This window comes from Melanerpes formicivorus, unplaced genomic scaffold (assembly GCF_026170545.1).
Source record: "Melanerpes formicivorus ecotype bairdi unplaced genomic scaffold, bMelFor1.0.p_v2 SCAF_24, whole genome shotgun sequence".
NCBI lineage: Eukaryota > Metazoa > Chordata > Aves > Piciformes > Picidae > Melanerpes > Melanerpes formicivorus.
In genome coordinates this window covers 7,019,026-7,160,083 of record NW_027142376.1, presented here as the reverse complement: position 1 = coordinate 7,160,083, position 141,058 = coordinate 7,019,026, and the positions used below count along the sequence as shown (strand labels likewise).

General features: G+C 49.3%; 1 protein-coding gene across 2 annotated transcripts; it reads left to right on the top strand.

Moving 5' to 3' along the window:
- Positions 1 to 34,826: 34,826 nt before the first annotated feature.
- On the top strand, positions 34,827 to 123,048 carry SEPTIN7 (septin 7). Of its 2 annotated transcripts, XM_068152764.1 has the most exons (13): positions 34,827 to 34,919; positions 73,788 to 73,894; positions 84,921 to 85,021; positions 86,077 to 86,211; positions 90,072 to 90,189; positions 95,966 to 96,058; positions 97,980 to 98,076; positions 104,135 to 104,186; positions 105,609 to 105,734; positions 111,995 to 112,015; positions 117,080 to 117,215; positions 119,463 to 119,602; positions 120,715 to 123,048. In XM_068152764.1, exons 1-13 carry the CDS (start codon positions 34,910 to 34,912, stop codon positions 120,752 to 120,754), a joined length of 1,176 nt encoding a protein of 391 aa, XP_068008865.1. In that variant the 5' UTR covers positions 34,827 to 34,909; the 3' UTR covers positions 120,755 to 123,048. The 2 variants fall into 2 exon arrangements, with proteins under 2 accessions (XP_068008865.1, XP_068008866.1); XM_068152765.1 differs by lacking the exon at positions 111,995 to 112,015.
- The last annotated feature ends 18,010 nt before the right edge of the window (positions 123,049 to 141,058 follow it).

Here is a 141,058-nt window from a genome sequence, read left to right as displayed (position 1 = left end):
TTAGGAAAGGGGGGAAAGGAGCTTGAAAGATCATCTAGTTCAACCCCCTTGCCAGAGCAGGATGACCTAGAGCAGGTCACACGGGAACACATCCAGGTGGGTTTGGAAAGTTTCCAGAGAAGGAGACTCCACAGCCTCTCTGGGCAGCCTGCTCCAGGGCTCTGGCACCCTCACAGGGAAAAAGTTTTTCCTTATGTTCATGTGGAACCTCCTCTGCTCCAGCTTGCACCCATTGCCCCTTGTCCTGTCACTGGAATCACTGAGCACTGTCCTCCTGACACTGCCCTGCACATCTTTACAAACATGCATAAGGGCACCCCTCAGGCTCCTCTTCTCCAAGCTACAGAGCCGCAGCTCCCTCAGCCTGTCCTCAGCAGGGAGATGTTCCACTGCCTTCAGTGTCTTTGTGCTGGACCCTTTCAAGCAGTTCCCTTTCAGTCTGTCAGCTCAGTGGCTTGCGCCTGTGAACGTGATGCAAACACCGTGTTAGATGATGCACGTTTCAAACAGTTTCACCCTGCTGGAAAGCTGCTGTGCTGCCCGGGCTGCAAATCCTCCACAAGGCTGAAAGAAACCACCATGAAGGTCGTGTCTCACCTTACTTGAGAATGCAATACTTAGTGGGGCGAGTGCATGACTAAGGGCAGGGCTGCCTCCCTGCTTCTCCTGACCTATATTCCCCTCTGCACAACACCAGTGGCACAAAGCAACCATTTTCCACCTTCAACAATAAGTGCATGTGTGTGCCTCTCCCAAGGCTCACATCATTGGGCCATAATCTATCAAAGCCTCTTTCTTTAGATCATTGAAGTGATGGATGTATACCAGGACGATACAGTAAACACACTACAAAACAAGAGCTGCTGCTGTCTTTTTCCCACCCCACCCCACCCCTTCCCGTAGTGATTGTTCAATAGGAGCCTGTGTTCAGAACTTCTACAGCATTTCAGAAGCATTTGCTCTGAATATGGCTTTTTCTTTTCTTTTCTTCTTTCCTTTTCTAAACATATATTTATTTTACTGTTGCAGGGAAATTTTAAACCAGCAAATGGCAAGCCTTCAAAGGAAGCCAAGAGCCTATGGAGTTTACATTGCTTCATTTGCATCTTCAGAGAATAATGTTGGAGGTGGCAGCCAAAGACAACAAGGATGGGATAGTGGATTACTGTGCTTCTTGGGAGCTTGCAAGGGTTTTCTGTTTGGTGACAGCCCTCCTCTGAATACAGAACAGAGCCACAGATTCAGCCCTGATTCTGGAAACCTTTATTCAGACAAGTGGCCCTACTGACTTGGTAACTCTCAAATGAGGAAAGGGTTGCTGGACAAGACATCAGGGCCCAATTAGAGGTGACACCAGATGCCTCCTCCCATTGTTGTTTGTATGACCATTGTGTGGGGCCATTTTCTTGTGCCAGCAAACAAAGCAAAATGGCAGCATTTACAAAAAGGTCACCCAGTGTGAAGGGCAACAGATGTCAAAGAGGCAACAAAGTCCCAGGAGAGGAGACGTGTCTGATCAGCAAGACAAGCAGGGGGCAAAGAGTGGTAGACATTGCTGCAAAGCTGAGATTTAAGGATGGGTTTGAAGGATACACTGCTTATTATTTAGTGCTGAGCATCCTCAGCCTCCTATCTTACAAGTAGATTGTTTACAGGAGTGGGAGTTTAGGACTCTTCTTGGTTGGTACAAAGAAACTGCTTGTTGTGGCAAAGGATTGCTTGGGTAGGCAAAGATCTGCCACACTCACACAGCAGCTCAGAAGGATGCTGCATGCATTGCACCCACTGAGTAACCACAATTCCATCTGGAGATACCCCACATGCCCTAACAAGCCCAGGAGGCAATAGAGCAAGTCCACAGGGTACCAGCACGGTGCTTCTGCCACGTGCCATGATGGAGCTAATGCTGTGTGCCAGTTCACCTAGTGAGTCATGTCTGCTTGCATCCAAACAGCAGGAGAAAACAGAATAGTCTTCCTATGTCTCACTGGCAAAAAGATGCTGAAACTGGCCAGGCTGGTTGGGAACTAACCTGGCAGCAGCTTTGGTTAGCAGATTCTGTAAGGAAGAGAAGGGAGTTTTCTTCCAGTATTAAAGACAAGGAGAACACAGATGGATTCTGAGCTGGGTTCAGGTAGAGTTCTACCTTTATGTTTGTAAGGCTTTTGATTGACTTCACAAAATCAATCAAGAGTCATGGAATTGCCTCTTCTGTCAAAAAAAACCCTCAAATAAAACAGAATCCCAAGAGCCTTGAAATTGACTTGTTGATTGCAGTTCTGTAAAGTTCTGCTGCAGACTCAGTGGCATCTTTTCCTTTTTGTTTTTGGTTTTTTTTTGAAGGAAGAAGAGCAGAACAGAAAAGTTTGGATCTATTCTATTGCACACAATATTCTTCAACCCCCAGGGACCCATTTGCATTTGCTTTATTTCTTCTCAACGTGAACACAATTTTGCAGATCTTCCTAACCCTGTAAATGATTCATTGAAAAGAGACAACCCCCCCACCCACCCACCCCCTCCCTGCCCTGGCTATTCACAACACAGAAAAATGGGACATTAACCTCACATAAAACCCACTGGCTTGCATCTTGCTTCCTCATTAAGCCTGTGCCAGTTTTGCACTGCATTTCCAGGGTGCAAGCTCACTTTTGTTTCGCCGCTGATCAAGCCACGATGTAATTTTGTACTTCAAAGGAAGTCACTTTGAAAGCATCCTTCCCTTTTTGGAAGACAACCCCCACCGAATAGGATAGGATAGGATAGGATAGGATAGGATAGGATAGGATAGGATAGGATAGGATAGGATAGGATAGGATAGGATAGGATAGGATAGGATAGGATAGGATAGGATAGGATAGGATAGGATAGGACCAGGTTGGAAGAGATCCTCAAGATCATCGCGTCCAACCCATCAACCAATCCAACCCACCTAAACAACTAACCCATGGCACCAAGCACCCCATCAAGTCTCCTCCCGAACACCTCCAATGATGGTGACTCCACCGCCACCCCGGGCAGCCCATTCCAATGGGCAATCACTCTCTCTGTATAGAACTTCTTCCTAACATCCAACCTAAACCTCCCCTGGCGCAGCCGGAGACTGTGTCCTCTTGTTCTGGTGCTGCTTGCCTGGGAGAAGAGACCAACCTCTGCCTGTCTACAATCTCCCTTCAGGTAGTTGTAGAGAGCAAGAAGGTCACCCCCAAGTTTCCTCCTCTCCAGGCTAAGCAACCCCAGCTCCCTCAGCCTCTCCTCACAGGGCTGTGCTCCAAACCCCTCACCAACTTCGTTGCCCTTCTCTGGACACCTTCCAGCAAGTCAACCTCCTTCCTAAACTGAGGGGCCCAGAACTGGACACAGGACTCAAGGTGTGGCCTAACCAGTGCAGTGTACAGGGGCACAATGACCTCCCTGCTCCTGCTGGCCACGCTGTTCCTGATGCAGGCCAGGATGCCATTGGCCCTCCTGGCCACCTGGGCACACTGCAGGCTCATGTTCAGCCTACCATTGACCAGCACCTCCAGGTCCCTCTCTACCTGGCCGCTCTCCAGCCACTCTGACCCCAGCCTGTAGCACTGCCTGGGGTTGCTGTGGCCAATGTGCAGAACCTGGCACTTGGATGTGTTCAATCTCATGCCCTTGGACTCTGCCCATCTGTCCAGCCTGTCCAGGTCCCTCTGCAGAACCTCTCTACTCTCCAGCAGATCAAGTCCTGCCCCCAGCTTGCTGTCATCTGCAAATTTATTGATGATCGACTCAATGCCCTCATCCAGATCTTCAATAAAGATGTTAAAGAGCATGGGCCCAGCACTGATCCCTTGGGGACACCACTAGTGACTGTCTGCCAGCTGGATGTGGCATCATTCACCACCACTCTCTGGGCTCGGCCCTCCAGCCAGTTCCTTACCCAGCTCAGAGTGCCCGTTGGGTTATATCCTATTTCCTCAGCACTGCTTATCTGAAAACCAAGAAACTGTTTCTGAGCAACCTGAAGCCCTTACCAGGGGAGAGAGAACGAGCCTAGTTCGTGTTGTTTGCTTTCCCACTCTGTATTTTTTTTATGGGAGAGCTGTGGGGATCACATTTTGTGTTCAGTGAACAACTTCTGCGGTGTGAAACGTCTCGTCTTGGTAGTCAAATAACCACAGGAGCACTGTAGCTATACCTCAACACCATGGATATTACCACCTAAGCCAAAGAGAATGAAAAGGGAGGGAAAAAAACCCAAAAAGGTTATTTCTTACCTCATCCATTGTGAAAGACACAGATTTACAAGATAACATTTGGCAGTTCTGTGACCAACAATAATAAAAGTCTCTTTCCCCTGGGCATCCAAGAACCACAGTGAATTGTAACCCTTCCAGTTCTTAAGCAGTGCTCAACCACAGTGTGCAGGGCTGCATACCTCTCTGAAAACATGATGCACTTGCCTTGTTGCCATCAAGAGGATTTATCAGATGCACCCCCCAAAAAATCAGGCATCACACAAGGAAGAATGGGATGGGATGGAATAGAATAGAATAGAATAGACCAGATCAGGTTGGAAGAGACCTTCAAGATCATCGTGTCCAACCTATCAACCAATCCAACCCACCTAATCAACTAAACCATGGCACCAAGCACCCCATCAAGTCTCCTCCTGAACACCTCCAATGATGGTGACTCCACCACCTCCCCAGGCAGCACATTCACAGTATCACAGTATCACAGTATTCCAATGGGCAATCACTCTCTCTGTATAGAACTTCTTCCTAACCTCCAGCCTAAACCTCCCTGGCACAGCTTGAGAATGTGTCCTCTTGTTCTGGTGCTGCTTGCTTGGGAGAAGAGATCAATGTCCGCCTGTCTACAACCTCCCTTCAGGGAGTTGTAGAGAGCAATAAGGTCACCCCTGAGTCTCCTCTTCTCCAGGGTAAGCAACCCCAGCTCCCTCAGCCTCTCCTCACAGGGCTTGTGTTCCAAGCCCCTCACCAACTTTGTTGCCCTTCTCTGGACATGCTCCAGCAAGTCAACCTCCTTCCTAAACTGAGGGGCCCAGAACTGGACACAGGACTCAAGGTGTGGCCTAACCAGTGAGAAACAAGAACAATCTTAGTGTCATGATTTTTGCTCCTGTCCTTCCAGCTACAGAAATATCACATTGTTGAATGTTTCCCTTATGCTGCTGCAAAGAAAATTGCAGGTTTTGCCCTTCTGATACCAGGGCATGCTCTTAAAACACACTTTTAAATAATGGCAGCAAGAAATGATACAATACCAAATGCATGTGTTTCACATACTCACAGGCCAAATTCCTTTCCCTCTTAGAGAAGTGCACTGTGCCTCGTGTGAAAGAAAGGGCAAGGAGGGGATCGTGCTCAGAAACCCCCAGCACCAAAGCGCTACGTTTCAAATCATGCATCGTAAATACAGGCCTGCACTCTTTCGGTTTGGGCATCAGATACCTCAGAGTTTAAAAGGCTTCGAAGATGCCTGTCCCAAATATGGGCAGGAAATATGCTGAGACCTGTGTTGGAGTAAGAAAGGCAGAAGTAACTTCTCTGCCTCTCTCAGTGTCCATCCTCTTGCGGCATCACTCCTTTGGTCACAGCAGCGCTTCAGAGGAGACTCCTTCTCTGGAGAACTTTCAAGACCCATCTGGATGTGTTCTTGCGTGACCTGCACTGGATTATAGGGCTCAGTTGGTAGCGCATCAGACCCTTAATGGGAAGGTCGTGAGTTCAAGCCTGCACTGGGCAGTAGTGTCCTCCCTACTCTAGTCGTGAGGTCTGTGGTGACAGGTTGGACTTGATGATCTTTGAGGTCTCTTCCAACCTTAGGAATACTGAATAAAGCACTAAGAAAGTTATGTGGTCCTGCTCTGGCTGAGGGGTTGGACTCCATGATCTCCGGAGGTCCCTTTCAACCCCTAACATCCTGCGATCCTCTAAGTCAGGCTCTCGGGGACATGCTGCACCAGCCCAGGCAGCTGGGCTTGTCACTGGGATGCTCATCATGTGCCCTTTGGCTTCCTACAAGGATTCTGCCTGGTGCCTGCGTTGAAATGGTGTTCACTCCTTCATTTAAGAGTTGCCATTCATTTCGAGGGACGTGGGCACCAAACGATCGCTTGCTGATGACAAGAAAGGCCAGGCTTGGGCCGCTTGCGGGCCTGACGGCAGGGAAACGATCAGCCCGGTGGCGCCTTCATCTCCCCGCCTCAGAGCCCACACCTGGCGGAGACGGGCAGCCGGACAACCCACGGCGGGGAGACAGGGATAGTCCTCCATACCCCGGCCGGGACGGGCTGGCGCGTTAGCCGCTGGGGCCCGCAAGGCGACCGGGAACGGCTCCGCGCCCTGGGCGGCGGCTCAGTGAATGAGGCGGCGGTTATGAATGGGACCCAAACGCCTCATTCAGGGGCGGGTACGCTGGAGCTGTGGCAGGTGAGCGCTCAGCGCCAACCGGCTGCAGCGGGCCCGGGAAAGCCGGGCGAGCGGAGGGGCTGTGCCCTCGTCTCTGGGTGCCCCTCGCCTGCCGTCCTCTTGTACGCCAACTGCGTGAGCGGGCGGGCGGAGGAAGCGTAAGGCGCCGCAGTACTCATTTGGCTCAGCAAGGCGCGTACGAACTAAAGGCACTACGAGAATAGCCCTGGAGGAAGGAGGGGGCGGTGTAGCCGCCTCACGCAGCCCGTCAATGTCGGTGGCCATATTTGTTTCGGGCAAAGCCCGCCGTGCGGCGTTCGCGCTTCCGAGCCTGCCCGGCTTCAAAATGGCCTCCGAGCGGTCCCTCTTTTCTTTGACAAGGAGCGGGAGGAAATAAGAGACAAATCGCGGGCTGGGAGGGAGGGGCGGAGGTAGAGACGTGGGGACCGCGGAGAGCCCCACGCCGAGCCGGAAGCCGCTGCTGCTACTGCGTGCTCGGGGAGGCGGGCAAGGAGCGAGCGTGTGCGGGGCGGAGGCGGCGAGGGAGAAGGAGGAGCAGGCGCGGGCGGCGGCAGGAGCGGAGCCGAGCCGCTAAGTCCGTCCGGCTGCCAGAGCGGGCGCGTGTAGTCGCCGTGCGGAAGGGCCGCGGCCCCTTGGCGGAGTCGGCGTAGGAGGCGTTGGAGAATAGCCGCGGCGGCCGCCGCCGGGTTGGCTGGCGGGAGGTGCGCGGGGAGGAGGGGGCGGCCCGCTCGGTGCCGCCGCGGCTGAAGGAGGGCGGGCAGCCAGCCGGAGCCCAGCGTCAGCAGCGGCAGCAACACCGCCGCCACCGGCCAGCGCCATGGGTGAGTTTCCAACCCGGGGCCGAACCGCGGGCACACCGTGACAGTCCGAGGCGGGAGCCTGCGGCCGCGGGGATCTCCATAATGGGTGGGTGGGAGAAGGAGCGGGGTGGGGAGGGGTGCAGCGGGCACCGCTGGGTCCCCTGCCCCATCCCGGCGGCGGGGATCGGCTGCCGAGCGGCGGTCCCGCCGCGGGGCCCCCCGGTCCTTCTTGCCGTCCCCCGCCTTTCTCCTCTTCGGATGCGGCTCCAAGCCCTCCTGCCGCCGCCATCCCCCCCCGCCCGCCCCCCCTCCGCAGTCACTTCCTGCCTCGCCGAAATTGTATAATGCCTGCGCGGAGCTGGGGAGCCAGGCGCGGAGAATGCCGGAGATATTTCTTCTCCCTTGCTTTCTCCCCTTCCCCCTCCATCCCTGTCCCTCCTCCCCTTTTCTCCTTGTGCGCCCAAATTTGGGAGGGAGGAATTCGCTGCAGGAATTAAAGCAGCCTTCAAATATGCGGGGAGAGGGAGCGGGTGGGACCGAAATCACGGCGCCGAGGGGAGGAGGAGGAGGAGGAAGGGGAAGGGGGCGGCGGTGGCGGTGGCGGTGCTGCTGCTGCGCGGGTGGCTGCGTGTGTGGCAGCGGGCGAGGGCCGAGCGCACCGCACGGTGCTGGCCCGCCGGCCTCCTGCCTGCCTCTCCACCTTTAAAAAATAATAATTTTTAAAAAAAAAAAAATCTAGAGGTTGTTTTTTGTTATTTTTGCGGAGGTTTTTGTGCCGCTGGGGTCTGGCTTTCATTTGCCGGTCGCCGCCTCGGCGGGGCGCCCGCCCGCGCTGCCCCGGCTGCCTCCAGCCCCTGCAGCGGGACGGGGCCGGGGACTCGGCCGGTCTCGTGTAAAATACGATGGGGAAAAAAGAAAATGTTAGATGTTAAAAACTGCAATTTGCCAACGGCCATCTCCCCCCCTCCCCCCGCGAAACGTTATGCTCCGCTTTATCAGCGCTCTCCCTCTGATCCTCTTTCTTGGCAGCCCAGGGCTTGCAGAATAAATGGGAGAGTCGCTCAGTGATGTGGGGAGGATGCCTGGGGAAAGGGGCGATTACGTGTGGAAGTTTTTGCATGGGCAACTTAAGGAGAAGCAGCTAAACTTACTGCAGCGGGAAGTTACTGACTTCACGCCGAACCAGCTATGTACAAATGCAGTCCTGTGAAAGACGGCGTTCAAGAATCTTCTGCGTGCAGTTTGTCTGCTGCCTCCTGCAGATGAAAAATCAGTGAGCAGAGGGCTGTCAGAAGTATCTGTTTTCTTGGGGTGGTTTGTTGGGGTTTTTATTATTATTTTATTTTCCCTTGACTCTCCCTCTGACTAACAGTGGCTTTAAGTTGTGCTCAGTGAAAGAAGTGCTTCCATATGTAGAAATACCTACAGTCTCTAGTAAGATTGGGACCAAAAATATGTCAGCTTGTGTGAATGTGCAGGCTCAGCTCCCGTGGAAGTCAGATGGGCCACTGCTGTGTATCTTGGCTGAAAGGTAGACCATACCTTCCTCGGCAAGATTTTTACCTCTTTTTCTTTTGGTAGTAGTAGTAGCTGCATTTCAATGCTGATAACTCAATTTCTGAGTAGGTGATCCTGCTCTGGCAGGGGAGTTGGACAGGATGATCTCTCAAGGTCCCTTCCAGCCCCTGACATTCTGTGGTTCTGTAAACTTGCACTGAGATAACAAATATTACTGTGAAGTATTTCTCAGAATTCCGACTACCTATGTTTTGAAGTTATATAAAGTTATATATCCATAGATTTTAATTGTTAGGAAATGGGGGAAAATGTGTTGTTTAGTTTTATTAATTATTTTTTTATCTAGTGTTTGATATCTTTCACTTGCTCCCTGCTTAGTTGGTATTGTTTGTGCCTTGTTTGCTCTCTGAGATAATTAGCATCTTCAGCTCTGAGTTGGGAGTGCAAGAGCATTGTTGTCTCCTAGCCTTGGATGAGAGGCTGAGGGAGCTGGGGTTGATTAGCCTGGAGAGGAGGAAACTCAGGGGTGACCTTCTTGCTCTCTATAACTACCTGAAGGGAGGTTGTAGATAGGCAGAGGTTGGTCTCTTCTCCCAGGCAGCCAGTACCAGAACAAGAGGACACAGTCTCAGGCTGTACCAGGGGAGGTTTAGGTTGGATGTTAGGAAGAAGTTCTATACAGAGAGAGTGATTGCCCATTGGAATGGGCTGCCTGGGGAGGTGGTGGAGTCACCATCATTGGAGGTGTTCAGGAGGAGACTTGATGGGGTGCTTGGTGCCATGGGTTAGTTGTTTAGGTGGGTTGGATTGGTTGATGGGTTGGACATGATGATCTTGAAGGTCTCTTCCAACCTGGTTTATTCTGTGACTATTCTATGACTGCGTTTCTATATTTATTTACTTAGCTGATGTGAATAACAGAACTCAATAAAAGAGGAGGGCAGGTTTCAAAAAGCCACTGCTTTAAAGGTCACTTATTGCCTTGTCTTTGATGGGTCCTGAATTGAAACAATAGAAGAACATCACCTGGTCTGCATTTGCTGCTGTGGAGGAAGGGGTTGTTGCTTGGTGATTGTGAAGTTGAGTCAAATGCAGCCAGGACTGTGCATATCAATCTGAGTGCTGATAATAACTCCCAGCATTTCCTTCAGTTTGCCCACAAGGACAAGTGAGTAGTCTCAGTTAAAATGGTGCTTCAGATGAATGCTCAGTGTGACAAACAAACTGTGTGTGTGTATGGATAAAAACCTGATTGTCTTATGCAGAAATAAAGGGTCAGACATGTCATCTTTGGAAACTAAAATACAATAGATTTGGTGGGGGGGGTGAGTGTACAAATGTCTAAATGTGCACAGTAGGACTCTTTTTTCTTTAGCTGGATGGCAACTAAGTGATACTCTCATTACTGCTTTCCTTGGGTCAGGCTCTTCTGGTATTTTAATTCCTTCAGTTCTGGAGGCTCAGTGCTGCTGCTGTAGCAGCAGCGTTTTCAGTAGTATCTTAAAATCCCCATTAAGTTGTCAAATAATCCAGTAGCTACCAACTGAAAACCTCATTTTAAACATAAAGCCAGTGAAGGAAAATTTGACTCAGAGAAGGTTCAGGAGGGAGAATTCGCCTCAGCACTGTAGTGTGACATACATTTTTAGCTGCAATTTATTGCCAGACTCTTCACTTAACCTGTCTAGACCAGAGATGCGTATGTATGAGCGACGTTCTGTTTGCTGTAGCTTCGTGCTCTAGCTCCTGAAATAAGCTAGTTAATTGCAAATGTGTTCCTCTGTAATTAGAATGGCACTTAGTCACCATTTAAGCAGTTTAGTTAAGTCTCGTTTAAATTAGTAATTCAAATCCGGGGTAGCGTAGAGCTGGAGGCGGCCACAAGCCATTTCCTAGCAGGGTTTGAATGAGTCTGGAACTGATGTTTATGGAACAGATGTCTTACAGAGGTGGGGATGGTGGCATGGGTGAGGCAAAGGCATTTCTCAACTGCGAGGGCCAGAAACTGGGTTCACAGAAACCAGAGACTTCCTGCTCACCGTGTCAGAGCGAGGTTCACGTGTGCCAGGTGTGAGTCAAAGTGGACTCTCCTTTGTTGCTAGCCTTGGTTTGATGGCTGCATGGTGGTAGCTCTGTGTTGTCATCAGGCAGCTCTTCTCCCCTTGTGCTTTGGAAGGAACCAAATCGGTGTTTGCTTATGTAACTTGCTGGTTTGCCTTCTGCTTCGGTTTATTTGGGCTGCCCTGCAAAACCGGCTGGGTGCTGTGTTGCATGAGCATGGCTCTGAAGCTCCTTTAAGTTGGGGCACTTTTAGTATTACATTAAAAAGTAACCAGAAGGCTCCCAAGCATCTCAGAAGACAGTAGGTACGCCCTTTTCTTTTGACACTTTTGAGCTGCTGGTCTGCAAAACACAAGCCTAGCCAAACCTCGTTCTGATGTACATCCTGGACTTCCTGCCCACAAAAGCTTAGTGGGCACCCACTTAGGCTTCTGCTTTTAGTGTATCTGTGCTGCTCCAGGCTTCTAAGTATGCTGCACAAAAACTTGCCAGTCTCACCCCAACTGGACTGGCAGTGCTGCTGCACAGAGCGGTTGGTCTGCTGCCCCGTAGCCCTTCTTAAAGCCACTCGGGAGAGGTCTGTCCTCTGATGGCTGTAGCCCTGTATCTTGTTTTCAAGTGACTCTTTCTGTGGCCATTTTCACGCCAGATTTCTGTCACTTAAGTGCAGTGATAATTCAGGATGCATTTGCAAGTATTTTTGGAAGCAGTATTACAGAACAGCAGCAGCAAGGGTGTTGCATTCAGAAGCGTTTAAGCAACTGAAATAGAACTGAATTATTTCTGAGTAGCATAGAAGACTTAGAAATTTTATTTATCCATAGTAAAAATCCCATCTGATGATGGAGGGTTTTGAGTGGCTTCCCCCCCCCCCTAGTTTTTACATGTAATGACTGTGTGCTGGCTGGTTGGTTGGTATTTTTTAACCTGAATAATAAACATGTTAGGACTTACAAGCAGGTGAGGATTGATTTAAAACATCAGGGAGATTTCTCCCTCCTATGACCCCCTGCAGCTTTAGGGGAGATCAATATTAAGATCCAGTACCTAGGTTTTGTGTCAGCACTTCTAAAATAGAGCTTTCTAAATGGAAAGATTGCATCTTGCAGCAGATGAAGGAGCTGAAGAAAGAAATAAAATGCATCAGGCTTGTTTTTCGTTTGACCACAAAAAAGATCAAGAGGTGACTGATCTCAGAAGCATGCTCTCAGAATATCATGTGTGAAGCTTTTCCCAGTGCTTTGGGGTAAAGCATGACAGGAACAATGACCAGGAAAAGAGAAATGCAAACTAGATAGACAGATAAGGCATGCTCCTTCGTGTTGTTGGTGAGTGGTGAGCCACGAAGCAGCAGCACTTGATCAAATTCCAATCAAAATAGTCCTATTCTGTGAGGAAATCAGTTTATCATGCAGTAATGTTGTTGCAAAGAGGCCTTGCAGAAACACAGCCCAAGGCACTGGTGGTGGCAGAATTTCTGGTGTGGCATTTGTCTGAAAAAGCATTGTAGGTGCTGAGGGACATGTGAGGGCGCATGGATGTTGGTACTGGTGCCAGTGGTTGTCCCTCTGTTAGGGCAGGCGGGTTGTTAGAAGAACAATGTATGAAATGTTACCTCTTTTTCTGTCTTGTGCCTTGAAAGGCCATTCATGTAATGATTCAACTTGAAGTTTAAATGAAACTTCATCCAGTGTGGGAGTAAAAATTGGTCAGAATGCTGAAGCTAACATGAGCATAAAGCTGAAATCAAACCTTTGGCAGTGCTGGCTGGGTGCTCAGAGCCTCATCGAGTCTGACCTTGCTTATCTCCAGGGATGGGCCCTCAACTGCCTCCCTGGCCAACCTGTGCCAGTGTTCCACCACCCTCGTGGCAAAGAAGTTGTTCCTAACAAGTTTAGATTTAGACTGGATGTTCCTAACCCATCCAATCTAAATCTACTCTTCTCTAGTTTGAAGCCATTGCCTCTACATTGTATCATAGTATCAGTCAGGGTTGGAAGGGACCACAAGGATCATCTAGTTCCACCCCCCCTGCTATGGGCAGGGACACCCCACACTAGATCAGCCTGCCCAGAGCCTTATCCACCCTGCTCTTAAACACCTCCAGGGACGGGGCCTCGACCACCTCCCTGGACAACCTGTGCCAGGGCTTCACCACTCTCATGGGGAAGAACCTCCTTCTCACATCCAGCCTGAATCTCCCCACCTCCAGCTTCATTCCATTCCCCCTAGTCCTATCACTACCTGAGAAGTCCCTCCCCAGCCTTCCTGTAGGCCCCCTTCAGATACCAGAAGGCCACAATGAGGTCACCTTGGAGCCTTCTCTTCTGCAGACTGAACAGCCCCAACTCCTTCAGTCTGTCCTCATAGGAGAGGTGCTCCAGCCCTCTGCTCATCCTCGTGGCCCTTCTCTGGACACGTTCTCCCCTACTTTCTGTTGTATTTTAACAAACTTTATTCTGTGGTTTCAAAGCTTAGGGTGGTATAACTGATCTGGAGCTGAAAAGTACTATCTTGATTGTGTGGGGTTTTTTTCCCCCCTTCTCCTTTGTGGTACCTCTAGTGATCATATGCTGGTATGATCAGAGGAGCTTGCTGAGGGGAGGGCATGGTACAGGAGTGTTCAGCTGGATAAGTGAGTGAATCTGCCTTCTGCCCTAGCCATGCAGTTACCAGAGCTGATACAAGGGAAGCCTAAGCTCACCCCAGTGAATATGATGAATCTTGTTGGTCAGCTTTTGAAAGGAGGCAGTTCAGCTGCCCTTCCCACCCTTGGAGCGGTGCCTCTTTGACCCAGCAGTGAGTCAGTTCATGGAGCTCAACTCGCAGGAGCTGGCTGGTTTCAATTCCTCAGGATTGTTTTTCTTTTCTATCAGTTATGCTTCCTGAGCCTTTTGCATCATGGGAGCACAGAATTGTGGCATGAAAGAAGTGGTGCAAGCATGCTATATAGTGATAGGGGGAATAGTTTTGAGCTGGAAGAAGCTGGATTTGGATTGGATGTTAGGCAGGACTCCCTTGTTGTGAGGGTGGTGAGACACTGGGGTGGGTCGCCCAGGGAGGTTGTGGAGGTGTGGAGAGGTAGGTTGGGTGGGGCTTTGGGCAACCTGGTCTAGTGTAAAAGTGTCCCTGCCCGTGACAGAGGGGGTTGGAATAAGGTGATCTTTGAGGTCCTTTCCAACCCAAACCATTCTATAGGCAGGAGATGGAACTTCAGGCACTTGGCAGTAGACAGATATGCCCAGGCTGGGGTTGGTGCCTGGTTTAGGTGTAACATGGCACTGCTGCCTCATGGAAAAGAGAGCTTGATTTTTCTGTTCCCACCCAAACACTGAGTCTTAACATGGGCTGGAAGGTTGTGGTAGTGTGCCTTGGGCAGCAGAGATCCGTGGCAGCTGATCTAGTTGTACAACTTGTTTGTTTCCATTCTACCAGTGGCTGAGATAGGGAAAGAGGAAAACACTATCCTGTTGGGGGAATTGCTGCTGGTGGATAGCTGAGGATAAACACAAGTGGTCAGAGTTTAATGGCTCTTGTTTCAGCTGCTGTCATTCACTCCTTGAGCCCTGAATGGGCTAGGTGGCTTGCTTTTTATTATCTGCTGTTGCATCATTACCTACGATTATGGCAGCATAATATTGACATTAGGACCTTCTTGAGTGATAGACAACACTGAAGCCATGACAAAGGATGGCTGCAGAAATCTGGCAGTGCAGGGTCTTCTTGTCCTGACCAGATCCTGACTGTGATAAGTAAGTTGAGATACCAGTTCTAGCTGCTGTTGTAAACAAAGCACTTGGGGCATTAAAAGCTGCTGCTGGAGAAATGCAATTTTTCTGGAAGCTTTGTTTGACAGCAGAGATTTTTTTTTGTGGCTGTGCAATCTTACCAATGCTCACTGTAGCTTCTTTCCTTAAAGCAAGAATGCAAAGCTCTTGGGTATATGACTCCAAATCTGAGTTCCAGATGCTGGATTAAATGTAACTGAATGCTTTCGAGTTTGGGACAGTGAAAATTTCTGAAGTGGAATGAGGCCCAGAAAAGCATCATCTTATTTCTCCCCCTCTTCCCCTGCCCCTGCTTCTGAAAACACTTCCTAATTGTAGTTAGCAAAGGTATAGTAGTAAACCAAGAGGTTCAAGAGTAAATTAGCTCCCTCTTGGGAGGCTTTGCCAGATGGTGCAAAATCAAAGTCTGAGTAATCTCCTGATGATGGGCAGAGGGAAGCCATCCTATTGTTGCCTTCTGTGGCCCTTATTTTTGTCAGCGCTTGAGGGGAGGACTTAGAGGACAATCATCTGCAAACGACTGCAGTATTAGTTACTGAAGCTGGTGGTCATCTCATACTGTTCAGCTGTGCCAGGTATTGATCTTCAGTACTCTTGATTTGCACTTCTGTGGGCAGATATCTGCCAACTGGAAAGTTTTCAGAGCAGGGAAGGAACCTGCAGTTTGTAAGCGACAGACTGAAGCAGTGGGGAACAAGACCTTAAGAGACTGGGGGGAAAAAGCTGTAGGGTGTGCTTGTTGGATTGTTGACAGATGTTGTGAAGCTGTGAATTGTGAATAAAAGGAAGCTTTTTTTTTTAATAATTTAAAGGGGGAAAAAAACCCATCTTAATGTGACAAGTTCAAACAATACTGAGAACTAGATGCTTGAAAGGAGGAGAAGGTAGGGGTAATGAGCCCCCTGTCCTGAAACAAATTGGGCAAGGAAAGGTGGAAATTTCAGCAGGGAGTTTTTCCTTACCACCAGTTTCTAATTTAATTAGCAAGGTATTTTTTGAGCTGATTGGTGTTGGCTCCTTTTTAGGCGTTTAACAGGGCCTCTGTGAAAGGTCTTTTAAGATTGACAACCTGCTGTAGTGTGAGGTGTCGCTGCCCATGGCAGGGGGGTTGGAACTGGCTGATCCTTGAGGTCCCTTCCAACCCTGACAATTCTGTGATTCTCTGATTTGTTGGGGTCTGACTCCTTAAACAGCTGAACTTTCCAGCAGGTGAGTGCAAAATTATGCCAGCACTCAGGATTTTTTGCAGACCAAGTGGAGTTATTTGAGTGTGAATAGAATAGACCAGACCAGGTTGGAAGAGACCTTCAAGATCATCACGTCCAACCTATCAACCAACATCACCCAATCAACTAACCCATGGCACCAAGCACCCCATCAAGTCTCCTCCTGAACACCTCCAGTGATGGTGACTCCTCCACCTCCCCGGGCAGCCCATTCCAATGGGCAATCACTCTCTCTGTGTAGAACTTCTTCCTAACCTCCAGCCTGAACCTCCCCTGGCACAGCCTGAGACTGTGTCCTCTTGTTCTGGTGCTGCTTGCCTGGGAGAAGAGACCAACCTCTGCCTGTCTACAACCCCCCTTCAGGTAGAGAGCAATAAGGTCACCCCTGAGTCTCCTCTTCTCCAGGCTAAGCAACCCCAGCTCCCTCAGTCTCTCCTCACAGGGCTTGTATTTCAAGCCCCTCCCCAACTTTGTTGCCCTTCTCTGGACACCTTCCAGCAAGTCAACCTCCTTCCTAAACTGAGGGACCCAGAACTGGACACAGGACGCAAGGATGCCATTGGCCCTCCTGGCTGCCTGGGCACACTGCAGGCTCATGTTCAGCCTACCATCGACCAGCACCCCCAGGTCCCTCTCTGCCTGGCCGCTCTCCAGCCACTCTGACCCCAGCCTGTAGCTCTGCATGGGGTTGCTGTGGCCAATGTGCAGAACCTGGCACTTGGATGTGTTCAACCTCATGCCCTTGGACTCTGCCCATCTGTCCAGCCTGTCCAGGTCCCTCTGCAGAGCCTCTCTACCCTCCAGCAGATCAACTCCTGCCCCCAGCTTGGTGTCATCAGCAAATTTACTGACGATGGACTCAATGCCCTCATCCAGATCATCAATAAAGATGTTAAAGAGCATGGGCCCCAGCACTGATCCCTGGGGCACTCCACTACTTTATGAAGGGACACTGATGTCCTGGTTGCTTGAGTTGGTTTTGGAGAAGACTTTGAATGTGATGAGGACACAGGTCCTCCAAAGACATGTTCTGACTGCAGAGTGGATGTCACTTGGCCCTAGCTTTGTGTGTCTGCCTTCTGGCCTAGCAGCATGCCTGTGGGGCACCCAGTATCCTCTTTGGTGAAGGTGGCATTTCTGTGCCACTGTGGGTAGCAACAGCCATCCTGGGTTTCCTATCCTTTCATGTTGTGTTTCCTGGTTGTGAATCTTGGCCATCTGGTGTGGCAGGCAGGTATGGAGACAGGATTTAACTCCCACTCTGAAATTCAGCGTGGCTATTCCTGCTGCTCTGCTGGCGTGTGTGTTGGACTGGCCACCTGTATTATTAATGCCAAAACCAAGTGTACTTGGGGAGCTGAGAAACCAAGAGATTTGGTGCTGCTGTCAGCTGGTTGGCTCAGCATGAAGCTGTGGCTTTGGTGCTTGCAGTCTTCAGTTCTGTCATCCAAGGCGATGAGACCGCTGGCGTGCTGGATGCTCGCAAGCAGGTTGCTGTCCCCTTTGCAGAATGTCTGCAGTAAATGCCAAGTTAAAAAGCCAAATTCCTTGATGGTGGAATAAATGAAATCAAAACTTAGGGTTTCCAGTTGCAGTTTTATGCTACAGAGGGATGGTACTTATTATGTGTTGTAATGGTCTTAATATGCAGCCTGCATAATGCATTTTGTTATCAGCTTGGACCATTCCTTTGTGTCAGTTGCCATTGCAACCCCCAGGGAAGCAATCCTAGCAAGTAAAACTTATCTTCCTTACATGGTAATTATAATGGGAGTTATCTTTCTGTGGTATCTCTCTAGCTTAAAAATAAAGACAATTAAAACCAAAGCAGCCAGCCAGCTTTGTTTCAAAGCATCTGACTTGTAACACGTGGAGAGGTTTGGGTTTTTTTTTTAGCTGGCGAAATTCTTTACAGTAGCATCTGGAGCCCTTTTTTGGTATCTTCTTGGTTTCATTAGAGTTCTTGATATTATAAATACAGTGGAAGTGGTTAAAAAGTAAAATCCTCTAAGAATTAGAGGATTTTACTGGACCTGAGCAAAGCCTTCGACACTGTCCCACACCACATCCTCATCTCCAAACTGGTGACACATGGGTTTGATGGGTGGACCACTAGATGGATAAGGAACTGGCTTGATGGCCGCACCCAAAGAGTGGCTGTCAATGGCTCCATGTCCCAGTGGAGGCCAGGGACAAGCAGAGTCCCTCAGGGATCAGTCCTGGGACCTGTCTGGTTCAACATATTTGTGGGTGCCATGGACAGTGGCATTGAGTGCACCCTCAGCAGGGTTGCTGATGACACCAAGCTGTGTGGTGCAGCAGACAGCTGGAGGGAAGGGATCCATCCAGAGGGTCCTGGACAGGCTGCAGAGGTGAGCCCATGACAACCTCATGAAGTTCAACAAGACCAAGTGCAGGGTCCTGCATCTGGGTCGAGGCAACCCCAGGCACAAATCCAGGCTGGGCAGTGACTGGCTGGAAAGCAGTCCTGAGGAGAGAGACTTGGGGGTGCTGGTGGAGGAGAAGCTCAACAGGAGCTCTCAGTGTGCACTTGCAGCCCGCAAAGCCAATCAGATCCTGGGCTGCATCAGGAGAAGTGTGGCCAGCAGGGCAAGGGAGGTGATTCTCCCCCTCTACTCGGCTCTGGTGAGACCCCACCTGGAGTACTGCCTCCAGTTCTGGAGCCCCTATTACAAGAGGGATCTGGAGGTGCTAGAAGGTGTCCAGAGAAGGGCCACAAGGATGATCAGAGGGCTGGAGCACCTCTCCTGTGAGGACAGACTGAAGGAGTTGGGGCTGTTCAGTCTGGAGAAGAGAAGGCTCCGAGGTGACCTAATTGTGGCCTTCCAGTATCTGAAGGGGGCCTACAGGAAGGCTGGGGAGGGACTGCTCAGGATCTCAGGTAGTGATAGGACTAGGGGGAATGGAATGAAGCTGGAGGTGGGGAGATTCAGGCTGGAGGTGAGGAGGAAGTTCTTCCCCATGAGAGTGGTGAAGCCCTGGAATGGGTTGTCCAGGGAGGTGGTCGAGGCCCTGTCCCTGGAGGTGTTTAAGCCCAGGCTGGATGAGGCTCTGGGCAGCCTGATCTAGTGTGGGGTGTCCCTGCCCATGGCAGGGGGGTTGGAACTGGCTGATCCTTGTGGTCCCTTCCAACCCTGACTGCTACTGTTATACTATGAATTAGTCAATTAACACCCTTAAAGACCTCTCCTGGTAGCATTTGATGAACCTTGTGGCAGAAGCCTTGAAATAAAGAGCAGGATTTGAGAGTATCCTGAAATCCCAGCTTAGAATCAAAAGTTTAACTTCTGTCTGTTAGTGTCATTAAAATAGACTCTCTTGTGAGGGAATGAATGCTGGGGGGTGAGGGGGGAAATACCTAACCTGTTTCAAGTGATTAAGAACCCCACAGTGATTTATCTTCTAACTTACCAGTGTGTAAAAACCCCACAGTGATTTAACTCCTAACTTATCTCTGTGTAAAACCCCACAGTGATTTTCACTTTGAACTCCCCCTATGTTCTTCTAAAATCAAATTATGTTTTAAATGATCAGCTGCTAACAGTTTGTTAATGATAGTCTCAAGATGGATTTGAGTGTGTTTTTGCTTGTCTGAGACAAAAGGCTCAGTGCTTTGGGTTGCACTGTTCTGGGGTCCAGTAAACCTCAAAAGAGCTTGAGGTGTTCAGCACAGAAGTGCATGCAGGCAAAGAAGAGGACAGATGGCTTTGGGTAGGAATGAATTGTATCCACCACACAGAAGTGTATGGTAAAAGCCCTTTACCCTACTTACAGATGAGAATTCCTCATGTTGGCAGAAGCACCAGAGATGAAAACTGTAGTTTCTTTCATGGTTTGAAGGGGAACACACTTCATGCTGAGTATGCTAAACAGACTCGAGTGTTTCTGCATGGGTGATTCACCTTTCTTTAGCATTTCTGCACCTACATGCTCAAGAAATGTTGCTAGAGCTGATAGCAGCCTTTCAGGCTAGAGAAGGAGCAGTGCAGGTTCTCATGTTGCCATCCTTTGGGCTGCCTGAGGAGAACAAGAGACTCCCCAGCGGTATATCCCACTTCTGTCAGTGTTCAAGGCATGGAACAGAAGGGAGCACAGAGTGCACAGCTGCAGCTGCCTTCTTCCAAGTCCCTCTGGTGACCTGTGTGCAGAGCAGTGTTGCCAGCAGATCCAGAGAGGGGATTCTGCCACTTCACTCTGCCCTGGTGAGACCTCACCTGGAGTACTGCAGCCAACTCTGGAGCCCTCAGGACAGGGATGATGTGGACCTGGTGGAGAGGGTCCAGAGCAGGGCCATGAAGATGATCAGGAGGTTGGAGCACCCCTGCTACCAAGGACATTAGCAGCTTTCCAGTACCTGAAGGGGCTACAAGAAGGATGGAGAGAGACTGCAAAGTCCTGTAGGGATAGGATGAGGGACAATGGCTTCAGACTAGAGGATACGAGGAACAAGCTCTTTACTGTGGGGGTGGTGGAACAGGTTGTCCAGGGAGGTGGTCGAGGCCCCATCCCTGGAGATAGTCAAGATGAAGCTTGGCAGAGCTCTGGGCAGCCTGATCTCGTTGAGGATGTCCCTGCTTGCTGCAGAGGGGCTTGCACTAAATGACTTTCAGAGGTCTCTTCCAACCCAAACCATTCTGATTCTGTCATTCTATGAAGTATTTCCTGTTGGATAGCAGGAATCTGCTCTTCCTGAAACATTCCTTCCTGTGCTTGGGCAGATGTGAACTGCTGCTGCTGCACCCAGAGATTTGGGAATGGAGAGGGAGGGAGTTGGTAGCTTTGTTTTCTGACTTTTTTTGTTTGCTTGTTTCTTTTTGTTTGGGCTTTTCCTGACTAGATCTAAACCTATAAACTCTAATTCATCACCACCTGCTGAAGCTTTGTGTCAACTGACTGATCTGCATGCAGATTCTGAAGGAAAATGCAATGTTAAAGGGAACCTGAAGGAGCTGGAAAATGCTCAACAGCATCTTGGCATTAAAAGGAAATGGCAAAGGAGCTAAAGGATACTTCACAGCATCATACCTCAATGTATTTCTTAATACTCATTATGTTTTGTTGCTTCCTTCTGTAATGTTTCCAGTGCTAAAGAAGATTCCTGAGCTGTTCCCCAGGTTGAGGCACTACAGCTACTTTGTGGAGTATTTCTGTATCCTTAAACCCAGCTCTTTTCAAACCCATGTTTTAGTGGATTTCATAGGAGGTGGAAATAGTGTGAGATAGAATAGAATAAACCAGGTTGGAAGAGACCTTCAAGATCATCAAGTCCAACCTATCATCCAACACCACCTAATCAACTAAACCATGGCACCAAGCACCCTATCAAGTCTCCTTCTGAACACCTCCAGTGATGGTGACTCCACCACCTCCTTGGGCAGCCCATTCCAATGGGCAATCACTCTCTCTGTGTAAAACTTCCTCCTGACCTCCAGCCTGAACTTCCCCTGGCGCAGCCTGAGACTGTGTCCTCTTGTTCTGGTGCTGGCTGCCTGGGAGAAGGGACCAACCTCTGCCTGTCTACAACCTCCCTTCAAGTAGTTGTAGAGAGCAAGAAGGTCTCCCCTGCACCTCCTCTTCTCCAGGCTAAGCAACCCCAGCTCCCTCAGCCTCTCCTCATAGGGCTGTGTTCCAAGCCCCTCACCAACTTTGTTGCCCTTCTCTGGACATACTCCAGCAAGTCAACCTCCTTCCTAGACTGAGGGGCCCAGAACTGGACACAGGACTCGAGGTGTGGCCTAACCAGTGCAGTGTACAGGGGCAGAATGACCTCCCTGCTCCTGCTGGCCACACTGTTCCTGATGCAGACCAGGATGCTATTGGCCCTCCTGGCCATCTGGGCACACTGTAGGCTCATGTTCAACCAGCACCCCCAGGTCCCTCTCTGCCTGGCTGCTCTCCAGCCACTCTGACCCCAGCCTGTAGCACTGCATGGGGTTGCTGTGGCCAATGTGCAGAACCTGGCACTTGGGTGTGTTCAATCTCATGCCCTTGGACTCTGCCCGTCTGTCCAGCCTGTCCAGGTCCCTCTGCAGAGCCTCTCTACCCTCCAGCAGACCAACTCCTGCCCCCAGCTTGGTGTCATCTGCAAATTTACTGATGATGGACTCAATGCCCTCATCCAGATCATCAATAAAGATGTTAAAGGACTGCCTGACAGATCCCACTGGCTTCATTTTCTATTGGAATTCTTTGAAATCCTTTCATTTACATCTCTTGGGGAAACTTCCACAATCTAAACAGGCAAGAGACGTGGTAAATAGGAAGTGGAGTACAGACACTTGTTTTAATTTCAGTGATTTTTGTTGTGTTGGTGTGTTTTGTTGTGTTGATTTGGTTGGTTGGTTTGTTGTGTTTGTGGTGTTGTGTTGGTTTGGGTTTTGTTAGTTTTTATTGGTTTGTTGTGTGTGTTTGGCCTTTGCATGGTTTCCCCCTCCCTGTTTTGTATCCAGGAATCTTTCATAGCCTTTCCCCCCGCCCCCCACTTTGTCCCTCATCTTCAACCCTTGCCTCAGAGATTGCTTTGGAATGAACATTCAACAGCAAAACCCAGGAGGAGGAGTTAGGAAGGAAGGTTAAAAGTAGTGATAGGCACATGAAATGCTAAGGGGTTGATGCTTGATCTGCTGCTGCTTCTAGTTCCCTAGCTGACCTCTTTCTGTAGGCTGGTGGTGGTCTCTTCTCCCAGGCAAGAAGCACCAGAACAAGAGGACACAGTCTCAAGCTGTGCCGGGGGGGTTCAGGCTGGATGTTAGGAAGAAATTCTTCCCAGCCAGAGAAATTGGCCATTGGGATGTGCTGCCCAGGGAGGTGGTAGAGTCACCATCACTGGAGGTGTTTAAGAGGAGCCTGGATGAGGCACTTGGTGCCATGGTTTAGTTGATTAGATGGTATTGGGTGATAGTTTGGACTTGATGACCTCTGAGGTCTTTTCCAACCTGGTTAGTTCTATTCTAAATAGTATTTCCCCCCCCCACACACTTTCTTTCATCTTCAACCCCTGCCTCAGAGCTTGCTTTGGAATAAACATTTAACAGCAAAACCCAGGAGGAGGAGTTAGGAAGGAAGGTTAAAAGTGGTGATAGGCACACTAAGTGATAAGGGGTCGATGCTTGATCTGCTGCTGCTTCTGGTTCCCTGGCTGACCTCTTTCTGTAGGCTTTCCTGTGCCATTTCTTGCTGCAGTCATTCTGACCCCTACTTTATGGACTGGAAGGTAATGGGGTCACATTGCTGTCCTATCTGATTTGGAATTCATGGTTTCAGTTAGATGCAAGTTGCCAGTTGGGTGGTGGTTTGCATGCTGCTTTCTGCAAGCAGACCCAAGGTATTGTAGAAAGCCAGGAAACAGAGGAAGATGCACAAACAGAACAAGAAGCTTTGTTCCTGTGCTTGGAAGTTGTGTTCAATGTGCACAAGTAAGTTTTACTTCAAGGAATTAGTTGGCTAGCTAATTCTGGTGAAGGATGAGCTAATAAGTTGCCTGTAGCTCAACAGATGGACTCTGCTGCCTGCTGTTTGTGATCTTTCCAGTGCAGAATCTTCTTGCTCTTAGACATCACGTGTGTTAAAGAAACCAGATGATGGTGTCTGGCACCTGGGAAAGAGAGAGTCTAAAGCTCCCTCTTCATCTGTACTTGCTCACTATGCCCAGGGAGATGGTGAGGAGCAGTTGAATTGAAAGTGCATTCCTTGGATCACTGATTGAAGTTACTGATCAGTGACTTAATCAACTTACTCCTGGAGGCTGAAAGGGATCCTTGTTTCTTGACTGTGCTTATATATCACAAGGCTTTCTTTTGGGTCTTTTATGAGAATAACTGTATTTTTTAACACTGTTTTTTTTTTCCTAAGATAGACAAGACCTGAGGTTCCAAGACCTTGGAAGCCAGGTTGTCTTATTTTAAAGGCAGGCTTTTAGTAGCTTTCTGCTGTCTGCAGTTGATGCCTGTTGGAGGGAATGAAGTGACGGTTTCCTTGCCATCAGTGCTAGACTTCAGCCATGCAGATTATGGCAGATACTTTTACTTTACCTTGACCAGTGAAGAACAATCATGTTTGTAGATGTTTAGCTTTACAGCTACAGCTGATTACTTTCCCCACTTTTTAAATCCAGGGGTTGGACTCTCTTGGTTCTTGGGGTCTCTCTGGTGGTGCTGTTGGGTGGGTTGGTTGGGGTCGCTCTGGTGGTGCTGCTGGGTGGGTTGGTTGGTTTTGGTTTGCTGTTTTAAATATGGCTTGCATAGGTTGGTTGCATTGTTGGTTAAGGTTTCAGAGGCTGATGTGGGGACTTGAAACCTCTAGCGGTGTTAGAAGAGAACATGACCATATTGGAGGAAAAATAAATGCAGTGTTTTATAGCCTCTTTTTTCCATGTGAAACTAGCAACTCTAACCTGATCTTACTCCTAGCATGATAATAAGAAGTTGAATAGACATGCTGTGACTCAAGAGTATGCAGACATCAGCTAAAAGCTCTAGGAAGATGATTTTAGCTTGATTGGAATCAGTCTTGGGTGCAAAATCTTCTGGCTTGGTGGCTCCAGCATCTTTTCAAAGCAACTGGTGTGTGAGGGAAGCTTGCCTTATGTCTAAACTTTACAGGAACCGAATTGACTCCATGACAAATGCAAATTTGAGGGGGAAAAAAACAATACTCTGTTCAGAGTATGCTTCCTGTTCCAGATCTGTAAGAGAAGGTACAAATGGTCCCCTTTTATTTTCATGGCTGCTGACAAGTAACAGTGCTGTCATTCAACAAGTCCAAGTGCTGAGTGCTGCACTTTGGCTATGGCAATCCCATGCAGAGCTACAGGCTGGGGTCGGAGTGGCTGGAGAGCTCCCAGACAGAGAGGGACCTGGGGGTGCTGATCGACAGCCACCTGAATATGAGCCAACAGTGTGCCCAGGTGGCCAGGAGGGCCAATAGCATCCTGACCTGCATTAGGAATAGTGTGGCCAGCAGGAGCAGGGAGGTCATAGTGCCCCTGTACTCTGCTTTGGTTAGGCCACACCTTGAGTCCTGTGTCCAGTTCTGGGCCCCTCAGTTTAAGAAGGACATTGAGACACTTGAGCGTGTCCAGAGAAGGGCAACAAGGCTGGGGAGAGGCCTTGAGCACAGCCCTGTGAGGAGAGGCTGAGGGAGCTGGGGTTGTTTAGCCTGGAGAAGAGGAGGCTCAGGGGTGACCTCATTGCCCTCTACAACTACCTGAAGGGTGGTTGTAGCCAGGAAGGAGTTGGCCTCTTCTCCCAGGCAAGCAGCACCAGAACAAGGGGACACAGTCTCAAGCTGTGCCAGGGGAGGTTTAGACTCGAGGTGAGGAGGAAGTTCTTCACCGAGCGAGTCATTCGGCATTGGAATGTGCTGCCCAGGGAGGTGGTGGAGTCATCGACCCTGGAGGTGTTCAAGGGGAGATTGGACGTGGCACTTGGTGCCATGGTCTAGTCATGGGGTCTGTGTTGATAGGTTGGACTCGATGATCCTCGAGGTCCTTTCCAACCTAAGCGACACTGTGATACTGTGATGGCTAACGCTGCCTGGCTGTCCCCTTTCTAACGTTGTTTTATAGTGCTGTGGTCAGGTTTCAACAGTTCTTGGCTTGTCTGTGATGCTTCTGGAGACATTTTTTTTAATATATATATAAATAGTGGTTCCTTGGAAGTTTACTGGGGGAAAAAGTGGCATTGCATGTCTTTTTCTTAGAACAAATGTGAGTGAGAAGCTTCAAAGCCAGCTGTGACTGGAAAGGACAGTGACTCCCCTCATGTCAAATTGGTTTTCTGCTTTGTCCCTCTCTATTTTCTTTTTTCCTGTCTCCAGCTGTCTTTGTTGATATTTGCCACTAGTTTGGCTAGGTCATAAATCCTTAAAGAGTTTCATGATGTGCAATAGGCTGCTGGTTACTACCAGTACATGGCAGCTGCACTTAGCAGTGGACCTTGTGCCAGTGGCTGTCATCTTTTGGCTCAGATAGTAGTGCCTGAAAAATTGCTTTGGATTTATCACTCCTACATACAGCACAGATTAAAGGAGAGATGTTAATGATGGCGTCTGGGCAGTAACAGAGGTGACAGACTTGATAGAAAACAAGGAAAAGAGGGTGTTTTAATTGTCAGTGTTCTTTCTTGAAGGGCCTTGGGAAGCCCCTGCTGGTGCCTCCCTTGGTTTCACTCATTTGCATAGTTACAGCAGCTTGCTGCTGGCTATTAAACCATTGATTCAGATGATGGATCTAAAACACCAGCTCTGCAGCCTGCTTTATGTGGGCTTTGACATTTTGCTCGAGGGAGGCCTGCATTCAAATAACTTTGATGCACAGAGTGGATGCATCAGAAGTCAGCTAAGGCCAGATTTATAATGGCGTGGCTTGCCTTCATCTCTGCTGGGTTGGAGCAGAGATGATGGACAACTGCAAGGACATTGTCCTGCTTTGAGGCCAGGCAGATCCTCTCTTGCCCCAAGAAAGGGGCAAAAGAATGACACTCGTCGCACAAATGGATTGCAAAAGGGATGGAAAGTTTAAATGGAAAAGCACTTAGTGTTTTACTGAGCTACAAGCAAAGTGACAAAAGAATCCCAAAGCATACAGAGTCCCTTAGAGCACACCCAAAGGCCTCCCAACACTTCCTTTCTCCCCACCTGAGGGGGTACCCAAAAACCCCCAGGGCTGGCTCTTCTCCCCCCTCCTCAGGCTGGCCAGGTCTGAGACTCCCCCTCCTTCTCCTCCTGGCTTTAGGCCTAAGAGGCCTTGAGATAATTACCTCAGCATTACCTGATAGGGAGCATCTCCCATGGGAGCAGAAGGGGAAGAAAGAGGAAGAGAATGGCTTTGCAGATGGATTTATAGGGTGCAGGATATTATGGGTATGCAATATGCAGCTTCCTGTGTCTACCTCCTGGGCTGGGCCCTTGGGGCACCAGAGGTGTAACTCATGTGGCAGTCCGGGGAGCACCCAGCCTAAACTGCCCCAGACATAAAAATGTTAGAGAACTTGATTTCAAATGATGGCTGAAATGCAGGGTAGGTAACTTGACATGGGGCCCACATGGGCTACTTTTGTGCTGGACACTTACTGAGAAGCTCTGAAGATGTTAAAGCTCAGGAGCAAGGTCTTGTGCCTGGCTGTAGTTCACTGTGTCATCAGCTCAGTACTCAGAAGTAGTCAAAACCCACATTTAAGTGTTGGAAAGTAGTGAGAAAGGATGAGAGAAGGAGCTAGCACATGATCAGCCAATGGGTCTGTGACTGTTCTGCCTCTTGAACACTGTATGCAGCTTTCACCCTGCCCTCCTCAGAAGACTGCAGAGCTAGAAGAGTCTGCTGGGAGAGTAGTGGAGGTCATCAGAGGCATAAAGGCTTCTTAATGAAGTATGGTAGATTGTTGAGGCTGGTTACCAACAGAAGTAGTACTGTGCAGTAGCTGAAATGATAAAGGCCTCCCTTTAACAGTGTGCAAGTAATCAGAGGGAGACCTTGCTGCAAGCACCTTCATGGATGCTCTGCTTGTGTGGTGCTTCCAGGAGCATGTGAGTGCATGGAGGAGAGATCAGTCAAAAGCTGTTTGCGTGGAAAACCAGCCCAGTCTTAACAAATGCTTGGTTTGGGTGGCTGCAGAGGTGTTTGGAGAAATGATGCTGCTGGTTGCTACTTTAGATGTGTGTTTTTGGCCACTGCTGAAGGCAGGAACTTTGGCCTGCCCCACGCAGCTGCTTTTGCTGACTGATGGTTTAAAATAGCCCTGTTTAACAATGCTGCTTTCCCCTGCCTGGGGAAGCAGGCCCTCCTCTGCACTTGGGGAGCTGATGTGAAAGTTGCCTGTGCTTGCCAGCACCACCTTGTTTCAAAGTTAAGAGCAGTCATGTGCAGCGTGCTAAGTGATAGCTAATAGAGTGCTTAGGGTGGTTGGTCTCCAAAGCTCTGGGAATTCCCAGTGCTGCAGGATGGGCAGGATTAGCTGTGCAGCTTGCTCTGGTTCTGCTGCATATGCATCTGCCCTCCTCCCAAAGCTCCCTGGAGAGCCTTGTGCCACCTTCCTGCAGGATGCAGAGAGGGACTGGAACTGATCAGCAGCTCTTTGGTTTTTCATCCTCTCAGGAGAGTCCAGCAGCAGCGTAACCCAATGGGCTGAGTTGTTGTGGCTCTGGATACTGAGAGAATCTGGGGACTGGAAAAACAGGAGGCTCATATCCTACTAGGTACCAAAGGAGAAGAGTACCTCAGTGCCACTTGCAGCTGTAGTCTCCTTCACAGTGTGAAGTTCCTAAAAACAGGCTCTGGGCCTCTGGGTGTATGGGATTGCTTCAAGAATTAGATGTTGGAGTACGGCAGCATCCTTGATTACTGACCTAGACTGTCGTGTTGGGATTGTTTGTCCTCCTCTTTGAGTGATGCCTTTAAATACTTAAGCATGGGAAGATGTTTAGTGGAAAACAACAATTGAAAGGCTCTTTGTGATATGGTTAAAGTACTTTAAGTACCCTGCTGGAGAGCTGGCATGGCTCTTTCCTCATCCACAGTGTTGGGTGGTGCTGAACACACACGTAGCTCATGCCCTCCCATTTGTTCTTTATTTTCTGGCTGTTCAGCTGTGACAGCTGTGCCCAAATTTGCAGCAGTGCTCTAATGCTCACTATTGCAGATGAAGTGTTCACTGAACCTGTAAAGTGACATGGAGCTACAAAACCCTGAGAGACTCTTTCAGTCATGGCTTTCAGCTTCATACTTTTTTCCACTCTAAAATAAAAGGGCTGTGCAGTAATGTGATGGTGAGCAGAGGGCTGGAGCTTCTCTCCTGTGAAGACAGGCTGAGGGAGTTGGGGTTGTTCAGTCTGGAGAAGAGAAGGCTCTGAGGAGACCTAATTGTGGCCTTCCAGTATCTGAAGGGGGCTAAAAGAAAGCTGGGGAGGGACTTTTGAGGGTGTCAGGGAGTGATAGGACTGGGGGGAATGGAACAAAACTAGAAATGGGTAGATTGAGATTGGATGTTAGGAGGAAGTTGTTCCCCATGAGGGTGGTGAGAGACTGGCACAGGTTGCCCAGGGAGGTGGTGGAAGCCTCATGCCTGGGGGTGTTTGCAGCCAGGCTGGCTGTGGCTGTGAGCAAGCTGCTGTAGTGTGAGGTGTCCCTGGCCATGGCAGGGGGCTTGGAACTGGCTGATCCTTGAGGTCCCTTCCAACCCTGACAATTCTGTGAAGTGAGATGACATGTTCTGGTGAAAGCCTCTGAAGAAAATTAATATCCTTGAACCTATTACAGGTTCAGACAGGGGATGGCAAATGAAACCCACACTGAATGGCTAGACTGAAAAAGAACTGGGGAATAGCTGCCAGTATTGATCACTAAATGGCAAGGTGGCCATGGAGAGTATTACTGTAAAATGAAGCTGTCATCTGTATAAAGCAAAGCAAGGTGACACAAACCACTGGGTACTGAGGGTCCTGGATGGAAAGCGTGGTGAGAAACTTTGGTCAAATGTAAGTAACGTTTTCTTTTGCTTTTCCTCTCTCTCCATGCAACCCATCTGCCTTTCTGGATTGCTGCTGCACCTGTGTGGACTCCTTGCTGCAATTCATTGTTTTGCTGGTCTGCTTCTGGATGCATTCTATCAATACCTTCACCCCTGGAAATGATGGGAACGTGTTGTTCACAAAGTAGCTGTAAGTATTACTTGAATACAGATGCATCGAAGCTAGTGTGGAAGTAGAAGCATTTGGCTTTCAGTAGGTGAACTGAAACTGAGCTTAAGTAGCAACTGCTTAAGAATCAGGAAGGGATTTAAAAGTTGAAGGGAAGTTATTGTAAGTATGAGAAACAGGATATCTCACCTGGCACAATGACAAGTACAGTGGAAGTCAATGCTTCAACCAAATAAGTAATGAGTAACTTCTTCTAGAGCTGTTGCAGGAATGGAAGGGACAAATCTAGTTTGGTTTGGTCTGTGGAAGCAGCAAGCTATGAGCAAATGCAGCCATTTAAAAAGCAGTGTGGTGAAAGCTTCAGTTTTAATTGGCTTTGGTATACCAGAGGTCTGACTCTAGCACTTGACCAGGTTTGGTAAAAGGCTCTTTCCTGTCCACATGAAGTACAACGTTAATGCCAAGTGTACCACTTCACAGAGCTCTCTGCTTAGGAGCATTTCTGTTTCATAATCTAAAATTGTGGGTGCAAATGCTATAGAGCTACTTAACAGAGCCAACAACCCAAAAGTTATCTTCTGTTCTTGTTTAGCATTTCATACTCAGCCATCTCCAAGTTCTTAGCTGCACGTTCAGGGCAGTTTCACTACTACTTTCAGTTGGGGCTGTTCAGTCTGCAGAAGAGAAGGCTCCGAGGTGACCTAATTGTGGCCTTCCAGTATCTGAAGGGGGCCTACAGGAAGGCTGGGGAAGGACTTCTCAGGATCTCAGGTAGTGATAGGACTAGGGGGAATGGAATGAAGCTGGAGGTGGGGAGATTCAGGCTAGATGTGAGGAGGAGGTTCTTCCCCATGAGAGTGGTGAAGCCCTGGAATGTGTTGTCCAGGGAGGTGGTCGAGGCCCCGTCCCTGGAGGTGTTTAAGAGCAGGCTGGATGAGGCTCTGTCCAGCCTGATCTAGTGTGGAGTGTCCCTGCCCATGGCAGGGGGGGTGGAACTAGATGATCCTTGTGGTCCCTTCCAACCCTGAATGAAACTATGAAACTACTTGTGAAGGGGAAGGGCAGAGAAAAATGATTTAAACCAAGAATTGCATGTAAAACTCCCCATTCCTTTAATCCAGAAGTATTGGCTGGGTGTAATGTGGGAGAGAGCTGTTTCTGGGAAGCACGGCATACATTCAAAGGTGTGTAGGCACTAAAAGATGCAGATGGTTGACAAGTAGAACTGTAAGGAGTGTCTGACTGATGAGATGTTCTACACTTGGGAAGATGAATAGCAATTGCTTAGCCTTAGCAGGTATTAAGGACCTGCCCTGTTAAGGAGCTCTTTGAGAGCACTCAGCTTGCATGTCAGGTAATATCTCTGAATCTACTGTGCAGGGATGCAGGGGTGTCTGCAGGGTGCCAGGGTTGCAGAGGTGTTGGGGTGCAAGGGATTCAGGGTGCAGAGAGGTCAGGCTGCATGGATGTGGGGATGCAGAGGTGTTGGAGTGCAAGGGGTTCAGGATGCAGGGAGGTCAGGGGGCATGGATGTGGGGATGCAGAGGTGTTGGAGTGCAAGGGGTTCAGGATGCAGGGAGGTCAGGGGGCATGGATGAAGGGTTGCAGAGGTGTTGGGGTGCAAGGGGTTCAGGGTGCAGGGAGGTCAGGCTGCATGGATGCAGGGATGCAGAGGTGCTGGGGTGCAAGGGGTTCAGGGTCCAGGGAGGTCAGGCTGCATGGATGCAGAGTTGCAGAGGTGTTGGGGTGCAAGGGGTTCAGGGTGCAGGGAGGTCTGGGGGCATGGATGTAGGGATGCAAAGGTGTCAGGGTGCAAGGGGTTCAGGGTGCAGAGAGGTCAGGCTGCATGGATGTAGGGATGCAGAGGTGTTGGGGTGCAAGGGATTCAGGGTGCAGAGAGGTCAGGGGGCATGGAGGCAGAGGTGTCGGGGTGCGAGGGGTTCAGGGTGCAGAGAGGTCAGGCTGCATGGATGTAGGGATGCAGAGGTGTTGGGGTGCAAGGGGTTCAGGGTGCAGGGAGGTCAGGGGGCATGGAGGCAGAGGTGTCGGGGTGCGAGGGGTTCAGGGTGCAGAGAGGTCAGGCTGCATGGATGTAGGGATGCAGAGGTGTTGGGGTGCAAGGGGTTCAGGGTGCAGAGAGGTCAGGGGGCATGGATGTAGGGATGCAGAGGTGTTGGGGTGCGAGGGGTTCAGGGTGCAGAGAGGTCAGGGGGCATGGAGGCAGAGGTGTCGGGGTGCGAGGGGTTCAGGGTGCAGAGAGGTCAGGGGGCATGGATGTAGGGATGCAGAGGTGTTGGGGTGCGAGGGGTTCAGGGTGCAGAGAGGTCAGGGGGCATGGATGTAGGGATGCAGAGGTGTTGGGGTGCAAGGGATTCAGGGTGCAGAGAGGTCAGGGGGCATGGATGTAGGGATGCAGAGGTGTTGGGGTGCGAGGGGTTCAGGGTGCAGAGAGGTCAGGGGGCATGGATGTAGGGATGCAGAGGTGTTGGGGTGCGAGGGGTTCAGGGTGCAGAGAGGTCAGGGGGCATGGATGTAGGGATGCAGAGGTGTTGGGGTGCAAGGGGTTCAGGGTGCAGAGAGGTCAGGCTGCATGGGTGTAGGGATGCAGAGGTGTTGGGGTGCAAGGGGTTCAGGCTGCAGGGAGGTCAGGCTGCATGGATGTAGGGATGCAGAGGTGTTGGGGTGCAAGGGATTCAGGGTGCAGGGAGGTCAGGGCATGGATGCAGGGATGCAGAGGTGTTGGGGTGCGTGAGGTTCAGGGTGCAGAGAGGTCAGGGGGCATGGATGTAGGAATGCAGAGGTGTTGGGGTGTGAGGGGTTCAGGGTGCAGAGGTCAGGCTGCATGGATGTAGGGATGCAGAGGTGTTGGGAGTGCAGAGGTACTGAGATGTAGGGATGCAGGGGTGTCAGGGTGCAGGGATGTTGGGGTGAAGGGAAACATGGGAGTTGGTGTATAGGGATGCAAGGGTATTGAGGTGTAGGGAGCAAGGATGTAAGGATGCAGAAGTGTTGGAGTGAAGGCAGGAAGGTGGTTTGGGGTGCAGGTCAGTAAGGTGTTGGCTGTACAGCTGCAGTTTCCCAGCCCCTCACCATCACCCTGGCATTGCAGGCTCATTGTGATAGCTGATGCTCCTCACATGGAATTGCAGTAATAGATTGGAAGAGTGAAGTGGTGTTGGGATTCTTAAAGTCCTGGCTGATGTGTGTGTTGGTTTGTTTTTTCTTTAATCTTTTTCAGAATCTTTTGAAACTTTTCAGATGAGGCTACTGCTGTAAACCAAAAATACCTTAAAAAAAAACAAGAAAAAATTTAGAGTAGAGTAGAATTAACCAGGTTGGAAAAGACCTTGGAGATCACCAAGTCCAACCTGTCACCCAACACCATCTGATCAACTCAACCATGCCACCAAGTGCCTCAGCCAGGCTCTTTTTAAACACCTCCAGGGATGGTGACTCCACCACCTCCCTGGGCAGCACATTCCAATGGACAATCTTTCTTGCTGGGAAGAATTTCTTCCTCACCTCCAGCCTGAACCTCCCCTGGCACAGCTTGAGACTGTGTCCTCTTGTTCTGGTGCTGGTTGCCTGGGAGAAAAGACCAACCCCCCCCTGGTTACAACCTCCTTTCAGGGAGTTGGAGAGAGTAATAAGGTCTCCCCTGAGCCTGCTCTTCTCCAGGCTAAGCAACCCCAGCTCCCTCAGCCTCTCCTCACAGGGCTGTGCTCCAGACCCCTCCCCAGCTTTGTTGCCCTTCTCTGGACACCTTCTAGCAACTCACCAACCTTCCTAAACTGAGGAGCAGAATGACCTCCCTGCTCCTGCTGGCCACCCTACTCCTGATGCAGGCCAGGATGCCATTGGCTTTCTTGGCCACCTGGGCACACTGCTGACTCATGTTCAGCCTATTTCCAACCAATACCCCCAGGTCCCTTTGTGCCTGGTCCCTTTCTTTGATGACAGGAGGCAAACATTCCAACATTTGGAGAAATAATAACATTTGTGGCATTGTGAGTATTTGAACTTGAAACTGTAACACTTGGCTGTAGCTGGCTGTCATTAGATGTTCCTCTCTTATCTTGTGTGAGTTAATGGGTTCAAAGATAATGCTGGGTTTTAAACTTGAGGGAGAGCTGATGCAGTGTGTTAGCACTAAATGAGAGCTAATACTGACTTGTAGTATCATTACATCTCTCTTTCAAAGCAGCCCTGCTGTGTTTGGACTGTTCAGAGTTAAATGTGATGAGTGTACCAGTTTAAACTATCTTTGTAGTGGGGTGGTATTGTTTGAGGGTAGCTGTTAGCCAAGTGGAGTTCTGTGACCTGAAGCAGTGAATCAATTCATTGACTGGTGCTGTTGGGTTGCCAGGGAGCTAATTTTTCTTGCCTTCAGTGCAAGTGATTGACTTAATTAAATAAAGGATCAATATAAATTGTAGGAGTTATTGCTGTAACAAGTTTGTTCTGACAGTCTTAGACAAACAGATCCAAGTAAGCGTGAGCAAACCACACCCCAAACATGAATGAATTGTGTGCCATCCCACAGAGAAGTACTGGGAGGGACCTCCAAAGGTTATCCAGTCCAACCCCCATGCAGCAAGCAGGGACATCCCCCACTAGATCACAGTATCACCAAGGTTGGAAGAGACCTCAAAGATCGAGTCCAGCCTGCCACCACAGACCTCATGACTAGACCATGGCACCAAGTGCCACATCCCATCCCCTCTTGAACACCTCCAGCGATGGTGACTCCACCACCTCTCAGATTAAGTTGCTGAGGGCCTCACCAAGCTCCAGAGGAGGGCCATGAAAATGTTTAGGGGTCTGCAGCACCTCTACTACAAGGATAGGCTGGGGGAGCTGGGGGTGTTCAGACTGGAGAGGTGAAGGCTCTGGGAAGACCTAATAGCAGCCTGCCAGTACCTGAGGGGGATATAGGAAGGATGGAGAGAGACTGTTTGCAAAGGCCTGCAGGGACAGGATGAGAGGAAATGATTCCAGACTAGAGAAGAGCAGATTTAGGTTGGATGTTAGGAACAAGTTCTTTACTATGAGGGTAGTGGAACACTGGACCAGGGTGCCCAGGGAGGTGGTTGGGGCCCCAGCCTTGGAGATACTCAAGATGAGGCTCTATAGGACTCTGAGCAACCTGATCTAGTTGAGGATGCCTCTGCTGACTGCAGAGGGGGTTGGACAGGATGAGCTCTGGAGCTCCCTTCCAACCCAAACCATTCCATGATTCTGTAGCACAAGTGCAAAAATGAAGTGATGGGTAACTACAAAACCAAAATTGAAGCAAGCTAAGCTTTTCTTTTAACCCTTTTCCTGAATCTCTCTTGCTTTAGCAACAGAAGAACCTTGAAGGATATGTGGGGTTTGCAAATCTTCCAAATCAAGTTTACAGGAAGTCTGTGAAGAGAGGATTTGAATTCACTCTCATGGTAGTAGGTAAGTTTCTTTTGGTGTTGAGTGCTGCTCATCAGGAGTATATTGATGTAGCTCTTTAAGCTCTGTGGTGATGCAAACATCTTTTGCATGATCTCAGGTGAAAATATGGATCTTCCTCTTCTAGGCTGTTAAATTTAGGGTGTTTAGAGGGAGCATGTCTGAGATGCAAGTAGGTGAGACCTGTATAGCTTGTACAATAAAAGTGAAAAGGTTTGGTGTGCATCTAGTGTGCTTTGCAGGTCTGAGATAAGAGAAGGAATTTGAGGGTGGAAAAATTGAACTGCTTTTGCACTTGAGTACAACAGGGATCCAAAAGTCAAGCTGGAATCCTGCCTTGCATACAGTGAGGCAGCAGGATCCTCTGCATCCTGCACTTTTGTGGCCACAGAGCTGTGCTACAAGATCCAAGCTTTAATTTTAAACAAACCTTTCTAGTTTGTATGGTTGCAGGGGAGACCAAATGTAAACAGTGAATTCCCTAGGGACTGCAGAGAATGGGAAACTCGAGCTGGTACAGAAGAATTCCATGCAGAACAGTTCATTTAGGCTTTAATGATGACCCAAATTGTCATCTCTCCTGCTAGGGCATTTCATTTCCTACCCCCAAAGCCCCTTTTGTGTGAGAGCACACTATGATTGAGGTTAAGTACATTTGTGTGTAGCATAGATATATATGTGACTCAGTGGTTAAGATACTGTTATTATGAAGTGTTTAATAACAGCCAGCTGTCCTTTTGTTGATGTCTACCTTTATCTTTTGCCATTTGGCTGGCTAGATGCTGCTTGTGATGTTTTGTCATCCAGACAGTGGCTATCTGGTGCAGTCATTGGGGAAGTGTGGCCTGTTACATCATAACACAGTTGACAGACCTAGAAATCAAGGGCTAATTGGTGCACAATCCTTGTGGGTCACTATTGTTATCTTCTGATTCCAAAGTGAGTTAGAGTTGTTAAGTTTGAGGGGTGGTTGGTTTGTTTATTTTATCTTGGAACTTGATTGCAGGCTCTTTTGGAATCTAGTATCCAAGTCCTTAATTCATTCTTTAGTACAAAACGGGTTGGTCTTGAATAAATTTTGCCTTTTTTCTGCTGCCTCTAGGAAAAAGAAGGAAGGGGGGAGGAACTGTCTCCATATTATTCCAGAGTTGGGGGATCATTTGGACTTGGAAGTTTCATTCTTGCAGAAAGAAAGTCACTTAAAGCTTAATACATGTAGTAGAACTGGGGGAAGTGTGTGAAATGGCCCCTAAACTTCCCCTGGCACAGCTTGTGACTGTGTCCTCTTGTTCTGGTGCTGGTTGCCTGGGAGGAGAGACCAACCCCCACCTGGCTACAACCTCCCTTCAGGTAGGTGTAGAGAGCAAGAAGGTTTCTGCTGAGCCTCCTCTTTTCCAGGCTAAGCAACCCCAGCTCTCTCAGCCTCTCCCCACAGGGCTGTGCTCCAGACCCCTCCCCAGCTTTCTTGTGCATAAAGCCTGAATGTATTCCATCAAATGTCTGTTCCCCAGGCCACCAAGTTACTGGCATTGCTCTGGACAGGATGGGGCTGCCCAGAGTGGTGTGTGGTGACTTCCTCCAGTACCATTGTGCCAGTAGAGCTGGAGAGAGGGCTTTTGAATTTGGGTGTGTATAAGGCTAAGCAGTTGTTGAATAGGCTAGAGCCTATTATAGAGTAGCTGGGGAGATTACTCCGTGATACTTAGCCACCATAAACATTTCAATGTTTATCTCATGAACTCTGTTTATGCTTCATCTGAGTTACATTGTTTGGTTTAGTAGTGTTTCTGTGCTTCAGAAACTGAAGTCTTGTGCTAGCCCCGTTGCTTTCCTTATTAATCAATTATCACTGGACATTGATTTGTCTTTGAAATCTTGGAGGCAATGAATTTCATAGCAGCCACATTCTAAAAGTCTCATCAGGATTTCAGAAGTCAAATCTTCTGCACTGGCTTGGTTTTGTAGTATAAAAGGCCCTGAGCAGAAGACAAAGTAGGCAGCATTATGCATGAAGTTTGAGCTTCATTCTTGGTCCTTTCACGAGAAGGCATTCAAATAGTGGTTTAAAACAGCTAATCCTGGATCTGAAAGGGTACAACTGACCAGTGGGAGAAATGTCAAGCTTGCTTCCACCCTAATCTTGTGTGGGCTCTTCAAATCCAAGATAGTTGTTGAAACAATTGAGAGCAAGACATAAATATTTGGTCTGCTTAATTCCAAAGTCTATCCTCTCTTGCACTCTGCTGTGTGTGCTTAAGAGGAGAAACATTCCAGAAGTAACCCTGCCATGCTTAGGAGCTCCCAGTTTAAGGAAGCCTTTATGGGGAGATGGTAATTATGCCTATTAGTGTAATTGCACTTGCTTAAGGATTGGGCGTGTGCTTTTCTCTTTCTCCTGCTGTAAGGAGGTGTGGAACAAACAGAGTTGCTTTGCAGTGGCTTTTTTCTTTTCTTCTTCTAAACACTGGATCAGGAAATCCCCCTTTTGTTGTTCTTGTGATGAAATCACAAGGCATCCTGGCCTGTATCAGCACTGCGCTCAGCACTGGTTAGGCCACACCTTGAGTCTGGTGTCCAGTTCTGGGCCCCTCAGTTCAAGAAGGATATTGAGACTCTTGAACATGTCCAGAAAAGGGCAATGAGGCAGGGGAGGGGTCTGGAGCACAGCCCTGGGAGGAGAGGCTGAGGGAGCTGGGGTTGCTTAGCCTGCAGAAGAGGAGGCTCAGGGGGGACCTCATTGCTCTCTCCAACTCCCTGAAGGGAGGTTGTAGCCAGGTGGGGGTTGGTCTCTTCTCCCAGGCAGCCAGCACCAGAACAAGAGGACACAGTCTGAAGCTGTGCCAGGGGAGGTTCAGGCTGGATGTTAGGAAGAAGCTCTTCCCAGCAAGAGAGATTTGCCATTGGAATGTGCTGCCCAGGGAGGTGGTGGAGTCACCATCCCTGGAGGTGTTTAGGAGGAGCCTGGCTGAGGCACTTGGTGGCATGGTTGAGTTGCTGAGATGGTGTTGGGTGATAGCTTGGACTTGATGACCTCAAAGGCCTTTTCCAACTTGGTTAATTCTATTCTCTTTTACTCTGCTAAAGTGATTTGAAGCAACACCCAAGCAGAACTCAGAACTTGGAACATTCTTCTCTCCTGTGGACTTTATGCATTTCAGGATAATCACTTGAGGCAGCCTTTCGTAGAGGTCTGTTCTTGAAGGTGTTCAGGCTTTGTGGCCCTTATCAGAGGGGAGACTTCTACATTTTCTTTAGTCAGTTTAAATAAATCACTTAGGTTTTTTGACAAGCAAATAATCTGATTCATGAAGTGCACAACCCTGCAGTGAGGTTTCCAGAAGGCCTTTCCCCACAGTTCCCGTTTCTTGAGCTCCTCCTCGGTGGTTTTGACTCTGAAGGCTGTGTTGGAAGCTCTCCTGTAGTGAATTGTCTGGTTTTGCTTTCTAATTGTCCCTGGAGCCTTGTAGGTCACCTGTAGATGACAACTTAAAGGAAAATGTCAGGCAGTGCAGTCAGTGCTTCCTTTGTAATTATATGCACACTGCAATGTTTTGGTTTAGACATGGCTTTTTGGCATGCAGGCAAAGCAAAAGGCTGTGTTTTGCAAGGCTTGAAATTGCAGTAAAGGAGAAGAGCACTGATTGTAAAATACTTCTGCTGTTCACTGCAGAAAGCTCAGACTGGGCCAGTGCTGATGTCTTCTGGTGAGGGATCCTGTTCTGTTTGGAATCCCAGAGTTGCCAGGGTTGGAAGGGACCTCAAGGATCATCCAGTGCCAGCCCCCCTGCCATAGGCAGGGACACCTCACACTACAGCAGGTTACCCAGAGCTACATACAGCCTGGCCTTACAAACTTCCAGAGATGAGTCTGGAGAAGAGAAGGCTCCAAAGAGACCTAATTGTGGCCTTCCAGTATCTGAAGGGGGCTACAAGAGAGCTGGGGAGGACAGCAGAGGGACTTTTGAGGGTGTCAGGGAGTGATAGGACTGGGAGGAATGGAACAAAGCTAGAAATGGGTGGATTCAGATTGGATGTTGGGAAGAAGTTGTTCCCCATGAGGGTGGTGAGAGACTGGCACAGGTTGCCCAGGGAGGTGGTGGAAGCCTCATGCCTGGAGGTTTTTGCAGCCAGGCTGGCTGTGGCTGTGAGCAAGCTGCTGTAGTGTGAGGTGTCCCTGGCCATGGCAGGGGGGTTGGAAGTGGCTGATCCTTGAGGTCTTCCAACCCTGGCAACTCTGTGCTTCCAAACAGAACAGGATCCCTCACCAGAAGACATCAGCATTGACAGTTCTATGATGCTATGAGGCTTCCACCGCCTCCCTGGGCAACCTGTGCCATTCTCTCACCACCTTTATGGTCTGTCCTGGGGGTGTGTGTTTATCAAGCCAGTTGGTGGTACTAAGAGCCTCAGATGCTCACTGCTGCTTGTTCTTTGCTAGCCTCATTATCCTCCCCCAAATCGTAAAGCCAGGAAGAAATTAATTAAGCATATGGCAGGAGAGGAAGAACAAGTGACAAACAACTGTAGATGAGCAATACAATTGAGCACCAACCATTCCCAGTGCTTGCTGACCTGCTGTGATTTGAAATCACTCTTTCAGTAGTGTCCCTACTACCACAGCACCTGAGGATGTTTGGTCTTTGGTGTGACCTTCATGTTTGGTTTGTTAGGATGGGTGAAGTGTCGTTGCTGAGGATTTATTGCCTGCTGTTGCCCTGATTTTAGAGGCCTCTAGGCTCTACTACCCTACAAATGCAGCTTAAATTAACATGCTTGCTTCTAAACCTGCTGGAGGGGAAAAAGAAATAAAAATGGTGAATTTTGACCTTTCCAGTCAGTTTTTAGCTTCCCTGGGCTGTGTGGTTGTTCTATCAGTTATGGAGCTTTTCATTGTGTGTATCATTAGGGGTCTACACTGGCATCTACTATGGAAAAGGACTAGCCTAACCTCCTTTTATTTCCTGAACATAACCTGTCTCATTTTTCTCCTGGAACTAACTTCCCTTCATCACAATTACCTCAATTCCTCTAATTCTCTCATCTTCTGGAAACTGTCACCTGTGCCAAACTGTGCTACAACCTTGGCTGCAGCCCGTTTGGAGCTAATGGCATGACAGCTGCCTGCCTGTCCAGGACTGCTGTGCCAGTGGGCTCAGGCCACTCTTTCAGTTCCATCTTACTCATTACCATAGTATCATAGTATAGTATCAGTCAGGGTTGGAAGGGACCACAAGGATCATCTAGTTCCAACCCCCCTGCTGTGGGCAGGGACACCCCACACTACATCAGGCTGCCCAGAGCCTCATCCAGTCTGGGCTTAAACACCTCCAGGGACGGGGCCCCAACCACCTGGGCAACCCATTCCAGGGCTTCACCACTCTCAGGGTGAAGAACTTCCTCCTCACCTCCAGCCTGAATCTCCCCACCTCCAGCTTCATTCCATTCCCCCTAGTCCTATCACTACCTGAGATCCTGAGCAGTCCTTCCCCAGCCTTCCTGTAGGCCCCCTTCAGATACTGGAAGGCCACAATTAGGTCACCTTTGAGCCTTCTCTTCTGCAGACTGAACAGCCCCAACTCCTTCAGTCTGTCCTCATAGCAGAGCAGCTCCAGCCCTCTGATCATCCTTGTGGCCTTGTGAGATCAGCCTCTGAACCTGGTCCTTCTTCCTGCTGATGACAGAATTAGTAGGTCAGAATGTAACTGAAATGAATGAATCTGATTCTTGCTGGTCGAGTAATTAGTCACTGCAAGATGTTTCAGGTGCTTGGATGTGGGGGTGTTTGGTGTGTCCATTTAGGTACTTTCTCTCAGATGTTTTAAATTAGGTGGCTTGACATTAGAGAAGATGAGGTTTAGATTGGATGTCAGGATCAAATTCTTTACCATGAAGGTGGTGGAATGTGGGAACAGGCTGCCCAGGGAGGTGGTTGAGATCCCATCCCTGGCGGTACTCAAGGTCAGGCTCAACAAGGCTCTGAGCAACCCAACATACTGGAGGATGTCCCTGCTGACTGCAGAGGGGCTAAACTGGGTGACCTTTGGAGGTCTCTTTCAACCCAAACCATTCTATCAATCTATGTATTTCACTGATGGATACATTTCACTCCTGAAATTGGTGATCAGGTGGCCAACATTTGGTTTGATTCCACCCCCAAAAGACAACAGATTGCCTTGAGCAGCCGTGGTGTGTTGGCTGCTCGTGGCATGAGCTCGGTGTAAACAGTGGCCTGTTGGAAGTCACACCACTACCATTTCCAGTTCCTTAGCCCTGGATAATCAGGTGCTACTTCACTGCAGAACTGGTTTTGGAGCCATCATTGCTGCAAGCCTGGAATGAGATTCAAAGTAGAAGTTAGGGTTGGGGTTTTTTGCCTACGGATAAGTGTGCTGTGTGAGTTGAAAGCTGCTTCTTGCTTGCTGTTGGCTGAGAATGTTAACCTTGTCTGCTGTAGCAAGCAATGCTGACCATTTCATGAATGGACAAGTTAATAGTGTAACCAAAGGGATGTTCTCACTTGCAGTATTTAGGATGTAAATACCTGGTAGTAGCAGAGCCCCTGTGACCCGTGAAATGTGACTCTCGTGGTTCACTGGGCATCTTTTGCCCTCTGGCTGATTTTGCAGCAGTTCAGATCTTCACTCTTCAATCCCTTTGAGCTGTTACATTTTGTTCCTTTTTCTTTCCCCTCAGTGTTTTTTCTCTAGTGTGAGTATTGCATGCAGCTGTTCCAGTCTGGCTTTCATATGTCTTTGTGTTGAGCTTCTGAGCACATTGATATTTCATTACAGTTCAGACCATACTCCTCTTTTAGAGTTTCTCTTATGAAACAGAATGAGCAGCTTCTAAGAGTGTGGGGTTTTTTTTCCTCCTTATTTCTATTCTGGTGTTGTAGCCTTTTTATTTCATTTCTTTTTTTCCTAGCCACTTACCATGCTATTTAAGGCAGAATGTTTAGATTCATCAGTGGCTGGAGGTTAGAGAGGCAACTAAAGCTGTTGGGCCCAATCAATCTTTGAGGAGTTCTCAGCCTTTATTCCCATCTCAGTTTTTCACTGTAGGTAGTTCTGTTGGAATAAAATAGAATTAACCAGGTTGGAAAAGGCCTTTGAGGTCATCAAGTCCAACCTATCACCCAACACTACCTCATCAACTAAACCATGGCACCAAATGCCTCAGCCAGGCTCCTCTTAAACACCTCCAGGGATGGGGACTCCACCACCTCCCTGGGCAGCACATTCCAAGGGCCAAGCTCTCTTTCTGGGATGAATTTCTTCCTAACATCCATGTTATGCAAACCAAGAGCACAAATGTTAGAAGTCTTGTATTCTTATCTTGGAATGGTGGAAAATTCCTGTCAGCATTGCTAGAGGCTGCAATGAAGAGTGTGAGGAGTGATGCCGTGGTGTGGAGTGACATGGTTGTAGTTTTCCTTCTGTTAAGGCAGTTTGAAGTGAGAGTTTTCTTGCAGGGTCCTGACTTTCCACACTTCACATCATGGTTCTGCCTTCCTACCACTGAAGTTCACAGGATGTCAGGGGTTGGAAGGGACCTCTGGAGATCTTGCAGTCCAACCCCCCTGCCAGAGCAGGACCACAGAATCCAGCACAGGTCGCACAGGAGCACATCCAGACAGGGCTGGAAATGGAAAGTCTCTAGAGAAGGAGACTCCACAACCTCTCTGGGCAGCCTGCTCCAGTGCTCTGTGACCCTTACAGTAAAGAAATTCCTCCTCATGTTGGAACCTCCTGTGCTGCAGTCTCCATCCATTGTCCCTTGTCCTCTTCCAGGGCACTAGTGAGCAGAGGCTGTCACTGTCCCTTCCCTTCTTGCCCTCAGATATTTGTAGACATTGATCAGATCCCCTCTCAGTCTTCTTTTTCCCAGCCCCAGGGCTCTCAGCCTCTCCTCCCCAGGCAGTGCTGCAGTCCCTACAGCATCCTTGTAGCCCTCCCTTGCACTCTTTCCAGCAGTTCCCTGTCCCTCTTGAACTGGGGAGTGCCCAGACCTGGATGCAATATTCCAGGTGGCACCTCACTTATGTCATTGGTGAGGCTTTAAGCCAGGAACTGTGCTGACATCTAATAACTGAAACTGAAGCTTATCAAAGCTCATGCAAAGTTCATTATTCTGATACTTTTGTTCATGAAACTCCTGCTTTGAAGGCTGCACTTGTGGTTTTTCATTTGTCCTGGAGCAGGTTCTGCTGTAGAAGGGCAGAAATGCTCTGATTTAAGGGAATTAAACACTTGGCCCTTCACAGAATGCAAGGGAAGGACTCGTTTGTTTTGTATCTGTATTAAACAGTGGTCCATTAATTTGCTTTCACATCTACATGATTTTTTTTTCCTGATGATATTGGTAAAACATCTGCAGAGTTCAAAGGAAAATGTAGGCTTTGTGGGAGGAACATTTCCTTGTTTGTCTTGGAAGTCAGCAATTCTTTTCCCATCTGTTCTTCCTTGGTTTTAAAGTATGAGAAAATTTATTGCCAGTGAAGCAAAAATAACTGGAAACTGGTTTCCTTATTAGCTATTTCTGTCTGCCACTGATGGAGAAGAGGGTTTGATTTGTTTTCATTTTTCACCCTCTGAAAATGCTTTCCGTGGCAAGTAGCAAAGTCTGTTCCAGAGGCCTTGGAGCAGCTAATGCAGTGCTCTGAAGTAAAACCACCATTGTCTTCAGAAGGAGCTCTTCAAAGGACCTGAAGACAAGCCTGACTGAGCATCAGTTTTCTTGAGTAATATGTGATGGGGTTTTGCTTACTTGACCATAAAAGAAGTGTTCAGGTTGAACTGTGGTGATTTGTTTTTAGAGGGATTTCCCTCCTGAGCTGAGTTCATTTTGGTCACCAGGATTCTAATCTTGTCACTCCAGACTTCTGGCCAAAGGCTTGGGGAATGGAGATGCTGTTGAGAGGGTTGCACAGATTGGTGGCTAGCCCTTCCTTGCTCCCAACAAGGGGAGTGAAGTCATGAGAAGAAAATGAAGTGTATGAACTCCTTTCAGGAGTTCAGTGTATGGATCTCTGTGGTTCCAAACATGCCAAAGGTAACCTGGTCAGTATGAGCCTTCTGATGTAGAAAGAAACAGTGCTGGAGTCCTAACCACCGTGGTTCTGTATGCTCTGAAGCCTGTGTGAGGAGACTGGGGTTAGCCTGGACAGGATGAGTGAAGCCTCTTATCCCATGCTCAGAAGATCTACAGCACTACCACTCCTGGTGCATTTGTTTAATTTTAGTGAAACTAACAAAGTCAGGCCTCAAAAAAGCATCATCTTGCCTGCTACACTAAACACTCCAAATGTAGACCTCTGTGTCAAGAAAAACAGCATTTTGCATTCACCTCTGTAAAGTTCTGCTGCAGTGTCCCACTGTTTATTCTTTTATACTTTAGGGTGCTTACAGTGCACAACATTTTCATTTGAATGGTTCTTTCCAGGCTATATTTTGTTTTCTACCTCTTCCTGAGCAACTGAGGCCAAAAAACCTAAACCAGTTACCACTACAGGGCAATGTCTTCTGTCAGTGATTTTGCAAGGTCAGTACCTGTCCCCTGCCACAGTGCAGGTAGAGCTTCATCCAGTAAATGCACATTATTAATTCACTAGCACAGCCCAGCAGTTGGAAATAGAATCAGGGAATCAATAAGGCTGGAAAAGACCTCAGAGATCATCAAGGCCAACCTGTCACCCAGCACCTCCTGACTAACTAAACCATGGCTCCAAGTGCTACATCCAACCCCTTCTTGAACACCTCCAGGGATGGTGACTCCACCACCTCCCTGGGCAGCACATCCCAATGGCCAAATCCATATGGAGGAGGAGATAAATTCTGTGTTGCTGAAATACAGATCTTGCTCTGTACATTTGGTCCTTTGATCACTGAGTGACCTCACTATTAAAACACCTTCATAGAATCAACCAGGTTGGAAGACCTCCGAGATCATCCAGTCCAACCTATCATCCAGCTCTATCCAATCAACCAGACCATGGCACTAAGTGCCTCACCCAGGCTTTTCTTGAAGATCTCCAGGGATGGTGACTCCACCACCTCCCTGGGCAGCATATTCCAATGGCCAGTCTCTCTTTCTGGGAAGAACTTCTTCCTAATATCCAGCCTGAACCTCCCCTGGCACAGCTTGAGGCTGTGTCCTCTTGTGCTGGGTACCTGGGAGAAGAGACCAACCCCCACCTGGCTACAACCTCTCTTCAAGTAGTTGTAGAGAGCAATGAGGTCTCCCCCGAGCCTCCTCTTCTCCAGGCTAAGCAACCCCAGCTCCCTCAGCCTCTCCTCACAGGGCTGTGCTCCAGGCCCCTCACCAGTTTCACTGCCCTTCTCTGGACACCTTCCAGTACCTCAACATCTCTTGAGTTGAGTGGCCCAGAACTGGACACCTTTAACACTTTTGAAACACCTTCAGAGAGCAAAGGCAAAGAAATTATTTGAGACTTGGACAATCAGGCCAGGTTTTAGCCTTAGATGTTCCTTCAGTTGGAACTTAGCTTGAATTGGAGTTTAGCTTGAATTATCACAGCTATTTCAGTCCATAAATAAAAGGATGTGATTTTTATATGCTGCTAGGCTGTGGTTTGAACTGAGGGCAGCATCCAGATTTTTATTGGGCTGTAAATCGATCTGCCTTGCTCGCTTTATGTCAAGTGGCAAGCGTTCAGATATCTAAATAAAAGAGAACTGCCTTGGAGGAGGTATTGTGTGTGGTTTGCAGATACTTGGACTGAGGTTCCGCTCAAAAGCCAGCTTCTGCTTTAAGTGACAGCAACAGCCACTTGTTCTACAGCTAATTGCAAAACACTTTGATGTGCCTTGCTAATTAGGAAGGAGTTGAGATCAGTTGTCCCGTATGATCAACAGGGAAACTTCTAGTCAGTCTATGTGGAGGCTGGAGGTGAGGAGAAAGTTCTTCCCAGCAAGAGTAATTGGCCATTGGGATGGGCTGCCCAGGGAGGTGGTGGAGTCACCATCCCTGGAGGTGTTCAAGAAAGGCTTGGATGTGGCACTTGGAGCCATGGTTTAGTTGTCAGGAGGTTAGGTTGTTAGGTATTAGCTAGTAGGTTGGACTTGATCTCTGAGGTCTTTTCCAACCTGGTTGATCCTGTGGTTCTGTGATAATATATAAACATATATCTTCTCCTCCCTCAGTTTGGTTGCTCTTCTGAAGTTTTCTATGTGTCTGCTTCTATTTTTGCTGAAAACAAATGTGATTTCTTAGAAATAATTTGCTTTAGGGGCACAGTGCAGAGTGCTGTAACTGTATTTTACTAATGCCTATTAAGTTCTGTTGGGTAGTTGAGACCCAGGATACAGGCAAAATCTCAGAGGGTTTGGGGTTGGAAGTGACCTCAAAACATCATCCAGTCCAAACCCCTGCCAGAGCAGCTCACAGAGGAATGCATCCAGGTGGGTTTGGAATGTCTCCAGAGAAGGAGACTCCACAGCCTCTCTGGGTAGCCTGCTCCAGGTCTCTGTGACCCTCACAGTGGTGAAGTTTCTCCTCATCTTCATGTGGCACCTCCTAGGCTCCAACTTGCCCCTGTTGCCCCTTGTCCTGTCCTTGGACATCCCTGAGCAGAGCCTGGCTCCATCCTCTTGGCACTCACCCTTTACACATTAATGAGACCTCATCCAACCTGGTCTTGAACATTCCCAGGGAGGAGGTAGCCACAGCCTTCCTGGGCAACCTGTTCCAGCATCTCACCACCCTCCTACTGAAGAACCTCTTCCTGAGACCTGGTCTAAACCATAATCTGCCTCAGCTTTTTATGTTGGGCTGTATAACAGAGCAAAAGGAGTTAAAAAGAAACCACCCTAACAGCTTTTATTTATTTCTTTATTGATTGTCATATGGTGCTTTGGGTTTTGTTTCCTGTTAAAAACTAACCAAATAAACAAAAAGCTAAAACTAACAAACCAACCAACCCAGAAACAAAACAAACCAACAGAACCAACCAAACCCCAACCAACCCAACAAACCCAAAGAAAAGGAGAAATCAGCAACACAGAAATATTTCTGTCCCAGCTAAACCAAGTGAGGTAACTACAGAGAATATTTGTTCCTATGAGGAGAGGTTGAGGGAGCTGGGATTGTTTAGCCTGGAGGAGGCTCAGGGGAGACCTTCTTGCTCTCTACAACTGCCTGAAGGGAGGTTGTAGCCAGGTGGGGGTTGGTCTCTTCTCCCAGGCAAGCAGCACCAGAACAAGAGGACACAGTCTCAAGCTGTGCCGGGGGGGTTTAGGCTGGAGGTGAGGAGAAAGTTCTTCCCAGAGAGAGCTGTTAGCCTTTGGAATGTGCTGTCCAGGGAGGTGGTGGAGTCTCCATCCCTGGAGGTGTTCAAGAGGGGATTGGATGTGGCACTTGGAGCCATGGTTTAGTTAGTCAGGAGGTGCTAGGTGATAGGTTGGCCTTGATGATCTCCGAGGTCTTTTCCAACCTTATTGACTCTGTGATTCTAGATGGTCCCCTGTGATGGAATGAAGCTGGAGGTGGGGAGATTCAGGCTGGATGTGAGGAGGAGGTTCTTCCCCATGAGAGTAGTGAGACCCTGGAATGGGTTGTCCAGGGAGGTGGTTGAGGCCCCATCCCTGGAGGTGTTTAAGCCCAGGCTGGACGAGGCTCTGGCCAGCCTGACCTAGTGTGGGGTGTCCCTGGCCATGGCAGGGGGGTTGGAACTGGATGATCCTTGTGGTCCCTTCCAACCCTGATTGATAACTATGATACTATGACTTCTGAGTTAAACTGCACCTTAATTATGCTTCTAAGAATGGTAGATCAAGGGCTATATCTGACATGGCTTTCTACCTCTTTCATTCAATCTGCTGTGTCATAGCAGTACTCCTGAGTATATTTAGCATCCTTTCCTGTCCAGTGAATTGTGGAGATCTTGTTCATGATTGTTTCTGGCTGCAGCTCTTGTGTTGCTGTGCTTTTGGAGCCTTTCTGGAAAGCCTCTTATTACTTGCTCTTCAAAACCTCCTTTAGAGCTCTCTCCACATATTCTGACAAAGTGACTGCATGTGTCAAAACATATGTATAGCTTCAGAGCTATCTGCTTCTGGAAGCAAGCAGAAGCTGTGGTTCTTGAAGCTATTCTGGGAGAGAGTGAGGGTGCTGGCTGTGGAGGTGGCAGAGTACTGAGAGAGGTGAAAGCAGAAGTATCATAGAATGGTTTGGGTTGGGAGGGACCTCCAGAGGTCATCCACTCCAACCCCCCTGCCATCAGCAGGGACATCCTCCACTAGATCATGTTGCTCAGAGCCTTGTCAAGCCTGACCTTGAGTATGTCCAGGGATAGGGCTCCAGCCACTTCCTTGGGCAACCTGTTCCAGTGTTTCACCACCCTTGTGGTGAAGAGCTTACACCCAGGCTAAATCTGCTCTTCTGTATTGCTGCTTGGACTTGAGGTATACATTCTGTTTGCAAAACCACTTAGTAATTAAACTTCCATGAGTAATAAGGTGGAAAAATGTGGCAGGGACAGACACACCTGCTGTGTGTTGTCCTCCTGGTTCAAATCCCAGGGTTCAGATTTGGCACTGCAGAAACCTCGTGGCTGGCTTGTGATAAGGTAGGCAGCGATAGCAGAGAGCTGTGCCTCGTGCACATGTATCCTTGCTCAGATCTGCTATCAAAGGTGGATTCCTGTTCAGCTTCTCAGCCATGAGAGGTTATCAGACAGCATGCCACTACCTACAGGGATTTTTCTTATCTCAAGCCTGCTGCATGCCACAGCTTGTTGTGGCCTTTCTTTGAGGTGACTGAAGTCCCTGCAGCTGAGGATAAGGAGACCCACTGGGCTCATGCAGTTGAGTGAGGTGGAGGTGGCATACAGTGTTTCCCTGAGGGATGAGGATGAATGAATTGCTGCTTAACAGTTTGCTACAAAGGTTTCTTAGCTTGGAGAAGAAGAGGCTCAGGGGAGACCTTCTTGGTCTCTACAGCTACCTGAAGGGAGGTTGTAGCCAGGTGGGGGTTGGTCTCTTCTCCCAGGCAAACAGCGCCAGAACAAGAGGACACAGTCTCAAGCTGTGCCAGGGGAGACTGGGGTTGGATGTTAGGAAGAAATTCTTCCCAGCAAGAATCATAGAATCAATAAGGTTGGAAAAGACCTCAAGGATCATCAGGTCCAACCTGTCACCCAACACCTCATGACTACTAAACCATGGCACCAAGTGCCACGTCCAATCCCCTCTTGAACACCTCCAGGGACAGTGACTCCACCACCTACCTCCCTGGGCAGCACATTTCAATGGCCAAGAACTCTCTCAGTGAAGAACTTTCTCCTCACCTCAAGCCTATGGTGCAGGGTGTGGGGGGTTTCTGGGTGGGTGTTTCATGTGGGGGCTCCAGGGGGATTTTGGGGGTTCGAGGGGGATGTTTGGATTTGTGGGGGTGTGTTTTGGGGTTTGTTTTGGGGAGTTGGTTTTTTGAGGGGTGGGGTGTTTTTTGGGTGGGTGGTTGTTTTGGGTGGTTGTTTTTTAAGTTAGGTTTTTCATTAGCTTTTCCCCTCCCAGTATTTATATTTCCTGTTGGCTGTGTTGTGAGTTGGTGCATGGTGACTGTGACCTGTACTATGCTGATAGTTTAACTATTCTCAGAATCACAGAATTGTCAGGGCTGGAAGGGACCTCGAGGATCAGCCAGTTCCAACCCCCCTGCCATGGCCAGGGACACCTTACACTACAGCAGGCTGCTCACAGCCACATCCAGCCTGGCTGCAAAAACCTCCAGGCAGGAGGCTTCCACCACCTCCCTGGGCAACCTGTGCCAGTCTCTCACCACCCTCATGGGGAACAACTTCTTCCTAACACCTAATCTAAATCTCCCCCTCCTCACCCTTGCTGAAACTACTTTAGCTTACTTTTCAAAACAGCCTTCTTCATATCTTGGTTCTAAGGCTGCTGGTCAGTCATAACTCAGAACTAAGCCCTGTTTGTGTGTGCTGGGAGCAGGATGAATTGAGAGCTTTCTGCCTTGCTGCATGCCTGTTTTTCTTGGCACTTTATGTTTGAGGGTATATGAAATAGGGTAGTTGGTCAATGTTGATCTTGCTTGGCTAAATGCACTGAAGTTCTAAAACAGTGTTTTATGTGTGCCTTGAGGCCAGGGGAGGTTTTGGAAAGCCCTGAAAAAGATAAGGGGAACTGTAAGGCAGTAGAGGTGTGGGATTTTTGGCTTTGTTTTTTCAGCTATCCTGGTTTATTTGATTTTACAGCAAGCTTGTATGCAAAAAGGGTCTCAGGTATTATGGTATTTTTTGTATGCAGTCTTGTGAGGTCTGCAGAGGGACTGCTTTCAAAGCTCTGTAGGGATAGGATGAGGGGCAGTGGCTTGAAATGAGAGAAAAGCAGATTTAGGTTGGATGTGAGGAACAAATTCTACACCATGAGGGTGGTGGAACACTGGACCAGGCTGCCCAGGGAAGTGGTTGGGGCCCTATCATAGTAGTATCATAGTATCAGTTAGGGTTGGAAGGGACCACAAGGATCATCCAGTTCCAACCCCCCTGCCATGGGCAGGGACACCCCACACTAGATCAGCCTGGCCAGAGCCTCATCCAGCCTGGGCTTAAACACCTCCAGGGATGGGGCCTCAACCACCTCCCTGGACAACACATTCCAGGGCTTCACCACTCTCATGGGGAAGAACTTCCTCCTCACCTCCAGCCTGAATCTCCCCACCTCCAGCTTCATTCCATTCCCCCTAGTCCTATCACTACCTGAGATCCTGAGCAGTCCCTCCCCAGCCTTCCTGTAGGCCCCCTTCAGATACTGGAAGGCCACAATGAGGTCACCTGGGAGCCTTCTCTTCTGCAGACTGAACAGCCCCAACTCCTTCAGTCTCTCCTCACAGGAGAGGTGCTCCAGCTCTCTGCTCATCCTTGTGGCCCTTCTCTGGACACCTTTCAGCACCTCCATATCCCTCTTGTAATAGGGGCTCCAGAACTGGAGGCAGTACTCCAGGTGGGGTCTCACCAGAGCTGAGTAGAGGGGGAGAATCACCTCCCTTGACCTGCTGGCCACACTTCTCTTGATGCAGCCCAGGATCTGATTGGCTTCCTGGGCTATCCCTGGAGATGTTCAAGGTGAGGCTCAACAGGGCTGTGGGCAACCTGATGTAGTTGGGGATGTCCCTGCTGACTGCAGAGGGGTTGGACTGGATGAGCTCTGGAGGTCCCCTGCTACCCTAAGCATTCTGTGATTCCATGATCTGGTGCATACCAACCCATGACAGGCAGGAGTATGTTTGCTACGTGCTGTAGCATCTTTTGGTTTCAGAACTGTGAGGCTGGAGGTGCTGTGAAGTTTTCCTCCCCAGTGATCCGAAGGTGCTCAGTTTGTTTTCCTGCGAGCCATTCCCATGTGCTAGGCAGAATACTGCTCAGCACAGCCTGACATATTCATCAGTTTGTTGCTGCCTGCCTGGGTCAGTGGACTAATGTTAGCATTGTAAATGAAATGCATTCAGTGGGTTATGAAATCTCTGGGAGTAGGAGTGTGGCTGCAAAAATCACATGATTTGACACAGGCTATTTTGGGTTTGTTTTCTTGGACAGAATTCCTGAATAGAAGGTTGAGAAGTAGTTTCCAGTCTCTGGTAGTGGAGTCAAATGGCTGCTCCCACAAAGATGATGCAAGGCCTGTCCCCTTGGCCTCTTCTGTGTCAAGCAAACTGATAACACTGCTCTGCTGAGACCCCACCTCAAAGACTGCATCCAGTTCTGGTGTTCCCAGCACGAAAAGGGCACAGAGCTGTTGGAGTGAGTCCAGAGGAGGCCACAAAGGTGATCCAAGGGCTGGAGCACCCCTGCCATGAGGACAGGCTGAGGGAACTGGGGGTCTTCAGCCTGGAGAATTCTCCAAGGGGACCTTAGAACTGCCTTCTAGTATCTGAAGGGATCCTGCAGGAAAGCTGCAGAGGGACTTTCATGAGGGTGTCTAGAGACAGGACAAGGAGGAGTGGTTTGAAGCTGAGGGAGAGCAGGGTTAGACTGGAGCTGAGGAAGAAGTTCTTCAGTGTGAGGGTGGTGAGACTCTGGCACAGGCTGCCCAGGGAGGCTGTGGCTGCCTTCTCCCTGGGGGTGCTGAAGGCCAGGCTGGATGAGGCCTTGAGCAGCTGAGTCTAGCTGAGAGGTGTCACTCCCATGGTGGGGAGGTTGGAGCAGATGATCTCTTAGGTCTCTTCCAACCTAAGCCCTGATTCTCTTCCACTTACTGTGATTGTCAGCCCTGACTCTGGGAGGGCTGCCATGTCTGCTCTTCTGTGTGAATTCTAATGGCACACCACTAGGCTTTGTGGAGCTTGGGCCAAGTGGCTCTGATTTAAGGTAATCTGGGGGGGATGAGGACGAGAAAGTGCTGCTCTGCTGCAGGGGAAACAGTGCTTCTGCATTTGGGGAGGGAGGAAACAGAGCAACACCCAGGCTCTGGGTAAGGAAGCTGGAGTCCCAAAGCAGTAAGGCAGATGTATATGAAACATAATATAAGGAAAAAACTCTGTTGGGTGTGTTCCTCTCTTGGCTTGAGTAAAAGCTGACTTCCTCACTCCAGTTCCTCTGTCTGGGAAGACAGGCCTTTAAGTTTTGAGGGAAAAGGGAGAGGGGAAGAAGTTTGTTTCCTTTCTGGATTGAATGCTGATTACACCCCTGCAACTGGATAGCTTATCTGGGAAAAAGCTTTCAGATAAGTAAGGCCAGCAGTGATGGTGGGAGAGAGCCCCTTGAGCCAGGGGAGGGATTCTTTGTGTTCAGATGTTAAAATGAGTGCTCTCATGGCCCAGCCCAGGGGCTGGGTGATGTCTGTGTGAGGTTTGAGTGCTGGTTTTTCCCCAAACCTTTTGTCTGGCACCAGAACACCTGTTCTCCCTTGTGGGTGGAAGACTTAAGTGATCATGCTACCTGTTGTCAGCTGCCTTTTACTGCTCCACCTCTCAGCAGATGATACTAGACCATGGTGCTGAAGATTGGAATTATCATGGAATCATGCAGGTGCTTTTTTAACTACATGTTTGATTTGGCTTTTCTTTCCCTGGGGGACAGCATCATTCCATATCTTTATTGATGATCTGGATGAGGGGATTGAGTCCATCACCAGGAAGTTTGCCGATGACACCAAGTTAGGAGCAGGTGTCAATCTGTTGGAGGATAGGGGGGGCCCTGCAGAGCAACCTTGCCAGGCTGGGTGGGAGGGCAGAGGCCAATGGGATGAGATTTAATAAGGCTAAGTGCAGGGTTCTACACATTGGCCACAACAACCCCATGCAGTGCTACAGGCTGGGGACAGAGTGGCTGGAGAGCAGCCAGGCAGAAAGGGACCTGAGGGTGCTGGTAGATAGTAGGCTGAACATGAGCCAGCAGTGTGCCCAGGTGGCCAAGAAGGCCAATGGCATCCTGGCCTGCATCAGAAATAGTGTGGCCAGCAGGAGCAGGGAAGTCATTGTGCCCCTGGACTCAGCACTGGTTAGGCCACACCTTGAGTCCTGTGTCCAGTTCTGGGCTTCTCAATTTCAGAAGGACATTGAGACACTTGAGTGTGTCTGGAGAAGGGCAACGAGGCTGGGGAGGGGCTTGGAGCACAGCCCTGTGATGAGAGGCTGAGGGAGCTGGGGTTGCTTAGCCTGGAGAAGAGGAGGCTCTGGGGAGACCTTCTTGCTCTCTACAACTGCCTGAAGGGAGGTTGTAGCCAGGTGGGTGTTGGTCTCTTCTCCCAGGCAACCAGCACCAGAACAAGAGGACACAGTCTCAAGCTGTGCCAGGGGAGGTTTAGGCTGGAGGTGAGGAAGAGATTCTGCCTGGGGAGGTGGTGGAGTCCTCGTCCCTGAAGGTCTTCAAGAAGAGCCTGGCTGAGGCACTTGGTGCCATGGTCTGGCTGATTGGATAGGGCTGGGTGATAGTTTGGACTGGATGATCTTGGAGGTCTCTTGCAACCTGCTTGATTCTATGGTAAATAAGGATTTTTCTGTTCTGCAGTTGGTTAGCTAGCAGAGGTATTACTGGCTGGCAGGTCTCACTTGTGTTTCTGGTCTGGCAAAATAGCTGCTAGATGGTTGCATCTGCAGGGGATTTTTAGCTCTGATCTTAATTCAATTTTGGAAGTGAGTCTCCTGCTTGCTCCCATTTAGTGGGCTCTCTTTCACATTATGGGCCAGTCTGGCAGCAGGGGAACTCGATTTCTTCCAGGAAAAATGCTAAATCAGAAGGTTCCATCTAGGATTACACCTAATAGGGTCTGCTGGCTCCTTAGCCTTCAGTCTGTCTGCATTGACACTTAGGCAGAAGATGATTTTCAGGATCCTGCAGCTGGGTTGAGGCAATCCCAGGCACAAATCCAGGCTGGGCAGTCACTGGCTGGAAAGCTGCCCTGAGGAGAGAGACTTGGGGGTGCTGGGGGAGGAGAAGCTCACCAGGAGCTCTCAGTGTGCACTTGCAGCCCGCAAAGCCAATCAGATCCTGGGCTGCATCAGGAGAAGTGTGGCCAGCAGGTCAAGGGAGGTGATCCTCCCCCTCTACTCAGCCCTGGTGAGACCCCACCTGGAGTACTGCCTCCAGTTCTGGAGCCCCTATGACAAGAGGGATCTGGAGGTGCTGGAAGGTGTCCAGAGAAGGGCCACAAGGATGATCAGAGGGCTGGAGCACCTCTCCTGTGAGGACAGACTGAAGGAGTTGGGGCTGTTCAGTCTGGAGAAGAGAAGGCTCCCAGGTGACCTAATTGTGGCCTTCCAGTATCTGAAGGGGGCCTACAGGAAGGCTGGGGAAGGACTTCTCAGGTTGTCAGGTAGTGATAGGACTAGGGGGAATGGAATAAAGCTGGAGGTGGGGAGATTCAGGCTGGATGTGAGGAGGAAGTTCTTCCCCATGAGAGTGGTGAAGCCCTGGAATGGGTTGTCCAGGGAGGTGGTTGAGGCCCTGTCCCTGGAGGTGTTTAAGCCCAGGCTGGATGAGGTTCTGGCCAGGCTGATCTAGTGTGGGGTGTCCCTGCCCATGGCAGGGGGGTTGGAACTGGATGATCCTTGTGGTCCCTTCCAACCCGAACTGCTACTGTGATACTACTACGAAGACAGAGAGGCAGGAGGGCTGAAAGAGGAACCTGCATGAAGTGCCTGGTAGGAAGTGATGGACCTCTCAGCTCAAGAAGGACCTCAGGGAACTGCTTGAAAGCGTCCAGTACAGAGCCATAAAGATGCTGAAGGCAGTGGAATATCTCCCTGCTGAGGAAGCTGGGGCTCTGTAGCTTGGAGCAGGAGAGCCTGAGGGGTGACCTCACAGAATCACTAAGGTTGGAAGAGACCTCAAAGATCATCAAGTCCAACCTATCACCACAGACCTCATTCATGTTGATAAAGATGTGCAAGGTAGGGTCAGGAGGCTGGAGCCTGGCTCTGCTCAAGGGATGCCCAGTGATAGGAGAAGGGGCAGTGGGTGCAAGCTGGAGCATGGAAGGTTCCATATGAACATAAGGGAAAATTTTTCCCTGTGAGGGTGCCAGAGCCCTGGAGCAGGCTGCCCAGAGAGGCTGTGGAGTCTCCTTCTCTGGAGACATTCCAAACTCTCCTGGATGCATTCCTGTGTGACCTGGCCTGGGTGATCCAGCTCTGGCAGGGGGGTTGGACTGGATGAACTTTTGAGGTCCCTTCCCAGCCTTAACATTCTGATGTATAACCATGTTTGTGAGGATGTGCTTGTCCTCAGTGCAGCAGTAACTGTTCACAGATGAAGCCAGCTTTTTTTTCTGAGCATTAGATGTTCTAGCAAAAATGTAAACGTGGCCTTAGGGCTGTAGTCAAGATTTAATTAGTTCCTGTAGTACAACTTCTAATGCAAATCTTGCAGTGTTTGTTTTGCTGGGTTCCCCCCCCTCCCCCCCCAGCCCTGTATGTAGGCAGTAGTTGATAGTTTCTGTGAAGTGCTGCTGGTTTCTTTCAGATGAGAAAAAGAAGCAAAGTGTCTGCTAGCACATTCTAGAGATCTGAATTTGTTTGTATCCAGAAACCCTGAGAAGGCATCAAAGCAGCTGAGATAGCTTACAGCCTGCATGGTAACTGTAACCTCCACATTGAGAGTTTAAATGGAATTAACCAGGCTCACAGGAGGTTAGGGGCTGGAAGGGACCTCTGGAGAGCTTCCAGTCCAACCTCCCTGCCGGAGCAGGACCAGAGAATCCTGCACAGGTCACACAGGAACACATCCAGACAGGGCTGGGAAGGCTCCAGAGAAGGAGACTCCACAACCTCTCTGGGCAGCCTGCTCCAGGCCTCTGGGACCCTCACAGTGAAGAAATTCCTTCTCATGTTGAATAGAATAGAATTAACCAGGTTGGAAAAGACTTTGGAGATTGAGTCTAATCTATCACCCAACACCATCTAATCAACTAAAGCATGGCACCAAGTGCCTCAGCCAGGCTCTTCTTAAACACTTCCAGGTACAGTGACTCCCCCACCTCCCTGGGCAGCACATTCCAAATGGCAATCTCTCTTTTCCTGGGAAGAATTTTTTCCTAACATCCAGCCTAAACCTCCCCTGGCACAGCTTGAGATTGTGTCCTCTTGTTCTGGTTCTGGCTGCCTGGGAGAAGAGACCAACCCCCACCTGGCTACAACCTCCCTTCAAGGAGTTGGAGAGAGCAAGAAGGTCTCCCCTGAGCCTCCTCTTCTCCAGGCTAAGCAACCCCAGCTCCCTCAGCCTCTCCTCACAGGGCTGTGCTCCAGACCCCTCCCCAGCCTCATTGCCCTTCTCTGGACATGTTCAAGAGTCTCAATATCCTTCTTAAACTGAGGAGCCCAGAACTGGACACAGGACTCAAGGTGTGGCCTAGCCAGTGCTGAGTCCAGGGCAGAATTACCTCCCTGCTCCCACTGGCCACACATGTTGAGGTAGAGCCTCCTGTGCTGTAGTTTATATCCATTGCCTCTTGTCCTGTCACAGGCTGCAGAGTATTTCTGCCTGGCTTCTCTCATAGATTGCTTTGTCAGCTGGTGCAAAGGTGTCAGCAGCAGCAAAAGCTTCAAGCTTGTTCATCTTTATTCATAAATGTTGAGGTGTTTAATATAGACAGCTAGCACTGGAGGATCTGCATTGGCTTTGCTGGGTTTGCTCTCCCAGTGAGGAAGTCAGCAGGTATTTCAGTTTCCTTTTTGGATGGTGGGGGCTGAATTGTTTCTGTTGGTTTGTTTTGCTTTCCCCTTCCACTTGTTCCCATTTATTACATTTGAAGGTGGTCTGTCAGCCTGGGGGAAGCAGACAAGAACATAGGGGTGGTTATGTCAGGAGAGGACTTGAGAGAGGACTTGAGATTTTGCTGAATGAAGGCCCAAGAGTTGTGGTGGTCCTGAAGGTCAGAAAATTAATCCAAACAGCAAAAAGAAACCAGAGACATCTCTTTTCAGATCTGACTATCTGACTGGTAATAAAGATGTGTTCTGTTTTGTGTGCCTCTATTCAAGTGCTGGGCAATCAATGTCGGCTGGAGCAGATCTGACCTGATTGGAAAGAACACATTTAATGCTCAAGAGTATCTTGTATCTGCTATCTGAAGCTCTCTAGCTGAAAATGGCCCTTTGTATTCCTTCCTGTGCTGCAGACATTACTGCTCCCCAATCAGCCTGAGGATCTTAATGTAGCTCTTAATGGGCTATTTATACTTAAATAATATCTTAAAATCTGTGCTTTGGGACTGGAAAAAGTCATCCAGGCCTCTTTATCTGGGCTCATGGTAAGAAGCCATTAGATCATAGAATCAGTAAGGTTGGAAAAGACCTCAGAGATCATCAAGTCCAACCTGTCACCCAATACCTAACACCTCCTGACAACTAAGCCATGGCTCCAAGTGCCACATCCAAGCCTTTTTTGAACACCTCCAGGGATGGTGACTCCACCACCTCCCTGGGCAGCACATCCCAATGACCAATTACTCTTTCTGGGAAGAGCTTCTTCCTAACATCCAGCCTAAACCTCCCCTGGCACAGCTTGAGCCTGTGTCGTCTTGTTCTGGTGCTGGTTGCCTGGGAGAAGAGACCAATCCCCACCTGGCTACAACCTCCCTTCAAGTAGTTGTAGAGAGCAAGAAGGTCTCCCCTGAGCCTCCTCTTCTCCAGGCTAAGCAACCCCAGCTCCCTCAGCCTCTCCTCACAGGGCTGTGCTCCAGACCCCTCCCCAGCTTTGTTGCCCTTCTCTGGACACATTCAAGTGTCTCAAAGTCCTTCTTAAATTGAGGAGCCCAGAACTGGACACAGGACTCAAGGTGTGGCCTAACCAGTGCTGAGTCCAGGGCAGAATGACTTCCCTGCTCCTGCTGACCACACTATTTCTGGTACAGGCCAGGATGCCATTGGCCCTCTTGGCCAGCTGGGCACACTGCTGGCTAATGTTCAGCCTACTATCAACCACTACCCCCAGGTCCCTTTCTGTTTGGCATCCCTCCAGCCACTCTGACCCCAGCCTGTAGCACTGCATGGGGTGGTTGTGGACATCATTGCAAATTAAACACATGCCCACCCCCAAAAGAAAACCAAACCCAAATACTTTTAGCCCTCAGCATGTGTTTTTGCTGAAATAGAGCCATAGAATGGTTTGGGTTGGAAAGGTTCTCCAAGGGTTATCTAGTCCAACCCCCCTGCAGTCAGCAGGAACATCCTGTGCTAGATCAGAGCCTTGTTGAGCTTGAACTTGAATATCTGGAGGGGTGGGGCCTCAACTACCACTCTGGACAACCTGTTGCAGTGTTCCACTATCCTCATGGTGCAGAATGTGTTCCCAGCCTCCAGTCTGGATCTGCTCTCCTCTAACTTCAAACCGTTGCCCTTCATCCTGTCACTACAGGCCTTTGGATGCAGCCACTCTGCAGCTGGCTCCCGGAGGCCTCCTCCCGAGGGCTCCCGGAGGCCTCCTCCCGAGGGCTCCAGGAGGCCTCCTCCCGGGACTCCAGGAGGTGCTGCCAGCAGCTATCTTTGAAGAAGACTTTCAAGCTAAATCTTCATTGAACATGCTTTGAATGGTTTCTTTCAGGATCATGGCTGGGGTTGTTTCAGGAAAATAGTTGACCCAGAACTGTGCTGACTTTATGTCCAGCCCTTCAGGATTTGTATTAAGCAGCAGCAAAGTCCCAGCTCGTGGTTGTGATGAGGAGAGGGGAAGCCTTTACACCTAAGAAGAAACAAGAGTATGCATCTCATTATTTTGGGGGGGGAGGAGAATTCTTACTTTCCTGTGGTTAGTAGAGAAGTGAACTTGTATTTGAACTTGGCCCATCAAGTTGAAAGGAATAACACAGCATCCTGACGGGGAGTGCAGGGCTGCATCTCTGAGGGGGTAGAGGATGCACTGAAACATAGCTCTGGTGGGAAAAGGAGCAAGTTCTGTCCCGTTAAGAATCTCAAGTCTGGTTATTTCAGTACCTGAATGAGCTCTGGAGCAATTTAGTTCTGCAACTGCAATGAAGCACTGGTAGAGATGAGTGGGGAGAGAGGGAATGGGGAAAGCATGGACAACTTGATGGGAATGTGGAAGGTGGTGTTTTGGAGGGGGGGTACTGACAGCCTTGATCTTTATTTTACAGTGTGGCTGACTTCAGATCAAGCCATGAAAAGCAGTTAATCAGAAACACATAGTGTAAAGGAGGATTTGGTTGTGGTTGATGGGGTTGAGTTTGGTTTTGGAAGGAAGAGGCTTGGGACAGCAGAGGTCTTATTGATTTACTCTGTAACACAGCTCAATGCAGTAGAGATTTTTGCTGGAGTCAGAATCTTGCCTAAAACCATTTTCCACAGCTCTCTGATTGATTTCTCTGTAGGACAGTTTCACTCCAGCATGGTTGGATACTGGGGTGACTGGTGCTGCCCTCCTGGTATTGCCCTCAGCTTAGGACTTGGTTCTGGCTTTCTCTCTGGTTGGGCTGAGCAGCTGAAGCTCTTCACTGAGAAGCTGGGGTTGGACTAGATGTCCTTCAGAGGTCCCTTCCAAGCCATTCTGTGATTCTATCAAGTTGTGCTCAGAAGCAGTGTAGGTTTGGGCTGCCTGCACAGAGCTCCGAGATACACCTAAGAGTTTTTTCTTTCATTTGAGTCAAACTTCGTTGTACTCTCTGAAGACTTCACAACCTTCTCTTCTCTCTGTTTCCCCCATCCCAGCCCCAGGTTTTCTGTTGACTCTAGTGTGTTGTTTGCATGGTTTTCCTTCTGGTGAGTATTGATATTTGAGACACCTTGCACTGCAAGGTAACTATTGAATCTGCTGAGTTCAGTCTGCCTTTTCTATCAGACTGCTTCGTCTGGGCCTTCATTGTTGTGATCTAGACGTGGCTCTTGTCTTGCTTTGACTTTTGACAGCAGACTTCCCAGTAACACTGTGGATATGTAGGTACAAAACCTTCCCCTGTGTGTAACTGCACAATAAGTGGTGTGATTGAAACTGGGAGAGTTCTCTGTTCCTCTCTCCTTTTCCAAGGATGCTGCACTACATCATGACTGACTTGAGCCTCAGCATTTGGAAGCAGCTTGGCAGAACCCAGGCTGGTGCCTTCCTTTTCAAAAGCAGAAGAATCAAGGCCGATTCCTTGGCTGTCACTGCTTTAGCCATGACTCAGTTTTGCCATTCTTCTCCTCATCTGGCTGCTTTTGATTTGTTCATATCCATACCAGTGAATTCCTTTCACAGAATGTTAGGGGTTGGAAGGAACCTCAAAAGCTCATCCAGTCCAACCCCCCTCCCAGAGCAGGATCACCTAGGGCAGGTCACACAGGAACTCATCTAGGTGGGATTTGAATGTCTCCAGAGGAGGAGACTCCAAAACCTGTCTGGGCAGCCTGCTCCAGGGGTCTGGCACCCTCACAGGAATGATTTTTTCCCTAGAGGGTCACAGAACCACAGAATGTTAGGGGTTTGAAAGGACCTTGAAAGCTCATCCAGTCCAACCCCCCTGCCAGAGCAGGATCACCCAGGGCAGGTCACACAGGAGCACATCCAGGTGGGTTTGGAAAGTCTCCAGAGAAGGAGACTCCAAAACCCCTCTGGGCAGCCTGCTCCAGGGCTCTGGCACCCTCCCAGTGAAACAGTTTCTCCTTATGTTCATGTGGCACCTCCTGGGCTCCAGCTTGCCCCCGTTGCCCCTTGTCTTATCGCTGGACATCCCTGAGCAGAGCCTGGCTCCGTCCTCCTGCCGCTGCCCTTCCATGAATGAGGTCACCCCTCAGGCTCCTCCTCTTTGACGTGATCCTTTTTCCACCGCCCAGCCTGATGTGGCCAGCTGTCTTTTTCTAGTCCTCCTTCAATCATTTGGCTGTTGGTAGATCTGTAAATCTGTAACGTGGCCAGCACAGAATACCACTGGAAAATCACTGGAGCTGCTGTCTCCAGGAGTGCTGGTGCCTTTGAGAGCTTTCCCATTGGAACATGGCAAGGCCACTTAGCCTCACAGATGCTAATGGATAAAACATCCTGCTGAAAAGAGCTGCTTTTGTTTTTTCACTGTGGCACTGGGGTCACAACCAGACTTGTTTATTGCAGTATTTCTGGGTTTTCTCTCTTTGGGTTTGGTTTGTTTTCCTCTCCAATCATTCCAATAATTGCACATCTTTAAAAGCATTGCAATTTAAGAGAGTATTTTCAGCATTGAGCACTTGTCAGCTTGGCTGGAGCTACTCTCCTCTGAGGACAGACTGAGGGAGTTGGGGTCGTTCAGTCTGAAGAGGAGAAGGATCTGAGGAGACCTAATTGTGGCCTTCCAGTATCTGAAGAGGGCTACAAGAAAGCTGGGGAGGGACTTTTGAGGGTGTCAGGGAGTGATAGGACTGGGGGGATGGCGCAAAACTAGAAATGGGAAGATTGAGATTGGATGTTAGGAAGAAGTTGTTCCCCATGAGGGTGGTGAGAGACTGGCACAGGTTGCCCAGGGAGGTGGTGGAAGCCTCATGCCTGGAGGTTTTTGCAGCCAGGCTGGATGTGGCTGTGAGCAGCCTGCTGTAGTGTGAGGTGTCCCTGGCCATGGCAGGGGGGTTGGAACTGGCTGAGCCTTGAGGTCCTTTCCAGCCCTGACAATTTGATGAACTCTTTTCCCAAACCAGGTTATGGGGACTTTTGGGAAACTGAGACTTGAGTGCTTTTCATTGAGAGAAGGAAGTTGGGGGAGGGAGGAAGAACCCAAACAACCAAAAAACATGAAAGGTCTTCTTGCTTAATGAAAAGCAGCATAAAGTAAAGGGGGGAAACATGAAACTGTGCATTCCCTATGTGGTCAGCCTCTTTCTGATCAGTTTTACTGTAGAGCTGCTTTTATTATGATGATTTTGTTATTTTTACAGCTTCTGGAATTCCCATGTCACACTGTTCCTCAGTGAAAGGGACAGCCTTTTGAAGATGCTTGGCTGGGGAGGTTTGGTTGATGTAGATGGTGTCAACTGCATAAATAAGCATACAGAAATCATTCTCCATCACTTTGAAGTGCTTGAAGAGTCCTGCTGGCCTGAATGGCATTATGAAGCACTGCTCTGGTTTATTTGGGGAGGGAGGGAAATGTGATCCAACAATAACAGCTGCTCCTTTAGGCTGAAATTCAGATTTTAACCAGGCCTAGAGCTAGGCTTCTGCTAAAAAGAACTGCCAGCACTTGGCCCAAATGGGATGAGTGTGTGAATCCAGCTGGAGAGTTTGCTGGGAGCTGCAAGGAAGGTTGGGAGCTGCAAGGAAGGTTGCTCTTCAGTCTGCAGTTTGGCAACAGAGAACTCTTCTGTCAGCACAAAGGGGAGGCATGGAGACTGGGATTAATTTTGTTTCTATTTGTAATGTTTTTATTTGCAGCAATACTGATTGATGTGCCACTCAGTAGGCATTTGTCTGAGAAAAGTTGTCAAAATGAGCCTCAGTTGCATTGAAATAGGTCTTGCTTTGTGGTTAAAAGGCTTTAGAATAGAATAGAATTAACCAGGTTGGAAGAGTTACACAGCATTCCCAGTACCTGACTTCTAACATTTGCTGACTTGAGAATGCTCTGGGTTGGAAGGGACCTCCAAAGCTCATCCACTCCAACCCCCTCTGCAGTCAGCAGGGACATCCCCAACTAGATCAGGTTGCAAGCTCACACTGTTGGCTCATGTCCAGCATCTCATCCACCAGCATCCCCAAGTCTTTTTCTGCAGGGCTGTTCTCAGTCTGGGCTCCTCACTTTAGGAAAGATGCTGAGATGCTGGAAGGTGTCCAGAGAAGGGTTACAAAGCTGGGGAGGGGTTTGGAGCACAGCCCTGTGAGGAGAGGCTGAGGGAGCTGGGGTTGCTTAGCCTGCAGAAGAGGAGGCTCAGGGGAGACCTTCTTCCTCTCTACAACTCCCTGAAGGGAGGTTGTAGCCAGGTGGGGGTTGGTCTCTTCTCCCAGGGAACCAGCACCAGAACAAGAGGACACAGTCTCAAGCTGTGCCAGGGGAGGTTTAGGCTGGATGTTAGGAAGAAGTTCTTCCCAGAAAGAGAGCTTGGCCATCGGAATGTGCTGCCCATGGAGGTGGTGGAGTCACCATCCCTGGAGGTGTTTAGGAAGAGCCTGGCTGAGGCACTTGGTGGCATGGTTTAGCTGATTAGATGGTGTTGGGTGATAGGTTGGACTCGATGCTCTTTGAGGTCTCTTCCAACCTTGGTGATACTGTGATACTGTGAAGGTGTCAGCTGCTAAGGGATGCATGGCTTCTACTTTTCATTTGCAAGATCTTTAGGGCAGGGTCAGCTGCAGCTTAGAGGCTTCCCTACCAAGTCTGCAGTAGAAAGGAGCAATGGTTTCAAACTAGAGAAGAGGAGATTTAGACTGGATGTTAGGAATGAGTTCTGCACCATGAGGGTGGTGGAACACTGGAACAGGTTGCCCAGGGAGGTGGTTGAGGCCCCATCCCTGGAGATATTCAAGGTGAGGCTCAACAGGGCTCTGGGAAACCTGATCTAGTTGGGGATATCCCAGCTGACTGCAGAGGGGGTTGGCGTGGATGAGCTTTGGAGGTCCCTTCCAACCCAGAGCATTCTCAAGTCACCAAATGTTAGAAGTCAGGTACTGGGAATGCTGTGTAACTGCTTGCCAGTAGTCCTGTGCAGATGACAAATTTCAGTCATCTTCCTCTTGTTTTCCTTTAAATTGTTTTTTAATTGATGTAATTGGGGAATGTAAGCAATTCCATATGTCACTGTATGTCTCCATGCATGTCTTCAGCCACACAGTTCTTCCAGACTGAGCAGTGGGTGGTCTCAGATTTATGCTTCCTTAGCTTTCAAGAGCTCATTCTTCTTTAGCATCTTTCACAACTGGTTTGGTTCCTCTTGCTTTCATTTGGAAGCAGTATGGGGTTTTTGGTCTCTTATAGAGGCTCTTTGGTTCTGTCAAAGCCTGTGAAAATTCAAGGTATCCACTGGTTATGAAGCTTAAGTATAGGAGATTTGTTATGCTGGAGCTCGGCAGCTTCTGTCACTTCCAGTTGAATCCCTTAACCCAGTTCCTTCACAGAGAGCTTGTGCAGTCAAATTTTCCATGTAGGTCAGTTTTGACAACTCCTTGTTGCCAGTAATGTCTCTGAAACTGCATTGCAGTGTGACTACAGCTTGAGCAGGAGACAAGGGAAGCTCTGGCAAGCCTGAGCTGCAGCTGCCAGTTGCGTACTTAGGATGCCATCCAAGCCTGAATGCTGCAGGTTGTCCCATTTCAGCTGCTGTTGGTACTAGACAGGGGTGGACCAGTGCTGGGGGGGGGGGTGGATTTTTTGTCTGTTGCAGTAGTGTTGAAGAGCAAGTGAAGAGAAGCTTCTGATTTCAGTTCCTTGCTTTCAGCAGGCTAGAAGTCTCTTTTTAAATGCTGACAGCCTTCATCCTTGGCCTGGTGTTTAATGAAGTAACACATCCTGTTCCAAATGGCTGCACTGAAGGCATGCTGGTGATGAGCAGTAAAGCCTACAGAGAATCATAGTGGTTTGGGCTGGAAGGGGCTTCCAAAGGCCATCTAGTCCAACCCCCTCTGTAGTAAGCAAGGGCTTCCTCCATCAGATGAGGCTCTCAAGGCCTTGTCAAACCAGGCCTTAAATTATCTCCAGGGATGGGGGCTCAACCACCTCCCTGGGCAACCTGTTCCAGTGTTCCACCACCCTTATGGTGCAGAGCTTGTTCCTACCATCCAATCTAAGCCTCCTCTTCTCTAATTTCAAACCATTGCATCTTATCCCATCACTCCAGACCTTTGGAAACAGTCCCTCTGCAGCCTTCTTGTAGCCCCCTTCAGGTTACAAGATCATTTTTGTGGCCCTCCTCTGGACCTGCTCCATCAGGTCCATGTCCTCCCTGTGTTGAGGGCTCCAGAGCTGGACACAGTACTCCAGGTGCAAAGTTGAAGTTCTTGCAAGATCTCCCATGACCATCCCAGGTGGAATTGTAGGTGTGTGGGAGCAGCTGTGTGGCACAGTGCTGCTCCCACCTCTCCTCCTGAAGATTTTCATTTGGATGCTGTTGTATGTTTGTGGAAATGCTGGTTCAAGTTTTGTAGAGCACTGAAGGCAGCAGCTAACCTTTACAAAAGCTTCTAAAATCAGAGTTAAAAACATCCTGTAGTCTCCCTTGTTGTGGTCACCACAGTACCCAGTCTGGAGACTTTCAAACCTCACCTGAATGCATTCCTGTGCAGACTGCTCTGGCAGGGGGGTTTGGACTCAATGATCTCTGGAGGTCTCTTCCAAGCCCTATGAGGAGAGGCTGAGGGAGCTGGAGTTGTTTAGCCTGGAGAAGAGGAGGATCAGAGGGAGACCTCATTGCTCTCTACAACTACCTGAAGGGAGGTTGGAGCCAGGTGGGGGTTGGTCTCTTCTCCCAGGCAAGCAGCAGCAGAACAAGAGGACACAGTCTCAAGCTGTGCCAGGGGAACCTTAGGCTGGAGGTGAGGAGAAAGTTCTTCCCAGAGAGAGTTGGTTGCCACTGGAATGTGCTGCCCAGATCATCAGTGAAGATGTTAAAGAGGATGGTGCCCAGCACTGATCCCTGGGGCACACCACTGGTGCCTGGCTGCCAGCTGGATGTGGCACCATTCACCACCACTCTCTGGGCTCAGCCCTCCAGCCAGTTCCTAACCCAGCAAAGAGTGCTGCAGTCCAAGCCAGGGGCTGACAGCTTAGCCAGCAGTTTGCTGTGGGGGACAGTGTCATTCCAGAAGTAGTCTTCACCCTGGGACACAGTGTTGGTGGCTTGTCTTAGGAGCTACAAGCCCCACTGACGTGAGTTACCTTCCCTCAGCCATCAGTTGCTGGCAGTTAATGCACCTTCTCAATCTGCAGTTCTCAGTCAAGAGATGGAGCTGTGGAGACTTTGGTCACCTTGGTGACAATATCTGAAGCATACTGCCTCGAGGAATTTATCTCAGGTCTTGAGTTTATGATGATGTGATAGCCAAAAGCATTGTCCATGCACTAGGTGGTTCCTAGGCAGTCTTGTAGTCCCACCTGGAGTTTGGGAAAGCACCTTGAAATTCTTGAGTGTGTTAGAGTCACAGAACATGGAGGGTTGGAAGGGACCTTGAAAGCTCATCCAGTCCAATCCCCCTGCCAGGGCAGGATCACCCAGGGCAGGTCACACAGAAACACATCCAGGTGGGTTTGGAATGTCTTCACAGAAGAAGGCTCCCAGCCTCTCTGGGCAGCCTGCTCCAGGGCTCTGTCACCCTCAGAGTGACAAAGTCTTTTCTTATGTTCACATGGAAGCATCTATGCTCCAGCTTGCACCTGCTGCTCCATCACTGGAGGCAACTCTGAGAAGTGATGCAGTTGATTGTAACAGGGCATGAGCATGAAATGCTGCAGGACTGGTAGACAGGCAAGTAGTTGTTAGTGAAAAACAGAAACTTCCCCTCTGCTCTGCTCTGGTGAGACCCCACCTGCAGCACTGTGTCCAGTTCTGGAGCCTCTATTCCAGGAAGGATCTGGAGGGGCTGGAAGGTGTCCAGAGAAGGGCCACGAGGATGAGCAGAGGGCTGGAGCTGCTCTGCTATGAGGACAGACTGAGGGAGTTGGGGCTGTTCAGTCTGGAGAAGAGAAGGCTCCCAGGAGACCTAATTGTGGCCTTCCAGTATCTGATGAGGGCTACAAGGAAGTTGGGGAGGGACTTTGGAGGGTGTCAGGGAATGATAGGACTGGGGGGGATGGAGCAAAACTAGCAATGGGTAGATTGAGATTGAGTGTTAGGAAGAAGTTGTTCCCCTTGAGGGTGGTGAGAGACTGGCACAGGTTGCCCAGGGAGGTGGTGGAAGCCTCCTGCCTGGAGGTTTTTGCAGCCAGGTTGGATGTGTCTGTGAGCAACCTGCTGTAGTGTGAGGTGTCCCTGGCCATGGCAGGGGGGTTGGAAGTGGCTGATCCTTGAGGTCCCTTCCAACCCTGATGATTCTGTGATTCTATTTCTACAAGAGTAATTTCTTTATTTGATGAAGAGGGAGGAAATCATTCAGAGAGTACTCTGAAAATGGTTGAGTTTTGGTTAGTGATCTGGATCATTTGGTGTGTCTAAGGAAGTCTTACCTGGGGGTCATAAACTTAAGAATCTAAGTTGTGCTTTTAACTTCTTGCCTCAGATTTTAGAAGACAAGATCCTAAAAGTGCAGTAGAGAAGTGCTCCTGGGTTGTCAGGGTGGTTTAGCAGCTGGAAGGTGCATTAGCAAGAGATGTAATACATGAATGAGGAAACAGCCATATCCAAGAGGAGCTGGCTGTAAAGCTGGAGGCTGGGCTGGACTGGACTGCTTGCCCACTTCTCTTGGAGGTATTTGAGTAAGAATGGTGGAGGCTGAAAAGTTGGGGGTGCTTGGAAAGCTGCCACATTCTCAACATGCCACAGCACCCAACAGTTAAAAAAGCAGCAGCATTAAGATTTAAGGATAACAATTCTCCTATTATTATGGGGAAGAGATACTTGCAGTTGCAATTTCTTTGTAGTGATGAAGTTACAAGGAGAGCTGATGGATAGAAATTGAACTGGAAGACCTCCCCCCTTGCAGCTTTGCTGAGGCTGAGGGAGCTGGGGTTGCTTAGCCTGGAGAAGAGGAAGCTCAGGGGTGACCTTATTGCTGTCTACAACTACCTGAAGGGAGGTTGTAGCCAGGTGAGGGTTGGTCTCTTCTCCCAGGCAAGCAGCACCAGAACAAGAGGACACAGTCTCAAGCTGTGCTAGGGGAGGTTCAGGCTGGAGGTGAGGAGAAATTTCTTCCCAGCAAGAGAGTTGTTTGCCACTGTAATGTGCTGCCCAGGGAGGTGGTGGAGTCCCCATCCCTGGAGGTGTTTAAGAAGAGCCTGGCTGAGGCACTTGGTGCCATGGTTTAGTTAGGCAGGAGGTGCTGGGTGATAGGTTGGACTTGATGACCTCTGAGGTCTTTCCCAACCTGCTCTGTTCTTTTCTGTTCTATTCTATACCTTCTCCATACTTACCTGCTTCAATATCATTCTAGAGTCTGTTTGCCATAGTTGGCAAACCATTCCAGTGGGTGTCACTGGTCTCATCTGAACTCCCCACACACACACTCCACAAATGAATTTGAGATATAAGCCACAAGTGTATTGGTTTGGGGTTTGTTGTGGTCTCCCTTCTCATGGTGCAGCTCCTCTGATCTGTGGAGAGAAAAAGGCAAGTGCTTCAGCAGTGCTTTGTTCCCTCTGATCTGTGGAGAGAAAAAGGCAAGTGCTTCAGCAGTGCTTTGTTCACAGGAGAGCAAATTTTGCTCTTCAAGGTTAATGGTAAGTGATGGGCCATCTACATAGAGATGCCAGTTGTTGTCAGGTAGCTCTTCCCCCAAGCTATAAGGAAAGCTCCAATGTTTGTGCAGTCATTTAGAAACAAAGAGAGTTGAGAAGAGTTGGACTTGCAGTTAGTCCTGTGAGGCCTGGCAGGATTTCTGTGTTGGGCAGGGCTGCCAGGAATATCCTAGGAAAAGTACAGGCTTATTTCTGCTGAGAAGAGTGTTTGAATGTGACTGTAGAGGACAAAGAGGATCACAGAATGGTTTGGGTTGGAAGGGACCTCCAAAGGTCATCTATCCAAACCCCCTTCAGGGAACAGCAGCATCTTCCACTAGATCAGGTTGTCCAGAGCCCTCTTGAGCCTGACCTTGAATATCTCCAAGGATGGGGCCTCAACTACCTACCTGGGCAACCTGTTCCACCACCCTCATGGTGCAGAACTTGTTCTTAACATCCCTTCTAAATCTCCTCTGTGGGCTTGTTTGCTCTAACACTGCTTCCCCTGTATCATAGAATCAATAAGGTTGGAAAAGACCTCAGAGATCATCAAGCCCAACCTATCACCCAACACCTCATGACTAACTAAACCATGGCTCCAAGTGCCACAGCCAGTCCCCTCTTGAACACCTCCAGGGACAGTGACTCCACCACCTCCCTGGGCAGCACATTCCAATGGCCAATCTCTCTTGCTGGGAAGAATTTTCTCTGTAGTTGGCAGAGAAATTCCTGTTTGGTTGCAGTGGAAGCAGGATGTCTCCCCATAGTACAATACCAAATGTTCCAGTTATGGTTCTTCCCTGCAGTTCCAGCCTAATAGCTTCATTTGATATTAAAGCCTTTTACTGCCATGGTAGGTGGTGGCTGCTACATGGTGCAAGGCCCAATTACATGCCAGGATTGGTGTATTGTTACAGACTCTTACATTTAATACCTCAACTACTGGCAGCAGTTCAGCAGTTTAAACTGTTATAATCTGCACTAGCTGATTAAAGTTAGCTTGGGAACTGGGTATCTAGGAGGCCAAGGGGCCTCTGAGAGCAAGGTGGTGCAGAAATATCCTTAGCATGCTTGTCTTTTAACTAACTTCAGCTCAAAACTGCCTTCCCATCCTTGCTACTGTAATGGTGGGAGGAAAAAAATCCCTCAGAGATGATCTGCTCCAACCTCCCCACCATGGGCAGGGACACCTCTCAATTAGACTCAGCTGCTCAAGGCCTCATCCAGCCTGGCCTTCAACACCCCTAGGGAGGAGGCAGCCACAGCCTCCCTGGGCAGCCTATTCCAGAGTCCCACCACCTGAAGAACTTCTTCCTGAGCTCCAGTCTAACCCTGCTCTCCCTCAGCTACAGCTTCAAACTATTCCCTCTTGGCCTGTGTCTAGGCATCCTTATGAAAAGCCCCTCTGCAGCCTTCCTGTAGCATCCCTTTAGCTATTGGAAGGCAGCTCTGAGGTCCTCCTGGAGTCTTCTGCAGGATGAAAGCTTCTTTACACTGATTCAGCAGTCCTGGAACCATTTGATACCAAGTGCCACAGCTGCAGGAACCATCTAGGGAGAGCTGCTGGTTTTCCACTGCATTCTGCCAGAGCTGAAAATCTCATTTCCCTGTGTTGAATTTCAGTGGCAACTTGACCAGCACTGAGATTCTCAGAAGTGCTTGTTGGGAGTGTTTGCAGGTTTCAATTCCATGGCATGGTAAGACCAAAAACAACCCTCAGAGAAAGCAGAGGAAGGAATGGCCATTTTTCTATGATACAGAAGTCTTCCTTCAGCTAGTGCACTAGGGAGCCCTCTGCAAGACTGTGGCCACCTGGAAAACTGATGCTTGTGGAAAGGATGTGAATTGTACACTGCCAAATAGGAACCCTCCTCTTGAGGAGGTGCAGCAGGGTGAGGGAAAAATCCTTCAGTTTAACTGGACAGAACTCTCAGATGGACAGGAAGCTTCCAAGTGGCTGCAGCTAAGAGGTTGGAGAGCTGTGCTTTTCCTCGAGTCATAGAATGGTTTGGGTTGGAAGGGACCTCCAAATGTCATCTAGGCCAACCTCCTCTGCAGTCAGCAGGGACATCCTCCACTAGATTTGGCTGTTCAAAGCCTTTTTGAGCCTCACCTTGAACATCTCCAGGGATGGGGCCTCAACTACCTCCCTGGGCAACTTGTTGCAGTGTTCCACCACCCTCATGGTGCAAAACTAGCATCAATCTCAAACTGTTCTTCTCCAGTTTGAAACCATTGCTCCTTTCTTTGGCAGACTTTGATAGAGAAGCCTCTCAGCTGCAGCTGAGCCTGCCCTAAAGATCTTGCCAATGCAGAGCAGAAGCCATGCATCCCTTAGCAGCTGACACCTTCAAACACCATTCAGAATGTTGTTCTGAAATGTCTACTGCATCCAGCCCCAGAAAAGGGCAAGCTCTGTAGTGGCAGGGATGAAATGCTTGTCCTGGGGCTCAGGTGTGGCTGTTGTTGGGGCTACTGTAACTTGAGTGCCTCCTTGTCTGCTGCAGCCCCTGGTGCTGGCTTTGGCAGCAGGGTTTAGCTCATCTGTGGGACGGGGTGGGGTGTGAAGGAGCAGGACTGCTGCCCAGGCCAGCTCGCTGGAGCTGTGACTGGAGCGTTCCCTGGGCTGCTAATCCGTTTAGAGCCCAGCTAATCAGATTGCTCTGCTGGGCGATGCGGGGACCTGGAGTCCCAGCGCTGTAACTGAGCTGCCCGAGGGGGGTGAGCTGCCTCGGGGGTGAAATTGACCCGGCTGGTGCAGTGGAGACAGGCTCCTGGCTGCTCAGCTTCCTAACTGCTTCCTGTTCTCTAGCTCTCCACTGCTTGCATTCCCCCAGGACATTCAACACAAGTCATACAATCACAGAATCATAGAATCAATAAGGTTGGAAAAGACCTCAGAGATCAACTCCAACCTACCACCCAACACCTCAGGACTAACTAAACCATGGCTCCAAGTGCCACATCCAGTCCTTTTTTTAACACCTCCAGTGATGGTGACTCCACCACCTCCCTGGGCAGCACATTCCAGTGGCAAATCTCTCTTTCTGGGAAGAACTTTCTCCTCACCTCCAGCCTAAACTTCCCCTGGCTCAGCTTGAGACTGTGTCCTCTTGTTCTGGTGCTGCTTGCCTGGGAGAAGAGACCAACCCCCACCTGGCTACAACCTCCCTTCAGGGAGCTGTAGAGAGCAATAAGGTCTGCCCTGAGCCTCCTCTTCTCCAGGCTAAACAACCCCAGCTCCCTCAGCCTCTCCTCACAGGGCTGTGCTCCAGACCCCTCCCCAGCTTTGTTGCCCTTCTCTGGACATGTTCCAGCAACTCAACGTCTCTCCTAAACTGAGAGGCCCACATTGAGAGCAGCCCTGCAGAAAAAGACCCTCAGCCTCTAAATTAACCAGGTTGGAAGAGACCTCCAAGATCATCAAGTCCAACCAATCACCTAACCCTATCTAACCAAGCAGACCATGGCACTAAGTGCCAAGATAAGCTTTGAAGCTTTCTGCGTTTCATCTCCAGATGAAGCATTACTTGTTGGGGGCAGAGGGATTGGGAGGTTAGGTTTTGTCTTTTCCAAGTGTGAGGGCAGGGCAGCTCACTCTTTTCCCTCAGTGAGAATACATCACTAGCACTTGGCACCCAAAGGCATGAGCTTAAGAGCAAATTTCAGTGTGGCAGCCTCTGTTTAAGGTCAGCTTGCTGACAGCACTGCATAGGAAGGCGGAAAGCATGATTTTCCTATCCTGGTTTTCCTTTGTTGTCCTCCCAGTGTGAATTGTTGCACTGAAGTAGTTTCTCTACAGCAGAAAGCTGCACAAAAAGACCTCTCTTTTTAAACACTAAAAAGGAGCTGGTCTGAAATCCTTGCTCCTGCCTCTGCAGAGCTGTGGAAGGTGGGTGGGGGCCTGATCTTCGCTGTGGGAATTAATGGTAACTGCATTTGCTTGGATTGTCATGGCAATAGTGGCTCCAGATACTTTAGCAAGTCTGAATTGCTGTTGGTTGTGAACAAGTTAGCAACAAAGACCCTAAACCAAATCAAATTAAGTTCCCCCCTCCCTGGCACAAAACCAACTACATCCCCAGGCAAGCCACACAGTTCTGGAACTTCTTTTTTGCTCTTGTGGCTTTGGTAGCTAGACCAAAATAATCTCAGTCTTCTTTTAGTGTAACTTTTTTATTCAGGCAAGAAGCCCCTCAAATAAAGGAGATAACTTAGCCTGCTTTGGCATTATGAGGGGAAATACAGAATTAACCAGGTTGGGAAAGACCTTCAAGACCACCCAACACCATCTCATCAACTAAACCATGGCACCAAGTGCCTCAGCCAGGGATGGTGACTCCACCACCTCCCTGGGCAGCACATTCCAATGGTGAATTACTCTTTCTGGGAAGAATTTCCTCCTCACCTTCAGCCTAAACTTCTCTTGGCACAGCTTGAGACTGTGTCCTCTTGTTCTGGTGTTGGTTGCCTGGGAGAAGAGACCAACCCCCACCTGGCTACAACCTCCCTTCTGGGAGTTGTAGACAGCAAGAAGGTCTCCCCTGAGCCTCCTCTTCTCCAGGCTAAGCAACCCCAGCTCCCTCAGCCTCTCCTCACAGGACTGTGCTCCAGACCCCTTCCCAGCTTTGTAACCCTTCTCTGGACACCTTCCAGCAACTCAACATCTCTCCTAAACTGAGGAGCCCAGATTGAGAGCAGCCCTGCCAAAAAGGACTTGGGGATGCTGGTGGATGGGATGCTGGACGTGTGCTAACTGTGAGAGCTTGCAGCCCAGATGCCTTCTCGTGCTAAGCAACCCCAGCTCCCTCAGCCTCTCACAGGGCTGTGCCCCAAACCCCTCACCAGGAAGAGAGCTTGTTCATGGAATGTGATGTGTAATGCCATGTTTGTTGTTGTAATGGGAGTGCAGAATGCAGTCAGTACTTCAGTGTGATTAGAGAAATGCCTGTCTGCAGCACTCAGCAGTGACAGCTGGATTTGCAGGCTCTGAAACTGCAGAAGGTGGTAGGTTCTCAAGGCCTCAGTGTGCACTGCCTCTTTTCAGGTGTTCTGTTTCAGGATGATTTGAGATGCAGCTCTAAATGTTTATACTCCTGTGATGCTCTCTTGGTTTTACTGAAACTGTTCTGTTTTCTTCTAGGTGAATCTGGACTGGGAAAATCAACATTAATCAACTCATTATTCCTAACAGAATTGTATTCCCCAGAGTATCCAGGTCCTTCTCACAGAATTAAAAAGACTGTACAGGTATGTTTGGGTTGAGAAAACCTGCAGCTTTCACCATGTAGCTTGCAATTCAGTCATGTGAGGTGATTCAGTTAGCATGTGAGCACCTGTAGATAAACTTAACCATGATAGGAGCCACTAAGAGCTCTTCAGTGTGCCTCTCAATGTACCTTAGCTATGCAGACCTTCCAGGTTCTGAAACTTGTAGCTTGTAGAAATGTGGCTGCCCCAAACTGGTTTGTGTGCTCCTCCTACTGCAGAAACTCGTATGGGTGCAGTCCTGTTTGCAAGTGGAATGGTTTAGTACCAATTAAAACACTGAGTGTGTCTGTAAAAACAGGGGAGTGCACACTAAAGCCTCTGACTGTTTAAGGCAGGCTTTTGGAAACTGAGTCTTAAGGCATTTGACTGAAGTATAATGACCTGAAGTATAAAGATGTGCACAAGTCTTCTGCAGCCTGTGTCCCTTGTAATTTGAGCTGTTCTGAGTTAGCTGTTTAGTCATAATTTTACCTATTATGAGTTACTAGTCTGAAACATTTCAGGGACTAGGGTGAATCTGGCTGACTTTAAGCATTAGACTCACCTGGAGTTCTGCATCCATCTCTGGAGCCCTCAACACAGGAAGGACATGGACCTGATGGAGCCGATCCAGAGGAGGGCCACAAAAATGATCAGGGGGTTGGAGCAGCTCTGCTCTGAGGCCAGGCTGAGGGAGCTGGGGGTGTTCAGTCTGGAGAAGAGAAGGCTTTGGGGAGACCTAATAGCAGCCTGCCAGTACCTGAAGGGGGCCTGCATGAAGGATGGAGAGAGACTGTTTACAGGGGTCTGCAGTGATAGGACAAGGGACAGTGATTTGAAATTAGAGAAGAGCAGATTCAGACTGGGTGTTTAAAAACAGGTTCTTTACCATGAGAGTGGTAGAACACTGGAGCAGATTGCCCAGGGAGATAGTTGAGGCCCCATCCCTGAGGTATTCAAGGTGAGGCTGGACAGGGCTCTGGGCAACCTGATCTACTTAAGGATGTCCCTCCTGGCTGTAGAAGGGTTGGACTGGATGACCTTTGGAGGTCTCTTCCAACTCAAACTATTCTATTATGCTGTGATATGTTTGAAATAGGAAGGTTGCATTTCTGTACCTGTTGCAAAGAGATGTTAGGTGGGATGGAAATGGTCTGCAAAGAGTTAAACACTGCCCCAATACACTTGCTAATGAAATAATCACTGAGTATTAGAACACTAAGCAGAAGGGTGATTAGTTGTAAGGGAGACAGTGTGTGGTTTCATCACTGTCCATTACAGAGTTTTAGTGGAAGTTAAAGCAATTCAGGTTATGTTCTTTGAGTTACAGCTCCAGTAGCTTTACCAGGGGGTTGGAGACCCTGTCAGCAGAAAATGTATTTCTGTGTTTTTATAAATAGAACCAATGTACCCACTAACATAAAAACACTGCAAGGCATCTTCCCAAGACAACTCAGTTCCACCCTGGCCAAAGGTGGATTAGTGTAAGAAAAAACAAATGCTATGTGTGTAGCTTCTGGAATCTTGAGTATCTGTGGCAAGATAAGATGATCCATTCATCCTGTGAGTGCCTCAGACAAGAGAGCTTGGTCCTGGTCCTGTGAGTGCCTCACAAGAGAGAGCTTGGTCCTGGTCCTGTGAGTGCCTCACAAGAGAGAGCTTGGTCCTGGTCCTGGTCCTGTGAGTGCCTCACAAGAGAGAGCTTGGTCCTGGTCCTGTGAGTGCCTCACAAGAGAGAGCTTGGTCCTGGTCCTGTGAGTGCCTCACAAGAGAGAGCTTGGTCCTGGTCCTGTGAGTGCCTCACAAGAGAGAGCTTGGTCCTGGTCCTGTGAGTGCCTCACAAGAGAGAGCTTGGTCCTGGTCCTGTGAGTGCCTCACAAGAGAGAGCTTGGTCCTGGTCCTGTGAGTGCCTCACAAGAGAGAGCTTGGTCCTGGTCCTGTGAGTGCCTCACAAGAGAGAGCTTGGTCCTGGTCCTGTGAGTGCCTCACAAGAGAGAGCTTGGTCCTGGTCCTGTGAGTGCCTCACAAGAGAGAGCTTGGTCCTGGTCCTGTGAGTGCCTCACAAGAGAGAGCTTGGTCCTGGTCCTGTGAGTGCCTCACAAGAGAGAGCTTGGTCCTGGTCCTGTGAGTGCCTCACAGGAGAGAGCTTGGTCCTGGTCCTGTGAGTGCCTCACAGGAGAGAGCTTGGTCCTGGTCCTGTGAGTGCCTCACAGGAGAGAGCTTGGTCCTGGTCCTGTGAGTGCCTCACAAGAGACAGCTTGGTCCTGGTCCTGTGAGTGCCTCACAAGAGACAGCTTGGTCCTGGTCCTGTGAGTGCCTCACAAGAGACAGCTTGGTCCTGGTCCTGTGAGTGCCTCACAAGAGAGAGCTTGGTCCTGGTCCTGTGAGTGCCTCACAAGAGAGAGCTTGGTCCTGGTCCTGTGAGTGCCTCACAAGAGAGAGCTTGGTCCTGGTCCTGTGAGTGCCTCACAAGAGAGAGCTTGGTCCTGGTCCTGTGAGTGCCTCACAAGAGAGAGCTTGGTCCTGGTCCTGTGAGTGCCTCACAAGAGAGAGCTTGGTCCTGGTCCTGTGAGTGCCTCACAGGAGAGAGCTTGGTCCTGGTCCTGTGAGTGCCTCACAGGAGAGAGCTTGGTCCTGGTCCTGTGAGTGCCTCACAGGAGAGAGCTTGGTCCTGGTCCTGTGAGTGCCTCAGAAGAGAGAGCTTGATGCTGGTCCTGTGAGTGCCTCACAGGAGAGAGCTTGGTCCTGGTCCTGTGAGTGCCTCAGAAGAGGCAGTTTGGTCCTGGTCCTGTGAGTGCTTCAGTGAGAGTTTGATTTTTATTAACTCACTGGTTGAAAAAAACCTCTAAATGAAGTAAAACTTAATTTGTTTTTATTCAAATTATATCAGTTTGGGGATTTTATAAGGCAGGGAAAGGTTAAAAAACAAGTTAGGGGGAGATGATGCAGTTAGGCCCTGGCTGCAAAGCCATTGCAGTGTGTGGGCTAAAGCCTGAGTGTGGCCAAGAGCTAGCCAAAACTGTTTTCAGTAGCAAGTTGGGGTCTGTCATGACTTAGCAAATAATAGCTTTGGTTCAGGATCTATTACTTTATCTAATTGGCTTTTGTTTGTTTGTTTCAGTATGCTTGTGGCACAACACTGCTTTGTTTTCAGTTCCAGGTTGTGATGAATGAAAAATCAGCAAGTGTGGCATTTAAAGAAGGAAACAAACTGCCTTATTTCAGTGGTTTTGTCTAAGGGAGGATGAAATTGTTTCCCCCCTCTGAAAACTCTGTGTGCTAGCAGCTGTGTGAATGATGTGGAGGTGTTTCTGCTGCTGCTGCTGGGATTTGTAGACCTTGGCATTCTCAACTTAGGGTGTTGTAGGGTAGAGATGAGCCACAGTACCAGAGCATCATAAAAGCTTGGGAGTAATAATTGCCTGCCGTTGTGTTGGGACTAATTTATTGATCAGGAATTGCATATGAGAGTCTCACAAAGCGGTTGTTTGGGCTTGAAAACAGTTACACTTTGAAGTTGTTTTGTGAGGCAATTAATAAATGGCAGAGGAAAGGAAAGCCTGTTTCACAGAATCAACCAGGTTGGAAAAGACCTCAGAGATCACCAAGTCAAACCCATCCACAAAGCCAGGGAGGAGTTTGGAGCACAGCCCTGTGAGGAGAGGCTGAGGGAGCTGGGGTTGCTTAGCCTGGAGAAGAGGAGGCTCAGGGGAGACCTCCTTGCTCTCTACAACGACCTGAAGGGAGATTGTAGCCAGGTGGGGGTTGGTCTCTTCTCCCAGGCAAGCAGCACCAGAACAAGAGGACTGTGGTGGTTTAAGCCTTAACTGGGAGTTAAGAGTTCAGATGGGGGCAAGGCTGAGAATCTCTCCTCTGCTCCCCCCTCCTCCCTCCCAACAAAGAGGGGAAAAAAAAGGAAAGGAGCAAATCCACCAAGCAGTGATTTGGAGTTGGCTTGGAAGTAGAGAGGTAAAGAGCTGTCTTTAAACAATATCTGTATATCTCTGTAACAATAACAGGTAAGGTTCACAAGGGCAAGGAACAAGGATGGATGGGAAGGGGACAAAGAAGAATACAAACCCAGTCTCTCTCTCTGAAGAGGCACAGAGGCAGTAGGGAGAAGGATCAGGCCCAACCACATGGCAGAGGAGCAGGGAGGCAGCCGCAGTAGCTCTCATCCAGGAGAGGCAGGATCCAAAAAGAACTAATAGCTGCAATGTCCTGCTTTTTATACCCTAGCTGGGCAGGGAGGGGGCAGTGGAACAGACTCAGCTTCCCAGGGGGAAAACGCCCTGCAGGGAGGGCAAAGCACCCTCAAGCCCTCCACCCTGCTTTGTTTCTTTTCAGAATGGGCCTTAACCCACGACAAGGACACAGTCTCAAGCTGTGCCAGGGGAGGTTCAGGCTGGATGATAAGAAGTTCTTCACAGAGAGATTGGCCACTGGAATGTGCTGCCCAGGGCGGTGGTGGAGTCACCATCACTGGAGGTGTTTAAAAAGAGACTGGATGGGGTGCTTGGTGCCATGGTTTAGTTGATGAGATGGTGTTGGGTAACAGGTTGGACTTGATGATCTCTGAGGTCTTTTCCAACCTGGTTTACTCTATTCTGTTCTGTTCTATTCCATCACCCCAATACCTAACACCACCTGATAACTGAACCATGGCTCCAAGTGCCACATCCAGTCCTTTTTTGAACACCTCCAGGGACAGTGACTCCACCACCTCCCTGGGCAGCACATTCCAGTGGCCAATTACTCTTCCTGGGAAGAATTTTCTCCTCACCTCGAGCTTAAAGGATTTGGCTATCTTAAACGGAGTGTGGAAAAGGTTCGTTTAATCCATTTGAAGCAGTCAGGCTGTAACAAGCATCAGGCCTTGAATGCTGTGTAGCAACTGCCAAGGAGAGCTGTGTGACCCAGTTGCCTGGAGTGCATGGGAAAAGGGCTGTTTGGAAGAGACTTTTCATGAAAAGCTTCAAATTCCAAGGATTGAACTAATGTTTTCTATGAATCCCTTGGGAATCCTTGTAAATTAGATGATAGGATGCAGTTGGATGTTAAGCTATGAATGACACTGGTTTACAGTGGTTTTTCTGGATTCTTTCCAGATGTTGCTGCTTTTTGTGCCTTTGACCATGTATGGAGAGATCCATTTAGGTTAGAAAAATGCAGCTTTGCTCCAAGCTCTATGGCAGGTTCTTCATCTGCAGTCTCTTAGCAGCAGTGAGAGAGCTGGGGTTGCTTAGCCTAGGGAAGAGGAGGCTCAGAGAAGACCTCATTGCTGTCTACAGCTACCTGAAGGGAGGTTGTAGCCAGGTGGGGCTTGGTCTCTTCTCCCAGGCAAGCAGCACCAGAACAAGAGGACACAGTCTCAAGCTATTACAGGGGTGGTTTAGGCTGGCTGTTAGGAAGAAATGCTTCCCAGCAAGAGAGATTGGCCATTGGAATGTGCTGCCCAGGGAGGTGGTGGAGGCAACCATCACTGGAGGTGTTTAAGAAGAGCCTGATGTTTGAAAACCCTGCTCTGATAGCAAGACACCTACATGCATTTGTGCAAAGTGAGGATCAGTTTAAATCCTCAGCACCCAGTAAGATACTGGCACTGTCTGCAGATGTCCTTAGTGCAGCTCATTTGCAGGTTCAGATTGGCTGTTAGGAAGAAGTTCTTCCCCATGAGGGTGGTGAGAGACTGGCACAGGTTGCCCAGGGAGGTGGTGGCAGCCTCATTCCTGGAGGTTTTTGCAGCCAGGCTGGCTGTGGCTGTGAGCAAGCTGCTGTAGTGTGAGGTGTCCCTGGCCATGGCAGGGGGTTGGAACTGGCTGATTCTTGAGGTCCCTTCCAACCCTGACAATTCTGTGGTTTGTCAGAGAGGTGACTTCTCAAAGCAGCCACACTTTGATTTTTGCTTTTTTACAGGCCTGCAGGATCAGGAAAAGCATTTGCCATGGCATTTCTGAGGATCTCCTGAGCTTCCTTTTCCTTTGTTATAAACACATGTTCAGGCTGATGTGTCATTAAGTGTTTCTGTTGTAAAAGCCTTCTGCTCGGAGTTCTTAATAATTTAATGGCTCTTGCTGGGAATTTTGGTGTTGGAGAATAAATCTGATACCCTGCAGTGCTTGGCAAGAGTGGAGCTCTCAACATTGTCATCTCCAGTGTTTTGAAAGTCTCACAGCTTTCTCATACTTGAAGAGAGCTTGGTTATAGGAGAGCTCTGTGGCTCCAGCATGAAAGATAGCTAAAGGAATGCAAGGAATCAGAAGCTAATCTCCTGTTTACTAAAGCCTGCAAGTAGTAAACTCTTGGCTGAGTTGACTGTGTGGCTGGGGGTTACTGTCCCCAGTTCTGGCATCAATTAATTGCGTGCAATACAGTTTCTCCATCGAGCTCTTGACAGGGGAAAACACATTCAGCACAATTAGGACAGGCTTGGGAAGCACTGCACGTGCTTCTACCTTCTGACAGCTCCAGACTGGCCACCTGTGGAAGGATAGGAGCTCTACAGGGTAACTTCAGCTTGGGGTTGTCTCTACCTAGAGGGTGTGGGTTGTGGTTTAGGATTTGTTTTATATCTTCCTATCCTTGCAATAAGGCCAACTCCAAGTAGGAGTTTGAACTAAGTGGCCTTAAAGTCCACCCAACCTGGATTCACAGTATCACCAAGGTTGGAAGAGACCTCAAAGATCATCAAGTCCAACCTGTCACCTCAGACCTCATGACTAGACCATGGCACCAAGTGCCATGTCCAGTCCCTCTTGAACACCTCCAGGGATGGTGATGCCTCCCTGGGCACCACATTCCGATGGCAAACAACTCTCTCAGTGAAGACCTTTCTCCTCACCTCCAGCCTAAACTTCCCCTGGCTCAGCTTGAGAGTCCTCTTGTTCTGGTGCTGGTTGCTAGAGAGAAGAGACCAACCCCTTCCTGGCTACAGCCACCCTTCAGGTAGTTTTAGAGAGCAAGAAGGTCTCCCTTGAGCCTCCTCTTTCTCCAGGCTAAGCAACCCCAGCTCCCTCAGCCTCTCCTCAGGCTGTTCCAAGCCCCTCTCCAGCTTTGTTGCCCTTCTCTGGACACATTCCAGTGTTTCAATGTCCTTCTTAAACTGAGAGGCCCAGAACTGGACACAGTACTCAAGGTGTGGCCTAACCAGTGCAGAGTACAGGGGCACAATGACCTCCCTGCTCCTGCTGGCCACACTATTCCTGATGCAGGCCAGGATGCCATTGGCCCTCTTGGCCACCTGGGCACACTGCTGGCTCATGTTTAGGCAGCTGTCAATCAGCCCCCCCCAGGTCTCTCTCCATTTGGCTGCTCTCCACCCACTCTGACCCCAGCCTGTAGCACTGCATGGGGCTGCCATGGCCAAAATGCAGAACCTGGCACTTGGACTTGTTGAATGCCATCCTGTTTGACTCTGCCCATCTGTGTAGTCAGTTGAGGTCCCTCTGCAGAGCCTTTCTACCCTCTAACTGACCAACATCTGCTCCCAACTTGGTGTCATCTGCAAACTTGCTGATGACTGACTCAATCCCCTCATCCAGATCATCAATGAAGATGTTAAAGAGCACAGGGCCCAGCACTGATCCCTGGGGCACACCACTGGTGCCTGGCTGCCAGCTGGCTGTGGCACCATTCACCACCACTCTCTGGGCTCGGCCCTCCAGCCAGTTCCTAACCCAGCTCAGAGTGTTGCTGTCCAAGCCACGAGCTGACAGCTTAGCCAGCAGTTTGCTGTGGGGGACAGTGTCAAAGGCCTTGCTGAAGTCCAGGTAGACCACATCCACAGGCCTCCCCACGTCCACCAGGCAGTCATCCTGGCATAGAAGGAGATCAGTTTGGAGAGGCAGGACCTTCCTAAATCCATGTTGGCTGGACCTGAGGTAGCTCAGTGTAGGGGACTTCTGTTCTGTGAAGCTGCCTTACTGATCTATCTTTGTCTTGGTGGGTGAGGAAGCAGATAATGCTGACTGCATGCTGCAGACAGCCATAGTCTGCCTCCTGAGTTTGTTTTTTTTGAGACCTAGCAGTGAAAGGGATTGACCTGGCTTAGATGGGATCCCTACTGATGCTTACTCTGGGGTTAAATATGAAGCTTCATTTGCAGCTAGTTGCTGTGTTCTGTGTGTTGTGTTCTGAATTAGAATCAGGGCTGTGCTTGTGCAAGAGAGATTGGGTTTGACTTTCTGCAGAGTGTTAACTCCTCTTGCAGGCTGATGTTGCATCACATAACCAGGCATTGCAAAGCCTTTACAGCAGTGCTGGGTGTGGCTCTGGGGCTGTCCCATCTCTGTGAATGGGGCTGTGCGAGTGTTTAGGCAGCACTGATGTGACCTCAAACCTTTGAGTTGTCAGGAGACCACTTTGATAGGGTTCATCATACAAGTTTGGGCTTTCTCTAAGAGTTCATCATTGAATGTTCCTGCATTGTTCACCTGGCTAAAGGTAACTGTCTTGTCTCTCCCTAGCTAGGGTTCAGGAGCCTTAAGCAGTGTTCAGCAATGAGCAGCAGGGTGGCACTGGCGTCTGCCAGCTCATGAATAAGTGGCTCAAGTGGTTGATTGCTTGAATCCATGTCTAGAAAACTGATAATATAATAGAAATGGTCTTAATAGTGAGGGGGAAGGGGCAAGGGGGAAGGGCAATTGGAAGGAGCCAGCACAGTGAGTTTGTAATTTCACACACACAGAATCAACCAGGTTGAGACCTCCCAAGATCATCCAGTCCAGCCCATCATCCAACCCTATCTAATCAACAGTGACTCCACCACCTCCCTGGGCAGCACATTCCAATGGCCAGTTGCTCTTTCTGGAAGAACTTTCTTCCTCACCTCCAGCCTAAACCTCCCCTGGAACAGCTTGAGACTGTGTCCTCTTGTTCTGGTGCTAGTTGCCTGGGAGAAGAGACCAACCCCCACCTGGCTGCACTGCCCCTTCAGGTAGCTGTAGTCAGCAATACTTACTGTTGTTGAGCAGACTGATACAACAGTGGTGTACAGCACTTCCTCAGGCAGATAGAGCTGATGCTGCATTATCAATAATGACTGAGAAGTCAGTAGAAAGAGGAGGTCATCAACTCTTTGCTGTTTACCCTAAGTTTTCTGTGTCATGATATGCTTAATCTGCTTGGCTGGCTTACTGCAAGCTGGCTGAGCTGAGCTGCAGATGGGTGGTCACCACTCCAGGCATGCCTTCCCACACCCAGGTCTTGCATCATGCCTTCTGCTGGTGCAGCTGCCTTCTGAGCCAGGTTTCTATCAGTGGCTTGAGCTAACAGGAACCAATCCATTATGGTCACATGAGGTCTAGCTCAGCAGATTGCAGCCAGGTTGGTTTGCTTTCCAATATCACTCTGCTCGCAACAGGAAGCCATCACGTTCTGTGGTCCCTTTGCCAAGCATTATACTAGCTGAAGAAGAAATGCAGTCTTAAAAATGCATTTAAAGGGCTAAAAAATATGGAGTCTAAGGTAGCTGGGGGGAGGATTAGTTTTGAAAAGTGTTATTTTCATTGATGTGACCAAAGTTCACAATTCCATGAAGTGTGATGCCTGAGAGAGAGCAGGGTTAGACTGGATCTCAGGAGGAAGTTCTTCGGTACAAGGGTGGTGGCAGTCTGCAGTGGGCTGCCCAGGGAGGCTGGGGCTGCCTCCTCCCTGAGGGTGTTCAGGGTCAGGCTGGATAAGGCCTCGAGCAGCCAGAGGTGTCCCTGCCCATGGAGGGGAGGTTGGAGGAGATGATCTGTCAGATTCCTTCCAACCTAAGGCATTCTATGATTTGGTCCCAGCATTAGTATTGTTGGTTAGGGTTGTTCCTGTTCCAGCAGGAGTTAAAATAACAAAATATGATAAAAGATGGAAGCACATTAAAATAACAAAACCTATTCAAACGATAACATCTCTTAAAATACTAAACCAATGAAATCCTTTAAAAGCATATATACTTACATGTGTTCTTTCAATCACTGATTGTTGCTTAAACTATGACCCTCTAAAAACCATACAACTGTTAGGGTTGGAAGGTGCTCAAGAGGGGATTGGAGCCACGGTCTAGTGGTCATGAGGTCTTGGGTGTCAGGTTGGACTTCATGATCTTTGAGCTCTTTTCCAACCTTGATGATTCTATGAACTCAAGGATCAGCCAGTTCCAAACCCCTGCTATGGGCAGGGACACAGTATCACAGTATCACTAAGGTTGGAAGAGACCTCAAAGATCATCAAGTCCAACCTGTCACCACAGACCTCATGACTAGACCATGGCACCAAGTGCCACATCCAGTCCCCTCTTGAACACCTCCAGGGACGGTGACTCCACCACCTCCCTGGGCAGCACATTCCAATGGCCAACAACTCTCTCAGTGAAGAACTTTCTCCTCACCTCCAGCCTAAACTTCCCCTGGTGCAGCTTGAGACTGTGTCCCCTTGTTCTGGTGCTGGTTGCCTGGGAGAAGAGACCAACCCCTTCCTGGCTACAACCACCTTTCAGGTAGCTGGAGAGGGCAATGAGGGCTCCCCTAAGCCTCCTCTTCTCCAGGCTAAACAATCCCAGCTCCCTCAGCCTCTCCTCACAGGGCTTGTGCTCAAGGCCTCTCCCTAGCCTTGTTGCCCTTCTCTGGACACATTCAAGTGTCTCAATGTCCTTCCTAAACTGAGGGGCCCTGAACTGGACACAGGACTCAAGGTGTGGCCTAACCAGTGCAGAGTACAGGGGCAGAATGACTTCCCTAACTTCCCTAATGTGGCACCTCCTGCTACAGCAGGTTGCTCACAGCCACATCCAGCCTGGCCTTCAAAATCTGCAGGGATGAGGCTTCCACCACCTCCCTGGGCAACCTGTGCCAGTCTCTCACCACATAAATGGTTATCAGTTGTTGGGATTTTACAAGCAAAAGAGAGCCCCAGTATCCCTCTGAAGCAGAAGAGTTAGGAATTCTCTGTCAGACTTCTCTTCCACAGCCTGCTTTTCCCACTGTGTAAGGTTGCTGAGAGAACTGCTGAAAACTGAACTCACCTTGCCTTGTTCTTTTTCCAGGTTGAGCAGTCCAAAGTTTTAATCAAAGAGGGAGGCGTTCAGTTACTACTCACAATAGTTGACACACCAGGATTTGGAGATGCTGTGGATAATAGCAATTGGTAAGACATCCTTTGTGTCTTCTCCCACACCGATGTCTGAGTCATGTTGTGTGTGTGTGTGTGTCAGGCACACCTTGTGATATTTATTATTATCATGAAAGGCAGAGTTAAAATATTGACACTTTTAAGCTTGCCACCTGGCTGAAAACTACTGATTGCTGTGGTTTCAAGGACCCTTGGTTTTTTGAACTGGATTGAAATGCTGTCAGCTTCTCCCTTGAAAGTGAATGCAGCATTTGTCTCTGTATCCACAAGTGCAGTGTGCAGAACCAGCTTGGGTGCTGTCACCAGATGTGACCAGTAAAGCGTGTTCTTTTGGCTGCTGCTCTTAAGTGTTCTATTTAATGCTCTTACAATGAAGGTAATTGTGTTTGAAAGGGTATTTTTTTTTCCCCTTCTGTGAACTCACAGATTGTATCTTCAGAGCTTTATAACTGCCTTGAAGTCTCGTGGCCAGCAGGGCAAGAAAGGGGATTCTGCCTCTTTACTCTGCTCTTTTGAGGCACCAGTTCTGTCCAGTTCTGGTGTCCTCAGCATAAGAAGGGCATAGAACTGTTGGAGTGAGTCCACAGGAGGGAAACAAAGGTGATGCAAAGCTTTGAACAGTTCTGCTATGAGAACAGCCTGAGGGAGCTGGGGGTGTTCAGCCTGGAGAAGACAAGACTTTGGGGGCACCTTAAAGCTGCCTTCCATTACCTGAAGGGATCCTACAGGAAGGCTGCAGAGGGACTTCACATAAGGGTGTCTAAAGATAGGACAAGGGGGAATAGTTTGAAGGCTTGAGGGAGAGTAGGGTTAGGCTGGATCTTAGGAAGAAGTTCTTCAGATTGACAGTGGTGGGAGTCTGGAATAGGCTGCTCAGGGAGGCTGTGGCTGCTTTGTCCCTGCGGGGTGTTGAAGGCCAGGTTTGGTGAGGCCCTGAGCAGCTGAGTCTGGCTGAGAGGCATCCCTGCCTGTGGCATTCTACAAAATGGTTTCCCTCTGGTTGTTAGCACAGCCAGGCTGTTTTACATGAGTGGACAACTTAGAGGTTTTTCTTGCTGTAACCTCTGCAGTTGGCAGCCAGTCATCGACTACATCGACAGCAAATTTGAGGACTACCTGAATGCAGAATCCCGAGTGAACAGACGCCAGATGCCAGACAACAGAGTGCAGTGCTGTTTATACTTCATTGCTCCTTCAGGACATGGGTTTGTATTTCATGTTTCCTTTCTCTCTCTTCTCTCAGAGAAACACCCAGGTTTGGTTTTCTGAGTTCCAAGGAGGATTTTCATGAGGGCCTGCAGACCCCGCTTCAGCTCAGGATGAGCTTTGATTTGTCAAACTTAGGATCATAGAATTGTTAGGGTTGGAAGGGACTTCAGCAAGCCAGACAAGTTAGTACACTAAAAAAAACAACCATCCATGACTGCACATCAGCTGCACAACAAGAAAAACTGTGCTAGAGCAATTAAAAATACCCAGCTGGAACAATTCCAAATACAAATGTAGGTGCTCGTGAATGTGTGAGGATCTGGTTGTGATCTCTCTGCCTTTTCTTCACACACTTCTCTTAGGCTGACACTGCAAGCAACAGGATTTCTCCTTTCCACTCTTGTTCCCTCCCTTGGATTTTAATGATCAATTTTGATTGCAATGATCAATTCCTGCATTTGTAAGAATGCTTTAGTTCACTTAGGGTGTCATCCTTTGTCTGGAGACACTTCCAGTATAGACATTCTGAGTCTTTTGGGGTTTTTCCCCCCACACACACTTGTTAGACAATCTTCCACCCCTGCTCAGTTTTTTTCACTGGATCAGACTTCTATCTAGTGGTAAAGAGGGAGAACTGCATTGCCAGGATGTATTAGATGCAGACTGACTATATCTAAAACTGGTTGCTTGGCATGTTGTTGTTGTGTTATAAGTGATTAAATTTGTCAGAAGGCTCTTAAACTACACCTTCAAAACCAGGAGGAGGAGAAGAGAAGAAGCCTATTCTGTTGTATGGGTTAAAAAATAAGGCAGCAGCAATGAAGGGATTCTGAGAATATTCCTCAGGTAGTGCAAAATCCCAGCTGCTGAGCTCTAGCATTGGAATAGTTCTCATCATTTTCACTGGACAGAGAGGTCTCAGGTTTGGAAAGAAGTACTGGAAGGTGGGGCAGGATTTTTGTTTTCTTATGCAGGCTTGCTTTAATTAAACACAGTCATTGCCCAGCATGCAGATTTGCAATGTCAGCATGTCAGGTTTGAATGCAGACACTTGAATCCTTGGCCTGCACTGTTTTGCTGCTGTGCAAACCCAAAATGCCATTGAAGGAGAAGGGAAGATGAGCCATTCCTTTTCTCAGTCAATCTTTAACTTTCAGACTCTTCAAAACCTATTTGCTTTCCCTCCACACCCCTGTGCCCTCCCTTTTTATCAATTAAAAGCTTCTAAGCCAGGGGGTGGTAAAAATTGATTGTGAGGTGGGGAGGGGGGAAAAAAAGGTCCTGCTTCAGATAACTTACACTTGGGGCACTAAATTAATGAGACTGAAAGCTGGAAAAGCATGTTGCTTGTGCAGGTATTTCATGTTGTTATTTGTGGGTAGGGGAAGTAAAGTTGAGAGAGGTTTGGGTAGTGTTTTCCAGTTACTGGAGTAAATGCTTGGAGTTGTCACCCAGTTAAGGAAATGAATGGAGCACAGAGGGCATTGGTGTTCCTGTTAGCATTCATTTCCTCTTTTAAGGTAGTGGCCTCTCTGAAAGGACGTGGCTCACTTCCTACCTGGGTTTTGTGGCTGTGCAGCTTTCAGTCATGTTTCCTGTGCAGACAGCAGCACATAACCTGATGAGCAGAGTGTGCCCTTTGCTCTTAATGCATGATTGGATTTACACTGAGTTAAAGTAGTTGCAGGGTGAACTACTTCTGTTTGCCTTCCTGACTTAGAGTAGAGTAGAATAGAATTAACCAGGTTGGGAAAGACCTTCAAGATCATCAAGTCCAACCTATCACCCAACACCATCTAATCAACTCAACCACGGCACCAAGTGCCTCATCCAGGCTCTTCTTAAATGCCTCCAGGGACGGTGACTCCACCACCTCCCTGGGCAGCACATTCCAATGGCCAATCTCTCTTTCTGGGAAGACCTTCTTCCTAACATCCAGCCTGAACCTCCCCTGAAACAAAACCTGGATGCATTCACAAAAGCCACCTTGTTACAATTTATAAGTGAAGGTTAGATCCATTCAACTTATCCCCTCTCCTCCCCCAGTTTCAACTGTTGTCTTCATCATCATCACAGCTGGGGGGTAGAGGGAGAGAGTGAAGGGGTGGGAGGAACCTTCCAGGTAAGTGAATGAGGTGCTAATGAATTGCTGTATGGGATCTTTAGGTAAAGGCTGCTTGCTTCAGCCTCCACTGCAAACTCAAGGCCTTGAGGTGAGCACTGAAATGCTTTGCTTTGGTGACTGCCCTTCAGCCTGGTGTCACCCTAGGTGGTGTTTTGAAATGAAGACAGGGAAAGCCTGTTGAGGTGGAAGGATTGCCCAGCCAGTGCTCCTAATCTAGGTGTGCATTAATGTTAGCTGTCTGATGGAATGTTGAAGAGCTGAGTAGTTCAGTGGCAGGCAGGAAAGGTGAAAGTGATGTGCTCTTCAGGGCTTCTTTTCTGTGTAATTCTTTATGTAAGGTTTGGAGGAGTTAAATTTGAGTACCAAAAGAGTCTGATTCACAATGTTCCTAATTATTTTACATATATATTTTTAATATGAGAAATAATCTTGCTAAATCCTTTGAAGGGAATCCTTTAAGCTTGGCTAAACTTGCTATTATTCTGCAACGTTAATGCATCAGTCTCGGTGGCTTTGTTTCAGCAAGCAGGAAACACCACTTTGATCCCCACTGATGGGTTTATATCCCCATATGGTGCATGGTTTAGTTTTTATATCACTGTCATCCACTTTCATAATGGTCTTTCTCTGGAGAGCAAATTAGGGATGGGATATTTCTACTTCATTCACTCACTGAGTTGACTCTCTTCAGCAATCTAAAGTATAAAGGAATCTCCCAGCCCACTCCCAGGAAGAATAAACATGACTTTCAGAAAGTAAAGCTGCATGTGTGAGCAGAAAAGGATTCACAACTGTAAACTCTATCTGGAGTAGGAAATCGAGGGAGCTTCTCCTTCCCCTGTACTCTGCCCTAGTGAGGCCACACCTGGAATATTGCATCTAGTTCAGGGCCCCCCAGTTCAAGAGGGACAGGGATCTGCTGAAGAGAGTCCAACAGAGAGCTACAAGGATGATGAAGGGACTGCAGGCAGTGGCCTGGTGAGGAGAGGCTGACAGCTCTGGGGGTGTTGAGTCTGGAGAGGAGAATACTGACAGGGCATCTGATCAATGTCTGTTAATATCTGAGGGGTGAGGGACAGGAAGGCAGGGACAGGGACAGGCTCTGCTCAGTTGCTCCCTGGGATAGGACAAGGGGCAGTGGATATAAACTCCAGCACAGGAGGTTCCACCTCAACATGAGGAAGAACTTCTTTACTGTAAAAGCCACAGAGCACTGGAACAGGCTGCCCAGAGATATTGTAGAGCCTCCTTCTCTGGAGCCTTTCCAGCCCTGTCTGGATGTGTTCCTGTGTGACCTGTGCTGGATTCTCTGGTCCTGCTCTGGCAGGGACGTTGGACTGGAAGTTCTCCAGAAGTCCCTTCTAACCACTAACATCCTGTGATCTTGTGACTATTTTCCAGCTGCTGACACTAGCTTCACTACCCTCACAGAAGAGCTCTTCAATGAGTGTAATTTCATACAGCATCACACAGGATGTTAGGGGCTGGAAGGGACCTCTAAAGATCAACTAGCAGACGTCTCATGACTACTATTAGTATTATCTGACAACTTACTCCTCTGCTGTTAGCCAATTCTAGCAGCTGCAGGTAGCCTTTTGACTTCAATTCAAGCACCTACCATAAATCAGTAGTCTTCAGAGCAGCTGTCAGGCCAAATCTCAGACCATTTGTGTGTGCTCTTATTATTTTGTGTGTGCTATGAATTGCCAAAGCTCTGCTGCTGTCTTTCAGGCTTAAGCCTTTGGATATAGAGTTTATGAAACGCCTGCATGAAAAGGTGAACATCATTCCCCTCATTGCCAAAGCAGACACACTCACACCTGAGGAATGCCAACAGTTCAAAAAACAGGTGAGCTGAAAGATGCCATGTTTACAACACAGTAATGTACCTAGTTCATCCCTGTGGGAGAAGAAGGGGCAAAGGGGGAGGGGAGAAAGGGGGGGAAAGGGAGAGGGGAGAAAAAGCAAAAGAAAGGGAAAAAGAAAGTCTCAGGCATGAAGTTGCGCATCCCAAGGGGGTTGAGATACTGCAGCTGACGAGCTCCCAGGTTGTTGAAAGTGGAGCTTAGCTGGTGGTGGACACTTGATTGAAGCCTCACATGAAGTGCCCTCAGAACCTCATGTAAAGAGGTGATAGCCGAGGGGACTGGGAAAGGAAACTAAGAGGAGACCTTATTATTCTCAAAAACTCCCAGAAAGGAGCTTGGAGTGAGGTGAGGGACTGGTATCTTCTCCCTAACATCAGGTGATAGAACAAGAGGAAATGAGCTGAAAGTGTGGCAGGGGATGTTTAGGTTGAAGGTGAGAAAACATTTGTTTTGTTCCAGTGGTCAGGCATTGGAACAGTCTGCTCAAGGAGATGTTAAATCTGGTGTAGGTGTTCCTGCTTTGGCAGGGGGGTTGGACTAGATGATCATAGAATGATAGAATCAATAAGGTTGGAAAAGACCTCAGAGATCATCAGGTCCAACCTATCACCCAAAACCTCCTGACAACTAAACCATGGCTCCAAGTGCCACATCCAATCCCTTTTTGAACACCTCCAGTGATGGTGACTCCACCACCTCCCTGGGCAGCACATTCCAATGGCCAATCTCCCTTTCTGAGAAGAATTTCTATCTCACCTCCAGCCTAAACCTCCCCTGGTGCAGCTTGAGACTGTGTGCTCTTGTTCTGGTGCTGCTTGCCTGGGAGAAGAGACCAACCCCCTCCTGGCTACAACCTCCCTTCAGGGAGTTGTAGAGAGCAAGAAGGTCTCCCCTGAGCCTCCTCTTCTCCAGGCTAAGCAACCCCAGCTCCCTCAGCCTCTCCTCACAGGGCTGTGTTCCAGACCCCTCCCCAGCTTTGTTGCCCTTCTCTGGACATCTTCCAGCAAGTCAACCTCCTTCCTAAACTGAGGAGCCCAGAACTGGACACAGGACTCAAGGTGTGGCCTAACCAGTGCAGTGTACAGGGGGAGAATGACCTCCCTGCTCCTGCTGGCCACACTATTCCTGATGCAGGCCAGGATGCCATTGGCCTTCTTGGCCACCTGGGCACACTGCTGGCTCATGATCTTTTAAGGTCCCTTCCAGCTCCTGAAAATCTGTGATTCTGTGGAGTCACCACGCCTGGAGGTGTTGAAGAAATATGTGGGCTTTGAGATGTGGTTTAATGCCATGGTGCTTTCCTGGTGATGTTTGGACTTGCTGACCCTTAGAGGTGCTTTCCCACCCAAACCACTCTGTGATTCTGAGTGGTGAGAATTAACAACTTCTACACCAAAAAACCCCCAAATGTTCAACCCCCCCTCCCCCCCCCTCCCCCCCAAGCAATGACTTGGAGACAGCAAAACCCAAAGTAATTTCTGTCTCTAGATGTAATCATTTCAGGGTGAAATAAGCCTGGGTCTGTCCTCAGGGGAGGAGGTTTCCAAGTGCAATGTGATTCTTGGCAAGGGAAGCAATTCACCGCCGAGATAAAAATCAGCAAGGAAGGACAGGGAACCTGCAAAGATTTTATTTAGGTGCCTCACAGAAGGCTGGGTGGTGGTGGTTGGGTTTTGAGGGGGGTTGGTTAGTTGGTTAGGGTTTTGTATTGTGAATTTATTTGCTGGGGGGGGGGTGGGGGGTGGGGGTGGTTCATTTCTTTGCTTGGGGTCCTTGGTCTTGCTTTGTGTTCTTTTAACTGGGTGGGGATTTTTCTTCTCCTTTTGTGGCCTTTGGGGATTTTGGGGTTGTTTCATGTTGGTTGGTGGGTTGGGTTGGTTTTTAGTTTGGGTGGGTTTTGGGATTGTATCCATTTTGAGGGGGGAGGGTTGGGTGATTGGTTTTGGTTTTCTGTTGGTTTGGGGAGAGTTTGGGTTTCAATTGATTGGGGTTTTGTTGTTGTGACCTTTGGGGATTTTGGTTTGCTTCATTTTGGTTGCTTTGGGGTTATTTTTACTTTGGTTTTTGTGTGAGTTTTTTGGTGTGTTTTGGGGTTTTGTCCATTTTGGGGGGAGGGTTGGGTTATTTGTTTTGTTTTTTTGTTGGTTTGAGGCAAGATTGTGTTTAGCTTTCAATTGATTGGGGTTTTGTTGTCATTTTTGTGACCTTGGGGATTTGGGTTTGTTTCATATCGTTTGTTTGGTCTTTCTAACTTTGTGTTTGTGGGGTTTGTTTGGTGTGTTTTGGGGTTTTATCCATTTTGGGAGGAGGGTTGGGTTATTGGTTTTGGTTTTCTATTGGTCTGGGGAGAGGTTGAGTTTGGTTTTTACTTGATTGGGGTTTTGTTGTTGTGACCTTTGGGGATTTTGGTTTGCTTCATTTTGTTTGCTTTTGGGCTATTTGTACTTTGGTTTTTGTGTGAGTTTTTTGGTGTGTTTTGGGGTTTTATCCATTTTTGGGGGAGGGTTGGGTTATTGGTTTTGGTTTTCTGTTGGTTTGGGGAGAGGTTGCGTTTGCTTTTTAGTTGATTGGGGTTTTGTTGTCATTTTGGTGGCCTTTGGGGACTTGGGTTTGTTTCATTTTGTTTGTTTGGTCTTTCTAACTTTGTGTTTGTGGGGTTTGTTTGGTGTGTTTTGGGGTTTTATCTATTTTGGGGGGAGGGTTGGGCTATTGGTTTTGGTTTTCTGTTGGTTTGGGGAGAGGTTGTGTTTGGTTTTTAGTTGATTGGGATTTTGTTGTCATTTTTGTGAGCTTTGGGGATTTGGGTTTGTTTCATTTTGTTTCCTTTTTTGGTTTTGCTTTTCATTTGTGTGTGGGGATTTTGTGTGTGTTTTGGGGGGGTTTATCCACTTTGGGGGGAGGGTTGGGTTATTGGTTTTGCTTTTTTATTGGTTTAGGGAGAGATTGTGTTTGCTTTTTAGTTGATTGGGGTTTTGTTGTCATTTTTGTGACCTTGGGGATTTGGGTTTGTTTCATTTGTTTGTTTCTTTGGTCTTTTTACCTTTGTGTTTGTGGGGTGGTTTTGGTGTGTTTTGGGGTTTTATCCATTTGTAGGGGGAGGATTGGGCTATTGGATTGGGGTTTTTTGTTGGTTTGGGGAGAGTGTTTGGGTTTTAATTGATTGGGGTTTTGTTGTCATTTTTGTGACCTTTGGGGGATTTGGGTTTATTTCATTTGGGGTTTTTTTACTTTGTGTGTGTTTTTTGGAGTGTTTTGGGTTTCTATCCATTTTTTGTGGAGGGTTGGGTCCTTGGTTTTCTGTTTTATTGTTTTGGGGTGAGTGTTTGTGTTTTAATTGATTGGGGTTTTGTTGCCATTTTTGTGACCTTTGGGGATTTGGGGATGTTTCATTTTGTTTGTTTCTTTGGGCACACTGCTGACTCATGTTCAGCCTACTATCAACCAGTACCCCCAGGTCCCTCTCTGCCTGGCTGCTCTCCAGCCACGCTGACCCCAGCCTGTAGCACTGCCTGGGGTTGTTGTGGCCAATGCTGTTCAGTCTTGGGCTGTGGCAGTGCATTTTAAAGATGATGAGAGTAGCTCTAGCATTGGTATCACTGATACAGTTCTCTTGTATTTGCAGAGTAAATTTGGTGTTGATATCTCCAAGTGGTTTATGTTTTATTTCAACTACATGATCAGAGTAGAATGTTGGTGTGTTGCACGAGGGAAGATAGGGAAGGCCCAGAAAAGGGCAAGACAAGGCATGAAGTTTCTTATAGTAGAATCATTTAGGTTGGAAAAGACCTCTGGGATCATCAAGCCCAACTATTGACCCTACTCTACAAAGCTCACTGCCTCCAGTTTCAGTTTACAAGAAAACAGATCCTGGGGGGAGGGGGGGGAAGAATTTTGCATTAAGAGAGATTCTGTGCAGAACTTTTGACTTCAGACTAAGAATTAAAGGATATTTTCTGCCCTGGAGAAGCTTAAGCTAGGTGCTATAGACCTGAATTCTGTTTTGGCTGCATTTCATGGTGTGGGGGAAGGGGAGGGTTATGTAAAGAGAGACAAAATGGTGAAAGCCAGAATATTCCTTAAGTTAGAATCATAGAATTGTCAGGGTTGGAAGAGACCTCAAGGATCATCTAGCTCCACCTCTCCTGCCATGGGCAGGGCAGTTTACAAGCAGCTTTGTCAATAAATTGGTGTTAAATAGAGGAGACTTTCCCAAATCAAACTTGGCACAGTGAAGCCTTGCACGAACTGGAGACTTAAAAGTTCTCACAAGGCTGCAAACTGATGAGCTGGAAACATTCCCCAGGGCTCTGCAGTGCAGCTGTCAGCTAAATGCTCTAATACATTTCTATTTATTTATATTTATTTTTTTGCTCCAGAATTCTGGGAAACTCATCAGTTTGTTTTTAAAGCTATCCCCTCCAGACAAAATGAGCACCAGAACCAGCACAGTTGGGGTCTTTTTTTTTTAAACACAACTGAAGGTTGGAGTCAGTTTGTCAGTCCCAAGCTCCATTAAAATAGGCAGGTGATCCTGCTTCAGGAAACTGATGCTCAGGTGAGGTAGAAAAAGAAAAGGAGTGGCAGCAGCAGGGTGGGTTTGGGTTTGTTTTTATGGTGGGGTGGTTCTGGTTTTTAAGGGACTAGGCTGAACACTTAAGCTGTGTTGTATTACTTGTGACATGTGCAGGTGGAATTCCCATTGGTATGGATCTGTGCTTGCTCTGTTGTAGGAAGCTGAAGTTTGTTTTTGCTGCTTTGTGTTGATGGATGATACTCTGTTAGCTGTGAGGCTCTGCCTCTAATCCTGTCTTCTCCTAGGAGAAGGAGAGATGATCATCACAGAATGGTCTGGGCTGGAAGGGACCTCCAAAGCTTATCCTGTCCAAACCCCCTCTGCAGTCAGCAGGGACATCCTCAACTAGATCAGGTTGCCCAGAGCCCTCACCTTGAATATCATAGTATCATAGTATCATTCAGGGTTGGAAGGGACCACAAGGATCATCTAGTTCCAACCCCCCTGCCATGGGCAGGGACACCCCACACTAGATCAGGCTGGACAGAGCCTCATCCAGCCTGGGCTTAAACACCTCCAGGGACTGGGCCTCGACCACCTCCCTGGACAACCCATTCCAGGGCTTCACCACTCTCATGGGGAAGAACTTCCTCCTCACCTCCAGCCTGAATCTCCCCACCTCCAGCTTCATTCCATTCCCCCTAGTCCTATCACTACCTGAGATCCTGAGAAGTCCTTCCCCAGCCTTCTTGTAGGCCCCCTTCAGATCCTGGAAGGCCACAATGAGGTCACCTGGGAGCCTTCTCCTCTACAGACTGAACAGCCCCAACTCCTTCAGTCTGTCCTCATAGGAGAGGTGCTCCAGCCCTCTGATCATCCTTGTGGCCCTTCTCTGGACACCTTCCAGCACCTCCAGATCCCTCTTGTACTAGGGGCTCCAGAACTGGAGGCAGTACTCCAGGTGGGGTCTCACCAGGGCTGAGTAGAAGGGGGGGATCACCTCCTTTGCCCTGCTAGCCACACTTCTCCTGATGCAGCCCAGGATCTGCTCAGGGATGGGGCCTCAACCACCTCCCTCAGCAACCTGCTCCAGTGCCAATAATCCCTGAGGGTGTTAAACATGCAAGTTTTGTGGTGGACCTTAAGTCACTTCAACATGCAAGGATCTTCATGACAAAGAGAGAGCTTTTGCAAGGTGCATGTGAATCCCTCAGCCAGCTAACAGATTTGTTTGTTTGTTTTAGATAATGAAAGAAATCCAAGAGCACAAAATTAAAATATATGAATTTCCAGAGACAGATGATGAAGAAGAAAACAAGATTGTCAAAAAGATAAAGGTAAAGCCTTTGCTTTTGCAAAACTGCTTGCTGAGGTTGGGGGATAGGGGAGGGGAAGGAGTGAACACTTTGCCATGAATGAAGAGCCCCCCAAAACCCTTAGAAGATTAAGCAAGTCAGATATAAAGCTGCTCTAAGTGTGCCTTAGCTGAGGCAGTGAATGACACTCAGGGAGAATTTAGGTCCTTTAGTGGCTGAAATTGGATTGAAAACACAAGGTCACATTCATTCCATAAACTCTGGAAAGGTTACTTCCTCTTTATTCCATCTCTGCTTGACTTTTAGCCACTTACCCCATTTTGTTGGGTTCAGAGCTGTGAAGGAGGCAAGGGTTGTCTCAGGTGTGCAGTGGCACAGTCTGTGCAGTACAGTTAATTGCTGTCCAGCTAATTGATGGCCTGAAACCTTAGTGGAGACAAATGACTGAAGAAGACCAAAAGGACTGGCAGGCTGTTGGAAGGCCTTTGCTGTGTTTAGTCATGGACTTGGTTTCACAGACTCAGAATTCTAGGGGTTGGAAGAGCTCTCAAAAGCTCATCCAGTCCAACCCCCCTGCCAGAGCAGGATCACCTCGAGCAGGTCACACAGGAGCACATCCAGGTGGGTTTGGAATGTCTCCACAGAAGGAGACTCCACAACCTCTCTGGGCAGCCTGCTCCAGGGCTCTTGCATCCTCACAGTGAAAAAGCATTTCCATATGTTCATGTAGAACCTGCTCTGCTCCAGCTTGCACCCATTGCCCCTTGTCCTGTCCTTGGACATCCCTGAGCAGAGCCTGGCTCTGTCCTCCTGATCCTGCTCTGTACATCTTTATCAACATGAATGAGGTCATCCCTCAGACTCCTCTGCTCCAAGCTACAGAGTCCCAGCTCCCTCAGCCTGTCCTCAGCAGGGAGATGTTCCACTGCCTTCAGCACCTTTGTGGCTCTGTGCTGGAATCTTCCAAGCAGTTCTTTGAGGCCCCTCTTGAACTGAGGGGCCCAGAAGTGGACACAGTATTCCAGATGTGGCCTCACCAGGGCAGAGTGGAAAGGGAGAAGAACCCCTTTGGACCTACTAACCACACTCCTAATGCACCCCAGGATGCCATTTGCCTTCTTGGCTATAAGGGCACATTGCTGGCTCATGGGCATCCTGTTGTTTACCAGGACTACCAGGTCCTTCTCCCCAGAGCTGCCCTCCAACAGATCAGCCTCTTACCAGTTTAAGTTCTTTCATGTTGGAGTCCATCTTGCTTAGGTTTCTTCTTCTGTTTGTTCAGTAGCTTTAACAGCCTGTAAGAGCTTTTAGTTTATTTTTGTTCCAGTGGGAGCCATCTAGGATGGATAAGCACAAGTGGAAAATATTCTGGGACTAAGCCTAAAGGAGAAGAGCAGAATAAAACCAGGAACAAAAGTCCAAAATGCTTAGCTTTGTATCCTGTCAGCCATTTGCAGCCACTCTTGGCTCCTGTGCTGCTTGTTACACTGGAGGGACTTTTGGTTCAGCTGAAACCAAGAAGTTGGAGTAGTTCTTTGCCAAACCTTTGCAAACCGAGTACCAGATGCAGTCACAGTAACAGTCCATGTGGCCAGTTTGAATCTGAACTGATAAATAATTGCTCTGCAGTGGAGTAACTAGGAAATAGTTTGCCTGTTGCTGAGCTTACTAAGTCAGAGTAATGTCTGTTTCTTAACTAGATTTCCAGACTAGAACAGTGTAAGGGATTCCAGAGCTGGGTGTGTGTATGCATCTGTGCCATTAACCTAGCCAGAGGTCAGTAAAGATAATCATTCCTGCACTTGGGGTGAAGCTGCATTGCAGTGTTCCAGCAGGAAAGCAGCTGACAGCAAGTTTCTGCAGAGGCATGCTTGGCAGCTATCTCTTGGCAGCAGAGATTTGGATTTATTTCTTGGGTTTCAGCTAATCTTTTCTTTCCTAGGACCGTTTACCTCTTGCTGTGGTAGGGAGCAACACCATCATCGAAGTCAATGGCAAGAGAGTCAGAGGAAGGCAGTACCCATGGGGTGTTGCAGAAGGTAAGGCTTTCTCATGAGGGTTTTTTATCCATTGAAGACTTATTACACGTTAATCTATACTTCATTTGTTGGAAATGCTTCATCTGAATGTGCTCTGGTCTGGAAATCCATCAAACACACCATTTTGTTATTTTGTCAGAGAATGGCTCAGGTTGGAAGGGACCTCAGAGATCAGCTGCTCCAACCTCCCCTCCATGCCCAGGGACACCTCTCAAGCAGACTCAGCTGCTCAAGGTCTCATCCAACCTAGCCTTGAAGACCCCCAGGCAGCAGGCAGCCACAACCTCCCTGGGCAGCCTATTCCAGAGACTCACCACCCTGCTACTGAAAAACTTCTCCCTCAGCTCCAGTCTAACCCTCAGCTTCAAACCATTCCCCCTTGGCCTATTGCTAGACACCTTCATGAAAAGTCCCTCTGCAGCCTTCCTGTAGGATCCCTTCAGCTATTGGAAGGCAGCTCTGAGGTCCTCCCAGAGTATTCTCTTCTCCAGGCTGAACAACTCCAGCTCCCTCAGCCTAACCTTAAGGGCTGGAACACCTCTGCTATGAGGATGGCCTGAGGGAGCTGAGGTTGCTTAGCCTAGAGAAGAGAAGACTTTGAGGAGACCTTAGAGCTGCCTTCCAATGTTGATACACTTATCATAGTATCATAGTATCATTCAGGGTTGGAAGGGACCACAAGGATCATCTAGTTCCAACCCCCCTGCCATGGGCAGGGACACCCCACACTAGATCAGGCTGGCCAGAGCCTCATCCAGCCTGGGCTTAAACACCTCCAGGGATGGGGCCTCGACCACCTCCCTGGACAACCCATTCCAGGGTTTCACCACTCTCATGGTGAAGAACCTCCTCCTCACCTCTAGCCTGAATCTCCCCACCTCCAGCTTCATTCCATTCCCCCTAGTCCTATCACTACCTGAGATCCTGAGCAGTCCCTCCCCAGCCTTCCTGTAGGCCCCCTTCAGATACTGGAAGGCCACAATGAGGTCACCTCGGAGCCTTCTCTTCTGCAGACTGAACAAAGGTACTTGGACAAAGGTACAGGCTCAGCACTGTTTGTGTTTGCAGGCAGGTTCCTGTTGAAGCCTCACTTGAGTTGTAAAAACCTGTAGTAATTTACTGCTGTGCTGAGTTTATGGTGAGGCTTAGATTACTTAAATTCTTTTTCCTAGAGTATTCACATCCAGAATGTTAATTTGATCAGCTTGGCTCCCTTAAATTCCCTTTAAGGTTTCTGGAAGAATTGGGGGTTTATTCCAAACACATTTGAGTCTTAATTGCAGGGGGGTAGCAACAGGAAGGTAGCTGCTAATGATACTTTTAATAGTTTGCTTGGTTGGTTTGGGGCTTTTTTCCCTCCTTTTTTGACAATTATTCATTTATTTAAAACATTCTTTACTGTTATGGTTCTTCTGGTAACCATTGTGGCCCACACCATGCTGTGAACTGGTTGAAGGGAAGGAGTTAAAGTTGTACTCAATGGGACAGAGGCTAGTTGGAGGCCTGTGTCTAGTGGAGTCCCTCAGGGGTCAGTACTGGGACCAGAGCTGTTCAATATATTCAGTGACCTGGATGAGGGCAGAGAGCACTGTCAGCAAGTTTGCTGACAAGACAGTATCACAGTATCACCAAGGTTGGAAGAGACCTCAGAGATCATCGAGTCCAACCTGTCACCACAGACCTCATGACTAGACCATGGCACCAAGTGCCACGTCCAGTCCCCTCTTGAACACCTCCAGGGATGGTGACTCCACCACCTCCCTGGGCAGCACATTCCAATGGTCAACAACTCTCTCAGTGAAGAACTTTCTCCTCACCTCAAGCCTAAACTTTCCCTGGTGCAGCTTGAGACTGTGTCCCCTTGTTCTGGTGCTGGGTGCCTGGGAGAAGAGACCAACCCTTTCCTGGCTACAGCCACCTTTCAGGTAGTTGCAGAGAGCAATGAGGGCTCCCCTGAGCCTCCTTTTCTCCAGGCTAAACAACCCCAGCTCCCTCAGCCTCTCCTCACAGGGCTGTGCTCAAGGCCTCTCCCCAGCCTCCTTGCCCGTCTCTGGACACATTCAAGGGTCAAAATGTCCTTCTTAAACTGAGGGGCCCAGAACTGGACACAGGACTCAAGGTGTGGCCTAACCAATGCAGAGTCCAGGGGCACAATGACCTCCCTGCTCCTGCTGGCCACACTATTCCTAATGCAGCCCAGGATGCCATTAGCCACCTTGGCCACCTGGGCACACTGCTGGCTCATGTTTAGGCAGCTGTTAACCAGCACCCCCAGGTCCCTCTCTGTTTGGCAGCTCTGACCCCAGCCTGTAGTTCTGCATGGGGTTGCCGTGGCCAAAGTGCAGCACCCGGCACACCAAGCAGGGTGGAGTGGCTGTCACACCAGAGGGCTGTGCTGCCTTTCAGCCAGGCTTGGACAGGCTGAGAGCTGGGCAGGGAGAAATTTGAAGTTCAACAAGGGCAAGGGGAGAGTCTTGCACCTGGGAAGGAACAACTCCATGCACCAGGATAAGCTGGGGACTGACCTGCTGGAGAGCAGTGATGGGGAAAGGGACCTGGGGGTCCTGGTGGATGGAAGGATGTCTGTGAGCCAGCAATGTGCTCTTGGGGCCAGGAAGGCCAATGCCATTCTGGGGTGGATTAGAAGGGGTGTGACCAGTAGGTCAAGAGAGGTTCTCCTGCCCCTCTACTCTGCACTGGTGAGGCTGCATCTGGAATATTGTGTCCAGTTCTGGGGCCCTCAGTTCAAGACAGACAGTGAGCTGCTTAAGGGAGTCCAGCACAGAGCCATGAGGATGATGAAGGGAATGGAACATCTGTATGAGGAGAGACTGAGGGAGCTGAGGGCTCTGTAGCTTGGAGGAGACTGAGGGGTGACCTCATCAGTGTTTATAAAGATATAAAGGGTGAGTCCTGAGAGGATGGAGCCAGGCTCTGCTGGGTGGTGTCCAGTGACAGGACAAAAGGCAATAGTGGAAGTTGAGGCAAAGGAAGTCCCATGCAAATATGAGGAAGAATTATTTCCCTGTGAGGGTGACAGAACACTGGCACAGGCTGCCCAGGGGGGTTATGGAGTCTCCCTCTCTGGAGACATTCCAGACCCACCTGGATGTGTTCCTGTGTGATCTGCTCTTGGTGCTCCTGCTCTAGCAGGGGGGGTTGCACTGGATGAGCTTTTGAGGTCCCTTCCAGCCCCTGAAATTCTGTGACTCTGTGTAGTGAAACAACCACTGCTGAACTGATTTTCCACGCTCCTTGAACTTTTTCCTGGCACTGTGCACACTGAATAAAGAGAAGATTCATTTCTTTCTTTCTTTCTTTTATTCTTTTGTTGTTTGTGGGTTTTTTTCCTTGTCACTGTTTCTGCCATCTGAAGGCAGTGGACTATAAATTTGATGCCAGTGTAAAACAGGCCCAAAAAAAACCCCAAAAACACCAACCCAAACCCTCAACCAACAAGCAGTGCATGGACCAGCACTTGAAAGAAAAATGCTGGAGCCCTTTGAAGTGTGTTGTCTGGCAGGAAATGAGGTTTGGCAGTAAGTGCAAACCAGCTGCACCAGAGAGGATTCAGCTTTATTTAAGGCTCTCAGCATTTGGGGATCTACAAAATGGTGCTGGTTTTCTTGATTATTGGTTGGTTTTTTTTTGGGGGGGGGGGTGTTTCTTTTTGAAGAAAATGAAGCCATCAGTGTTTCACACTGGGGTGACTGTGCAGCTCTCAGTAGGGAAGAAGTAGCCTGACTAATAGGATCCTCTGTAAGTGGCTTTAAGTCTGTCAGCTAAGGACAGAATACTTAGGATGCTTTTTTTTGGGAGTGTGACTTCATGTGCTTGTCTGAGCAGGGCTTCCCAGTCTGTGTAAAACCACAGGGTAAAAGAATGCAGGAGAGCACAGACAAGATGGCAGGGGGGTTGGAACTAGATGATCCTTGTGGTCCCTTCCAACCCTGAATGATACTATGATAATACGATAAGATGAGCACACAACCAGGCTAAGAGTGCTTCAGTTTCCTGCAGGATTCACTAAACTCTGCTTGGAGAGACTGAGGGAGCTGCTGAGGGGTTGCTTAGCCTGGAGAGGAGGAGACTCAGGGGTGACCTTATTGCTCTCTACAACTACCTTAAGGGGGGGTGTAGACAGGCAGAGGTTGGTCTCTTCTCCCAGGCAACCAGTACCAGAGCAAGAGGACACAGTCTCAGGCTGCACCAGGGGAGGTTTAGGCTGGGTTAGGAGGAAGTTCTACACAGAGAGAGTGATTGCCCATTGGAATGGGCTGCCTGGGGAGGTGGTGGAGTCACCATCCCTGGAGGTGTTCAGGAGGAGAGTTGATAGGGTGCTTGGTGCCATGGTTTAGTTGGTTGGGTGGTGTTGGATGACAGGTTGGTCTGGATGATCTTGAAGGTCTCTTCCAACCTGGTTTATTCTATTCTCTTCTATTTTCATTCCTTCATCCTGGCTTTATTCCTTCTTCCCATGAAATTGTCCCATCCCTTCTTCAGGGGCACATTGAAACCTGCATCATGCCTTTCATCTGTGTATGTTAAGAGCTTTTTGTGTTGCCCTCTCTCTGTGCATTTTCTTTTTCCTCCAGTGTCATTTCATTGTCCCTCAGGGAAATGCCATCCACAGCATCAGCCTCTTCTCCAGTGAGGGGATGAGAGACACAGTGGAATAGATGGCATCTAATGACAGCTGCCACTCCTCTTTTTCCTTTGGTCTGTAGGCAGGTGCATCAAATTAAATACACAACCTTCCTTTGGTTGGTTAGTAAAGAGCTAAATCCATATTAAAATGAAGATTCTGCAGTTCCTTTGGTGGGACAGGGAGAAACAGAATCATAGAATCAATAAGGTTGGAAAAGACCTCAAAGATCATCAAGTTCTACCTGTGACCCAACACCTCCTGACAACCAAACCATGGCTCCAAGTGCCACACCCAAGCCTTTTCTGAACACCTCCAGTGATGATGACTCCACCACCTCCCTGGGCAGCACATTCCAATGGCCAATCTCTCTTGCTGGGAAGAACTTTCTCCTAACCTCCAGACTAAACCTCCCCTGGCACAGCTTGAGACTGTGTCCTCTTGTTCTGGTGCTGGCTGCCTAGGAGCAGAGACCAGCCCCCACCTGGCTACAACCTCCCTTCAGGGAGTTGGAGAGAGCAAGAAGGTCTCCCCTGAGCCTCCTTTTCTCCAGGCTAAGCAACCCCAGCTCCCTCAGCCTCTCCTCACAGGGCTGTGCTCCAGACCCCTCCCCAGCCTCGTTGCTCTTCTCTGGACATGTTCCAGTACCTCAACTTCTCCTGAATTGAGAGGCCCAGAACTGGACACAAGACTCAAGGTGTGGCCTAACCAGTGCTGAGTGCAGGGCAGAATGCCTTCCCTGCTCCTGCTGGCCACACTATTCCTGTTGTAGGCCAGGATGCCGTTGGCCTTCTTGGCCTCTTTGGCACACTGCTGGCTCGTGTTCAGCCAGCTGTAAACAAGCACTGCCAGACTGCAATAAGTCTGTCTTAGAATCATAGAATTGTCTGGGTTGGAAGGGACCTCCAAAGGTCATCCAGTCCAACCTCCTCTTCAGTCAGCAGGGACATCTTCCGCTGGATCAGATTGCCCAGAAGATGATCTAAAGGTTTTGATGGTAGCTGCATCTAGCCTGGGGTCTTCAGGTAGTGTCTGATCCTTAATGATGCAGCTGTGCTGGCAGGGCCTCCAAAGGACCATAAAGTGGCAAAAACTCTGTTTCTGTTGTGCTACCTTATTGTCCTGTCCTGACTTGGGGTGTGCCACTGTGGGTTAGGGGAGCACAGGAGCTTTGTTGGTAGGGGTTGGACTTGATGATCTCTGGAGGTCCCTTCCAATCCTTACCACTTGGTGATTCTAGTGCTGCATGGTTAATGCTCTCCTACTGTTAACTTGAGCAAGGAAGTCATCTGTTGTTGGAATGAACATAAGGGCTGGGAGACCTCTAAAAGCCTTTCCTTTGTGTAAGACACATATTTGGTTGGCCTGCCACCCAAAACTTACCTTTTTTTCCCCTTCTTTTGTTTTTTGCAGTTGAAAATGGCGAGCACTGTGACTTCACAATCCTGAGGAACATGTTGATAAGGTAAGTTAACCTGCAGGTAACCTTGTTTGCTGGTATGGCCAAGAGATTATCAAGCCCAGTCTTGGAGAAGAAAAGCATTTGAGCTAGGGGGTTGCTAATTAATTAATTGATTAATCCCCATATTTTTAATTGCAAGCAGGGTCTTCTGCTCTGTGCTGTCTTATTTAACCACAGTTAGCAAGCAGTGGGAGGGGGGTAGGGAGGTGTGATTCAGTTAAATAGCTCTGGTGAAATCCTTTCTGTTAAATAGTTCTTTCACTCTGTTGTCCTGTTCTTGATAAACCATAGGAGCCTGAGTTGTCTGTTAGGTGCAGGTGGATTTAAAACCCACATTTGGAGTGGTGCTGGTGTCTAACAGCAAGAGTGCCTGTGCTGCATGCATTGTGTTAGGCACTGAGTGCTGTGCAGCAGCTCAGCTACTGTTGGTTTGGTTATTAAGCTTTGCTTGTCTCTAAGCTGACAATGGAGAGTTGGTAAAGGAAGGTAATATTTTATCTTAGTCTTGAGCTTTTAGCTTTTGCAGACTCAGAAGATAAGTAGTGGGAGGTTTTGGCTTGTCTCTTTCTTGCCTCACATGCTGTGGTGCGCTTGCTGCAGTAGGAATTGCAGAGTCTTCACATTTGTTCTCCAACCATTTCTAAGCTTGTCCACAGAACTCAGTTTTCCCAAAGATTGGGCCTGTAAGAACTGAAAGGTTCAGATAGTTCAGTGCAAAAAAGATTTGGTATTACAGAATCACAGAGTCACAGGATGACAGGATGTTAAGGGTTGGAAGGGACCCAAAGAGACCATTGAGTCCAACCCCCCTGCCAGAGCAGGGCCATAGAATCCAGCACAGGTCACACAGGAACACATCCAGATGGGACTGGAAAGTCTCCAGAGAAGGAGACTCCACAAGCTCTCTGAGCAGCCTGTTCCAGTGCTCTGTGACCATTACAGTCATAGAATGGTTTGGGTTGGAATGGACCTCCAAAGGTCATCCAGTCCAACCTCCCTGCAGTTAGCAGGGACATCATCCTCTAGATCAGGTTGCTGAGAGCCTTGTCCAGCATGACCTTGAATATCTCCAGGGATGGGGCCTCAACTACTTCCCTGGGTGACTTGTTCCAGTGTTCCACCACCCTCATGGTGCAGAAGAACTTGTTCCTAACATCCAGGCTAAATCTTCTCTTCTCTAATTTCAAACCATTGCCCCTCATCCTCCCCCTGTAGGCCTTTGGAAAGATTCCTTCTGCAGCCTTCTTGCTGCCTTGGCAGCACCAATTTAAATGGAAGGAGGACAGCATGACAGGGAAGGAGGCATTAACAGAGGGACAGAATTTAATGAAGTCAATCTGCCCAGTGAAGGTGGACTGATAGTTTGTTTTTCCCCAGCTGGTATTTATATTTGTGTACTAAGCTGCTAAATGAACTTATTGGCAGAACTCACATGCAGGACCTGAAGGATGTCACCAACAATGTACATTATGAGAACTACAGGAGCAGGAAACTGGCAGCTGTTACATACAACGGTGTCGACAACAACAAAAACAAAGGGCAGCTAACAAAGTAAGCTCTTGTCAAGGGTGTTTGGCACTTCAGTTTTCTTCTGGGTTTTGGTTGGTTTAGGGATGGGGGTGGTGGGACTTGGGGGGTCTGAGGGGTTTGGTGGGGTGAGAGGTGTCTGGTTTTATTTGTCTCTCTCATCCAGTCAGTTGCCTCTTCGCTATGTTCTGGTTTGTACCTCTTGTTTTCTCTCTTTCACCAGGTTTTACCCCAGTGTTAAATCACTGGGGTTTATTAGATGGAGTTCTGGAGAGGGTCCTTACATTGACCATTTTTGTTTGTTTGTTTGAGTTTTATTTCACTGCTACTCATTGGAAGGGTTTTGTGCTTTGGTGTTTCCATGTTGGTTGCTATGCTGTTTGGGGGATAGTTGGTGCTTTGGGTGTTGAATGCTCCGTGCTCAGTTGAAGAGAAGAATGGGTTAATAGAGGTCTAGAAACTTTGCAGATCCAAGCACACTACTGTCATCTTTGAAATGCTGCCCTGACTGCTTCTGTGGCTGCTTATCATGGCAGGAAGATTATTGCAACATTCCTTTATCTTTGGAGAGCAGAGTTGCATCATCCTCCCCACTCAGTTGCTGGTAGCATTGCTGAGATTTCCTTTTTAGCTGGAATTCACACTAAGAAGGTCTGGGAGTTCATTCTGGTTTCTGAAGCATCCTTAACATGTGCATCTCCTGCCATCTCAGATCCCTCTGCTTGTCCCCACCTGACTATTTCTAGTTTAATTTGCCTTTTGGAACAGTTATCTCCCTAAGAAATCTGCCACTTGGAAGGTTTCATTGCCACAGCTCAGAGCTGCTCTCAGGTTTTCTCTTTTCCAAGCAAAGAAACCAATTTGTCTCTTTGCTTCATTTGATTGGCCACCTAGAGATGGCAAAACTAACTGCAAACTTGTAAGAAATAACTTTGAACCTTTCCTTACAGTGACTTAAGAAATCAGGTTCATGAATGCATATCCTGAAGCAGCTGCTGGTGCTCTTTTCTTGCTGCCTGATCCACATCTTGAGTTGCAGCATTCATTCTTTTCTTTTTAAAGCTTTAGGGCTGTTTGGTTGGTTGTTTTTCACAGAATACAGAATTAACCAGGTTGGAAAAGACCTCAGAGATCATCAAGTCCAACCTATCTCCCAACACCATCTAATCAACTCAAGCATGGCACCAAGTGCCTCATCCAGGCTCTTTAAGCACTTCCAGGGACGGTGACTCCACCACCTTCCTGGGCACCACATCCCAATGGCCAGTCTCTCTGTCTGGGAAGAATTTCTTCCTAACATCCAGCCTAAACCTGTCTTCAGCGTGCTTGCAGTTTTGAATCCAGCATAGAAGGAGTTTTGCTGATAGCCATGTGTCTTCCTGGTGATTAATTGAGAGAGGGAAGAACAGACAGTAGCAGTTTTATCTCTGCATCCCCTTAGGACTTTTCATCTTGCCTTTGGAAAGTGGTGCCTGGGCTTCAAAACAGAGCAGTGTTTGGCTTATCCTCTGGAAACCTGATTCTTCCACAGGAGAGGCAGATCCCTGTGCCTCTCCAGCATTAGAGCAGGTCCCCACTCTCCTCTCTGGTGGTGTGAGAAGCACACTGTTAGACACAAGCACAACCTGCAGCCCTAAGTCGCTCCAGCGCTGCCGGTCACCCGGAACCTGGGAGAGGAGAGATGTATGAGGAGATGCACGGAGTGCTGCTTGCACTGCTCCAAAAGTGTCTCCTCCTGGTAGCTGTTGGGAGCCTGAGCTGACCTTTTGTGCCTTTCAAACAGCTGTATTTTTATGGCTGTAGCAGATCTCTGTTTTTCTTGCAACTGTTAATGTGCTGCTTCGACCAAGAAGTGCAGCTGTGGAAAGGGGCAGGAGTGTGTGCTCCAGGCTGCAGTACTGCTCTGCAGATGAATTGGAGCAGGTCCAGTGGATCAGCTGAAGTTCAGCTGATCATTTTCTCTCTGATTTCTCCTTTGATCCACTCAAACTTGGACTGTTCTGCAAGTAGCTTGACCTAAAAGCCATCTCAACTATTTATCTTCCATTATTATGTAGCCCTGGTTTGGTTGGGGTTTTTTTCCCCCCTTAATTTGGGGAATTTCAACATTGTCCCAACCACTAAAAATCATAGAGAATTGGCAGGGTTGGAAGAGACTTCAAGGATCAGCCAGTTCCAACCTCCCTGCCATGGGCAGGGACACCTCACACTACAGCAGCTTGCTCACAGCCAGCCTGGCTGCAAAAACCTCCAGGGATGAGGCTTCCGCCACCTCCCTGGGCAACCTGTGCCAGTCTCTCACCACCCTCATGGGGAACAACTTCTTCCTAACATCCAATCTCAATCTACCCATTTCTAGTTTTGCTCCATCCCCCCCAGTCCTATCACTCCCTGACACCCTCAGAAGTCATAGAATTATAGAATCAATAAGGTTGGAAAAGACCTCAAAGATCATCAAGTCTAAACAGGGTCTTGTTAAGAGGAAGACACTGTGCTTCTAAGCTAGCACTGATCAGCCACTGGGGTTTTTCCCCTTGCCTCCCCCACCATAATTCGTCCTCCACAAAGCAGTGCTGGCAAACTGTAGTTAAAATTGTAGCCAAGAACTGTTTGGCCAAAAGAAGCAAAAAAGAAAGGGGGGAGGGGGAGTGTGCAGAGCAAATGTCAAGGTTAAACTTCACACCTGTGGCAAACTTGTCTCTTCCAGCTGTGGTAATTGTAATTCACAGTGTGCTGCTCTGTGATGTGAGGAAGTTGAGCATTTGCTCTGTGGTGGAAACGTTTTAACTTGGGAAATCGTTGCAGCTTGCTGCACGAACCTGCTGTCTCCGGTCAGTTTCAAAGTAAAACCTTGTTTGCCATGTGAGGATGAGGCCTCCCCCATCTACTGAGCTGCTCAGTGACACAGGGTAACAAAATACACAATGCCTGAAGTCCTCCTAGCTGCTTAGCTTAGTCCTGGTCTAACTCCTTTTCCTGTGTTCTCAGTGGTCTCTGGGAAATGGGTCTAACCTTAAGTCCAGCGGTGAGACTTACTCTCCGAATCTTCTGTTCAGACTTCCCCCGCCCCCCGCCCCTTCTCCTGTAGCGCTGGTGAGTGCAAGGCACTGTCGGGTTCAGCATCACGCTGCGGGGAGGCGACACTGACACTGCGGCCAAGCCTTGCGCACAGCTGAGCCCTGCCGCCGCTGAGACCTCTGCTGGCCGTGGACCTTCGCTGCTCCTTTTGCAGCACCCCGACAGTCCAGCACAGCATCACAGAATGCTTTGGGATAGGATAGGATAGGATAGGATAAACCAGGTTGGAAAACACCTCTGAGATCATCAAGTCCAACCTATCATCCAACACCATCTAATCAACTGAACTATGGCACCAAGTGCTACGTCCAGTCCTTTTTTGAACACCTCCAGGGATGGTGACTCCACCACCTCCCTGGGAAGCACATTCCAATGGCCAATCTCTCCTTCTATGAAGAATTTCTTCCTCATCTCCAGCCTAAACCTCCCCTGGCACAGCTTGAGACTGTGTCCTCTTGTTCTGGTGCTGCTTGCCTGGGAGAAGAGACCAACCCCCACCTGGCTACAACCTCCCTTCAGGGAGTTGTAGAGAGCAAGAAGGTCTCCCCTGAGCCTCCTCTTCTGCAGGCTAAGCAACCCCAGCTCCCTCAGCCTCTCCTCACAGGGCTGTGCTCCAGACCCCTCCCCAGCTTTGTTGCCCTTCTCTGGACACCTTCCAGCATCTCAACATCTTTCCTAAACTGAGGGGCCCAGAACTGGACACAGGACTCAAGGTGTGGCCTAACCAGTGCAGAGTACAGGGGCACAATGACTTCCCTGCTCCTGCTGGCCACACTATTCCTGATGCAGGCCAGGATACTATTGGCCTTCCTGGCCACCTGGGCACACTTGTGGGTCATACTCAGCCTACTATCAACCAGCACCCCCAGCTCCCTCTCTGTTTGGCAGCTCTCCAGCCACTCTGACCCCAGCCTGTAGCACTGCCTGGGGTTGTTGTGGCCAAAGCGTAGAATGTGTAGGTTGAAAGGGAACCTTTGAGAGATCACAGTATCACAGTATCGCCAAGGTTGGAAGAGACCTCAAGGATCATCAAGTCCAACCTGTCACCACAGACCTCATGACTAGACCATGGCACCAAGTGCCATGTCCAATCTCCTCTTGAACACCTCCAGGGACGGTGACTCCACCACCTCCCTGGGCAGCACACTCCAATGGCAAATTACTCTCTCCGTGAAGAACTTTCTCCTCACCTCCAGCCTAAACCTCCCCTGGCACAGCTTGAGACTGTGTCCTCTTGTTCTGGTGCTGCTTGCCTGGGAGAAGAGACCAACCCCCACCTGGCTACAACCTCCCTTCAGGTAGTTGTAGAGAGCAATGAGGTCCCCCCTGAGCCTCCTCTTCTCCAGGCTAAACAATCCCAGCTCCCCAGTCCAACCACCTCACAGCCAGCAAAGACTTCTGGGGGGCTTTCATCCAGCATCCTTCACCAGGTGACCATTTTTTACCTCCACAGCTCAGCCCCTCCCGGTGCCATCGGTTTCCAAGAGCTTTGTTTGGGAGCAAGTGGTGGGTGGTGTCACTTAGAAACCCTTCAAAACGTTTGTGTTGGGGGAAGGTTCCTCCTGAAAGTCTCTGCGCTGGTATTTGCCTTGCTGCTGAAGTGATTTTGCTGACCGAGTTTGAAAGAAATATGACAAACTTTAACTAACCCTTTCCTTTCTTGGGGGGGGGGGAAAAACAACAACAACAAACCAACATTTGCTGTTTCAGGAGCAGATCCTTAGCTCTAGGAATCACTTGATAATGATTTTGCTCTTTACAAATATTGCTTTTTTGGTTTGCCTTTTATTTTTTTAACTTCTGTTAGTTTACCTTTTTTTCCCCTTTTTTTTTCCCTTTTTTTCCTTTACTTTTTGGTTGCCCCTTTTTGGGCCTTCTTTTTTGGTTGCCCCTTTTTGGGCTTCTTTTTTGGTTGCCCCTTTTTGGGCCTTCTTTTTTGGTTGCCCCTCTTTTGGGCCTTCTTTTTGGTTGCCCCTCTTTTGGGCCTTCTTTTTTGGTTGCCCCTTTTTGGGCTTCTTTTTTGGTTGCCCCTTTTTGGGCTTCTTTTTGGTTGCCCATCTTTTGGGCCTTCTTTTTTGGTTGCCCCTTTTTGGGCTTCTTTTTTGGTTGCCCCTCTTTTGGGCCTTCTTTTTTTTACTTTTCCTTTTTGGACTTTTTTGTTGCCCTTTTTGGACTTCTTTTTGTTGCCCTTTTTTGACTTCTTTTTTCCTTTCTTTTTACTACCTTTTGTTGCCCTTTTTGACTTCTTTCTGTTGCCCTTTTTGGGACTTCTGTTTTGTTGCCCTTTTTGGGACTTCTTTTTTGTTGCCCTTTTTGGGACTTCTTTTTTTGTTGCCCTTTTTGGGACTTCTTTTTTGTTGCCCTTTTTGGGACTTCTTTTTTGTTGCCCTTTTGGGACTTCTTTTTTGTTGCCCTTTTGGGACTTCTTTTTTGTTGCCCTTTTGGGACTTCTTTTTTGTTGCCCTTTTGGGACTTCTTTTTTGTTGCCCTTTTGGGACTTCTTTTTTGTTGCCCTTTTTGGGACTTCTTTTTTTACTACTTTTCCTTTTTTTACTTTTTTTTTCCTCTTTCTTTTTATTACTTTTTATTGCCTTTTGTACTACTTTTTTGTTGCCTTTTTTTTGCCTTTTGTTGCCTTTTTTACTTCTTTTTCTTACTTCTTTTTTCCTTTCTTTTTACTACCTTTTATTGCCTTTTTTACTTCTTTTTTGTTGCCTTTTTACTTTTTGTTGCCTTTTTTGTTGCCTTTTTTGTTGCCTTTTTTGTTGCCTTTTTTGTTGCCTTTTTTGTTGCCTTTTTTGTTGCCTTTTTTGTTGCCTTTTTTGTTGCCTTTTTTGTTGCCTTTTTTGTTGCCTTTTTTGTTGCCTTTTTTGTTGCCTTTTTTGTTGCCTTTTTTGTTGCCTTTTTTGTTGCCTTTTTTGTTGCCTTTTTTGTTGCCTTTTTTGTTGCCTTTTTTGTTGCCTTTTTTGTTGCCTTTCTTTTGCTTCTTTTTTCCCTTTTTTACTTCTTTTTTTAACTTATTTTCCTTTTTTTACTACTTTTTTTTTGCCTTTTTCACTTCTCTTTTTGTTGCCTTTTTCACTTCTCTTTTTGTTGCCTTTTTCACTTCTCTTTTTGTTGCCTTTTTATTTCTTTTTTTTTTTTTTTACTTTAGTGGTTTTATTTAAGCATGCTAAGCTAAGCCTCTTGTATTTTTTGTTTTTTAGATTTGACACAGTTGAAGGCATGTAAGTGGTCATTTAAATTTTTCCAAAACCCCCCCCAAAAAACACACCTTAAAGACACCCAAAAACCAAAAATATATATATATAAAATGTATATGAATACTAAAAAATAATTTCACTGTCTAATGTTTCAAATTGAAAACAATTTCCTCTTCTCCCACTCTTGGCATTGTGTTTCCCCCTCCCTCCCCCCCTTATTTATTTCTTTCCCTAGCAGTTGTGGGGTTTTATTTTTTTCCTCTTCTTTGTATTATTATTTTTCTCTAAAGCTATGCTAATGTAAACTTTAAGGAGTTCTAAATCTCTCTGTAAAATCCTTTGCTCCTTAGGGGGGTGGGGGTGGGGGGAATTGGCCTAAAAGCTTCAAGGTAAATTTGGTGAAAGTTCAACAATGTGTTAGAGCTGGATAAACTCTGTGAAAATTCCCCCAGGTCCTCTCCATAGCTTCACCTTTATGCTTCTAAAGTATATACTTAGACACCTATATACTTAAAAAAGAATTAGAGGAATTTCCAATCTTCCTATAGGATGCTTATAAAGAATCAGAGGAGTTTCCACCCTGATCTGTAAATTGACAGCCCTACACATTGAATTGGGGAATGAATGAATTGATTTTCTGACCATGGGGTTTGCTTTTTTTTCCTGCTCCTTGCTGTCTTGCAGGGGGTTCCACAATCACAGAATTGTTAGGGTTGGAAGGGGCCTCGAGGATCATCCAGTTCCAACCCCCCTCCCATAGGCAGGGACCCCTCACACTTAGAACAATTTGTGTTTTGCAGGATGAACACAGAGGGCTGCTTCAAACATCCATCCTGTTCAAGCAAATATTTTTTTCTCTCTTTATTTAGTGATTTGCTGGTTTTCCTTCAGCTCTGTTGTTGTTGTTCACCAGTCCTTTGTGTGTTTGTGTCCTGAGTGATGTGCTTTTACCCACGTCACACACTCCACACCTAACGGCATCAGTCGTGGCCTCTGTTGTAAAGCTCTCAACTGTAAATGCTCCCTTGTTAATCACATTATCTGTGCAGACTGATTTGTTACCTCTGTCCAAATGCAGCTCCCATGGCACCCCCATCAGATTACTGGGTTGGCAATAGAAGGGTGGTTCTGCTCCCCTTGCAAGGCTGTAGAAATTGCGGCAATGATTCCCCAGGGCCAAGAGGGAACAGTTTGAAGCTGAGGGAGAGGAGGTTCAGACTGGGACATAGGAAGAAGTCCTGCAGTAGGAGGGTAGTGAGACTCTGGAGGTTGTGGATGCCCCCTCCCTGGGGGTGTTCAAGGCCTTGAGCAGCTGAGCCTAGTTGAGAGGTGTCCCTGCCCATGGTAGGGGGGTTGGAGGAGATGTCTTAAGGTCCCTTCCAACCTAAGCCATTCCCTGATGATTCTATGACTCAGCACTCAGATCTGCTTCCTAGGTTAAATTTTGAAGAGCAAATGCAGTTGAGAACTTTACACTTTCAAAAGGTAACAAGACAACGGTCTTGTTTTGACAGCTGCTCAGCTCCTGAAAGTGCTGCTCCTCACCTCTTCTTTCCCTTTCTGCTCACTTTTGTGCATTCTTGTACTCCAACCTGTGTTTGACCAGTTTTTGAAAGCATTTTTTTCCCCTTGACAAAAGTTGGCCTTTTGAATTCCTGAACAGTAGGCTCGAGGGATCACTTTCACTTCCATATTTATTACACAGCATTTTGCTCACCAATCCAAGCTCTGCAGCTATCAGTTCAGGTTCCATTTCAATACTTCTTTTTTCCCCCCCCCCCAATGGAAAGGCTGTTTTCTTCTTCCTCACTCTCCCCTACCACTCTTCACCTTGAGGACAAAGGCGAGATGGCCTCGAGTTTATGTGGCATTGATTGCACTGCCCGCTGAGCTGCTGAAAATGGGCAAGCAGGGAGGATGAACCAAGCCACTGACAGTCAAATAACCTCCATCCCTTTAAGAATGAGGGGCAAGTTCTGAGTCATCATTGCTAATTATGTTTCAGTCATCACTGAAATTCAGGCAGTTCTTTTCTCCTTTTAGGTTGTTTTTTTTTCCTGTCTGATTTGAATCAGAAGTTTATTGTTGCCTGCTTTGGGTTTTGGTGGGTTTGCTTTTTGGAGGCTTTAGAAAGAAAACTGAAAGCAAAACCACTCCTTTGGATTGGGCTTGTGATCAGTCAGCAGAGGTTCTGTTACCTCTGGGCCTCAGTTTGCTGCTCTGAGAGGCTTTTCCATGCACACCCTCTGCTGGTTGATTACAGCAGCTCCAAATAGATTCAGCCCTTCATTTTTTCACCAACATGGTAGTTAGAACTTTCTCCTTATTATTTTTTTAAGCCATGTGTGTACTCAAAGCTGAAACAAGAGCCCCCAGATTGTTTTGATTGCTCTCTGTTGAGCGGCAGCAAAAGTCTTAACAAGGCTGCAGTGCAGCAAGCATCCCTGCTTAATTGGCTGCCTAATGTGGAACTTGCTATTTAAAACTTCTGTGGTGGATAGCAGGCTGCAGGCAGCAACCAACGCTCAGTTAGCATCCAGGAGAGCAGTTACCACACAGTGCATACAGAATAGAGTAGAATTAACCAGGTTGGAAAAGATTTTTAGAATAGAATAAACCAGGTTGGAAGAGACCTTCAAGATCATCATGTCCAGCCTATCATCCAACACTACCTAATCAACTCAACCATGCAACCAAGCACCCTATCAAGTCTCCTCCTGTGATGGTGACTCCACCACCTCCCCAGGCAGCACATTCCAATGGGCAATCACTCTCTCTGTGTAGAACTTCTTCCTAAACTCCAGCCTAAACCTCCCCTGGCGCAGCCTGAGACTGTGTCCTCTTGTTCTGGTGCTGCTTGCCTGGGAGGAGAGACCAACCTCTACCTGTCCACAACCTCCCTTCACGTAGTTGTAGAGAGCAAGGAGGTCTCCCCTGAGCCTCCTCTTCTCCAGGCTAAGCAACCCCAGCTCCCTCAGCCTCTCCTCACAGGGCTGTGTTCCAAACCCCTCCCCAGCTTTGTTGCCCTTCTCTGGACACCTTCCAGCAAGTCAACCTCCTTCCTAAACTGAGGGGCCCAGAACTGGACACAGTACTCGAGGTGTGGCCTAACCAGTGCAGTATACAGGGGCAGAATGACCTCCCTGCTCCTGCTGGCCACACTGCTCCTGATGCAGGCCAGGATGTCATTGGCCCTCCTGGCTGCCTGGGCACACTGCAGGCTCATGTTCAGCCTACCATCGACCAGTACCCCCAGGTCCCTCTCTGCCTGGCCGCTCTCCAGCCACTCTGACTCCAGCCTGTAGCTCTGCATGGGGTTGCTGTGGCCAATGTGCAGAACCTGGCACTTGGATGTGTTCAGTCTCATGCCCTTGGACTCTGCCCATCTGTCCAGCCTGTCCAGGTCCCTCTGCAGAGCCTCTCTACCCTCCAGCAGATCAACTCCTGCCCCCAGCTTGGTGTCATCAGCAAATTTACTGATGACTGACTCAATGCCCTCATCCAGATCATCAATGAAGATGTTAAAGAGGAGGGGGCCCAGCACTGATCCCTGGGGCACACCACTGGCAACTGGCTGCCAGCAGGATGTGGCACCATTCACCACCACTCTCTGGCCTCAGCCCTCCAGCCAGTTCCTAATCCAGCACAGAGTGCTGCTGTCCAAGCCATGGGCTGACAGCTTGGCCAGCAGTTTGCTGTGGGGGATGGTGTCAAAGGCCTTGCTGAGGTCCAGGTAGACTACATCCACAGCCTGCCCCACATCCACCACTCAGTCACCTGATCATAGAAGGAGATCAGGTTGGTCAGGCAGGACCTGCCCTTCCTAAATCCATGCTGGCTGGGCCTGATCCCTTGGCCATCCTCTAAGTGCTAGGCATTTAATAGCTCTCCAGAGGCAGAGCTCTTCCAACTAGTACTTGGATGATAAACTGGTGTATTTTTTATATTATTATTTTCAGCTGCCTGAACCTTTTTTGTTTGGTTGGTTTTTTGGGGGTTTTTTTTGCCCAGTTGCTGTCTCTTCAGAATTATGACCATGGTGTTCCAAACAGTTGTCATAGACTCATAGAATAATTGTTTTAGTTGGTAAAGGCCTCCCAAGATCATCAAGTCCAATGGTCAACCTAGCACCACCATGGCCACTAAACCCTGTCCCAGAGTGCCATATCCACAGGTTTCTTGAACACCTCCAGGGGTGGTGACTCCATCAGCTCCCTGGGCAGCCTGTGCCAATGCCTCATTACTCCTTCACAAAAGTAAATTCTTCCTAACATCCAACCTAAACCTCCCCTGGCACAATTTCAGGCTATTTCCCCTTGTTCTATCACCTGAACAGTAGGCAGAAGAGACCAACCCCCACCTGGCCACAACCTCCTTTCAGGGAGTTGCAGAGAGCACTGAGGCCTCTCCTCAGCCTCCTCTGCTCCAGACTAAACAACCCCAGCTCCTTCAGCCACTCCTCACCAGCCCTGTTCTCCAGACCCTTCACCAGCTTTGTTGCCTTTCTCAGGACATGCTCCAGCACCTCAATGCCTTTCTCGTAGTGAGGAGCCCAAATGTTAACTTCCCCTTGGGCTCACTTTGAAGAACCTGTAGAGGGAATGGGAGATTATTTTTGGCTGCAACACTCTGAACATTTTTTGTCATCTCCATTTTTTATTACTTACTTTTTAAAATACAGCTAGATTTCAGTGAGAAAGATGCCTGAAGATCACTTGGAAGATGCTAATTCATTTCTGTTGTTGCTGTAGCTTGATGATTTCCTCTCTTCCCATGATCAGGTCCTGCTAAAGATAGAAAGTTAGGAGTTTCTGCTTAACCTAAATGTGAAAAGATATTGCAGGAAATGTCTTTATTTTTCCCTTGGGTGGAGGAGGGGAAGCTTAGCTTAAGCAATGGATATAATGATGCAAATTGAATGGAAGCCAGCAGTGGTGTTATTGATCTTAGTGCTTCAGCAGTGTTGTCTTGTTTGGTTTTGTTGGGGGTGTTTTGGGTTTGGTTTGGTTTGGTTTACAGATGACCTAATGCAACAGACAGGAAAAAATAGTTCTTGTTAGCTAACTGCTGCTTCTGGATTTATGGCAGGAGCCCACTGGCACAGATGGAGGAGGAGAGGAGGGAGCATGTAGCCAAAATGAAGAAAATGGAGATGGAAATGGAGCAGGTGTTCGAGATGAAAGTCAAAGAGAAGGTTCAAAAACTGAAGGACTCCGAAGCTGAGGTAATCAAAATACCTTCAGCCCCAATGTGCTTGAGGCTGAACAAGTGTGGGGAAGGCTCTCCTTGCCAAGACTTTGCAACATAACCTCTATGAACTGTTAGATTTTTATGCTTGAAGACATCTCAGTTGTTCTTTCCTAGCTTGTTGTCTTTGCTTCATAGAATCAGTAAGGTTGGAAAAGACCTCACAGATCATCAAGTCCAACCTGTCACCTAACACCTTACAACAACTAAACCATGGCTCCAAGTGCCACATCCAATCCCCTCTTGTACACCTCCAGGGACAGTGACTCCACCACCTCCCTGGGCAGTACATTACAATGGCCAATCTCTCTTGCTGGGAAGAACTTTCTCCTTACCTCCAGCCTAAACTTCCCCTGGCACAGCTTGAGACTGTGTCCTCTTGTTCTGGTGCTGCTTGCCTGGGAGAGAAGACCAGCCCCCACCTGGCTACAACCTCCCTTCAGGGAGTCGTAGAGAGCAATGAGGTTTCCCCTGAGCCTCCTCTTCTCCAGGCTAAGCAACCCCAGCTCCCTCAGCCTCTCCTCACAGGGCTGTGCTCCAGACCCCTCCCCAGCCTCGTTGCCCTTCTCTGGACACATTCAAGTGTCTCAATGTCCTTCTTAAACTGAGGGGCCCAGAACTGGACACAGGACTCAAGGCGTGGCCTAACCAGTGCTGAGCACAGGGCAGAATGACTTCCAAATGCTTGAAACGGTTTAAGCCCAAACTTTAAACGAACATTTGTTCTCTCTTTTCTTTTCACAGTATCTTCTGATACTCCTCCCTTGCTCCCTCTTCTTTGGGATATTTTATGCCTCTTTTCTTCCAGGTGCTTAAAAACAAAACACTAAATGCTGGAGCCTTTGATGGTTTCCATAAGCTGTGCAATAACTTGCTTGGCATGTTAAAGAAGCATTTCAGGAACTTGATACAATATCTGTAAGAAATCATGGGAGTGAGAACTGCCAGACTTAGGATCCAGGCTTGTCAGTGCTCTGGTGGTGTTTGAACACACACCAATTTCAAAGATGTTTAACTCCCAATTTCTGCCAGTTGGTTTTGTTCTTTTTGAATGGGCTTTAAGCTGCTTTTGAAGGGAGCCTTTTAAGAGTCTATTACAAAATTCCATGTGAGCAGAAAATCAGTTTTGAGTGTTGAGGAGGCAGCTTCTCACAAGAAGCCTCACAGAGAAGTTCAGAACTGAGCCTTAAAGGAAGTTTGGCTCCAAATTGGAGGGAAGGTGACTTGGAAGGGTAGCCAAAGTCCTTGGCAGCCTGGGCATTGTAAGGAGCCAAGGCATACTGCATCCAAGGGAAAACATACACCAGTTTGTGTTTTGTTTCTTTTGGAGAGGCAAATAGATAAGGCTGGAAATGCTAGGATACACCAGGCAGTCACCTGAGGATTGTAAAGCTGGATGTTTTATCTGGAAGACTCTCTTTAATCAGGCCTTGGATTTAGCCTTCCTCAGTCTTTGAGTCTGATCTTTTCGGACCCATTTATACTTCTGGCCTCCACTCTCTCCTTGTTACATGAAAAACAAAGCTGCAGTGTCTCCATTTTCACATTTGGTTGTCAGGCTTGACCCCTCCTTAGACTCTGGGTGGAGAGTGTAGACAATTAATAATACAATACTTACATACAATCAGTGAATAAATTAATCCACCTAGCAATAACTTTTTCCCAACCAGATCACCTTAATACTAGAGGACAGAATACATTTGGGGAGGGTTGAGTTTGTTTCATAGAATGAATAAGGTTGGAAAATACCTCAGAGATCAAGTCCAACCTATTATCTAATACCTAGCACCTCCTGACAACCAAACCATGGCTTCAAGTGCCACATCCAAGCCTTTTCTGAACACCTCCAGGGACAGTGACGGTGACTCCACCACCTCCCTGGGCAGCACATTCCAATGGCCAATCTCTCTTGCTGGGAAGAATTTCTTCCTAACATCCAACCTAAACCTCCCCTGGCACAGCTTGAGACTGTGTCCTCCTGTTCTGGTGCTGGTTGCCTGGGAGAAGAGACCAACCCCCACCTGGCTACAGCCTCCCTTCAGGGAGTTGTAGAGAGCAAGAAGGTCTCCCCTGAGCCTCCTCTTCTCCAGGCTAAGCAACCCCAGCTCCCTCAGCCTCTCCTCACAGGGCTTGTGCCACTCATTGGTGGTGATGCTGTACTGCAGCTCCAAAAGCTACTGCTTTTTCTGCCCTTAACTGACTCCCTCCATGACTTTCTGTGCAGCTGCAGCGACGCCACGAGCAGATGAAGAAGAACCTGGAGGCCCAGCACAAAGAGTTGGAGGAGAAGCGTCGCCAGTTCGAGGATGAGAAGGCAAACTGGGAAGCTCAGCAACGTATTTTGGAACAACAGAATTCCTCCAGGTAAACATGAAGCATTGTCCTGCTGCTTCAACATCACAGCATGTTAGGATCTGGAAAGGGAGCTCCACAGCTCATCCAGTCCAACCCCCCTGCCAGAGCAGGATCACCCAGGGCAGGTCACACAGGAGCACATCCAGGTGGGTTTGGAATGTCTCCAGAGAAGGAGACTCCACAGCCTCTCTGGGCAGCCTGCTCCAGGGCTCTGGCACCCTCACAGGGAAAAAGTTTCTTCTTATGTTCATGTGGCACCTGCTCTGCTCCAGCTTGCACCCACTGCCCCTTGTCCTGTTGTTGGACATCTGTGAGCAGAGCCTGGCTCTGTCCTCCTGACACTGCCCTGCACATCTTTACCAAGTGGAATGAGGGCACCCCTCAGGCTCCTCTGCTCCAAGCTAAAGAGCCTCAGTTCCCTCAGCCTGTCCTCAGCAGGGAGATGTTCCACTGCCTTCAGCATCTTTGTGGCTCTGTGCTGGACTCTTTCAAGCAGTTCCCTGAAGTCATTCTTGAGCTGAGGGGCTCATTTGAGGCCCCATCTTGAACACTGCATCCAGTTCTGGTGTCCCCATCATGAGAAGGGCTGGTACACCTCTGCCATGTGGGTGGGCTGAGGGAACTGGGGTTCTTCAGCTTAGAGAAGATTCCAGGGGGACCTTGGAGCTGCCTTCCCATACCTGAAGGGATCCTACAGGAAGGCTGCTGAAGGACTTTTCATGAGGGTGTCTAGAGAGAGGACAAGGGGGAATGGTTTGAAGCTGAGGGAGAGCAGGGTTAGACTGGAGCTTTAGACGGAGTTCTTCAGCCAGAGGGTGGTGAGACTCTGGAACAGGCTACCAGGGAGCCTTGAGCAGCTGAGTCTGGTTGAGAGGTGTCCCTGGGCACGGTGGGGAGGCTGGAGCAGCTGATCTCTGAGGCCCCTTCCTACCTAAGCCATTCTGTGAATGCATCGCTCAACTTCCCACAGCACCAGAGCTGTCCACACAGTAAGCTTCCTTGATTCATGCAGTGTCCCTTAGTGATTCTGATCTCTTTCAAGCAGGCCATACATGCATTATTTCAACTCCTTTTTCCTTCCTGTTTGTTTGGTTTTTTTTTTGTCCCCCTGTCACTTTCAGAACCTTGGAAAAGAACAAGAAGAAAGGGAAGATCTTTTAAATGCATCATCCTGACCACCAGTTCTGTATTAGTTGCCAATATGCCAACCTGGACATCAGTGTTTGTTGGATCCTTTTTGACCAATTTTGCACCAGTTGTTTCCATAGTAAATGGATTTAACAGCATGACAAAAGATACTATTTTTTTGTTGCTTTGTTTGGGGGAGGGGGGGGTTGGTTGTTTTGGGTTCATTTAGCTGGAGATTGAGATGCCTTGAATCGTCTAGGGTGTTGTGTACTTGGAAAAACAACAGCTCTGAGTACCTGTTTTTTTTTGGGGGGTGGTGTTTCATTTTTCCTTTGTTCTGTTTGTTTTGTTTTTTTAACCAAACTTGTCATTTTAATGCAAAAAAAAAAAAAACCCACACCCCACAACCATTTTACTGTTGTACAATCATGTTCTGGTGGCTTGGCTGGTTTACAGGCTCTTGGTCTTGGTAAGGGGGGAGGGAGGAGAGGGAGAGGGGGAGGGGGTGGGGAGAAAAACAAAATGCAAGGACTTCTGCTGGGTTTTTAGTCAGGATAAATTGCCATAATAGGATGCAAACAATGCTTCTCTATATTATTATACTCCAAGCATCCCCCTATCCCCCTTCAGTGCAGCATATACGACAACGTCATTTAGTCTTAACACACTTCGACCCCCGTTGTTTCGGGGGAGGGGAGGGGGGGGGTTTGCTTTTGTTGTCTGACACTTCCATTGTTTAAAAGTACACATGGAAAGAAGAGAAACAAAAAAAAAAGAGAGAAAAAGGCAAAAAAAAACCAAACATAGGCTTACAGTGCACCTAAGCTTTTTATAACAACCCTGTGATGTTTTGGGGGTTCTTTAAATATATGCTATTCTCAGTTAGTAACTTCTTTAGCCAGGAGGATTTCATTACTGCTTCGGTTGGTTGGTTGGGTTGGTTGGTTGGCTTTTCCCTTTTGGTTTGCTTGTTCCTTTCCTGGTTTGGCTTTTCCCTCTTTTTGGTTTGGCTTTTCCCTCTTTTTGGTTTGGCTTTCCCCCTTTTTTTCTCCCCCCTTGCCTTTTCCCCCTTTTTTTTCCTCCCTTGCCTTTCCCCCCTGTTTTTTTTTCCCTTGGCTTTCCCCCTGTTTTTTTCCTTGACTTTCCCCCTGTTTTTTTCCTTGTCTTTTCCTCCTTTTTATTCCTTGCCTTTTCCCCTTTTTTTCCTTGCCTTTTCCCCCTTTTTTTCTCCCCCCTTGCCTTTTCCCCCTTTTTTTTCTCCCCCTTTGCCTCTTCCCCTTTTTTTCCCCTTGCCTTTTCCCCTTTTTTCTCCCCCCTTGCCTTTTCCCCCTTTTTTTTTCTCCCCCTTTACCTTTTCCCCTTTTTTTTTCCTTGGCTTTTCCCCCTATTTTTTTTACCCCCCTTGGTTCTCCCCCTTTTTTCCCCCCACTTCGCTTTTCCCCCCTTTTTATCTCCCTTGCCTTCCCCCTTTTTTTCCCCCCCTTGCCTTTCCCCCTTTTTTTTCCTCCTTGTCTTTCCCCCCTTGTTTTGTCCTCCTTGCCTTTCCCCCCTTGTTTTTTCCCTCCTTGCCTTTCCCCCCTTGTTTTTTCCCTCCTTGCCTTTCCCCCCTTGTTCTTTCCTCCTTGCCTTTCCCCCCTTGTTCTTTCCTCCTTGCCTTTCCCCCCTTGTTCTTTCCTCCTTGCCTTTCCCCCCTTGTTCTTTCCTCCTTGCCTTTCCCCCCTTGTTCTTTCCTCCTTGCCTTTCCCCCCTTGTTCTTTCCTCCTTGCCTTTCCCCCCTTGTTCTTTCCTCCTTGCCTTTCCCCCCTTGTTTTTTCCCTCCTTGGCTCTTCCCCTTTTTGTTGTTGTTTGGTCTATTATTCTTACTTTTTTTTGCAATAACATTTAATATAGATAATTATTTTTTTTTCCTCCATATATATTGGCCCTCCTAAATAGAATAGAGCTTCTTTCATATGGTAGGAACCAGTGAGTAAAACCTTTCCTTTTAACTCCCTTTTTACATTTTATGGTAAGTAGCAGGAAAGAAAAACAAAACTTCTGCACTGCATTGATAGGTCATTTCTAGGCAGAACAAAAAAGAATTGTGGAGTTAACTACCAACCTGTTTCTACCTGTGTGCAGTCTCTTTGGGTTTCTTTCCTCTTTATTTTACTAGAGATGGGAATATGGCCTCAAGAAATAAAAAGCAACACAAAAACATCACCATTTGGCATTTAGCTGTATTCATATCCTGCATTTCTGTATTATTTTTTTTGGGGGGGGTTGTTTTGTTTTGTTTTGTTTGTATTGTAAAAAGTCACATAATAAACTATGTTGTGATGTAAGAACCCTGCTGGGTCAGACCTTTGAAAAGACTTCAGCAGCCCTGGACTTCTCTGGCAGGTGGTTAAACTGCCTCTCTTCTGCCTGACCTATGTCTTCTGCTGTGCCTGAGGAGCTTCTGCATGTCCCTCCCAGATCCCAGGCTCCTACACTCTGGCCACAGTCACCCCATGCAGCACTACAGACTGGGAGTGGCTGGAGAGCAGCCTGGCAGAGAGGGACCTGCCAGGTCCCATCTGCCTGACCTGTGTCTTCTGCCGTGCCTGAGGAGCTTCTCCATGTCCCTCCCAGTTCCATTCAGCATCTTCATTGATGAGGGGATTGAGGGTGACACCAAGTTTTTGGGGAGGGTGGATCTGCTGGAAGGTAGGAAGACACTTCAGAGAGCCCTGGCCAGGCTGGGTTGATGAGCTGAGGCCAATGGGATGAGGCTTAACAAGGCCAAGGGCAGGCTCCTACACTGTGGCCACAATCACCCCATGCAGCACTGCAGACTGGGGGTGAGCAGCTGGAGAGCAGTCTGGCAGAGAGGGGCCTGGCAGTGCTGGGTGACAGCAGCTGCACATGAGCCAGCAGTGTGCCCAGGGGGCAGGGAAGGCCAAGGGCATCTTGGCTTGTACCAGGAACAGTGTGGCCAGCAAGACTTGGGGTGGAACTCTGTCCTGTGCTGGGCACTGGTGAGACCTCCCCTTGAGTACTGTGTGCAGCTCTGGGCCCTCACTGCAAGAGAGATCTTGAGGTGCTGGAGCAAGGTCCAGAGGAGAGCAACCAGACTGGGGAAGAGACTGAAGGGAAAGGCTGATGAGCAGAGGCTGAGGGAGCTGGGGGTGTTCAGCCTGGAGGAGACTCAGGGGGGACCTTATCACACTCTACAACTACCTGAAGGGAAGCTGTAGGCAGGTGGGGGTCAGGCTCTACTCCCAGGCACCTTGTGGCAAGACCAGAGGGCATGGCCTGAAGCTGTGCCAGGGGAGGGTTAGGAAGCATTTCCTCATGGAAAGGGGGATTGGACACTGGAATGTGCTGCCCAGGGAGGTGGTGCAGTCGCCCCCCCTGGAGGTGTTTAAGGCAAGATTGGATGTGGCACTGAGGGCCATGGTCTGATCCATGTGGTGGTGTTAGGTCACAGGTTGGACTTGATGAGCTCTGAGATCTACCCCAGCCTCAATAAGAATTCTGTGAAAAAAATCCAGTTTTAGTGGTTGGCAAAGCCAGGCTCTGGCTTGCCCAGGAGAGGGCACCAGGGGCCCACACATGCTGTGCTCCCTGCAGTAGAGCTTAGTCTGCTGCCAGCTTTTATCTGAGCTGCTTGTGTAACAGCACCGTTGCAGCCTCCTAGGCTCTTGGCAAGGGGTGGGGGGGAGGCTTGTTTTTTCCCAGTAGCTGTGGCAGTTCTAACAAATGCAATAGCCAGGAACCTGACATTTATAGTTGTTAGAAAAGGGATGGGCACTTGTCCTGTCTGCCTCTGCCTGGCAAACAGTGTCTCCTGTTCTGCAGGTGTCCCTTGTCTTGCCCCTCCTGCCACCTGCCTTCTCTTCAGCTTCTTCTACAGGACTTGTGCTAATCACAGAATCAGAGAATGCTCTGGGTTGGAAGGGACCTCCAAAGCTCATCCACTCCAACCCCTCTGCAGTCAGCAGGGAAATCCTCAGCTAGATCAGGGTGACCAGAGCCTTGTCCAGCCTCACCTTAAACATCTCCAGGGATGGGACCCCAACCACCTCCCTGGGCAACCTGTGCCAGTGTTCCACCACTCTCATGGTGCAGAACTTGTCCCTAGCTGGCCTCCCCAAGAAATTAGGGTCATTTGAATATTTTAGATGAGGGCCTTCGAGCATCTGCAGGGGGCTACAAGAAAGCTGGGGAGGGACTTCTGAGGGTGCCAGGGAGTGACAGGCCTGGGGGGACGGAGCAAAACTAGAAATGGGTAGATTGAGATTGGATGTTAGGAAGAAGTTGTTCCCCATGAGGGTGGTGAGAGACTGGCACAGGTTGCCCAGGGAGGTGGTTGGGGTGGTGTGAGGTGTCCCTGGCCATGGCAGGGGGGTTGGAACTGGCTGATCCTTGAGGTCCCTCCCAACCCTGACAGCTGTGACTCTATGTGATTCATTTCAAACTGCCTCTCCAGAGAAGACCCTGGGTATCAGTAACCAGATGTAGCTTTTCCTTTCAGGTAAACAGAATTGCAAAGTCTGGCTTTTTTGGGCCCCTGGGCACACTGCTGGCTCCTGTTCAGCTGCTTGTCCATTAGCACCCCCAGGTCCCTTCCTGCCAGGCAGTTTTCCATCCTGTCTGGAGACCTTGCAGAAAGTAACCAGTCAGTAGGTTCAGGCTGAACCAGTGTGGTTCCCTGGGCTTGGCCTCTCTGCACCCAACCCTGCTGGGGTTTCTCCCCTGGCCCTGGGGATGGATGTAGCATAGCCACCTCATGCTGTCCCTTCCCTGCCCTGTCCTCACCTCTGTCCTGCTGCATCTTGCAGCTGAATTTTAGACCAGCTCAGCAGCTGTCCCTGTGTGTTCAGCCTGTGCACTTCATCCAGCTCTTCAGAATTCACCTCACAAGTTTCTGCTGCCTTGTATTTTCTGTTGGGTGCCCAAGATTCGGGCAGCCATGCTCCACACCGTCCCTGAACGTTTGCATCCCTGAAGGCTGGCTTTGCAGGCGCTGGTTGCTGGCCGTGGTAGCTCACCTGGTCTGCAAAGCTGATCACAGGGAAGAAACTGCAGAGCCCTGAGTGATTCGTGGTCAGATTGCTCAGAGGCACAGCCAGCCTGCCCTGCAGGGTGTGCAGGAGTGGGGCTTCTACCACCCCCAGGGGCAAGCTGGGCCAGTGTCTCATCCGCTGGTGCAAGTGGGAGAGTCTAACCCTTGAGAGCACAGTATCACAGTATCACTTAGGTTGGAAAGGACCTCGAGGATCATCGAGTCCAACCTATCAACACAGACCTCATGACTAGACCATGGCACCAAGTGCCTTGAACGCCTCCAGGGATGGTGACTCCACCACCTCCCTGGGCAGCACATTCCAATGACGAATGACTCGCTCGGTGAAGAACTTCCTCCTCACCTCGAGTCTAAACCTCCCCTGGCACAGCTTGAGACTGTGTCCCCTTGTTCTGGTGCTGGTTGCCTGGGAGAAGAGACCAACCCCTTCCCGGCTACAACCTCCCTTCAGGTAGTTGTAGAGGGCAATGAGGTCACCCCTGAGCCTCCTCTTCTCCAGGCTAAACAACCCCAGCTCCCTCAGCCTCTCCTCACAGGGCTGTGCTCAAGGCCTCTCCCCAGCCTTGTTGCCCTTCTCTGGACACGTTCAAGTGTCTCAATGTCCTTCTTAAACTGAGGGGCCCAGAACTGGACACAGGACTCAAGGTGTGGCCTAACCAATGCAGAGTACAGGGGCACAATGACCTCCTTACTCCTGCTGGCCACACTATTCCTAATGCAGGCCAGGATGACATTGGCCCTCTTGGCCACCTGGGCACACTGCTGGCTCATGTTTAGGCAGCTGTCAATCAGCACCCCCAGGTCCCTCTCTGTTTGGGAGCTCTCCAGCCACTCCGACCCCAGCCTGTAGCTCTGCATGGGATTGCCGTAGCCAAAGTGCAGCACCTGGCACTTGGACTTGTTGAATGCCATCCCATTGGACTCTGCCCATCTGTCCAGTCGGTCAAGGTCCCTCTGCAGAGCCCTTCTGCCCTCTAACTGACCAACATCTGCTCCTAACTTGGTGTCATCTGCAAACTTGCTGATGACTGATTCAATGCCCTCATCCAGATCATCAATGAAGATGTTAAAGAGGATGGGGCCCAGCACTGACCCCTGGGGTTGCCACTGGTGCCTGGCTGCCAGCTGGATGTGGCACCATTCACCACCACTCTCTGGGCTCAGCCTCCAGCCAGTTCCTAACCCAGCACAGAGTGTAACGGTCCAATCCACAGGCTGACAGCTTAGTCAGCAGTTTGCTGTGGGGGACGGTGTCAAAGGCCTTGCTGAAGTCCAGGCAGACCACATCCATAGGCCTCCCCACATCCACCAGGCGGGTCACCTGATCATAGAAAGAGATCAGGTTGGAGAGGCAGGATCTGCCCTTCCTAAATCCATGTTGGCTGGACCCGAGCCCTTGGCCATCCTTCAGGTGCGCAGTTATTGCTGCCAGGATAATCTGCTCCATCACTTTCCCTGGCACTGAGGTCAGGCTGCCAGGCCTGGAGTTTCCAGGTTCCTCCATCCGACCCTTCTTGTGGATGGGGACCGCATTGGCAGCTTCCAGTCATCTGGGACCTCACCTGTGAGCCAGGACTGGAGGAAAATGATGGAGAGCAGCTTGGCCAGCTCATCTGCCAGCTCTCTCAGCACCCTAGGATGGATTCCATCCGCTCCCATAGACTTGTGAGTGTCCAAGTGGCTCAGCAGGTCCCAGACTAATTCCTCAGGAGAGGGACTTGCAGGGAGCAGCTCTGCAGGACATGCCTGGGGTGGTGGGACAGGAGCAGAACGTGAGCCCCCAGTCTGCCCTGGCAGCAATGGAGTCCAGCAGCATCCCATCCCCATGGGCAGGAGCACAGCTCAGAGGTGAAGGCAAGAGCTTACCTCCCTCTCCTTGGCACCTGTGAGACCCTGTGTGGGCACTGCAACCCCCCAGCACCCAGTGGCTGCCAATGAACTGGAGGAGGCCTCTGGGTGGCCGTGCAGGTGCCCAGGAAGCTCCATCCCTGGAGGTTTGGTAGCCCAGGTGGTCACAGCCCTGAACACTCTCAGATCTCCACATAGACTCACAGAATGGTGTGGGTTGGGAGGGACCTCCAAAGGTCATCTGGTCCTGCCCCACCTGCACCCCTCCTGCAGCTCAAGTGGCCGTGGAGAAGACAAATCCCTGAACTAAACTGCTCTGAAATTCACAACCAGAATGCTGAGAACATCACAAGAGGGCAAGAAGGGCCCAGGGGGCAGTGTTGCTGCTGCCCCTGGGGGCACTTCACAGACATAAAGCTGCAACCCACCCCCCCAGATCTGTAACTGCAGTTCAGGCTGGGTGCTGCTGCTTGGAGTGCAGCTCAAGAGCAACATCTGCAAACCAGGAGGTTGTTCTGTAAGTATTTCCAAGCATTTGAATTCTCTAATCTAAACCTTTTCCATCCCTGCAGACGTTCCAAGGCAGGCTGGAGGGGGCCCTCTGAGCAACCTGATCTAGCTGCCTGCAGGGGGGGTTGGATGAGATGACCTTCAGAGCTCCCTTCCACCCCAGCCTGCTCTGTGCTTCTGTTTCCAAGAGCTCCTCCAGAGACTCCCTCTGCTTACCCGTGGGATATAAAAAGCTGCCCCAGGGTTTGCAGGGGCACCAGGAATGTGCCTTGGCAGCTGGTGTCCCTGCTGGCTGATGGCCTTGTCCCCTGCCTGAGCTGAGTTTCCTGGGCTCCTGGGGTAGCTCTCAGTCGTTTGGGTAATTGCCTCATTCCTGGCACTTTTCTGCTCATTTCCAGGTGGGGGGAGGGTGGGGAAGGTTTGTTCCTGGTCACTGCTGTGATTCCTTCCACACCACTGCAATGCCCTGCAGGTGACTGACCCAGCAGCTGCTCCTGGGGAGGGCAATGCCCTCTGGGGCTGGGAGAGGAGTGTGGGGTGGGTGACAGCAGGCTGCCTCCTCCCCAGGCCCCACCAAGCCCCTTGGCTGCAGGGGAGCACAGCTGCTCAGACCTTCCAGCACCCAGCAGCAGCACCTGGGGGCATTTGAGTCACAGCAGGGACACCTCACACTACAGCAGCTTGCTCACAGCCACAGCCAGCCTGGCTGCAAAAACCTCCAGGGATGAGGCTTCCACCACCTCCCTGGGCAACCTGTGCCAGTCTCTCACCACCCTCATGGGGAACAACTTCCTAACATCCCTGAGCAGCTTGGCCATTGGCAAAAGACTCTGTTGTGTCTCCTCAGCGCTGCCTCAACCCAGCAGTGGCCACTGAACCCCCACAGTGATGCTGGTGCCTCTCCTGCAGGCACTTCCCCAGCCCCCACAGGGAGCATGGAGCAGTGAGAAGCTGATTTGTTTGCAGTCAGCTTCTTGCTAATGTCTGGAAGTTAGCCTGGCCCTTTCCCCCAGGCAGTGGAGGCAGCAAGGCTGCACCCAAGGGAATGCCAGGATGAACACTCTGTCCTTGGCAGCTCTGGAGGTTGAGTCGCTCCCCTAGGGAAGCAGCAGCCTGTGAGAAATGCCTTGGAAAGCCACTTGCCAGATAGCCACTGGGCAAAGCAAGACATAGCTTGTGGTGCCTGCCTTTGGGCTGAGCAGCAGGGCTGCTCTCCACTCCTCACCCTCAGCCAGCAGGCCGCTTCAGGGTGCTGAGCTGCTGCTCTCCTGCTCTCCTGGCTCCTCTTCATGCAGGGAAAAAGGTCTCTTCTCCCAGCTGAGGTGGTTGAGGCACCCATGATGGGGCAGGAGGCAGGGAGCACTCCAACCCCACTCTGCTTACACGTGAGGTCCCTTGGCAGCACTCACCCAAACTGCCTTAGCTAACGTGCAAGGGCAGGGGAAGCCAAAGAGCCCCAGGGATGTCTGTGTCAGAGAATAAATCTGATGAAGAGCAACTGAAGGAGCTGGGGATGGTTAGTGTGGCAAAGAGGAGGCTGAGAGGAGACCTCATTGCTGTCTACAACTCCCTGAAAGGACATTGTGGAGAGGCTGCTGCTGGTCTCTTCTCACAGGTAATTAGTGACAGAACAAGAGGCAATGGCCTCAAGCTGCCACTGGGTAGGTTCAGTCTGGAGAGTAGGGAACATTTTTTCATGGCAAGAGTGGTCAGGGATTGGAATGAGCTGCCCAGGGAGGTGGTGGAGTCCCCAGGACTGGCTGTGTTTGAAGGTGGTTTGGATGTGGTGCTTGGGGCTCTGGTTTAGGGGTGAGCCTTGCAGAGTAGGGTTCTGAGTTGGACTTGGTGATGCTGAGAGTCTCTTCCAACCTGAATCCAAGGAAGCATAGCTCAGTGCAGACAAACTCAGAGTCTTACTCCAGGGCTGTTTATCTCAGTGCAGGAGGGATGGGAGTGACTGCCCCATCCCTGGAGGTACTCAGGGTGAGGATCAACAGGGCCCTGAGCAACCTGACCTGGTGGTCAGGACTAGATGACCTTTGGAGGTCCCTCCCAACCCAAACCCTTTCAGGTGCCATGCAGTGTCAGCTTGCCACTGGCCAGGAGCAGCTGCTGCAGAAAAGCTGTCCCCTCCTGGTTGCTGCTCTCCCAGCACAGGCATCAGCCCAGTGGGTGGGAAATCACAGGAAGGAATAGGAAATTAGTAAGCAGTACCCCTCCCTTTTAATTTTAGCAGCAGCCAGTGGTGTTTACAGGAATTCCTTATCGTTCCTTCACCATCCTGCTGACTTCCTTCTCGGTGGAGCTCTGGCTGTGGTCAGTGTGACCTGCACACAGCTGAAAAGCAAGGAACAAGCCCTTGCCTTGCTTTGCCTTGGGCAGGTGTTGCCCCAGGGGCCCTGCTGTGGTTACTGCTGTAGGATGCTTCAGCCTCTGGAGTGCCCACACTTAGCTTGAAGAGCTCCATCCCCAGTGAAGCTGATCACAGCTTTCCTCAAGTCAGACCTAGCTAAGAGTTCACATTGTTCCCCCTGAAATGACCCCAAACAGAGGCCCTAGGCAGCCTGATCTAGTGGAGAATGTCCCTCCTGACTGCAGAGGGGCTTGGACTAGATGACCTTTGGAGGTCCCTTCCAGCCCAAACCATTCTGTGATTCTCTGATCTCCACCACCACCTGCCCACAGAAGGCATCAAGCCAAAGCAAGTGCAAGTGCTGGCTGCAGGAGCTGCTGCTGCACTGCCCTCGCCCGCTGGCCCCAGCTGGCAGAAGAGAATGCTCCATGGAGATGCTCTCTCTGGGAGCAAGTGGAAAAGCAATCTCAGTTTTCTGCTGTGCTGGGCCCTGCTGGGAGGCTACCAGGGCTTCTCCAGACCATGCCTCTTTGTTAGCAGTTAATGGCACAGAATGCTTTATTAGCCCACTTGCTCAGCAGGGGGAAAGGGATGCACACAGTGCTCTCCCCTGCTGCTTTCTGGCTCAGGGGATCCCCTCCTTGCCCAGAGATCCCAGCCCCTTTCTGGGGTGGTAACTGGGGGCTGCTGACTCCCATCTGCTGGGACTGAATCCCCTGTGGCTGCCAGGTGTGGGCTCAGGTTATATAAGGAAGGTCCCTCCCAGGGAAGGGGAAGAATGAAGACTTGGAGGTAGCTTTGTGCTGTGGGTAAGGTTCTGGTCTGCTCAGTGTGCTGCTGTACTGGGGACCTCAGGAGGGATATCTCAGCAGGGGTGGCAGGTAAGTCACGCTGCAGCAAGTGGCACTGAGGGAGGAAGGGAAAGTCCTGGACCCAAAAATGTTGCTTCTGATACTGATTCACAGAACCAGAGAATGGTAGGGGTTTGTAGGGGTCTCTGGGCATCATCTAATCTACCCCTCCCCCAATGAAGCAGGGCCAACTGGAGCAGGTTGCATGGGATTGCTTCCAGGTGGGGTTTGAACCCCTCCACAGAAGGAGACTCCTCAGCCTCTCTGTGCAGCCTGCTCCACTGACACAGGCGGCCTAGGGAGGTGGTAGATGCCCCCAGGGCATTCTACAGGTTGCTACTGATGTGAGGGCAAGGGACTTGGCAAGCCCCTGTGCCAAGGTGAGCCAGCTCCTGACTGAGCAGGGTGTGAAAGGAGCTGCCCTCAAGGAGCCTGCAGCCTGGCCTGGATCAGGAACAGTGTGGCCAGCAGGAGCAGGGAGGTCATTCTGTCCTGTGCTCAGCACTGGTTAGGCCACACCTTGAGTCCTGTGTCCAGTTCTGGGCCACGTAGTTTAAGAAAGACATTGAGTTGCTGGAAGGTGTCCAGAGAAGGGCAACAAAGCTGGGGAGGGGTCTGGAGCACAGCCCTGTGAGGAGAGGCTGAGGGAGCTGGGGTTGCTTAGCCTGGAGAAGAGGAGGCTCAGGGGAGACCTTCTTGCTCTCTACAACTACCTGAAGGGAGGTTGTAGCCAGATGGGGGCTGGTCTCTTCTCCCAGGCACCCAGCACCAGAACAAGAGGACACAGTCTCAAGCTGTGCCAGGGGAAGTTTAGGCTGGATGTTAGGAAGAAGTTCTTCCCAGCAAGAGAGATTGGCCATTGGGATGTGCTGCCCAGGGAGGTGGTGGAGTCTCCATCCCTGGAGGTGCTCAGGAGAGGATTGGATCTGGCACTTGGTACCATGGTTTAGTTGTCAGGAGGTGTTGGGTGACAGGTTAGACTTGATGATCTCTGAGGTCTTTTCCAACCTTATTGATTCTATGATTCTGTGACCAAACATTGCCTCCCCCACTGTGCCTGGGGGACCTCTGCTCCACACACACCCCCCCCCCCACTGCAGCTAAGTGCAGACCTCACATCTAAGGAGCAATGAGGGCAGAAGAAGCCCTGTCCCTGTGTACCCCTCCTCCCTCAGAGTGAAGTCAGCCTTGCCTAGGCAAGATCTGCAGCCTTTCCCCTCCTGCCCCACTCACCAGCTCCTTGCCTTCCTCACAGGCTTGGGTGGGGATTTGTTTTTTGGAGGGGGGAACCATTGCTCTTTTGTAACTTATTTGTTTTGGGGTTTTTTGGAGGGGTGTGTTTGGTTGGTTTGGGTTTTTTTGGCAAGTGAAACAAATGCTTTGCAGCTGTCTGAACTCTGCATTCATTTAAGCAATTTCCAGCCCTGCCCCTCAGAGGGGGTCAGCAGTCACAAGAGCTGTGAGGTGGGAGAGCAGCCATCAGCCTCTCCACTCCTGCCCCCACCTGGGTATTGGCTGGCTGCAGGTGATGTGAGATGAGCTTAGCTTCACCCTATTTGCTCAGGGAGTCAATGAACCTTGTGACTCTCCTGACTGCTGGGGTGACCTGGAAAATGAAGGCTGCTCTCCATGGTCTGCCCTGGGGCAAACAGAGAGCCTGGTGCTGTGCTCCCAGGGCAGGCCAGGGCTGGGTGGTGACCTGCTCCCAGAGGCCCTGCAGCAACTTGGCTTTATTCTAAACAAAGCTGCTTTGGAGATGGCAACAAACAGCACAGTCAGGAGAGGCTTGTGCCAGAGCCAGGACCCTCTCATTCCCAGGCCAAAACTGGCTTCATTTGGGTCTTGTGACTTTCCTGTCTCACACACCAGCCTTTAAAACCTAGAGGAAATCTCTTTTATCCCATCCTTCAGGCCAGAAATTAAGTCTCTGGCAAGGCTGCAGGGATAAGTCAGGATGAGGCTTTCCCTGAGACCTAGGGTGAGAGACTCGATGGGGTTGGGCTTGATGATCTTCAGAGGTTCCTTCCAACCCCTAACATCCTGTGATCCTCTGAGACCAGGAACAACATCTTGACCCATGAGGTGGGAATATCACCAGCCAGCACAGGGTGGTCACTACTGACAGCTACAGAAACACCTGCTGCTCTTGGTGAGCGCTGTGAGGCACTTCCCAGAGGCCAGGCAGCTTCAGGCCCTGCCCTCCCACCCTTAGAGGAGCTGCCTCAGCTCAACATCTGAGCCTCAGCATCTCTCAGACCACACAGGCAAGAGTCCTGCTTGTCTGCAGGTTATAACTGCACAGAATCATGGAATTGTTTGGGTTGGAGAGGACATTTAAGATCAAGTCCTACAACTGCTAGGTCGCCACTAACCATCTCCCTCAGCACCACTTCTACACAGCTTTTAAACATCTCCAGGGCTGGTGACTCCACTGCTCTCCTGGGCAGCCTCTTCCAGGGCTTCACAACCTTTTTGGTGAAGAAATTGTTCCCCATGTGCAACCTGAACCTCTCAGCCTTCTCTTCTCCAGGCTGAGCAGCCCCAGGGCTCTCAGTCTCTCTTCACAGGGGAGATGCTCAAGCCCCCTGATCATCCTCCTGGCTCTCCCTTGGATTCTCTCCAGCAGGGCTCTGTCTCTCTTGACCTGGGGAGCCCATGGGATGGGGGTGATCTGATGGTGTCCTTCCACATGGCATTTCTACGGGTAGCAAACCACCCCAGCAGTGCAGTGTTGAGCAGGGAGGAGAAAAGGGACATCTGAAAGGGAGGTAAAGTTTTGCTGAGCTTTGTTTCATCCCAAATAGTTGGAAGCCCTCTGGGGCTACTCCTCCCTGCCTGGATCTTCATTCAGTGTGATTATTTTTTGAGGTGCTCTATCTACCTGCTCCCCACGTCAGAAAGGCAGCTCTGCAGCAGACCAAGCAGGTCAGAGAAAGAGGGGAGAGGAGGAGGTTGGAGGGCTAGGAGCACAGATGCCTTCTCAGCATGCACAGGGTAGGGTGGGCTGCCTCTGCTGGGGAGGAAGGGCTGACAGGCAGTGCTGGGAAGCACTGGAAGTGCTGGGAAGCTGCTGCAGGGCTGGCTGCACAGCCTGCAGGCAGGGAGCTGGGAGGGTGGCAGGCATTTAGCTGTGTCCCAGTCGACATCTGGTGCAGGGAGAGAGTGGGAGGAGAGGAGGGGGAGAAGGCAGTCTGATTTCTCAGAGGTAGCTGCCAGCTCTTTCATTGCCTTGCCAGCTTCTAGCAGCCCAAGTGGTGAGGCAGCCCATCCTCTGCCTGAGACCAGGAAATGTTTTCACACCATAAAAACATCCAAATCTCCTCAGCAAAAGAGGGGGAAAATTCAAAAGCATCAGTAAATGGCTGTCCCTTGGCAGGGTGAGGGCAAGGGCACCTTCTCAAGTGCTGCCCTCCAAGCAGGGGGGGCAGAAATGCAGGGGTGATGAGCAAGAGCTGCCCTGCCCTCAGAGAGCAGCTGTGGGGAGCCAGCCCACACAGCTTTACCTTCCTCCTTGATTTCTGGGCTGCAGGTCTCAATTTTGGTTCCAGGGCCCAGGATGCTTTCTGGGTGTTGGCTCTTACTGCAAAGCAGGCCCTGTTTGGTCACTCATTAACCAGAAAGAAGCAAACAAGACAGAGGATTGCTCATTCCAGAGGCCCTTTATGCTCACTGAGTTGAGACGAATGTCTTTATTTCATGGGGCAAAGTAATTTTCTAAGCAATTAATTTCATCCTTAGTCCTTTACAGTCCTGATATGCTGAGAAATATTTTCCTGCAGCTCAGCTAAATGGCAAATGGGCTTCCCATAAAAGCCTCTCTGGTCTCCTGGGCATCATGTTTTGTGAAGAGATGGCAGGAGAGTGAAATGTGCTTCCCCAACCCCTTTTTTCCCCCCCCTCCTTTTAGCTTAGATGGTGTTGGACACCATCACTGGAGCTGGGAATCAGAGTTGTAAGCATCCCTGTAGCTTGTGAGGTAATGAGCAATTCAGTTGAGTGTGGTTGCACCCACCAGAGCTACCTACTGCTGCTCTTGTCAGACCTTTGGGGGCGTTGGGAAAAGGTTTGGGGCTTGTTAGTCCAGGTGTAACTTGTGCACTGGCTCAAGGTCTTGGAGTGCTGAAGCCCTTGAACACATTCAGTGAGCCAAGACTTGTTAGTTAACACAGGCAGGGCCGTGGCTGACCTCAAGGTGGGCTCCAAGAAACGTTTGTTCCTAAGAAATGTGATGAGGGACCTCTGGAAACCCACAGGCCCTGCCTGTGGAGAGGCCACTTGGTTGGACTGTGGTCACAGGCCTCCTTGAAGGCAGCACTCGAGTGCTCTGCTGAGTCAGGGCTCAGGAGAATGCAGAAGAAATAATAATATTCTTAATTGCAGAAGAAATGTTGCAGAAGCTTTGGCAGGGAGGAGGCTTGCACTGTGCAATGTCTGCTGCGTGGAGCCTGTGGGCAGGGTAAGGGACATGCTAGTTGTGGCAGGCCAGGCAGCAGTGTCACCCAAGGGACAGCAGCCTTGTCACAGGCAGGCTGTTGAATGTTGGATGTGTAGCAGCAGAGACCTCTTGCACACCCCTGGCTCTTCAGAAGGTTAAATGTGGGCAGCTTTTGATGGAGGACAGCAGAATGGCTCAGGGTGGAAGGGACCTCGGAGGTGAGCTGCTCCAACCTCCCCACCATGGGCAGGGACACTTCTCAGCTAGACTTGGGTGCTCAAGCTCATCCAACCTGGCCTTCAACACCCTCAGGAAGGAGGCAGCCACAGCCTCCCTGGGGAGCCTATTGCAGAGCCTCACCACCCTCCTACTGAAGAACTTTGTGAGCTCCAGTCTAACTCTGCTTTCCCACTGCTCCAAACCATTCCCCTTTGGCCTGTCTCTAGACACCCTCATGAAAAGTCCCTCTGCAGCCTTCCTGCAGGATTTCTTCAGGTACTGGAAGGCAGCTCTGAGGTCCCCCTGGAGTCTCCTCTTCAGGCTGAAGACCCCCAGCTCCCTCAGCCTGTCCTCAGAGCAGAGCTAGCACTAGCAGAACTGCACTGTGAATTTCAGCTTCCTCGGCTCTGGGAAGCTGTCAGTGTTTCAACTGTCGCCTAGAGCCTGGAAAGGATGCTGCTTGAGCCTGAGGGGTTTGCAAAGGTTCCTGTCCTTTTATTTGGAGAAGAGCTAATAAACAAGGAACAGCTAGGGACCATCTTGAGTTTGTATTGAGATGAGTAACAGCCAAAGACAAATATCCTGGGCTCTTCCTGGCATTTGTGGTGAGTCACCTAAAGACCCGAGCAGCTAACTCTGCAGGGACAGCCAGGCACTGGGAGCTACTGGGAGCCAGGCAGGAAGGGATTTATCTAACAGCAAGGGGAGTGAAGGGAGTAAAGGCAGCAAGATTTGGGCTGCTGGCTGAGGATGCTCTGGCTGGGCAGCCCCCAGGCTCAGCTTTTGCTTTCAGTCCCACCAAATGAGTCCTACCTCCCCCTGCAGACAGCAAGCTGCCCTCAGCAGATGATGGCAGAGTTGAGCTTCATGAGGGTAGGGAGGCTCTGCAGAGGGACTTGGACAGATTGGATCCATGGCCAACATTACCAGGAAGAGCTTCAACAAGGCCAAGTGCCAGGTCCTGCACTTGGGTCACAACAAACCCAAGCAGTGCTACAGGCTTGGGGCAGTGTGGCTGAAAGCTGCTGGCAGAAAAGGACCTGGGGGTGCTAATGGACAAGCAGCTGAATAGGAGCCAGCAGTGTGCCCAGGTGGCCAAGAAAGCCAAAGGCATCCTGGCTGGGATCAGCAATGCTGTGTCCAGCAGGAGCAGGGAGGGGATTGTCCCCTGGCACTCAGCTCTGGGGAGGCCACACCTGGAGTATTGTGTCCAGTTTTGGGCACCTCAACACAAGAGAGATGTGGAGGGGCTGGAGCCAGGGCAGAGGAGGGCAAGGAAGCTGGGAAGGGCCTGGAGAATAAATCTGATGAAGAGCAACTGAAGGAGCTGGGGATGGTTAGTGTGGCAAAGAGGAGGCTGAGAGGAGACCTCATTGCTGTCTACAACTCCCTGAAAGGACATTGTGGAGAGGCTGCTGCTGGTCTCTTCTCACAGGTAATTAGTGACAGAACAAGAGGCAATGGCCTCAAGCTGCCACTGGGTAGGGTTAGACTGACAGTAGGAAACCTTTTTTCATGGCAAGAGTGGTCAGGGATTGGAATGAGCTGCCCAGGGAGATGGTGGAGTCCCCAAGCCTGGCTGTGTTTGAAGGTGGTTTGGATGTGGTGCCTGGGGCTCTGGTTTAGGGGTGAGCCTTGTAGGGTAGGGTTCTGGGTTGGACTTGGTGATGCTGAGGGTCTGTTCCATCCTGAGTGTTTCTGTGACTCTATGGCAGTGTGAGGGTAAAAGATCTGTGGTGGGGCAGCAGGTCAGCCCCGAGGCCCCTGCTTCCCTCCGCGCAGCCCGGGGCCAGGCTGCCGTGTCAGTGCATCCTGTTTACAGCACAGCCCGGACGGCAGCAGGAGTGTTTTCAAACAAGCAAGAGGAATGCGGGTTGCATTGTAATCACCCTGGGCTGAGGAAACAAACAGCCATGCCACAGGGCAAAGACGGACTGTTTGCTCAAGAGTCAGGATTCCTTTCCCCTCCAGCTGTCTGCCAACGGCAGGCTCTGACTTTTCCCCTCCTCTTCCACCCGTTTCCTCACCGCGGGTCCTGTGGAGGCCGATGGAGAAATGTTTGCCAGAGGTAACAGGCTGACTGCTTTGCATTTGCATGGCATGCCAGGAGCTGGGCTGCTGAGCTTCCCTCGTTTCCAAGTGGCAGGCAGGTCTGTCTGCAGGGAGTGCGAGCAGTGCCTGTGTTTTGACAACACCCTTGCACTGAAAGGGAGGGAGGGGGGAAGGGGAAAAGAAACCCAAACAAGAACAACAAAAAGAAAGAAACCAAGCTAAAAATGGCCCTGGGTGCTAAAAATACTGCAAACAGGAACAGAGAATTCACCTCCCTGGGTGTTGGGTTTTTTTCAGGCTCACATGTGCTGTGGGTTTTATTATAGGATGAGAGCTGCCAAGACTCTGCCAAAGGCTGCAGTTGAGTTTCCATTTATAAATCCGCCGGTTTGGCTTCTCCCCAAACCCAGGGAAGGCTTTGTAGGTGCTGCAAAAGCCAGAGGTAGGCAGCCTGTTGGGGGGGTGGGTGCGAGGGAGTAGCTAAATGTGGCACTTGGTGGCATGCTTTAGCTGATGTGGTGGTGTGAGGTCCTAGGCTGGACTCGGCACTGGTTAGGCCACACCTTGAGTCCTGTGTCCAGTTCTGGGCTCCTCAGTTTAAGAAGGACATTGAGACACTTGAAGGTGTCCAGAGAAGGGCAACAACGCTGGGGAGGGGTTTGGAGCACAGCCCTGTGAGGAGAGGCTGAGGGAGCTGGGGTTGTTTAGCCTGGAGAAGAGGAGGCTCAGGGGAGACCTTCTTGCTCTCTACAAGTCCCTGAATGGAAGTTGTAGCCAGGTGGGGGTTGGTCTCTTCTCCCAGGCAACCAGAATAAGAGGACTCAGTCTCAAGCTGTGGCAGGGGAGATTTAGGCTGGAGGTGAGGAGAAAGTTTTTCCCAGCAAGAGAGATTGGCCATTGGAATGTGCTGCCCAGGGAGGTGGTGGAGTCTCCATCCCTGAAGGTGTTCAGGAAAGGCTTGGATGTGGCACTTGGAGCCATGGTTTATCTGCCAGGAGGTGTTGGGTGATAGGTTGGACTCAATGATTTCTGAGGTCTTTTAAACCTTATTGATTATATGATGATCTCAGAGGTCTTTTCCCGCCTCAATAATTCTGTGATTCTCTGTGAAAGTTGCAGTGAGGAGCCTGAAGCAGCCTGGCTGTGTGGATCATGGAGCCCAGGGGGGTTGGAGCCCTTGAGGTCCCTTCCAACCCTGACAATTGTGTGATTCTGTGGTATCAGCTCTCCAAGCACTCCAGCTGCACCAAGGGGCCAGCTCATCACTCCCGCTAGCACCATCCTGCCTCTTGATCAGGCTCCATCTGCAATGCATGAGGGACATGAAACACCTTGCAGCTGGCAGTGGTGATAATCAGGCTAATAAATAGCCTGGTTGCTTGCAAAATGATCATTTGTTCCAAAATAGTCCTTATTAATAGCGCAGGGATGGTGGTGGCCATCTGGGGCCTCAGCGGTGCGAGCCGCTGCAAGAATTCGCTCAGGCTTGCCTTTGCTCTGAGGCTGCTGGGGAGCTGTGGCTGCTGCTGGGCTTCTCCCAGGTCAAAGGGGTGCTAAAATTGGGGAAGGTTTCCTTGGTGAAACTTGTTTCCAGTCAAAACATCTCTCTGTGGCTCTGCATGTTTCAGAAGGTGAGTGGGAAAAGCGTGAAGGGGAACATTGACCCTCGGAGCAACGCTGCTGACTCCAGAAGACTTCACCCCCTGGACAAACTTGAGCTGCTTGATTTCTTCATGGCATCTCACAGCTAATGAAAAGCCTCCCATGGAGATGAGCAACAAGAGGAAGAAAAGAAAAAGCACAACAAACAAGAGGAAAGATCCCTCCAGCTGGGATGAATGTGTCCCTTTGTCACCTTGGGCATCAGTCAGAGAATCACAGAATTGGTTAGGGTTGGAAGGGACCTCAAGGGGCATCCAGTTCCAACCCCTGGAGGTGGGGGGCCCTGGAGGTGTTCAAAAAGGGAAGCTGTGCCAGGGGAAGTTTAGGCTGGAGGTGAGGAGAAAGTTCTTCCCAGCAAGAGAGATTGGCCACTGGGATGTGCTGCCCAGGGAGGTGGTGGAGTCCCTGTACCTGGAGGTGTTCAGAAAAGGCTTGGATGTGGCACTTGGAGCCATGGTTTAGCTGTCAGGAGGTGTTGGGTGACAGGTTGGACTTGATGATCTCTGAGGTCTTTTCCAACCTTATTGATTCTGTGATCCTTGAGGTCCCTTCCAACCCTAACAATCCTTCCTGTGATCCTTTCTGCCATCGCTTCCCTTTAAACCCCTTCAGGCAGCCCAAAAGCCACATGCCAGGGAGAAGCAGGCTGTGTAGGAGGGCAACACAGCTTCAAGCCTTTGCTTCTAAAATGAGCACTTGGCAAGCTTTAAATGTAAGAGGTCCTTGTTGGCACCGTGCAGCCGGAGCCAGCTGTGCCCTCGGATGGAGTCCCAGCACTTGGTGGTAACAGACACCAGTAAGGCTTACCAGCAGCTTGCTGAGAGCACTGCCATAGCTCAGCAGGGTGGGGTGTGTGTGGGGGAAACTCTGCTTCCCAGCTATAATTAGCAAGTGATTCAGCATGACAGGAATGGGGCAACAGAGCAAAGCAGCTGGTGCCCCCATGCCATAAGTGGTTCAGAGGTTCGGTTTCAGATGAACCACAGAATAATAAACCAGGTTGGAACAGACCTTCAAGTTCATCAGGTCCAACCTATCACCCAACACCATCTAAGCAGCTAAACCATGGCACCAAGTGCCTCAGCCAGGCTCCTCCTAAACACCTCCAGGGAGGGTAACTCCACCACCTCCCTGGGCAGCACATTCCAATGGCCAATCTCTCTTGCTGGGAAGAATTTCTTCCTCACCTCCAGCCTAAACCTCCCCTGGCACAGCTTGAGACTATGTCCTCTTGTTCTGTTGCTGGTTGTCTGGGAGAAGAGACCAACACCCACCTGGCTACAACCTCCCTTCAGGTAGTTGTACCTGCCAAGGTAGTTGTACTCTGCCAAGAAGCTCAGCAAGCAGAAGAAAAAGA

Coding starts and splice junctions, on each gene's coding strand:
- SEPTIN7 (XM_068152764.1), top strand. Junction 90,190..95,965: donor GCCAACAGTTCAAAAAACAG/GTGAGCTGAAAG, acceptor TGTTTGTTTTAG/ATAATGAAAGAAATCCAAGA. Junction 104,187..105,608: donor CTGAGGAACATGTTGATAAG/GTAAGTTAACCT, acceptor ACTTATTGGCAG/AACTCACATGCAGGACCTGA.